The sequence below is a fragment of the Petromyzon marinus genome, chromosome 22 (genome assembly GCF_048934315.1).
Source record: "Petromyzon marinus isolate PM22_M1 ecotype Great Lakes invasive population chromosome 22, UKy_Petmar_22M1.pri1.0, whole genome shotgun sequence".
NCBI lineage: Eukaryota > Metazoa > Chordata > Hyperoartia > Petromyzontiformes > Petromyzontidae > Petromyzon > Petromyzon marinus.
In genome coordinates, this window is record NC_133688.1 from 13,411,998 (window position 1) to 13,523,061 (window position 111,064).

The 111,064-nt window shown below is 45.5% G+C and overlaps 2 protein-coding genes and 1 long non-coding RNA gene across 3 annotated transcripts; 2 read left to right on the forward strand and 1 right to left on the reverse strand.

Moving 5' to 3' along the window:
- Positions 1-387: 387 nt before the first annotated feature.
- LOC116944986 (uncharacterized) lies at positions 388-18,486 on the forward strand. The gene is made up of 3 exons (XR_004403184.2): positions 388-588; positions 12,329-12,430; positions 16,162-18,486. It is a non-coding gene; the product is annotated as an uncharacterized LOC116944986 (long non-coding RNA).
- Positions 18,487-23,503: 5,017 nt separating this feature from the next.
- Positions 23,504-39,123, reverse strand: SELENOF (selenoprotein F). Its single transcript, XM_032958996.2, has 5 exons — positions 39,002-39,123; positions 35,999-36,166; positions 30,262-30,325; positions 24,991-25,040; positions 23,504-24,433 (listed from the first exon to the last, which is right to left on the reverse strand). The coding sequence occupies exons 1-5, from the start codon at positions 39,044-39,046 to the stop codon at positions 24,302-24,304; spliced, it is 459 nt and encodes a 152-aa protein (XP_032814887.1). The 5' UTR covers positions 39,047-39,123; the 3' UTR covers positions 23,504-24,301.
- Positions 39,124-41,174: 2,051 nt separating this feature from the next.
- Positions 41,175-109,394, forward strand: HS2ST1 (heparan sulfate 2-O-sulfotransferase 1). The gene is made up of 7 exons (XM_032958995.2): positions 41,175-41,639; positions 92,878-93,128; positions 96,338-96,423; positions 98,804-98,942; positions 103,284-103,381; positions 105,285-105,442; positions 105,952-109,394. The coding sequence occupies exons 1-7, from the start codon at positions 41,519-41,521 to the stop codon at positions 106,176-106,178; spliced, it is 1,080 nt and encodes a 359-aa protein (XP_032814886.1). The 5' UTR covers positions 41,175-41,518; the 3' UTR covers positions 106,179-109,394.
- The last annotated feature ends 1,670 nt before the right edge of the window (positions 109,395-111,064 follow it).

Consider the following 111,064-nt stretch of genomic DNA (forward strand, 5'->3'; position numbering starts at 1 on the left):
ATCAAGGGCATTCGTGTTATTATTATTATTATTATCCTAAAATAACTGTAAATAACAATTCGTTTAACGAAGAGTTTCAGAATCTTGAATATAAAATGTATACTGGAGGAATTCGATGAGCCATAACGTAACGACAACAACCATCTCATTCAGGTGCGATGCTTCCTCGTTGAACAGACAAAGACGAAAAGGAAGTCGTGAGGAGATGGGGCCATAAAAAAAAAAACCTCAGGCCTTCCCTCCCATCTGGTACTCAAACCCCTGCCTGGCTGAGCCACCGCCACCGCCATCCCCGTCGGCATGGCGCTGTTCGCCGCGGAGCTGTGCGGGCGAGAGAGCCAAGGCCCCTCGAGTAGACGCTAAGGGGGGGGGGGGGAACCCCAACGAGGCGACGGATCAATCTCGCACAACGCTGCCCCCCCCCCTCCCCCCACATCGAAGGGAACCCGATGCTAAATGAATAGCCCATTCGCCGCGAGACGGACAGGAGAGGTGTCTGCGAATCGGTCAGGTCGATTTTGTCGGGAGTCTCCGTTCACCGGCAAGATGCAGGCGACCAGCCCCTTGCCTCGGCCCCGCTGACACGAGGTGCCGTGTGGTGACCCCTTGCTGGCATTTTCGCAATTGTTAGTCGCCGAGGTGCTGCCGAATTCGGTGCATGTGCGTTGTTGAATTGTTGTGAATGTTTAAGTGTTTAATTTGTTTTTTCTTTCTCCACCACACGTTAACACCATGTGAGTATTTGTTTATGTTTGTTGCAATTTATAGGAAGCCGTAATAATACTGCAGTGATGATGCTGGAATTCATCAGCATCATTATTATAGCTGTAACAATTATTCATAATAACAATAATCATAACACGGAACATTTAAAACGCTTCGAAGTAATACAACACATGGGATTGATGTCTGTTATAAACCATTTTTGTTGTTTGCTAAATACCGTAGTATAATGGATATTTTCCAGCTCATTTAAAATCAGAAGTAAATAATGTTTGCTGAAAGAGGAGGTGGTGGACGATCAATATTTTTGTTAATAGGATTGCTTTTTTTTAAAACACGTGACTTGTTTACTCAATGTGCACGTGCGTGCAGAATCTTTAGAAGCACAGCTTAAAGCTTGTGATAGAACATGATTTTATTAATATCCGTGCCATTAATGTAAATCGCCGGATTTAAATGACAGGTTAAGCTAATGCTGAAACCTATAATTATTTATTTTAGGTACAGAGAGTTTGGGGGGGGGCACCGTTTAAGTGGCCACACGGCAAACATCGGTGCTAGCAAGCTTGCCGTACGACTGCCCGCGCCGGGTGGGTGAACCGTAGGGCTCAACTCAGGTGACACGGACCCAGCGATTGTGGAGGTTCGCGGTTGTTATCTGGCAGGCCACCCTGGTTATTATTGCGGAGTTGTACGAACCATAAAGTATGCTCCGTTCTGTAGGTGTGTAAAACAACAACAATCCGGTGATATCATTCGAAGAAGGGGTGGGACGTTGTTTGCTAGCGTCAATGGTCCGAATTTGTTTTTTTTTTCTTCCAGATTTTAGAACAATGACTCCCAAATTACGCAAATTGGGAACACACATAGCGATCGTCGCCCCCAAACCCTTCCTGTGACGACTAAGCAGGACGCTCCTGGCCAACAGTCTCGAGACTCATTTCCACGCTTACCCCTGGGTGAACATTCGTGCTACTCGCAATTTCGAGCTCGCCCTGGGCTAAACGCCGTGGCCGCAGCAGCAGCAGCAGCAGCAGTCGGGGGAGGCTTTGAGTCACCCCGCCACCCGCCTCGCTCTGCAGTCTCCGCTCGTCTCCACTCTGCCGTCTCCCTCCACCCGCCCACAGCCAACAGCCCCCGCATGCCAATGCCGCGCTCGTCACGAACTCTCACTTGGATGATTATCCTCGTTTTTATCTACCCACCCCCTCTCCACCACCACCACCACCACCCCCTCCACCAACACCACCACCATCCCCTCCACCACCACCATTGAGTCTCCACCACACCAACCCACCCACTCAACCCCCTCCACCAACACCACCACCACTCCCTCCACCACCACCATTGAGTCTCCACCACACCCACCCACCCCCTCCACCAACACCACCACCACTCCCTCCACCACCACCATTGAGTCTCCACCACACCCACCCACCCCCTCCACCCCCTCCACCAACACCACCACCACTCCCTCCACCACCACCATTGAGTCTCCACCACACCCACCCACCCCCTCCACCAACACCACCAACACCACCACCATCCCCTCCACCACCACCATTGAGTCTCCACCACACCCACCCACCCACTCAACCCCCATCCACTCCCCCCTCTTCCTCCTCCTCCACCCCACCCACTCCCTCCTCCAACCCCTCACACCCCCCTCCTCCTCCACCACAAACCCCCCTCCAAATTGCAGTATTTTTTTTGTAGAACATTGGCTTGTTTTTTTTCTCTCTGCATGTGCCAGTTTGTGTGTGTGTGTTATCTGTATGCTGCTGCGAATTGTATACAAACGTATGTGTTTTCGATATGTACAAGTATTTTTATGCGTAGGTATAGTGCATTGCATGCCAATTTGTGTGTGTATGTACTGTATAGTGCATTGTATGCAAATTTGTATGTATATTGCATTGTATCAAGTTACGTGTGTGTGAGGGGAGCGGTGGCGCAGCGGTTAGCGCGCTGCGCTACGAACCTGCGACCCGAGTTCGATTCCCGCTCAAGGCCAACACCACGTGACGATCATCCGAACCGGTCCTGGGCCTCCCCCTAGGTCGACTCGGCCTCAAATGAGTACCGGGTGCGGTGTGTAAACATCGCCACTGGGGAGACAAAGGCGGCCGTGCGTGGTGCTGGCCACCCACCCCCTCGTGTGTACCGTGTCGGCCTGCATAGGTGCTCGCTAACAGCACTTGCCCCTACAGTCTGTTAGGGCTACACGGGGGGGAACGTTGTATTTGATGTATTGTGCATTGTGCATGCATGCACATGCGTGTCGTGTTTCACTTATATAGTTTTCTATATATAATAATAAGTAAAACGTGAGGCTTTGTAAGTGTGTGGATGCGAGGTGGGGTAGTCGTGCCAGGCAGAGATGTTTGGTGTGCGGGATATTAAAACTTCCCACAGACCCGCACAATGCAGTACACTTCCGAGTTTCCTATACTTTCTATATATTACATTAGGCATGCATCTATGCAGACTTGTATTCAGTACTTGCCAACCCTACCGATTTAAGTGATAGGTGCCCAATTTTTTTTTCTATTTTCACAGCATTATTCATTTTCCGCTTCATACATTTTTATGAACGAATATTTCACGCAATTCTTGATTTGAAAATCGGTATGCAGTGGGTTTCCAAGAGTCGCCATCCCACCAATTTCCATTCGCTTTGTTGCTGTACAATGCTTTGATTTGTATTTGTTTTGCTTTTGTCATGTTGGTGACCCAGGTCACTTTTGTAAATGAGAGACTCTCATTCTGGTCTCTTTATTTCTCACCTGGTCACACAAAATAAACCTCACTTCAACTTGTATCGGTCGGTACAGGTTGTAAAGTATACCGTTGATTTCAGGTCCGAAATCAATGGCAAAAAAGAGCGGGGGTCCGCAACCAACATAACAAGAAGAGCCATATTCTTGGTTCTTTCGGTAAAGTCACGTAGAAGGGAAACAATAAAGTAATAAAAATATAAAACAATAAAATTCTCGCGAAGTTTCGACTGCAACACAAGCAATCATCATCAGGTGTGAAAATCACAGCAAGAAAATTTGAAAAAAAAATCCATTTTTCTTGCTGTGGTTTTCACACCTGATGATGATTGCTTGTGTTGCAATCGAAACGTCGTGATAATTTTATTGTTTTATATTTTTATTATTTTATTGTTTCCCTTCTACGTGACTTTACCGAAAGAACCAAGAATATGAATCCCTGCAGTCACGAAAGCTTTAAATCAAAAGAAGAGCCATGTTTTTGGAATTCAATAAGAAACACGACATTTCAAGAGTCGCGATGCAATGTGAATATGAGACGGTGGGGGTCCTTCATAAATAACGGTCACGGAGCCACAGGTTGCCGGCCCGTGCCCTAGACCAGTGCCGGATTATCCCCGTAGCAATAGTAGCTACATATGTAGTAGCTACTTGTGCCACATATATGTAGCTACATATGTAGTAGCTACTTGTGCCACATATATGTAGCACAAGTAGCTACTACATATGTAGCTACGGGCCCTGCACTTTCAAGGGCCCCGCACTAAATGCTTTCAAGCTATCAATTCCGGTTCAGTGATTCTGCACTTGCTCTCTTACTATAGTACTATACCGCCTTCAACTTTTATGAACGCCTGGGTGTTTAAGGTTAGCGATTTGTCGTATTATCTGTCTGTATAGCAAATAAAAAAATACAATTACTAAAAAATGTGTGTTTTAATATTTATGTTTTAATTTAGGGCCTCTTTATAACATTTGCTACAGGCCCCGCACTAGCTTAATCCGGCACTGCCCCAGACCCACCTTTACCAAGCTGCCCTGACCACCGTGATGAAGTATGGTTAAATAACTCCATAACTGAATAGCCATGGGGCAGCCTTCATCCACAATTAGGCTTATTGTGCAAATCCCACTCGTGCAAAAACTATTTTACTAATTATCTCACATTTCGGCAACCAGCATTTGGATTTACAACTTGAACATCGACGTAGAGTTGCCACTAAATTAATATCCAAACGAAAGAAGACGATCTGAGGTTCATTCGAAATGCAAGTCAAGAAACTGGCCTAAGATCCCAATGATGGACCCTCCTGAAAAGGAGACCTGTGGTGCCCATCGATGCTTTCCCGAATAAATAAGGTAACGATTAGTTGTTGTTTTTGTTGTCATTTTGATAAGACCGACACGAGAGCATTGCCATTTTATTTTGTCGAAGGGATGCACCTGCCGAGTTTTCTATGGAAACGCGCACACACGCACGCGTGCACGCACGCGCGCGCACACGCACGCACGCACGCACCGCGTGTTCGGGCATTGTTGAACGCGCGCGCAAATTTCCACCCACGACGGTTAGAGGTGTTTTTTTTTTCTCAGAAAAAAGCTTTCATTTTTCTTTATAACGGGCCCGGGGCACTCGTGGGCTGTTTCGCGGCAAGGAGCACAGACGACGGTGGGTTTTTTTTTAAAGTAATGACGGGCTGTGGAGATGGAGAAACTCATCCCAGGAGCAAGACACAAAAACACTGTGATTGCGAAACATCAGACTTTTGCGATGGCTGTGTTTACGCCCCGTGAGTGTCATGCGGCTCTTTGTTCGAATGCCTCCACAGTGCAGTTTGGAAAACCGATAAGGATGCTGCTGGATTGATGCATTTGGCTTTCCGCCGTGCCGTGCTATTAGGTCAGGGGGAGGGGGGGTGAAGGAGAGATGTCGCACACACACACACACAAGATGTGAACATCGTCTTACGAATGGCAATGCGCTCCGCGGTGACATGCCTGGCCCACAGTGCGGGGTGGGGGTGGAGCGGTGGCGCAGTGGTTAGCGCGCTGTGCCGCGTACCTGGCCGCCTCAAGTTCAAATCGCGGTCACGGCTGACATCGGTGGCGAGCGATAGAGTGGTGAGATCTGAACCGGTCTTGGCACCGCCGTTGGCACCACTACCCCTTGTGCCGCTAAGCTCAAGCTTTTGGAGGCGAGGTTTGGTGGATTATGCAGATTTGTTAAAGTCACAAAGGCAGGTGGCCAGGATGACGGCAGAACAGCATTTGGTTTGTGAGATCAACAGCGTGGACACTTTCCGGTTTATCGTGGAATGTCCACCGGCTCGCCATTGATTGACACTTTACCAAACGCTTGCACGGAACGACCGCGAGTGTGCGTTTTATTTTAAATATGTTACATTTCGTGCGGAAATTAGAGCCCTGTCTGATTAATCCAGATGATCAGATTAGCGTGTGTCAGTTCAGTGAGGGTCCTCCGATACACCCAACACCTTGCATGAATTAATTAGCGCAATGCAATCCACGAGCAATGGCAGCGCCGAGGTTTCAAGACAACCAAAATAGCCTTTCGGGAAGGACAGGAACACAACGCGGTATCAGTGGGATTGAAATTGCGGTAAAAAGTTAGCTTACGGGCTTTATAACGTTACACTAAAGCAAATATGCATAACGTTAAGGCTGCTCGTTATTACATGTTGCAGTTTTTTTTATAAATATAAATTGATTACAGTTGTTGTTGTTGTTGCATACGAGAGTCGTAAATGTTGATTGTATGCAATGTTGAGATCGCATAGACTGCAAAGAATAGGTGGGCTCGGGCAGGACGTGGCGCCGGAAGGGACGATGGCCATTGGTCGGGCCTCACGACAGAATGACGGCCACAAGGATGCCACACACGCGGGAGGTTCGTCCACCGTGGAGGTGGAGCAATTGAAATCAGCTCGTGCTGGTGCATCGTTGGATTGCAGGACTCTGAGAGGTTGCGATTGCCTTCGTCCGGCAGTGGATTGATTATGGCTAAGGATGATGATGATGATGAATATCGAGATGCAAATTCAATAATATTAGAGGGGTTATTTATATATATGATTTGTTTTCCTTTCAACTATAAACATGACCGCACTTTGCATTCTTCACTTAGAGCACTCTTCCACCAGTGACTATTTCCAGCCGGTTTCAGAGCAGAGATAATCCATCCATTCACCCTACAACTTACCACCACAACTTCAGTTCCTCCTTGAGTGCAGGTGACTTCTGGAAATGTACTCTACCCTGTAATGGACCCTGACAATATAACAATTGTACATTTTGTACTCTCAGATCCAAACACGCTCAAATTACGCCCGAACACGCGTTTGTCTTTTTTGGCGACAGGTCTATTGTACAATTGGCAGTGGCTCTGCTCATGTCATCCGTCGCAGGCTGTGCCGGTTAGCAAGTTGAACATCACGAGTTCACAGGAAATATTCAAAATTGCAAAGGGCATCTGTAGAATATCAATTGCGGATTTATTTATTTCAAATTACCCTGTGGGCGTGGGCCACTGCTTTAAAGATATATCGGTTCAATACCAGGACAATGGCCGTACCAGGAAGCCTCTTGGAAACGAGCCACGAGTCTCCGTGAGGCTGTCCCCGGCAAACAAGCATCAAAATAAACACAACATATTTATAATGAATAGTGTGCTTGAGGAAAAAAAATCAGGAAACAAAGCCACCGATAAAAAAAAAACCTGTGGCGAAAAACGTGAGCAAATGTAATTGTTCATTTCTGTTTTGAAGACAGTGGCAGGCGATGAGCAACGTGCCAGTAAACGTGCACGTGGTTGGAACCGACGTTGGCACCCGACCGACGTTCCATATTTACGGGGTTGCTGGTGTGACAAATTGTACGTTTTAAAGATATTTGGGAAATAAATGTAGCAAAAGAAATGAAGTCCAAAAGTGTACATTGGATTTTTAAAGGTAATGGGTGTGTTTATTTTTTGACTTGAAGCTTTCGTGACTGCAGGGATTCATATTCTTGGTTCTTTCGGTAAAGTCACATAGAAGGGAAACAATAAAATAATAAAAATATAAAACAATACAATTCTCATGACGTTTCGACTGCAAAATAAGCAATTATCATCAGGTGTGAAAACCACAGCAAGAAATTTTGAAAAAAGTGGTGCTTTTTTAACGTTAGCACCACGGAGAGCGATTTGGCAGTTATTCAGATGGACGAGTCCATCTATGTTCGGAAAAGAGGAGGGAGGAGACGAAAATAATGGATGCGGTCTGAAAGCCACCATAAGCGTGAACAATCAATTAAGACCCAAAATGGTTTATCAAATCCTTCCAATGATTGCTAAGCCAGAATCCATCTTCTCGGTTGAAATTGTCTCTATGCTTGTACTGTATATGTGGATAGCCTCATGAACGAATCTCTCATGGTAGCCAGATGGCTTGCAAAGAACCTCTGTCTTGGAGAAGTCAATGTCATGTGAGCCTACTGAATTATAACAGTGATCTGCCACGGCCGAGGTGTTGGTCCTACCGTGTTTTAGGTCTGCTTTGTGTTCACGAATGCAGTCCGAGACATATCGTTTGGTTTCCCAAAGTAACTACTACCACAGAGGCAACTTAGTTTGCAGACGCCAGGGTACTGTATGTCCAGAATCACATCTTTTACAGACGGAACCAGATCACGGATTTCATGTAATGTGTTGAATCGGACCTGGATTTTGTGTTTATTCAAGATTTTGGATAACTTTTTTGTGATCCCCGCAATGTAGGGTAAAGTGATGGTTTTGAAAGGCTCCTCAAGAGGGTCCTTCTTCATGGTTGGAGTGATAGCTTTGCGGATTGTGTAGTCGGAGTAACCATTAGCCTTAAGAGCTTGGTGTACGTGCTTGAGTTCACTGGTTATGTGTTCCTGGTCGGATATGCTTTGGGCTCTATGGTGCAGAGTCTTGATGAGGGAATTCTTCTGGGATGGATGGTGGTGGGAATCCGGTTTCAGGTAAGCATCCGTATGGGTAGCTTTCCTGCAGACAGTGGCTCATTGAACTATCAGGTCTCTTTTTTATTAGCAAATCCAAAAAACGTAGCTTGCCATCTTTTTCGACTTCCATGGTAAATCTGATGGCTGAGTGTATGGAATTGATGTGGTCGAAGAATTGGTCTAGAGCAGGCCGGCCATGTGGCCAGATGATAAAAGTGTCATCCACGTACCTCTTCCATAAGGTTGGGCGCAGAGTGGCAGTCTAGATGGCGTCAGTCTCAAATTTCTCCATGAAAATGTTAGCTACAACCGGAGATAGGGGGGAGCCCATTGGGGTGCCCTCAGTTTGTTTGTAGAACGTTCCATTCCAAGTGAAGTATGTATTGGTTAAGCAGTGTCTCACCAGGGGGGTACCTCAGTGTTTAGTCCTTGATGAACCAAGTCTTCAATGATTGCGATGGTGTCAGGTACAGGAACTTTGATGAATAAGGAAACTACATCAAACTGACAAGCAGGTCGTCTGGGGACAGGGAAATACCCGTGATTGTCGATACCAGGTGAGTAGAATTTTGTACCGCAGAGGTGGTTTTTCCAGTGAAAGGCCGCAGGATTTCAGACAGAAAACGAGCCAGTTTGTAGGTGGGGAAGTTGATAGTAGAGACGATGGGACGAAGGGGTGTATCTACTTCATGTATTTTTGGTAAGCCGTATAATCTTGGTGGCCTGGCAGCAGAAGGTTTCAACGAGAACTGTTTGGTTTGATCAATTAATGCGGTTGAATCAGAAATGATTTTGTTGGTTTGTATGACGAGGCTGTTGGTGGGATTTCTTTTTATTTTTGTATAGCTGCCATCGTTGAGTAATTCTTGAATTTTGTTGTTATATTCTATTTTATTCATGATGACAGTGGCATTGCCCTTGTCGGCCGAGAGGATGACAATGTGATCCCTCTTTTTAATTTATATAATTCAAAACGCTCATCTTTGCTGAGGTTGCTAGCTGGCATCTTAACGTTTTTGAGGGTTGCAGCGATTTAAGATCTTGCTACGTCTGCAGCGATGTGACCCAGGCCCTTGAGAGCCACGTCTACTTGGACAATGATATCATTAACTGGTATGTGTTTAGGTGTGACTGCAAAGTTTAGCCCTTTAGCTAAAATGGATTTGAGACCATCGGAAATAGAAATGTTACTGCGATTAATTACGACTTTGTTAACGTCTAGCTTTTTGGTGTGTGGGTCCGGTCTTTTGTTGGAGAGGAGGTTAAATTTGGAAATCAGGTTGTCCTTACATTTGGTCGACATAGTGGCAGCTGAAGAGGCAGTCATATTGTCTACATGTTCCCAATCCGATGTTGACATTGTTGCCGTCAATGATAGGTGTGATTTGTAGAGTGTCTTGTCTAACTGATCTAGTTTGGTGCGTATAAGTCTGATTTTCTCTGAGATAAGAGCTAAGCTAGTTCTGGAAAGAATTCGTTTCGCATTAGAAGAAGTTACAGCAGCAGAGCTCAGTGTAAATGCGAATGGTATTACCCCAGAGTCGCGGCATCTCTTCAGAAAGGTGAGAGACTCGATCAGCTGAGCCTTCTTATCCCAGAGTTTGTTGAAGGATCTCAAAGTTATGTGGAAACCCTCCCCGTAAAGGCGGTTAAATTTTGATTTAAAGTTTTCGTGACTGCAGGGAGTCATATTCTTGGTTCTTTCGGTAAAGTCATGTAGAAGGGAAACAATAAAATAATAAAAATATAAAACAATAAAATTACCACGACGTTTCGAATGCAACACAAGCAATCATCATCAGGTTTGAAAACCACAGCAAGAAAATTAGAAAAAAGTGGCGGGTTTTTTTAATATGTTTATGTTGAGGCGGGGTGGCGGGAAGAACGGGTGAGCTCGTTATTTTACATTCGCGCCGGCAAAGAAAGTGTAACAATAAACCAAATTGGCTGTGGTGACTTTCTAACTCTACATCTGAATCACCAAATGGCCCTGAAGAAGGAAATGGGAATCACCGCTACCCCCGTAGATATAAATACAGAAGCAAGATGGAATTTGAGTTAAATGTGTTGTTTGTTTTTACATCGACTTCATTTGGTATTATAAACTGCTTTGGGTCATAGTTATGAGGAACATTTGCTAATTTTTAAAGAGGTAATTTCACGCTATAAATTAGCGGGCATTGAAGATTTTATTCTCAAGACCAATTCATCGTAAGCAACACGATGAGTCATTTACATTGTAAGGGAATTTAAGTAGCCATTACAAGTGGTTAGGAGTTTTAATGGGAGTGGAATTCAATATAATTTGGTTGGAAAATAATTGTAGCGCAATTATGAGTCCTGTTCATTCGGAGGATGCAAATGTGTACACGCTAGGAATTCTAATAACCATTGGGCTGAAACTTATACGAGCGTCATTTGAAGCCTATGCCAGGGCAAAAAAAGGGCGTATCAAAAAATGTCAAGAGCTTTTATACTCAACAAACATCTATAAGATAATAGCAAGACATTTGAAAAAAAATTCATAGAATCGATCAATAAATCTAAGTTTTATATCACGCCATATTCAGCAAAAAGCCGAAGCACCGATGGCACTGAGGACATTTTATTAAACTGAACAGAGTACGTTTAATGCTAAATATTTGCACTGTATATATGTACAAGATATTTGATCATTGATATCAATCGTTATATCGTCCATCATTTGAAATGTTCAACGGAGATACGCGCAGCAGCTCTGAATTTGAGACGCGTCCATCGCTAACGCAGCGTGTCATTTAGAAGTGCGATGACGGAAATTAAAAATAGTTTCGTCATACGCTGGTGGAGGAGGAAAGTCGCGGTAAGTTGTCTTCGCAAAGTTGCCGGAGCGCATCGCGGCCACAGTCCACACGCGTCCCCAGACCAGCTCGCCTGATTGCATTTCAACCACAGTCTCCGAACCACACGCTTCTTCAAATCGATTTCATCTACTTGCAACTTTTATTATTATTTTACCAGGTAATTCCCACTGAGCCGTATCGCTTTTTTTATTATCAGAAACGACCTGGCCACAAATGATACCTCGACGAAGTGGCTGATCGTGTAGAAATGTATAGCAGCCAAATACTCGAAACGCACGTTGATTCTAAATGTGGAGGGAAAATCCCAGAGAAAAATCCACGCCACCACGGGTAGAGAGAACACGCAAACTCCAAATATACAGCGGGCGTCACGACTTCATGTATACCAGGCGAGATAGTTAACATCTCGCCACCGCGTCACCAAACATCTTAACGTTCGAAAAGCTCATGGCATTCAACCCACTTAAAGTCACCTTTCCCGTCGAGTTCCCACTGCTTTATTGACATGCATTTTTCATGATCCCAAAGACATGGGGTTTGAAAGGGGTTACACTGCGAGTAACCCGGGGAGGCACGGCCACCACCAACAAACTGACACGTTCCTAGCATGAGATTTTGTTCTTTTAAGTTGCGTATTGACAGATGGACCCACGGCTATTTAGACATTATCCCGACGCATAAGTACAGTAGGCTTGTAACGATTCACTAGTTTATAAAATTGTCACTATTTGAGTGTCACGATTCCATTCAAGAAACGATTAAATGTATTTCTTCAACATGTTGGTGATTTGTAGTCGTCACTGGTGGCTGCAAAGGGGTCCCGTGAACCCGTTACATTCAGCACGCGAATGGAAAATACAGTACAGGTAATCAATTCTGACATGCAAGATTTGATGCATAACATCGTGAATATGAGACTCAATCTTAAATCGATGAATGCGCGTATCGTTGCATGACTGGTGTGCAGTACATTATGTGACTAATGTTGCTATTTGGCAGTGACGTGGCTGTTGAGTGCGCAGGCGGTGCAACTGCACCGGGGCCCACTGGTCGGAAGGACCACTTGAGCCTGGCTACGAAGAGGAGAGAATTGTGTACAGGGTAAGGCCCATTAATGCCTTGCACCAGGACCCACGCCAACCACGTTTCACCACTGCTGTTTGGCATTCACCAAAAATATGATATCTGAATGTGGTGGAAATGGGCTGGAACGCCCCGGAACGCCGTGATGGAAGCGAAAATTTTAACCTGGCTACGTTCCGGAAGGAATCAAGTATGCATATGTTTTCTTCTCACAGATAGACCCCCTGGGCGAACAGAGAGACCCACAGACACGCTCAGAGACCCACGAACACGCTCAGAAACCCACAGGCACGTCGAGCTACTTTAAAGATCTGTATTAGGTCCAGATCTTACGCATTCGTTTCAAACCACTGAATGGAGTGATTCAGTCTTACCGACCCCAGCAACAGTGCACTGAGCGCTGAGCAGAGCTCACCAACTCCTGCTCTTGGAAAAAGGATGAATCAATCAGTCCCCTTTGTTTGCATGTCAGGTGGGCATCACGCCGCACCAGTCTGCATTGCTCATGGTATACCATCATCACAGAGTACCGGAGTCATTCACCTCGTGAAGCGTTCCTCCGGTGTTAAGAAGACACCGCAGTAACGGGTTTCAGTTGCTAAGCCTTACCGGCGTCGAACGAGCGAGGCGAATTGCCAATTGTGTTTCTGGAATAAAAGAGGAGGCAAAGAAGGCGCCACGCAGCGTGTGCGTGGCATTGACGCATCCATTGCGTTGGCGACCTTCCATTGGGGCACGCCGACCTGAATCTGCCTCGTGACTCCGCTAATAAACTCAGCTCGACTGTACGATCAACATCATTGAGCAAGAAGTATCAATCCGCAAGGCACAAAGTAGCATGAAAATTACTATTGTGATTACACCCCTGGCTGCGAGCGCGGCATCAATCAGCACCGCGAGACAAGAGCACGCGCTGGATGAAGACCTCCCACTGAAATCACGTTTCCTGCCCTGACCAAGCAGCATCATTTGAACAACGTATTATAAATGATCATAACCACCGGCAGAGCTGTGCAATCACTGGCTACAAAGAATAAAATGAACGCCGGGAGAGTTGAGGGGCCCTCGTTTCAAACAGTTCACCTTTGCCAGGGGTGCCACGCACACTAATTTGTGAAAAGGGGCTCCAGAGCTCATCGGATTCCTCCAGTATAAAAACAGATTCTGGTTCTGAACAATGCCGGTGTCAAAATGTGCCCTCGAGCCATCGGTGATTACTGAGTGTTTAATTCAGTGTGGTGGGAGTTGCGCGGAGATGAAAGAGGATCACTTGACTGCACTTTCTCCAGAAGAGCATTGTCTCTGCTCCTCCAACACTGGCTGGTCCCTGGGTAAGTCGAGATCATGATCAAGTCGTCTCTTGCCACACACCGCCCCGTTGATTCTGCGATACGACTCTGAGGCCACTTGCCCACTGCGAACAAACCAAGTGCTCGAGATAAATCCCTGGAATTGCAAGACCTGCAGCAGCGATTTTGTGAATCGGTGATAAGTGTTAATAACAATACAAAAAAATTCTGCGTACAGTTCGTGGCAAAGCGAGTGTTTTTCCGGCAAGTATATGCAGCAATATGCGGTATATAGTTAATATACGTTTGTGGCGATGTGTACTCCATCCGTGGAATATTAATTACGGCGTAATGTTACCAAAATATAATTTCAACCCCTCCCCGCCCCGAAAAAAACATAATTCTTAATTAGGCTACACCGTGGAAATTAAATTAGATTGGACGTCAACTTATCTGTGTTGATGTAGAGCAGCGGCGCTCGTATTGGTCGTGGGTGGATTTACGTTGTTTGTGTGGAGGTTTTATCATCCTGAAACGATCCTGATTAGCACAATGAATGGGCACCCATGCCCTGTTTCTCTCTCTCTCCTCTGCCATCCGACGCCCGGCACGGTTAAATTCACTGAGCCCCCCCCCAAGTTAAATAATAATGCGGGTGTCCTTGCTTTGCGCGCTGTTACAGCAGCAAGACATTTCCAATGCGTGCGCACACAACATCCATGTTCACGCAATCTAAGAACCAAACAAACTGGCATGAATTGTTAAACACAATGTATGGTAATGATGCGGCATTGGCAGTAGTGCACAACCACAAATAACAACAACAACGACGAAACAGCACAACACATTCCTCAATAACACTGTGGCCTTAAAAAGAAGACGTGCCATGAAGCACAGGGCAATTGCCTCAAACGTTGCCTACTAAATGTTTCCTTTTCTGGTTTTTAATGCACGTGCAGCGTTTTTATTTTATTTTAATGGTGCTTATCCAGACACCGTGAGCCAGAAATACAAAATCCAGGTTTTGTTCAGCATAGTTTGCAATTTCCTGATAAATGCCGAGTAATAACGCAACAGACAAGCGTAGACGTTACCACACACAGAACGCGTTTAGTCCATCAACCTACCAGCATTGTGCGTTAGTTGTCAAACTCTGCTATTGGTTTCAACTTACTGAGGAGTCTCATCATCACTGTGAGCCCTGTCAGCAGTATCCGCCCTATCCTCTTGGCAAGAGCACCCAACCCACATCGTGGAAACCTGTAACCGTGCTCGTTACGGCAACGTTACACAGCATGCACTATACCCCCCGGTGTGGAGGATTGCGGGTGATTTAAGAATGTCCTTGTGGATATTTGGTGGCAGAATGTTCGCCAAAACAGGGTGCCGGGGGATCGGTGGCGGGTTTTTTTGTGTTCCGGTTGTGATCTAGCAGTTTCATACGTATGTGTGCTGAACCTCTTTCGCACCGCACGTAGACAACCGTGCTAATCGGAGGTGTGGGGGAAGGACAACAAGCTGAACACAAAAAAATCACTTCTAAATAAATTAGTTTTCAATTTAGATTTACAAGTGCGTAGCTCCAGTGGCTTCCTAATGTCGGACGGAAGAGCGTTCCAGACGGCCGCAGAAGCGCATCCGAAAGCGTGCAATGCAGTGACCACCGTCTTTGTTCAGTGGCTAACCAAAAGTTCGTGGCCCCGGACCAGGCTGTAGCGCAGTGACTCTGCCACTGAGCAGATCATCGGTGAGAGGGCGGCGGTTCGCAGCGCATCAGCTGAGGCGCCCCCAGGTCCGTTCCTGCAAATTTCTGTAGCAGGGCGATTCTTGAATTGGTCTCGTCACAAATCTGTTTCGCGTGGGGCTAAAATGTCAGCGTTCCTGGCCTTGACGAGGGGTGGCATCTGTGCGCACGATTGTTTAAGTGGAAAGGACGCGTGGCGGTTTTTTTTGGAAGGTTTAATGAAGAATTAATGGGCACAAGATATGAGGCTGATAGGCCGGAAATGCCTCAGAGTTTGGTCTCCCATCGAGAGGATGACCAGCATGGAGATAGGTCGATGCGATCATTCCACGTGCAGGAGCACGATGGATTGCGGCCATCACCGGACCGCGAGCGATGTCGATGGTGTTGTGGGAGGCCTACTTCCAGCAGTGGATGGACAATGGCTGCTGACGATAGCTCCAAACGTTCAAATAGTCTGTGCTGGATCCGCTTTTGTACAAATGTTGGCAGCAGCCATGGAACCAGCCCCTGTTGTTTATAGCATTGTTTATATCACAGTAAATCAAGCCGAGATAGCATACGTGTGCGTCTATATACATCGCTTTGTATACAACCCAATACGTGTATCTGCAGAGGGCATAATGCCGCCACATTGAATTCAACAACTGTTTTCTATCGCCAGTTAAAAGCTTTATAAATTCAAAGCTGGAACTGCCTTGTTGCTCTCTTTGCAGATTGCGAAGACTGGAGATTAACCGCAAGCGAAGAGAGCCTCAATTTTGAAAAGCGACTGTGACATTTGTTTGTACCAATCTATAATCTATAGCCCTTTGCAATCCGCTTGGGGATGGTGTCACCACACTGTGTGGAGGGGGGTGGAGTGGGGGGTGTTAGCCATACTTCACCACACTGGTCAGTGCGAGTTGGTGAAGAGGATCGGGCCCAGGACCGGTTCAGATATCACTCGCCATTGATGTTCAGCCGTGGCCCGGAATCAACGGGCGTAGCCAAGTTATGGTCAAACAACCCTGACGAGAAGCAGAGTGTGGAGTGGGCTTCATCCAAATATACCTTCATACATCTTATATAATGCACTGTCACTTAACCACACATGTATATATATATAACCATGCTTACTGCCGTGTTGGTCATTGTTTAAAGTTAAACTTTAATGTAAAACTGGGGAAGAGTGTGTAAATAGGACGAAAAGCTGTGTTATGACCCAGTTACGTACAAAGCCGTTTCATCAGCCTTGGGCAATCCAGACATACGGTGGCCTAAAAAAAAATAACTACAGGAGACCCAGTACACAGCCACTGCATAAGCATAGCAGAAGGAGTTTGTGGCACCATCGCAGGCAATGGTAAAACCAAGGTATCTGATACAAAAATGTCCTGCTGTGTGCAACGCATAGGATTGCCACCTCTAAGGTCTAAGGATTAAGGAGCATAGCGTGGAAAAAATTAATATCTCACGATAACAGACGAAGGGAGAAGTACATTTACATGGATTGTCTTATTATGCAGCTGACAAAAAAAGACGTGGGATTTTATCTTTCACGAAGGCTTACACATTTCACAGGACAGCCACCTCAAAGGAATAACGATCCTGGGAAAATCAGGACACGTGGAAACCCCCTGGTTAGCACGTAATAGCAGTTACAAACGTGGTGCTTGACAGTACTTGAAGTGTACTGCACACCGAGGAATGACTTTCCGAGGAATGGCAGATGATTTGACGTTTCATATCATAAACACTGTCACAGGATAGAGTTGGAACCCAACAACAAAAATTCGCGTCAGTGATGTATGGAAATGGAACCCTGTTCGATCGTATCATCCACACAGTGCTGCAGAATCCGATTTCCGCCCGAACCTTGCAGAACTCATGAGAGATCCCGGTCATACGACTGAATGTACAACGCAACACTTGTTCAATCTAGAAAAGTGGTCTGAAGACGAATTTTGTATTCTATTGAAACTGAATTTCAAGTCCCGGTTGGTTATAAAGGTGGCACTGTTTTCCCTCGTACTACAACTCAGCAGAACCTCGCCACGTGTGTGGGGGGAGGCTGTATTGGTGCTGTGCAAATCCAACTACCCTCGTGTGCCGTGTCTGCCTTCACATGTACTGCTCACGAACAGCACTTGCACCCAACATACTGTCTTTGTATTGACCACCGCCAGTGGTGGTTTGCACAATCAACTTCGGCGCCTTGGGCACAAGCACCCCGTCTACCTATCGTAACCACCGCTGATTACGCAGCATTCTATCGATTTACGCAAGTTACGTTGTCGGAACGCGTGTCCTTGCGCGTACCCAGAGTCACTTTGGAAATTAATATCGTGCCTATGAAATTGCATCTACAACGCTGATAATTAGGATAACGAGCGTGTGGCTAACAAGAAATATATATATTTTTTTAATCGAAAAACCATTCATGCAAATCATCATGCTACAAGTACAGAGTCAGTAATGTCACTTTTTTAATCACTTATTAAAACTGTGGTAAATGTTGTAAATTGGTATTTAAGGATTGCACGAAATATTCGACGGCTCGTGGGGAATGTGTGTTTTTAAAACGTATTTTTTCTTAACGTAAAATGATTTATGGAGACGGACAATAAAGTACTGTACAGCTTAATTTTAGCGTGCGCCTGGGCCAGTGTTCTCACACTGTAGTCATCCTTTTCATTTGGAAACACGGCGTGCATTTAATACGCGGACGCAGCGGCTTTTCACTCACTGCACCGGTAATAACCGGGAAAAGGCAGAATATAATCAGGTGTAGTTTTAGCGCAGAAGTGCAGCTTACAACAAAGCTTCAGGCGGCCTTGAGCAGACCGGAAGAGAGAAGACAAAACGAGATCCATGAATCTTTCGCATCAGCATCACCTTGAACTGGCAGTAATAATGTCTCTTATCCTCACGGTAATAATAATTATAATCAGTCGCCATGGGTTTTTAGAGGTCACTTTATAGCTGTTCCACCACACAAAATTCCTTAAGGGAGTTTAACACATTGGAGCCAATTGCGAATTCCATCCAAATATTGTCGACAGCATTTAAGCCACAACCATAATTTGCCAATTTGGATGCTTTAAAATCGCCATAAGCAACGACTGTATTCTAAGTATTTTTTTTTTGCCAAAATGCAATCTATGTATTAATTATTAACTGCGAACCCTTTCAAAAGGAATTTTATAATACCTGCTAAGCTTCTATAAATCTGCTGGGAATGATTTCTTGTTCCCCAAATGTGCGGGCACACCCGTTGCCATCGCGCTGGAGAGCGGCAATTTCTCCCACAAGGCAAAAGCCGAATTATCTCCCGAGAGAGAGAGAGAGAATTGTGGCCCAGCCAACGCTGTGCATGCAGGAGAGTGACCTCCTTAGGAGAGCGGAGAACGCCACCGTGACCCCGAGTGAACCAGCGTCGCTTAAGTGTCGCTTGGATCCACGATTAAACAAAAAAAAAGTACCTTTTATTATTTGATGCATTTATTTGTATGATTTTTTTATTCACTTTATTTTTTATTATTATTTCTCTATCTATCTACGTGACTTTACCGAAAGAACCAAAGAATATGGGTGGCTTGTGTTTGTGTTTAAATTGTTCATGAAAGGGAAGCTCCTTATGATTATGGTTTCAAATATGTTTTATGGCATGAGTTTGTATTGAGGTAAACGGTGCAGCCCTGCAATTGCTTGTTAGTCACACTGGTGGCTCTATGGCCTCAGCTAAAGAGAGCCCCTCCGTATTTGGCCTACTCTTCTGGGCTGGCTAGATGTCTTGCGAAACGTGGGAGTAACCCACGCTTCACCCCAGCACACGCGACCTGCTGATTGTCTCCACTCGGTGTACTTACTTATATATTTATCACTGAGTGGACAGAAGCTGCGGGGGATTTTAAGAAAATGTCTCATTGTTCCAAATGCCGCGCCAGGAGGTCCAATGCGAACCTGCGACCTCCGCAATTCCAGTGTGCGAACCGTTACGCCACGGTAGCATCCCTCACATTAAAAAAAAAATCTGCCTTTGTAAAAATCTGGATGGGCTATGTTTGCCCTGAATTACTGACGACGGGAAGCCTTACTCAGTTTAACACGTAGGCTTTTCGCGACCAATATTATTCATAATAAACGTTTTTTGGGTTAGATCGCATTTCAGTAGAACGTCTTAACTATCATACATAAGCACAAGCTAAATACATCATCTTCTGATCCGTATTTATCTTTTTTTTAATGCAAGCGTAAATTGAAAATGACACCGACGAGTATTCAATCGCTTAACGTTTAATTGACTTGACCTAATTTAAATCCTCCCCCGCTTCCCCTTTCATCATGTGCACCGCACTTCAAGAGATCAAAACATCGGCCTTCGACATCTCGATGTCAAGGCGCATTGTGTCGACAAACGCCGGATACAATAATCCTGGAACTAGCGGGAGGTGGAATCTTCCCCGAGAGGACCGTGCAATTTGAAGAGCAACGCCACCGCCACCGCCGTCACTTTGTTTGGGGCTCGCAACAAAAAAAAAGCTGTGAATTTTTTGCGCGTTCGGCAAGGAACCCACGTCTCTCTTAAAAATGTCACCGAGCGAGTGAAAGAGATGAGGACGGAGGAGTGCGGTAGAGGATAGCGCCTGGGCCGGTCGATGGACGGATCGCCGGCGTGTGACAAAGCCGATCAGCGGGATTCTGCGGGAGGGGAAAACCAAAGCGTTACCAATTCCATCCAGTCGATGGGAATAAACGTATACTGCTTGGGGATTTTTGTGGTGGTTGTTGTTGTTGCTGTTGTTGATGCGATTGTTGTTGTTGTTGTACAGCTATCGCACGTGGTTGTTTTTATGTCGGATTGTACCCGCGCGTGTTGTTCGACGTAATTTCTTCGCTCCACGTGCTGGGAGATTCAATTCCTCGAAGCTTCGGCGTTTTTTTTTTATTACGAAGAAGCTCCCGGCAGTAAGGGCGAAACATCAGGAGGCATTGTGCCAAAACAACGCGCGGTACAAACCCGGATAAGCAACATCGGAGAGCAAATACATTGCTTGCGCTGTGCTATTACAGGGAAACTCGTGCAGCGTCTTGCAACGACTCCGTAGGCACACTAGCCGGGCTGTACGTACTATGTTGAACTTCTTTCGCACCGTACGTAGCAAACCAAGCTAAATCGGAGGTGTGGACGATGCGCGCTGCTCCACGCGAGGCGGATTGTGCTTTCGGAACACGCTGCTGCGTCGGGTGGTGGCGGGCTTAACGACACATTTATATGTATGCGATCTAACACCACCTCCCCCCCCCAAAAAAAAAAACCCACTATATTGTGGATGACATTGGTCGCGAAAGCCTCCTGCGTGTTAAACTGCTGTTGTCCTGTTTGTGCCATCGTATTAATGAATGTTCACTTGAAGACCAGACGCACAAATAAGCCTGCATGAATAAATGTGAACAATAGAGCCTTTAAAAAAAACACACACACACAAACACTGTTCTTGTTTTATAGTCTAACACAATAAAACATTAGAATTCCACTCCTTTACCCCCCCCCCCCCCCGCTCCTTTTGATTGCATACACAGCCTGCTATAAATTGTTTCTGGTGTGCGTCAGGAAACATGGAAAGAGAAATTGGGGTTAAAGGAACGAGCGTCGAGTTTACGAACCTCTTACCCTGCACATCCAACCTCCTTGTAAATGAGCGACTCATCTCCATTCGGCTGCCCCCCCCGCCCCCCCCCACGTAATTAAATCAATTGATCCACGAGTCAGGTGAGGAAGTCTCTTTATCTCTGGGAAGAACAGCCTGGTGAGTACACAGGGGACTGTGCGATAGGAATGTTATTGTAATTTGGTGGGAACGATTCTCCATAAATCAGATTTTGGGTCATGACAGTGTCACCCAGAATCCCACTGTTGACAATCATATTACAGGGTCTTTAATGTTGACCTTTTAGAGCAGCCTGCACTTTGGTAACGCCTCACAGTGGTACGATTTGAACCTCTGAACTCCAGCAAGCTACCAGTGGTGAGCGCGTTAACCCCTTGATTATGTATGTTTAAAACTCTGTTATACCACCGTAAATATTTACAGTGTCTCGTGATTACAACCACTGCTGCTCATGAGTCTTCCGATATGAGCTAGTGGCATTAGATCGGACACAGACTTCTGTAATCAGATTAAATTTTTACTTTAAAATCAGGTAAATTATTTACAACCATTGAAACCTATTTTATCGTTAATATAATTTTCGGCCATAATATAGATTGTTGGGTTAGATCGCGTATATATGTGGTTAAAACCGCCACCACCCGACAGAGCCAATTAGTAACGTGCCAGCTAAACAAAACATGCCAATGCGTTCCCAGTTCAGCACACCGGCGTGTTGGAGAGTAAGCCCACAACATTTACAATTCTAGAACAACACTGATAACGAATTTGCATGTTTTGTTAACGTGACAAACCTTACCAATTGGCTGTGTCGGGTGGTGGCAGGTTTAACGACACATTCATATTTACGCGATCTAACCCAAAAACCTCTATTACGGATATTGGTCGCAAAAGTCTTTACGTGTTAAACCAAATGTACAGCCATTCACCGTTTTCTCAACTTAAGTAACACATTTTAAGTTAATTCAAATTGATACAATGGACACGTTCGCGATGTATGGACTCCAGCAACCATGGGAAATGCATTGAAATTCCAAACACGACATCCAAAAAAATAAGTCTTATAAGCCTGTGGCTTTGGGCACTGTCCAATGACAGAACCCCGCTGAAGTGAAGTCATGCGGTGGCATTGATTACAGAATAATGTAAAAGGATTGAAGCCAAAAGGGTCGCTCTATTCGCATGAGCTGTGTGGCAGTAATGGGCTCCCTTTTGCACTGCAACCATCTTCAATATGGAGCCCGTTTACATTTGCCCTCCGCTTGATGGCACATGCGGAAACACACGCGCGCAATGGACTGCACGTGTACCAAGACAAAAATGCATTACCTACAGAGACTTCTGCTCATATCAGCCTTGATGTCTTCTAGCATGCAACGTGCAGCCAGGCCTCTGGATGAATTGAGAGCAAGCAGTCATCTACTGCATATTTGGCTCGGAGTCTGAAATGGACTTAAGGCCTAGCGATGGTGTTCCTGCAGTATCCGAGGACGGGTTTAAAGCTTGTTACCAAGAGCACTGTTAATGCTCTAGTTAACATTTAATGTGATGGGTGATGTTCTTTGGGTTTGCAATTTTTTTGGACAATTTCCATTTTCAGCTACCAGTTACATTACACCAAAACACACAATGGCATATGTCCATTATGATCAACCAATGAAACTTAAATATACAAATCCTGTTTAACATTCACCACCATCGTCCATGCACCCATGACTGCTGAGGCACACAACAGCCGTTATCGCCATCTACAAGTTTTCTGGCTTAAAATGGTTTTAAAAGTATTTTGATGGCGAAAAGGGCATAGGCAATCTCAGAGTGTCAGCAGTGCCTTTAGCACTGGAGAAAAAATCTCTCTTTGAAATGTATTCCCACTGTGAGAGAGCATTTGGCTTGTTGGGGGAAGCTACTGGTGCATCTATTGCCTGTATTTGCCACCAATGACAAGAGATCGGTTCTCTGCATGTGCAGTACTCAAAATGGCACCGCAGTTAGGTTTGAGGATACATCAAGAGCAAGTCGTACGAGTGCTCATGTGACCAGTCGCAATGATTGAAACATGAAGGTGATACATCAAAAATGGGGCAATATAGATGTTCACCCAGTCCTACAAAATGTTGATAGTTTTGATGTTTCAAAGAGTATGAGATCAATGCAACTTCCAACATATTGAGCGTTATTAAATGTTCCTCATGCCTTTGCTGAAATAGGCAGTGATCATTTTATGTATAAAAAAACCCTTTTCTGACCAATCCTTTTTTTACTGTTCTGCATTTGTCTAAAAGCACATTTGCGAGTAAATAACAGGATGTCTAAATGCAAAATGTCACACATACAGCTTGTGGAGGCTGCTAACTACAACCAATAAAATTCGAAAATAAACACTTAAAAGTCAACACAAAACTGAATTGCAAATTTTATTTTTTTGATAGAAGTGTGTGAGAGAGCCGGGGCGTAGCGATGTGACTACCGGGTCAGGCTTGGGTGACCACAACTCTCAGGCTGCACCAGACCATGGCAGGTTTTAATGCACAGCCTTCATACAAGGCCACCCATGCAGTGACATCCCAGTGGCGGCGATGCCATTAACCTGCCAACCACATCACCATCCACGTACCATCATCATTTTTCACTTTTTGGTATACTTTGCAATAAAAAAACAACTCCCAATAAACACATCTATTTTACCCCTCTATTTCAACAACAAAAAATGAGGTACAAGTTATGGAATGAGATTTTTTTAAAACCATAAACTACAAAATACGTTCCTCAAATACGTGACTTTACCGAAAGAGCTAAGAATACAGTAACTGCTTTCAAACGCTTAACATGGGAGCATGGAATTGGAACACGAAATAATTATTCAACAGTTATCCAAGTGAAATCTACATTGTAAATTGCACGAATGACTACCAAAACGTGCTGTGGCTTAAATAACGAAATGTAAGGGGGTGGGGACAATAACCGGTGGTTAACAGACAAAGAAAGCTTGGCTATGGTTAAGCTTGAGAATGAAGGTCATGTTTCGGTTACAGGCAAAGGTCAAACGTGCGTTCTCAGTCACGCTAAGGGCATATTAGTGTCGGTCCCGGTCGCAGTATGTCACTGTAAGGGACACGGTGAATCACGTTATGGATAAAGGTCACGCGTGATGTTGGGCTAAGACACAAGGGTAGATGGATGTGTTCGATGCACAGCGGTGTTACAAGCGCTCCAGTTTTTCGGACAAAAACTCCTCCACGCTGTCCGTGTTCCACTTGGTGATGCTCAACTCTTCGGCCACGTTCCCACTCTCGTCCAGCAGCTTCAGCACGGGGTCCGAACCGCGCACGTACTGCACCAAAGACAAAGATCCGGCGTAGAGGCTTAGCAGACTATTCGGGGAAGTGCTGTTAACGAGCACCTATGAAGGTCAACACATAGTGGTGTGGCTCTCACTCCGCCAATCACCTTTGTCTCCCCCCCTCCATGGTGATTGCTTACACACCACACCAGGTAGTAATTTTAAAGCCGGGGGGGGGGACCCAGGACCGGTTGAGATATTGGCAAACTGACATTGGCTGTGAGCAGGAACCGAACTCGGGTCGTTGGGTTCATCGGGCAGTGCGATAACCACTACACGAGCACTACCCAACACGTGCACGGACACACAGACACATAAGCACATGTGGATAACATTGTTGTCGCATGTGCAAGCATTATTGGCCAAATCAATATTACACGTTGACTGTGGTGACATTTAACGACTCAAGATCTTCATATGAACGCAGCACAGGCCTCACTGTTGATGGAGCAAGGATGTATCTGTCTGTAGTCTTCAAGCATGCGTTACATTTCAATAGTAAGCTTCTGCAAATTAAATTACAGATGCGCAAGACCTTGGAGCCTCACCTTGATCGTTAGACCTTTAAACGTGCTGGGCTTGTTGCTCCGCACAAATGCTGCCAATAAACACACACACGTCACTTTTTAATGAGTGGCATTCATACAAAACTTTTAAAAATTAATTGTCACCTTTTATTTATCTATTTTAAGCAATGCCTTAACGAGACCACTTTAACTTCCATTAAAAAAAAGGCAGCTGTCTGAGCTGGTAAAGTAAATGTTAGAAAAGCCGAGGGAATTGAAACTATAAAAAAACAAGCTATTAGAGATGGAAGAATATGAGGGAGGCCTTCACACAGCTTTGGAAAGTTCTAGGCTCTAGGCTGACGACAATGTCACGACAATGTATGCACCTTTTAAAACAGTCTGCGCCTCCGCAACAGGCCATTGCTTTCCCACCTGATGACGGACGCTTTGTGTTGCGCCCGAAACGCCGTGATTTATTTTATTTTATACCTACGTGACTTTACCGAAAGAACCAAAGAGTGTAAGCTATTACGGCTTTTGCACTTTAAGGAGTAACGCAATTCAAACAACTATGCTGAACTACATTTGGTAGACAGAAGCGACGTTTAACATATATGTTCATGTGTATTTTTTTAAATTGGCTTCAAAGCTGTATCTCAACAATGGACATGTCCTGAGAACCACCGAAGAGAGATGCTCAGAATGAACACCATTGTGGAGAAAAGGCAAAAAAAGTAAGCGGAGGAAGACAGCGGAAGAGATGGCAGCAGAGAGACAAAATCAAAGAGTTCGGAGTCCATGACTGGACAGGTGCAACTCAGGAAAGAGATGGAAGAATATTGAGGGAGGCCTTCACACAGCTTTGGAAAGTTATAGGCCGACAACAATATGTATTTTGAACTTCTTTTGCACTGTACGCAGCCAAACGTGCTAATCGGAGGTGTGGGGGAAGAACAACAAAATAAACACAAAAAGCAGTTCTAAAGAAATATAAATTAGCTTGCCACATGGCAAAGTTTTTATACCAAAAAAAAATCACAAATGGGTGCATTTAAGTAAGCATATCTCTTCCCATCCACCGCATGACCCCTGTGAAGCGCGGCTCCGCACGAAGTGACGTCACCCACACTCAATCACACTGCCGCCCCATTCATCGCGCGCGCAGGGACGGACAAAATTGTGATGATGCATGGCACAAGTTTAGAGGACGCAGATAGATTAAAACCCCCAGCACCGAGCGGGCAAAGATATAGCAAGGAGGGCGAGCAGTCTTAATCACAGCCGACAGCACACCGTCTCTTGAGCAACTACTCTGCATTGTCTTCCGGCATTAACGTCAACAGCAAAGTATTACATATATTCCACGACAAAACAACATTGACACTTTTAAATGTCGTTGATGTTGGGTGTTTGGAAGTTGGACTTGCATTTAATAGAAACATTCAAGCTTGCCAATTACTTTGTACGTTTGTTGAGAATGTTTTTTTGTAATTTCGATGAATATGTTTGGGGGAAAATTATATGAAGATGCCTGTTAACTAATCTCTTGTTTTTAAAAAAGTAGATAGGACAGCACTGTGTAACATTAACCTTTATAGCTTACAATAAATTAAATGAACACAGGTGTAGTTGATCCATCAGGTTTACTTATAGCGGCAGATTTTTCCCATATACTCCAGTGCACAGTGCCTGAGACACATTAGAGGTACCATCCAGAATTCAACGATTCGTGGAGCAAATGGACATTTTCTTGCCAATTGTTTTATAGTATTTTTTTATCAACAAGGCTGACCAAGCCATCCTATTCGAAATATTGCAAAAATACTTACCAGCTGATCAATTTCATTACATTACAAAGTCAACGAGAATTATATTTTAATGCATTCCAAAATACGGACGAATGATGGATTACTTTATTTGAAGGGAGAGAAGTTGTGTTTACATTTTCACATGCAAAACATAAAGAGATAAAAACGTATTACATTCGGAATAAGAGAGCAATGTGAAAGTTAACACCTGAAATGTGGTAATGTTTTTAGGGCTACCTTTCATTGGAGATGCATTCATTTTTCTACACTCGATTACCAAGCTATTAAAATAAAACCAATTTTTAGTTAAGTTGTTGGACTCTGCCATAAAGCAGATGAGCGTCAAACAACTCCCAGAAGCCAATATAGAGAATGTTGCGATGTGTCTCGACATCTGTGAAAGAGCGCCGTAATAGCTCATCAGATTCTTTCAGTATAAATATTCTGATTCTGTCTGTGTGAAACAAGCAGGACTGATGGTAATTTTAAAATCGAAAATCTTTTCGCAACAGTCGTGGTGGGGTACGGCAATTTACGAGTGAATTCATTCTGTGAATGAGGAAGGAAGGAGGTGCGAGCCATGATTCACAGTGGGTTGTTAATGTTGCTGTGACCACAGCCATACAATGGCTCCTCTCTCTCCATGAGCGTGCTTGGTGGAATTCTTTCTCACACGAGACTTCCGGCTTAACATTCTTGCATCCATAGACTTCTCTCCAAAATCCCCCACCACATCTTCCCCAAAGTGACGAGAGGGTTACAATATCGATCAATCTACAGCATAACCAAAAAATAACCCCTTGGGTTATCTTACAGTTTGCACGCATTAATAATTTAGCAGTGGCTAGCCTGTAGAACTTGGTCCGTTTTGTATGGGTTAATGTGCCGTGTAACACAGATGCAGGGAGTGATAATAAAACAATCAAAGGGAGGTTGTTTTTGTCATCACTTTACAGGGCGAGTACACACAGAGATGGATATGTTGTTCCGCTTTGTATTGCATCACGTAAGAATGTATATTACTAAAAAAAAATGTAAGAACTCAAAAGCAATCCGTTAAGTTCAAATATTTCATATTGATGAATATGCATCTCTATTGCAAAGAAAGCGAGACAGGGCTGCACTGTCGGAAATGGAATGTTAATGGTACCGTTATTTGCCCATTTTCCTTCACATTTAACATCCACATCAGAAATGGAAAGAAACGTGGGCAATATATATTTCACTCGACATGTACCGCGTATGGTGTATGCTGTGATGTTCACCAAGAAAACAAATTAGCATTAGTAAAATTGCACCGATGTGTTGTGAGCAAATAGTGTTCACAACTTGGCTTCAAATATAATACAAAGGTGTATTTTCCATTTCTTACAAAATTAAACTTAACAATTTGGCCAAACGAAAAATATTTATTAACACGTGATGACTACTGTTTAATGTTAGAATTTTTTTTATTTTATAATACTTTGTTGCTCAGTATATAAAGGTATGAATTTAACCCCATCCTCCCCCACCCCCTTTTTCCCTTTACAGTAAAACTTTGGATTGCGAGCATAATTCGTTCCGGAAACGTGCTTGTAATCCAAAGCACTCGCATATGAAAGCACTCGTATATCAGTTGTGATCACGTGACGCTCGGCAGACAAAGCGTATACGTACTACTCGCATTGCAAGACCTCGCTCGTTTACCAAATAAAAATTTATTCAAATGTTTTGCTCGTCTTGCAAAACACTCGCAGACCAAGTTACTCGCAATCCAAAGTTTGACTGTACTTTTGTTCATCTTCCCTTGCCTTCCCTTCCCCATATAAACACCCTAAGTTCCCACTGCTCGCAGTTCCTACGTGAGCGGGGCAGTGAGTCCAATCTTCTCCCCTCCCCCAGACCCCAGGGAACACCGAGTTAGTGCTTCAGGTCCGCAAAATTTCTGTACCCCCCCCCCCACTCCCTTATTACGGTTCGAGCCTTTTACCGGGCCTCTTGTCAAATAAAAAACACAATAAAGTTATGAATTTAAGAATCCTTTGTATGGTACAAAACGAGTGCTGTCGCGGGTTTTTATTGGCCCTGCGGAGAAGCTACCGATGCATGTGACTCCTGGGATCAATGTGGGAATGCATGTGCCAGTCAGCTCCAATGAACTGCAAATAATCATGATGGACCGATCATGCTCATCAGTACAGCACTCTTAATTGCTTAGTGTCGTGCTGGAAGGAATCTTTAACTCACAGATATTGTAATTAGTTTCTACCCCCAGATAATGCATTTTGGGGTGAGCACAGCAGTACAGTGGTCAGCAAACTACGATATTAAACCAGGCGACCCGAATCATGGCTAACATCAGTGGCAGGCAATATCTGAACCGTTCCTGGGCTCCCCGTTCAACAACGTGCACTGACCAGCTTAGCAAAGTATGGTCGGACTACCCTCATGACCTAACACGGCATGGGAAGGGCTGAATCCAGCAGCCAACGGATAAATCACTGTAAATGATTATCATTCCAGATTCTGGCGTTTCGCGACAAAAAGGCAACTTCTTTACCATGTATTACCTCCTGTTAAAGAGTAAATGGATGACAGACGGTGGCTTCTGGAGCCATTTCTTTTCAGTGTGTGCATATCTTGTGAGTGTATGCATTAGCGCAAAACCATACAATTAACACTGCCAATTTTTGGCACTTATATTTGTAAAGTGCAACAGTTTCACGTACAGATTTTTTAAATGTTTCCAAAGTTAAGTTGAAACATGCTGTCACCTATGACTTTCTAAGCATATGCATTTCTTTAACATCTTGTGTGACATGCACCACCTGATGAAAAATTGCCAGTCATGTTCATGCATGATCTTTAACACGTCATGGGAGAAATAAATAAAATATGTAAATTAAGCCCTGAGATGAATTTCAAAAGTGCTGGTTATTAACTTTAAGGTCAAACACAAAATGAAGTTGCCTAAGATAGATTCTCAAATGCATAGGATTGAATATTTGGGCTGGTTCCATTTTTTTTTATCTCAACCAATTTTTTCGTTTCAACCCCCGAAACATTTCCTTTTGCATGCAGGTCAGAGCCAATCCTAAGAGAACAAAGAATGGCAGGGGCAGAGCTTAAGAGTCCAAAGCACGTCTGTCATGACAATCCAGACTAACAGTTGGGAGCTGAACAATGCAAGATGATACAACGGCCTTGACCAACTGTCCATGTCAAGTCTGCAATGGAGATAAAGAGCCCACGAAACACTGAGGCAACTGTCCCGTTATTACATTTATTATTCCAAAGAAACCGCACGTGCAGAACTGGCTAGAATTTATGTGCACGATAAATGCAAAATATGAGCATCAGATAGAAACCTTTCGGTATTGTGCAATTGAAGATCTGATTGCACATTCACATAAGACTTTTGTTGCATAAAAAAAGAATTCCTCCAATGCAACAATTCTATTTTGCTTTCCATAACATGAAAGCTCCTGCTTACATTAAACTAACAAAGTCAACGACTCACCCTGGACTTGTGGGAACCGGCCCAGTTTTCATCCACACACTTCAAGAACTGCTCCAGGATAAAGCTGTTCCACATTAAAAGCAAAACACGATGTTAATTATTGAATTAGACAAATCATTTACATATTATATTTCTCCAGGCTTTTGAGCGCGCCCTTGTTCAAACTTCTGACGGTAAAATAAATGAAGTGCTGCACCACCAGTATGGGGCAAAATTACTGCTCACCTGTCAAGGGGTGGTTATGAAGGAACGACGCTCATTTTCAACTCATACCATTGTTAAAAAATACATCTGTGCCTTGAAAAGAATTCATTATGAAAGTTGGAAATTCAAGTACCAGCACAGAGCAAAGGCATTTAACCCTTTCCCATTCTGAGACGTCTGCAAGTTGCATGGTGGGACGCGTTGACCTCCGAATCTCGGAAGGCGCAAGCGCCTCAGCGTTAATTTTATTTAGAGGCATAGTGCCGTTGTTCGTAAAGACAATGTTCTCACCGCAGAGAACTATAGCGACATGACCACACACTATGATAGTTGTGCCCCTCGCCCTCCCGCATGGCCTTGTGGGTTGCCTCGGTACTCATGAGGTTATTTTATTTTAGTTTTTATTCCGGTTTCATTTTGATTCACGTACATCATCAGAACTTGAAAGGGTTAAGCAGGAAAATGCTTTTTGGCAATAACATTTTTGTTTAAGATATAGTTTTAGTAAGTGTGAATATAAAATTATTGCAACAATAAACACTATGTGCAGTTTATTTAAGAAAAAGCATTATATTCAATCAGTCCATTCAGATCTTACAGTTTTAACTGCAGCTGCTGGAAGAATAACCTTGAGATTAAATTTGTTTTAGAAAAGGTATTGCATTCATTGGGTTAAAGAAACCCCACTGCTCTCATATAGGCTACTTTGCCGGCTGGTACATGCCTGATTAATAGCATTATCAAAGCAAACAACCCGTTAGAGTAGTTGGGAACATTAGTCTGTGAAGGTGTTATCCCTCTTTTGTCCAAATGGGAATACAGCATTGACTTTAAGAGAGCATTTTTTTGCCAAGATTGTTAATGGTGCAGGCCATTCAAGAAGTGTGGTCCCTTAACCCTGCCATCAGTAGCAAAAATACATCTGAAACCACTTTAAAGTAAATTCAATGTCACAAGCCTTCACGTGACTGAATGTTCTATAAGCAACATTTTTCCCCACTTCGACTTTATGCCAAAAGAACGAGCAATACAATTTCAGGTTATTTTATTGCAAAGTATAATTTTGACTGTGCATCAGTGGCAATAAAAAAAGCAGCTAAAATAAATAAACCTGTGCCACGAGTGGCTGCACTTGTGAGCGAATGTGGCAAGTGTGATTTTCGATGGCTTTCTTGCATATTACCGTATTATCATTAGCACATTAACATTTTACCTTTCTTTTGCGACGTGAAGACGGGCAATAGCCTGCTATAATTAATTTATATTAAACATTGTACTTACCAAATTAGCATGCAGCACTGATGCTCAAAGTGACTTCTCCCCTGACCAAGTGCTGGGTGCTTCACTATATTAACCTTTCAACATTTCATGCAAATAGCAGTCCAAGTCACTTAAATGTCCCTAACAATTTCAGAATGTTCTGAGCTCAAAAGATATTTTGCTGTGGGCGTGCGCACACAGGATTAAAAGGCTTTGGACGCATTCTGACCTGACCGTTAACCTTTTGACATAAAAATCAATTGTATACGAGATTGTGATCCTTGACCATCCATGAAATTTTTCATCAGGATTGCTGCGAGGAGTGCAAGAGGCATTGTAGGTACAAGCAGTTTATATTCATCTAACACAGATTTAGTATATAGAGTAAGTAATGGTGTGTGTGTGTACGTGCGTCTTGTTGCCAAACACGTATCATGTTGTGATACGTGGTGACCACATCTGCGGTTTTCGTGAATAATTGCAGTATTACCTAAATTAAATGAAAAATATTCAATAAATGTAACATTACTACGCTATGCTACGGATTCATTTTTTCTGCTTTTAGTCTTGTTTTAGTGTCTGGATCCAAAAAGGAATGTATGCATTTCGATCGTTGGCATATTATGCAAAAATTATGTCAATGACCTTGCATAGACACATATGCAAAGTGACACGTCAGCTCTCAAGGCAATCAATGTAATTTCTAAACGGTAGTTTCTTTTCTCCCAGCCATAAACATGATGATTAATTAAGTCATTGAATTATGCAATGGTCTGTTAATTCTTCCACATTGCCAATGTGATGCAAAAATCCCACTTGATAAGTGCAGAAATGTCCATTCTGTAAGCTCAGGTGCACCTCAACCTGACAATCAATCAATATTACAAGTCTCACTGTTCTGTAGTTCCATTAACGCCACAAGCTGAGCTTAGGGCTGCAATGAACTGGTGATAAAGTTAATATTAGATGTTTTATTATTTACAACACGAAAAATGCAATTTCTTTCATATCCCTAGGTTAAAACCTGCTGCAGGACAGAACTGAAATTATCGGATATGCTACACTCATACGAGAAAGGAAGAGTTGGCTTAGCTCATTAAAGCACCACATTACTATTTGCTGTTTATTCATTCAAAGAGTGAACAGGAATCTACTGTTGGTAAAAAATTTAAATGAATTGGCCACATGCATCACTCGCACGGTTTTAAATGTTAAATATATACGTATATATAGCACAATGATATTTCAGGCAAATGCCCTTTTTGAGAGCACGGAGGGGGCATAAACATTGACCTATAGCTGGACTTCAGCCTTTAGACTGTGGGCTTTTTGAGAAAACTGTGGAATTGAGAAAACTGGGAAAGTTAATATGCTCATATGGTCAATTCAAAGTTTCTGAATTTTAATCAATATATAGAAATGCTTGCCCTTCTGCATCTTTGCTCTGAATGAGAGCCATTTCCCAAAACATTAGCCCACTATATATTAAATTTGATTTGAAGCTTTCGTGACATCAACACAGACACATGTGGTGTGTCTCTCTCTGTGTGTCTCTGTATTGAATTGATTTTCTTTCTACGCGACTTCACCGAAAGAACCAAAGAGTAGCCACGACATATTTTTTCATTATGTCAATGACAAAGATGTTGAGTATTATGTAAGTTGTGCCTGCACAGCTCTGCAAATTCCTACAACACTCGATGTAGGAATTTGGTAGCAACAATCTTCGTATAACAAGCAAATTTCGTAATGCTGACACATGCCTTACTGTCAGCGTGGTAGACTTTGGAAACGTATGGATGGCTTTACAGAGGCTACCATCATTAACACTATCAGATGCACCAACCAGGCAAGGCTGGGGAAAGCCACATGAGAATTTGATTCTCTCCATTGGCAGTTGACAAGATAAGCCATAATATGGAGCTTCTGAATTTTTTTTACTGTAATGTGTTGACACTGACTAATGAGCACAAACATAATTAAGAAATATAAAAAAAACTATACAGCCAAAGTGACGATTAATTTTCATAGCCAGCTTAATATAATGCCATTAAGCTGATTTACAGACTGCCACAATTTGCCTGTATACTGTTAATGCTTTTTTTCATAATTAATAATTAACATGGAAATAATAATCCAACACATTTTAAGGTATTTGTGCAGTTTATACATTCTCGAATTAAACAGCATACAAATTATTTAAGAAAAGTACTGTGGTGTAAGGGTTAGTTAAAATTAGCCCAAGATTGTTTAAAGCAAGTATTGCACAATGAAATAGGCTCATCACATAGGCAGTATAATGTATGAGGAATTGTGTGTAATTAGCAGCCAGGGGCTTGAGTACAGAAAAACTGAAAACTGTGTAAAATCGACCAGATAGCGATTTGCATAGGCTCAGAAACGCGTAGTGCAAAACCCGGAGCACATGGGGCTCGTCCTAGCCAGTTGATGAACGCGCGTCAGTGGTTGCTGTGGATTACGTCATTCGTCCCGCTCCCACCAGCCAATCAGCTGCCAGGAAAACTATCCTCGTTAACCATAGCTGCCGCTGTTGCATCTCCCAATCAGATTGTGCACTCTATGTTGGCTCCCCCCCCCCTTAATGGTTTGCCAATGAGAGTTGCGGATCACATTGTTTCAACTCACAGGGCTGTTATTAATAGGGTTTCACCTCTCAGTGTCTCTTACATATGCAACTATTTGAGTATGTTACTTTGTGCAAGAATGTCTTTATGTGTATGAGATCATGTTTGTGTGTGTTTTTTTCTAAGTTGCTCAGAACTTTCTGTTAAACGGCTATACGAAGGGATCTTTGTCTAATTATGACAGTACGTGTCTGTCTGGGGAGAGTATTTGTATGCGTGTGGATGTGTGCATGTGTCTGGATGTTTGTGACCATGTGTGTCTCCGCATTAGTATTGGTGATAGTGTGTGTGTGCGCATGTTGATTGTGTGTGGATGCGAGTTATGCAAGACTCAAGGTTGGTCGCTACCCTCCCTAAGTTCTCATGGAAATTCCACAATCCCCCCCCCACCCCACCCCCGGCGCAAATCCCATAGGGAATCGGAAATGGGACAAATCTTGGCCTACTCAATTTAAAGAATTGGGTAAGCCATTCAGTACTCAGGCCCAATATATTTGGAGAGATGTTATCTCCATCGCCTAGTATGTAGGAGACATTGGTTCAATCCCAACCCTGACGCCTGTATATTTGGAGTTTGCATGTTCATCCAGTGGCAGCGTGGATTTTTCTGCGAGTCCTCCTGTTTTTTCCCTCCTCATTTAGAAACATGCGTTTAGAGTATTGTATAGCTCAGTGGGCCTTACCTGGTGAAACTAAAAAAAAATAAGTTAGTTTAATTAACATCTCGTTTTTAAAACTATCAGGAATAACACTCCCAGTGTTGAGGAATAGGGGCCATCCATTTAGTACGAACGCAAAAATCTGTCAAAACTTGACCCCTCCCTGTACGCACGCATACTTTTTACACCCACCACCCCCCCCACCTGCGTACGTATGCTTGACCACCCCCCCACCCGAATCCTAAAGAACGGCCGATATTTAATCCATGCAGAAACGATCAAGGATTCATAATATTAACGTGTTTAAGCAAACAGATAGTCCACTGCCGGCTGCATTAAAGAATTAAGTTGTGTACCTTTAAAAAAGTTTGTCGAGTGTCCGCTAGGTTCAAACGCCGAGTGAACCCAGTCGAACATGTTACGTATTATAGGAATTTAATCAACACGCGCAATGTCAGGCTGAAGCACAGCAGCGTCAGCTGCAGTCTGCTGGGTTGCCATCTCAATATCCACAGCGTCGCTGACGTCATCATCATCCAGCTTTTGATTGTTCCCACTGTCAGAAGACTCAGTAGTGTGAATGCACTGGTGTCGTTTTACACTGGCCTGCGGCAGCTAAAATCTTGACCCAGTGGCAATCTGCAGTGAGGCCAGATTGAAGGATGTGTAATCCATGGGACAGGCCGCCAGACTATGTCAGACTCACTGCTGAGCTGCGTGATAGCTGGCAGTGGCACACAAGTGACACCTCTCCCACAGTCCTACTTCTCCCGGTAGTACTTGTCTGACAGCTGAAGAAACTGAACTGTGGCTTCATTTGAAGGCCAATGTAGACAAATTATTATCGAGATTTCACCCTACCCCCAAGTTTCCTATGCGTATGTACGTTTTTGGGTTAACCCCCCCCCTTCCCCCCTCCATGCGTACGTACTAAATGGATGGCCCCATAAGGGGGGTGCGATGGCAGACCTTCAGAGCAGACTCTTCCACCTCAAGCTGACAGCAGCGCTTGCAGCCAGGGTCCAGTTGGTCGAGCCCAAACTGGGACAGCAAGTCGCACGAGCTGCATAGCAGGTTACTGGAGAAGCCCAGGTCTCTGCATGCTTCCGACGTTAGCTCTGTGGCATACACCGATATCTGAATTCACACACACACACAACACATGTTGCGGTTGAACGCTGCAAACGTGGAACAGGGCAGATGTGGAAATTTACGTTGGTGCCAGTTAGTCACTGCTTGTGGTGTGAATGGGCATGGCACATATATGTCTCAAACCCTTCTTTTTGTGGTTTGCAAAGCATTTTGACAAATATGTTAAACCAATGTTAACAAATGCCATCAAAATGTGTGAAGCAGCTTCCATTTGAGAAACACACCCAAGCCCTTCCATTAATCCAATTTTAGCATTAATTCAATTCTAGCACGGAACCGATGTGCCAAATTGCGTGATACTGCAGGCTGCAGCTCTACTGGACATAACAAATTCTTACTGACATCGCTGTTGGTAATTTTCTACAATTTTATACACACCAAAATGCAAGCAACAACAATCAAGGAACAATTGTAAGGGTAATTCAATGCCTGTGCAAAATCAGTAGAGGACTTGTGCTCATACAGTAAATGTATCCGTTTACAAAAGGCTCCCTTTTCATTCCACATTAATTTCCAATGCGTTACATGATGAATAACGCACAATTATATACGAGACGAGTTGAGATTATCCACCCAGTAAAAACCCAGAAGCTGGTTTAATCAGCTGTAGATGCAAAGATTCAAAATCATGATCTCAGCCGTACTGGTTCAACAGTCAGCCCTAAGGCTTGTAACCAAGACCTCAGAGGTACCAGACCAGTGCACTAAAAGGGTCTTTAATGAACCCCTCACTCCCCTCCCCTGAGACTCTTCACCTCAGGACCCTATCCCATCCCAACATCTGTGCTGCTGGTTTGCTGCTCTAACAAGACCTTTATATGAACTCATGAAACACACACAGCCCCAGGTCTTTAACTCTTGCTCTCAGCTGTTCCGTTGCTCTGGTATGGTCATTATGAACCACCTGACATTCTACCCAGGAGCTGAACTGTAAACCTCAGTGCTGGCTCAGTGTCTGTGACAAGGATACTATGGACTTTTTGAGCCTCTAGGACTTGAACTCTGAACTTCTGGTTCAGGCTCATTGTCCTACACCGTCATTCGGACCCCGCTACCAAGCATGATGATATGTTAACTACCTCGCCTGGTATATAGGAGTTAGTGGGTTCGATCCGGACCATGACGCCTGTATATTTGGACCTTGCATGTCTCTCTCTCTCTCTCCCAGTGGTCACGTGGATTTTTCTCCGCGTCCTCCGCTTTTTCCTTCCACATTTATAAACATGCGTTTCGAGTATTTGGCTGCTATAAATGTCCACGTGATACGCCACATCGTTGAGCTGCCAGGTCGCTTCAGCAAAAAGTTACACATAGCTCAGTTGCCCTTAAGTGGTAAAATAAATCAATACGTGTATAGTTTAGTTTAAAAAAAATCCATTAGCATTGCTACAAAATAAACATACACCACGGCTCAATAAACGTAAATATAAGCAGCTTATTCGTGCCTTGTTGCGGTCTCCACGTGAATTATAAACTTAAGTCCCAAGTTCCTGTGGCGGCCGCGACCAATGGCAGAGAAACACGCGAGGGCCCTCTCCACGTCACCATCAGCTGTGCTGCGTCCGCGTTCAAAACGCCTTCGCCTCTCCGCGCAACTGCGTGCGTGTCTTTAAAACTTGTATACACGAACACACAACTGTTGATATAAACAACTCCAGACACCCCCCCCTCCCTAATCTTGAAAATGCGTATTTGTCCAGCAGTCAGTGGATCGATCACGGCTTCATGATGTCAACGTGTTACAGCAGCGGTGCGTTGCGCGTGTGTGACTTCGGTCCATCACACCAGTGGCCTGGTGAATGCAGAAAACGAGACTGCGAGAACCTTAAACGTCTGTAACTGCAAGGATCCATACTCTTTGGTTCTATTCGGTAAAGTTCCTTTGTCAAGGCGCCTTGTTTCCTCGCACACAGCTTTAAAGGTCCGCGGTCTGAGCGTGGCTGTGTTTCACTCCAGCGCTGTCCTCGAGACAGCCTGATCCCTTCAACTGATGAAGGCCGCTTGTGTTGTGGCCGAAACGTCGTGATTTTTTGTTGTTTATTTTTTACCTACGTGACTTAACCGAATAGAACCAAAAGAGTATGACGCCCTTTTTGTCAATCCACTGCTAGACGAAGGCCTCGGCCACGCAGTGCGAGTCGTGGGGGGGGAGGGGTGTTACGGGAGCGTACTTCACCCCGCTGGTCTGTGCGGATTGAATGAACTACCAAGTTTAGTTTGAACTTTAAACTTAGTTTAAACTTGGGTGAATGAAATAGCGGCCTTTGCTCGTGTAAATCACAACGCGCTCGATCGCTACATTTAAAGCGGCACACACCCCCCCCCCACCATCACCACCACAAGCCCGAATTGACGAGACTTCCAAACTGTCTCGTGTCGGATATCCCACGACAAACGAAGCGGACGGGTTTGATAAGCTGCGTTTGTTTTCTGTCGCTGACCTCCCACTACCTTTTGTTATTACAAGAAAGGAAAAAACTCTGCACGTCATCAACACCGCGCATCCTTCCCCATTGCCAGAAATATCTCTCGTAGCGGTGATCTCTTTCTGCCACAGCATCCTCAAAGCAAGACATTCGCCGTAGCAGGTGTGGTTTACATCTCTCTGCCTCTATCGAGAGAGACGATAACTTCTACCATGCAGAAGGGCACATTGCCCGAAACGTCGCCTTACAACACACGTTTTCATACGCGGCGGTGCCGTTATTGTCGAACGGCTTGAGTTAAGCGCATGGCGTGTGTTGATGTGCACCGCTGGCGACGCAGCGTCGTGTGTCGGTGGTGTCACGGCGGCCTCGTCCCCCTTCTTGGCTTGCTCACCGCCTTGAGCAGCAGCAGCAAGAGCCCAGGCCGCACCGCCGCCATGTCTGCCGCTCTCCCTCCCCCTCTCTCTCCGTCTCTCCCTCCCCCTCTCTCGTAGCTCTCCCTCCCCCTCTCTCTTAGCTCTCCCTCCCCCTCTCTCTCCCTCCCGCTCTCTCCGCTCTCCCCGCCCTCTCTCCGCCCTCCCTCCCCCTCTCTCTCCGCTCTCCCTCCCCCTCTCTCTCCGCTCTCCCTCCCCCTCTCTCTCCGCTCTCCCTCCCCCTCTCTCTCCGCTCTCCCTCCCCCTCTCTCTCCGCTCTCCCTCCCCCTCTCTCTCCGCTCTCCCTCCCCCTCTCCCCGCCCTCTCTCCGCTCTCTCTCCGCTCTCCCTCCCCCTCTCTCTCCGCTCTCCCTCCCCCTCTCTCCGCTCTCCCTCCTTCTAACTTCAGCTCTCCCTTCCGCTCTCCCTTTCGCTCTCCCCCCCGCGCGGCGAAGCCCCCCCCCCCCCCGCGAGCCGGCTTCTCGCTCCCCAACTGCGCACGCGCGCGAGCGCGCGAGTGAGGACGGCCTCGCCAATTGGTCAGCTCGCCACGCGCTCGGCCAATCACGTCGCGACGTGAAACATTTCAACGTAGGCGTCCAAAGCGGTCCCAAATTCTAATGCCTGACGTAATGTCTCGTATTCAGAATTTTTTTGCCATCATTGGGAGGATGTGAATAACACATTAGAACGAGTATTTATGTGTGTGTGTGTGAATTAGACAATAATGCTTATAACGTTTTTGGTTAAAAAAGGCAATGACTGGCAAATTAACGAAATGGGTCTTACTGAACAGTTTCGTGAGCGAAACCCGGTATCCTTCAGAAGACTCAACCGAGGGTTTTAATCACGCAACACAAACGATTAACTTATAGCCGAAACGTTGCTTTATTTGATTTTGTCAGCATCAGCCGCTGAGTGTCAACGTCTTCCGGAAGTTATATATTCTGGAAGTTTTCTACCGATTGTTTTATTTGGCGTAAAAACAAAAGTGATACTCTACAATGGCAACGTCAGCCGCTCGACGTCTTCCGGAAGATCCACGGGTTTTATTCTCGCTCGGGGAGAGATTAACACAAATTAAAATTATCATTAAACAAAAATAGGGAAGTCTTCCGGTAGAAGATATTCATTGGAAGTCTCGTCATATTAATAAAACAAATATATATAACAGAATATAAAAAAATAAACGCATTCGGGGTGGTGGTGGTGGTGGCTCGGCCGTGCAAGACAGATGCAGACTCGGAGTAATAACACCAGCGATTGTCATTATTATTAATGACGCGTTTACGAGTTGTGTTTTTTTTTTAGATCGAAACAAAATAAATGTTGACAGGCGGCGACGAGTATGGTCACTTACATCTTTTTTTTTGTTACATATACGAGGACAAAAATATGTGAACATGCTTAACTGTTATGTTTAACTGATTGAAATACGTAACCCCGCCCCTTTCACCAACCAAGATATTTCGCCACGCCCCTCCCCTCTTACCCCGCCCCTCTTACCCCGCTTACCCCTCCCCCGTACCCCAAACTCCACCCAATCCCGACCCTTCCCCCCCCCTCTATTACCTCCCCTCCCACCAACCACAGCCGTCTCTGCCTCCCTCTCACCTAATCCCCCCCCCACAAACCCCGCCCCTCCCCACCTTTTTACTCTCGAGCCCCCTCCTCTCCACTCTCACCCCGCCCCCACTCAGCCACCTTCCCCCCCCCCTCTCAACTGTCACTCTCCCAACCCAAACCCCGCCCCTCTCACTGACCCCTGTCCCCTCCCCTCCTCCCGTTAGCCCCTCCTCCCTGCCCATCCCCCCCCTCGGTGAAGGCGGCGCGTGCCGCCGTGCAGCTGGGAAGGCGCGAGAGGGGTGGGGAGGGAGAGGGGCGGGGAGGGAGAGGGGTGGGGAGGGAGAGGGGTGGGGAGGGGGCGGAGGGAGAGGGGTGGGGAGGGGGCGGAGGGAGAGGGGCGGGAGGGGGAAGAGCGAGAGGGAGGGGGAAGAGGGCGAGAGGGAGGGGCGAGAGGCGGGGGGTGCGAGAGGGGGAGGGGAGCGAGAGGGGGGGGAGCGAGAGGGGGGAGCGAGAGGGGGGAGCGAGAGGGGGGGGGGCGAGAGGGGGGGGGGGCGAGAGGGGAGGGGGGCGAGAGGGGAGGGGCGAGTGGGGGGGCGCGCGCGCGCGCGGGACCCAGGGTGTAGTACACGTGCTCGCGCGCGCGCAACACACAACACGCAGATCACGCACAGCACCCACAAGCACGTGTTCCTCCCTCCTTGCCTGCAACACACACACACAGAGAGAACGTACGACACACGCTCGCTCGTGTCGTGCGTTTGGTGCGCGCGTGCGTGTGTGTGTGCGCAACACAACGCGGCCCGGCCCGCCGTGAGTTTTGCCCTGAACGGCGCACAGGCGCCAACCCCGGCTCCGGCGATCTTCTTCGCGTGTCCCGCTCGCCCCGTCCCGCGTCGGTACGTGCTCGCGCGCGGGCATGACAAGGCGGAGTTGATGGGCTTAGCGCGAAGCATGCCGTCCAAGCTGCAGTTCCTTGCGGCGCTCGGCTTGGTGCTCGCCATGGTGTACCTCGAGAACCAGATCCAGCGCCTCGAGGAGTCCAAGGGCAAGCTGGGTAGGTTGGCGCCGCCTTTACACGACGCTTGCGATGCGTGTGTGCACGGGCGCCCTGTCTTGTGTGAGCGATTTCACTACGGTGCATGCGTATCCCGCGCGGCGTGTTGTGTCCTGTACTGTATGACGGAACTACGTTGTGTGTGTGTCTGTGTTTATACTGCACTGTATGTGCACACTGCGCGTTGTGTGTTCGCCGTGCAGTGTGTACACTGCACTGTATGCAAGAGCACTAGAGTGTGTCCATTGTGTGTTAGCGAACACTGCACGTGTACCACTGCGCTGTGTTATGGCACTACATTGTGTGTGTGTTGTGTGTACACGACACTCTGTGTACGTTAGAACACTATGGTGTGTCCATTGTGTGTTAGGGGGCACTGCAGTGTCTCTGTGCACTGCTACAGCACTCCAAATGTGCACACTTTATGTACGTTAGAGGGCTCTTAATGCGTGTGTGTACTGCACTTTGTGTGTGTGTGTGCAGTGTTTATACACCGTGTACACAGGCTGTACACTGAACAATTGATTTGTGTGTATACGCTGCACGCTATGTGAGTATGTATACTGCAAATACGTTGTGTGTATTGTATATGTACTGTACTTTGTGTGTGTGTGTGTATACCGTGTGTGCGCATATACACAATTGTGCAGTGATTGTGTATACACTACATTTGTGTGTCTTAGTATTTGTGCCCCGTGTGAACTATGTGAGAGTGCCTCATGGATTTTGTTTGTGCTCCGTATATAATATATACATTGTGGTGTGAGTAGGGACATTGCAGATATCCTGTGAATGCAGTGCCAGCATGTGTACTGTGTATTCAATGCAGGGAAAGTCTACTGCGTACACACTGTGATTTAAGTGTTGTGTGTTTATATGGCTTGTGTGTACACTGTGCAGTGTCTGTACACTGTAACATAAACTGTACCGTGTATGTATTGTGCTGTAAGTATGCATTGTGTATGTACTGTCTATATATACACACGATGCTTTAGAATTGTATTGTCTGTTGTGAGTGTATACATTGTGTGTGTGTGTGAACCTGGGTCCGTCTCGTAACGTGCCAGCATCGACCCTTTGCACACTTCACGGTGGCCTCGAGGTGCACCTAGCCTGGCACAAGCTCCGTGGTGATATCACCGCCACTTAGTGTCGATCGGCGGTTGTTGTTGCTGTTGCTGCTTCTGCCTGTGACTATGTGTGTGTACAACATACACAGTTCGTACGCACAGTATGCCGATGACATTCGCGGTGTACACGCGCTCACCGGTTTGATTTCTCACGGCATCTGTTTTAAGAGTAATTATCTAAACCCTCAAATTTCACTATTGGCGAGGTGGGGAGGCATCTCAGCGTGGCGTCTGCTGTGTGTGGTTGATTGGGTGTCGTCGTTGTATTCTGGTGGTGGCTGGCCATTTGTGTGTCGCTGGATTTGCAGAGAGCCCACGGGGTGGCGAGATGTTGGCTGTACCTCCCCTGGAGGAAGAGGGTCGTGGGTTTGGGTTCAGATCCTGACGCCTGCTGCTGTAAATTTGGAGTTTGCGTGTCTTCACTCACTCTCCCTCCTCGTGGTCGCGTGGATTTTTCTTCGGGTCCTCCGGTTTTTTTTCCCCTCCACATTTAGAAACAACGTGCGTTTAGAGTATTTGGTTGCGATACATTTCCACACAATGAGCCACTTCGTTGGGCTATCATATGTGGCCAGGTTGCTTGTGAAAAAATAAAGAGCTATAGAGCTCGGTGGGCCTTACCTGGTAAAATAAATAGAAATAGTTTAAATCACAAAATAGAAAAATGACACCAGAGGATGGTGCAAGTTGTGGTGACACAAGTAACCACCCCAAATGGTTAAATATAGGACACGCAAACAACTTTAGCTTTCTTTAAGAACACTTCATTGGCTTGTCACGGGTGTGCACTGAAACGAACCATAACCAAGCTCAAGAACAGTCTGAACCTTGACCTTAACCCAAAACTATCAACCCACCTGAGCCTCTTAATGAGATACAAGCAGGATAAGCCAACTTGAAATTTTTAAGTAATCCCCTATAGGCCATATGAGCTGCTTATTATTTGCACTGTATGTTATTTCGACAAGACGCTTATATGTATAAAGCGTGTCTTGTGCTTGGTTCTTTCGGTAAAGTCACGTAGAAGGAAAACAATAAAATAATTAAGAACCAAGAACATGAATCGCTGCAGTCACGAAAGCTTTAAATAAAAAAAGTGTGTCTTGTTTTGTTATATAACAAATGTTTTAGTAACAGCTGTGCTTGTGTTGAATGTAGGATTTTGCGAGTGATAATAGAGCCAAATAATTTATATTATTAAGTCTTTAAAATACCACGTGCTGGTGATTTTATATGGCACTGATGTGTATTGAAAAAGAGCTGTGTCGATTAAAACATTGCCTTCAATTATCATTGCTGCCACTGATTTCAAATGATTACGTTTGACCTATTTTCAAAATCATCCCAAAACAGAAGTAACAGCAAATAATGAAAGCAGCGTTTGCCATCCTAAGTTGCCTCTAGTGTTGTTGTTTTTTGGTCTTTATTGCCGCTGGTTTTTCTTTTCAAGTTTTCTTTCTCATCGAATCCTCGTAGCGTGAGTTTTAGGTCCCTCGGCTCCTGGAGCCAAGCTAAGGCACTTGGACAAGATAAAACCGAAGAGAATGAGACGGCACACGCCACGTTTCTGTCTGCAATTGCAGCCAATTAACACGTCCTTGCTGTTCCGTTTTGACACCGTGTCGCGGTCCCACACATTGCAACTGCCCCTTAATGCTTTCTTTGAACTGCAGCCTCTAACCCAGAATAAGTGAAGACTTTGCCCCCCCCCCTCTCCATAGTGCAGAGCAGCTGGAAAATCAAGTACAGATGTGCTAGTGTCCTATCTTGCACAAAGGAAGACTTCTTTTGAACCATCATGTGCTACTGTCATTATCATTTACCCCCAGTGAGAGTCAGCAGAACGCAGTACAGTGGTCCATTATTTCTAGCACCAGCAGGGAGAAAGAAAGTGGGGTTTATTCACCAGAATTACAATATTTTTCTACGGCTTGGTGAATCGTGCATTGTCTTGTGAGACATCATTATCATCGTACAGTTGCCCTAAGTGAATAATATTGGGGGTCATCTACATTCTGGCTGAAATCAGTCCCATTTCCGGATCTCCCTGGTTGTTTGTGATGTATTTTTATCATCTTCCATTGTTCTCACTTGGTTGGGGCACGAATTCACAAATTAATCACTTTAAAATAAGCTTAATGGCTGTATCGGCGATGCAAGTGTTGGTTATCACAGGGTTTCACGATAACCAAAGGCAACTGAGACAATTGTTGTCTTCTCTGAACACTTTGGAGTTGTGGCAGAGGTGACCCACACTGATTTCATCTGCAGCGGGGACCATAGAACAACAAAAAGCAAAGTTACTGTAAGACGGAAGCCTAAAAAGTGTCAGTAAGACTACTCTTGAAAAGGAGTGTGCGTGTACTCACTGAATTGAGAGGCATACGACTGTTCAATTTTTCAATACCAGTCTCTGAGACTAAAGCCGCTTCTGTAATACGTGTTGCATGTTGGTGTAACATATGACTCGCTGGAGATGTTTCTCCATTTGATATTTTCTTTTTTGAAGGTAAATTGCGTTTTACGAAGAAAAAAAATTCAAATCCAGAGCTCCCCTCTAACACGTGGCCCCCGTGAGTTCTTTCCTTTCATATGTAGATGCCTCGATTTTGCCAGCATCATTCTTTTAGTAAGATGCAGCGGACAGGCGGGCCATCATGGCTGGAAAACCCCCTACCCCCACCCCCCTGTGTCGTGCAGCAAAGGAAAAGAACGTGTTTGCTTTTCGCACTTTAAGTGAGTTCCGTGTCCTGGCGGGGGGGGGGGGCTGGTGGCAAGTTGGCTGATGGTGGTGAGGATGTGGTGGGGTTGAGGGGGGGGCCCTTCACCTGTTCACTCCGAGCCGTGCCAACAGCTGCACGTTTTTTAAATGGCAAGCGCGGGCTTGGCTCGGCTCGGCGATTCGTCGCTTGATAATGCCGCGTGCCCTAACGTGTGGCCGGCCCCGGCATTTCGAGCCGAGCCCGAGTCGTTCCAAGTGAAACAACGCAGCGGACGGGGATGCGCTTAAGAATTATCCGTGCAAGCGATTTGTCAGGTTTTTTCAAAAAAATAAAATAAATGATGCGCACATTTCTTAGTGCAACAGGTCTCCAAATGGTGGCCTTTAAAACGATGATTAAACGTAGCTGAAGCTGAATGGTTTTTTTTCTCGGCGTTTGTTCGGCGGAAATGGGAGTATCTTGGGGAAACATAAAAGTTAAGTGTTATCAGGGCTTTCTAAGACGCCTGCTTTTGTCATATGTTTACAAAGCAAAATGTGGTTTCCCTTTAAGATGTATCCAATAAAAACCTGTTCACACAGGAGCACCGGGCGTGCGTGCTTCTCGTCCGCGATGGCAGCCCTGGGGTTTTCCATCCATGCATGGCAGTCGTCACGTCGAGGGCCCAGATTCATCTCCATAGGCCTCGAGTCTTTGACAGGGAAACGGCCTTGAGTTGGTTCGGGGCTCAGTCTGGGAGTGTCAGCAGAGGAAGCTTAAGGGGTCAATGGTGCAGATTTTCACCTACGTGTGTACCCCAGGCCTAAGCCACGGCTGCTGCTTTGCACAGTGTTGTTTTTTTTTTTGCCGAGATTTTCTACGTAAACAAACCACAACCCCCTTTCTTCGTCGCGCTGGTAAATCCGAAACAACATTCGCCGAGTTTGTGCGCAATGCGTTGGCGGTAGCCATCGGTGGAGAATTGTCAGACTCGACCGCAGTGCCATGAGACTTGCCTGATGTGTAAATACGCGGCAGTGTTTGTAGACCAGGGACGCCGTGGTAACATCTGCCAGAGCATACCCATAATAACAACGACAAAGGACTTCACGCCTGCAAGCGTTGCACTGTTCCCATTCACTGCACGCTGCATTGTTAAATGTATGTGCAAACTTCCAGTAGCAAGGTGGGCCTGTACTTTGACCAAGATCCGAATGAGCTTCGGGTTTTTGGTTGTGCACACGCCGAGGTGCAACTAAACGCATTTAGACAACGGTACGCAGGAATGATTCGAGCGTTTACTGCCTGCCTCTGTGAGAACAGCCGTGCACAGTGCATCTATTGTCTCGTGAATGGACACACGGGGTTTATTGCGCAGCTTTGGTCCTGTTCCCTTGATGGGCGGATTGCAATTTTGAATTGCATCCCCCCCCCCGCCCCCCGCCGCATTGCTGTTGACAACTGAGATTGTGCACATAGTCGCATCGCATCCTCCGTGTGCACTACCACACTGCAGATGCATCGCACGTCACGCTCTGAAGCGTCTGCTGGTGCTTTCACGGTGTCGCTCATGCGCGGTTGGTGCTGCTGCTGTCCCGTGCAAAAGAAATCGTCTCGCCCAAAGAAATGTCGGCGCTTCAACTCCATTTGCGCATTTGACGTTGCAGAAATGTGGTTCTGTTTTGTAGGAAGGCGCTTGCGCGCAAGCCAACAAAGACGGTCACTGCATGCAGGGGCGGAGCCAGGATTTTGACTTTGGGGGGGCTGACTTCAATATTCTGAGATATCTCAGTGTGTTGATGTTTTCCAATGGGCGCCACAAATGTATAAAACAAATTTTATTGGATTTGAACGCGGAGTTTATTAATAGGTCGGAGCCGCTGATGTGGCTAATAAGTTCGATAAGTTCGAAAGGCTGCCGCTCAAGCAGCCTGCAGGGCAGTACAAGGTGGCAGCCTGCAGGGCAGCACGAGGTGGCAGCCTGCAGCATTTTGCAGCAGCCGGATATCCGGTTATCCCGATTACCGACTTTCCCAAAATTTCAGGGGGGGCTAAGCCCCCCCCCCAGCCCCCCCCCCCCCCTGTGGCTCCGCCCCTGACTGCATGGAGTACTTTCAGATGCGCTTCTGCGGCCGTTTGGAATGCTCTTCTGATAATAGGAAGCCACTGGAATTATGCACTTTTAAATCTAGATTGTAAACGAATCTCTTTATAACTGCTTTTTGTGTTTAGTTTGTTGTCTTTCCCCTGCACCTCCGATTAGCACGGTTGGCTATGTATGGTGCGAAATACGTTCAACATACATACATACATGGGGAAGACACAAGCCGTGAAGTAGTTGGCTAGCCAAAAACTGTATGCGGAGAATAGCAAGTTCATAAGTTACGCGTGTTTATTTTTAAACTTGGTGGGAGCCTCGAAATAATGTGGTCTGTGTCGCATTAGTAATTTTATGTGCACCCTCTAGTGAAAATTTGTGGTGCCGCGTGTGAGTAGATTTTCCCGCAGTCAGATAAAACGAGGGAGTCTGAAGGTTAGAGCCTGTGGGATGGTCTTACATAAAACATATATTCGTGCTCTATTCAGTACTTCTGCTGTGCTTTTTGTTTAATGATTTAAATTACAAAAAGATTCCACGCTGCCTTCAACAGGCCATTGTGTCTGGCCAACACAAATATTTCAGACGATGATAAATTTCAACGAATAAAAAGGTGATAACTTTTCATTTGTCTGTTCAGGTCTCTTCACAGATGTTTTAACAATGCGAGAAATGTGAATGCAATCTAACATTTATGAGTTTTGACTTGTGTGTGCAGTTGCAATTTGCTTCGGCGGCACTGGAGTGGTGCTTACATTTTAATTATTCCCACGAACGAATGAGCATTTAAATGAATTGCTGTGGGTAAATGGCACTTTCATTTGTAGTATCGTTGAGAAGGACAATCTAGAATGTGTAAAGAACTATTATGAATTGAGATGAAATTCCACGTGAATGTCATGCCTCTTGAAAAAATTAGTATAATTATAGGAAATAGTTAAATATGTAAAGTATAATTATAGGAAATAGTTAAATATGTAAAGTAACAAGGAATTCCGTTGTGTGGAAAAGTATACCTTTTTTTGCCACGTGTGTGCATATAAAGTGTACACCCAATACAGCAGTGCTAATTAAATGTTCCTCCTAAGTATTTGCGCGCCGTTTGTAATTGTTTCACATGCGTGCATCGCAGCAGTTAAAACTCTCCCCTGGCCAAAACCGCACACTCCTGAGCACAAGCCCCACCATTGTTTGCAGCAAGCTTCCCTGCTCGCCGTTTTCTGAGGACCCTTTTGGCCCTCAATCGTGGCCACTGCCGTTTGGGACGCACTCCATTGCGGTGCCGCTTTAATTGCGACGATTTTTAGTGCGCGCGCACGCAACGTGCGCGCCCGGGCACGCTCCGTCCGCCACTGTACACGGACTCCCATCGGCGTGCTCTCGGCACGCCGCGGGCTAGAGTTGCACCGCAGAGGGCTCAACGCGGCTCAACGGAGGTTTGTTGCCGTGGAGTTTTTGTGAGCCGGCACGCTTGTCCGCCGGGAAAAACCACCCGTTTAGGTCGTTTCGTCTCGATCTGAGGTTGTGCTCCCGCGCTGCTTTTCCGGCGCAGGAAAGAGTGGAACTCGGCGTCTTGACGTATTGTGCCAGCCTTGGCACCCGTTGTTTGAACCCGGCCGCAGCTTTAACGTCGCAAGTGAGATTGCCGGCTTTGCGCGGCTTATGCCGGCGTGGCCACCTCGGAACGATTTATAGGTCCGCCCAGGAGGTAGTCTGCAAAGCAGCGGAGTGGGCTGTTTTTATATCGATATAAATGTGGTTCGAGTGTGTATAGAGGCTGCTTAACAGCGTAAAGCATTCATCAAAGCATTACTCAAGCCGTCCTAACTCCCGTGTGAAGATGGCCTTTGTGATGGCCATGTTCACTGCCTTGGGTGCATCTTTCTCGTAAAGGCTTTGGCACCGGGTGTACAGTTTGTGGGCACACAATTACGGTAATAGACCCTGATTTATCTTGTCCAGCTTTTACCATAAGGTTTTTTTTTAATATATATAAATGAAGACACCACTTTTCATAATTGGTGAATTGGAAATAGTAAAAGGTGCAGCTGCATTACTCGAAGAAATTAACAATTGGGCTTCGCTCACTATCAGGCAGAAACAGCCTGACATGGGCATTGTGGTCTTCAAGCGTATTACCTACGTAGAGGTGCATGTCGTTAATCCCCTGGTGCTTGCCACACAAGCACGCACGTGAATACATTTACGGGCACGGATTTTCATGGCACGGCATTCTAAATATTGCTTTCACATACCGGAGCCTCACTCGTGGGGCCGCGAATGCACGGCACAGTAGGAAATAATGGCAATGCTCTGTTAGAGTGGCTCGGATTCCATCTCTCAAACTTGTGGTGTCACCTTACAAAATAGGGCCGACACTGCATGTATTTGGGCCGACCTATAAAAACACAGGTTTGCCGGCCACCACTATCGAGATATTGTTCTTAGTTTTGCCCACACCCTCCCCCTCAAAGCACTGCTATCCCTTTACTCATTGTCATTCACTTTGAACGCTGATTTACCCAGATAACAAGTTGTTGCTCTGTCCAAGCTTGGTGCAGTCGTTTGATCGATTGAAACGATCATATTTAACGTGTGTAATCTGATGATAAGGCGCCAGGGGTCTGAGAAGTTGCAGGATTATTTGCCGGCTATCGGTGAACTTTGGCTCGGTGCATCTCTCGGGCTAGATGGTGTGAGTGGGTTCGGGGGAAATTGGATGGGACCAGTAGCTGGGGAATGAGGGAAGGGGGGTGGTGGGTAGGTAGTGGCCGAATAGAAAACCAGCAAATTGAATTATTGCTGTTGAAATGCCTTGTAAACAGTTTAGTAGAATAAAGTAAAATGTTTTCAGTTGAATAAACTTTTCTTGGCAGTCTCTTCTGCCAAGATGTCTGATTTTGTCTCGTGTGCTTCGCGCGGGCTGTAAACAATACAAAAGCTCCAGAGACTTTACGACGGTGGGGCCTAATGAGCAGCACTGTGACCTCTGGGTCCGGAGTTCATTGGTTTGAGTTCTACCTCTGCTCTAAAATAATTTGTCACGGGGGACCTTTGCAAGCAAACAGGTATATGTGCTTTTAATAAAAGATTCCCTGACACTGATGGAAAGAGTAAGCCATTATTATGATCCAGTGTTGGGACTAAATTATAAGAATTTTGTGCGGTGGCCAAGCAATTAGTATGTTTTTACTGCCTTTCTTTTTTCAGGCTCAACGTGACCGTGGTTGTGAACGTCAACTGGCTGTGAATACCTTATCCCTCGAGCCAGGAGGTTGATCTATGACACACCACGTGACGGGACTTACCAGACGCATTATGCAGAATCTCTTTCCCCTGTCTCAATTTTATTTATTATACTTTGGTATTCATTGCACCTTCAGCTGATAAAAATGTAAACTTTTTGGAATGCTCCCTTGTGCTCGAAAGAAGTTCAACATTTGTACATACAAACATGACCAACGTCCCAGTTGTTTTAAGAATAACTTGGAAGAGTAGTGTCTGGTGATCTATAATAGAAGTTTCATAAGGACCTCTATGGATGTAACAATGGCCTTATAAGAGCATAACGCACAATAGAAAAAAATGTGCGTGTTTAAAGTAAAAATTCAGTACTCTGCCAGTCGTCCTACAAACTTGTTTTAAGATTCGCCAAAAATCCCTGCCCACATGCCCCTCAGCACAACTATTTTTGGCACTGCAGATATCTCTTCTGTCAAGTTGAAAAGTAAAACTATGATGAGACTTGACTCTCTTGCCCATCATAGTGTGTGTGTGTGCAGACGCATATATATCTAGAGGCATCGAAGGACAGCCGAGCTAAGGGAAACTAGTTATGGCCTGTGGTCTTGGCATCTCATTGCCGCTGCAGTGCACTGTTTTTACCGCTGTGGTGGTAGGCAGAGTATCAGTGCTTTGTGGCCTTGCCAGCTCGCTGTAAACAATGGAAATAAAACTAAGAGCCAGTTGGGCTCGGAGTATGATGCCCAGGATGAGCGATGCTCTCCCTCGACCATCGCATTTAGGCCAACCAGCATAGTTGTTTAATTCATTTAGTTTGTTGTCATCCATTAGGTCCTTGTCTGTTTGTAGCCATATGGAACATGTAATTTAGCAGCAGAGTGGAGAACGTTACGCCTGAAAAGAACTTTGCGAGCCTTTCTGTAAACTTAATCGCTGGAACATTACGGCTGAGAACGGTGGTCCATTCGACACATTTGTAAAAAAAAAAAAATCATTGAGAAAAATACAAAAGCATTGCCAGTGCTAAACAAATCGGAGGTATTGATCGAGGAGTCAAGAGTGGACGATAACGCACCTACAGCGAATATCATTGCACATTACTTGCATGTTGAAAGTTGTCGGTCAGGCTACCATTTCTAACATAACCAGCGTAGTAACAAGAAATAATTGTTTTACGGGCTGCCTGCTTGCAAGCAGCGTGGTGCCCATGACCAGGTTGAAATGCTTGCCCGTTGGGAGACATCTCCCGGAAGAGATTTCGTGATGTGTGCCACGGTACTCCATGCGGCTCTCGGGGCACTTGCAGATTATATAATGTATAGTGCCGCTTCTGCAATAACATTGTTTGTAATTCGTAAAAAAAAAACTGTTTGAATTTTTTCCCCGACGGACAAATTGCGCCGAACTCTGGGATCTGTTCGTAATAAACTAATGAATGTTAAAAAAAAAAATTGTCGTTTGGGGTGGGCGTGTTGTCTGAATAAAATAACCTTCTTTGCTATTTTCACCGTGGTGGAACAACAGGTTAATTATCCCTCGAAGAGTACGAGCGAAAAGCGTGTGGTAATTCGCGGTGATACCGCAGGTGTGATTGTGAAATTTTAATGCATATTTACTTTTGACTAAATTGCCAAGTGCATTCGTGATCGCTTTGTTTTGTTGACAACCAGAGGAAACGCATTAACGTTATTGCTGAGAGAGGGCGAGTGGAGGGGGGATGGGTGGGGGCTCACTGCATTTTCACAGACCATTTATTTATTTGTGTTTAGTACCAGTGAGGCAAATCGTTCAAACACAACCCGCATTTGCACACAAGCCCCAGCGTTCGCGTCTGATGAATACGCGTAGGCTTCGGAACGCGCAAGTGTGTATTTGCCAGCGGAATAGAAAATAACTCTTCGGGAACTCGATAAATATTCAAACATTTCATCGAAATTAAATGGTAACTTTTGTTTATTTGTATATGAATAAAGATCCTTTTTGCCGTGTTTTTAGCTGACGATAGTGCAGCCCGCTTGTTTGTTTATCATGCATCGGAACGTAATCGGAAGTAAACAATGTTTTGTTTAGTGAATGAGCACTTGTGATTTTACGCTCTCCGTACATCACGCATGCAGAGGAGTGCACATTATTGCCGAGAGTGAGCAGCAGCACTAAAGTAAATACAGAAGAAGCCATTGCATTTTATGGAAAGCCATTTGTCAGATAATAAAATAATAAGCAAACAGGCCAGGGTCTGCTTCGCTACATAACAAATAAAATGAAATGCTTTTCAATCAGCATTTGGGCAAATCTATGGACCGGCTTCAAATTTCTGAGTCACTTCAGCAGAGTGCAGCTTTGTTGGACATTGTTCAGTCGCTCGCTTGATGTTTATAATTAGTCATGCACGACTAACCCCTTCCCGTCGTGCTTTGTTGCTTTGCGAATCTGCGTCCATCGAAACAAAACAAGCGGGGCAAGTGGCCGCACACACAACAAAAAAAACTAGAAAAAGCAAACGTCCGGCAAAGGGGTTGGGTAACCCATTTGTCGTTGACCATGTCTGGCCTTTTAAGGGGCATCTCCATACTCGAGTCGCGCGTCCGCTGTGTGATTTAAAACACAGGCAACCACGCCACGCGCCACATCAACAGTTAAGGCAGTGAGCATTATATAACCCTTCAGCACTGCTGCGAACTGAAATGCGTGTTTAATAAATCGCCTGAATCACAATGGATGCGTTTTGCGGTTGTGTTTTTTTTTTTACACGACGGTGAAAGTCGTGCCAAAATTAATTTGTGTCCCGTGTACTCACCCTTTAGGTGTTGATTTACTCTCAGCTTTTGCTACTGCAGCCCGTTTTTTATTTAATAATTATCCACTGTGCTTCTGCTAGGCAAGGGTGCGGGGGCGGTTGGGCGAGGGGCCAGTCAGTCATGCCCTAATATTCTTCATCGTTTGGACTGTCCGAACCAATTGAGCGCGGCTGTAAAAGGTTTGGAGGACTTAGGGGTTGGCGGGGGGGGGGGAGAACAAAAGAACAGCCATTGCTCGGCTCGGCCACGATTGACCTTTTACGAAGGAGGATGACGCCGAGGTGTCAGCATCGGCTTAGAGAGTTGCCTACCAACCGCGTGCCACCTAGGCATGCTTTGGGATGTCGAGGATTGAAGCAGGGATACCGCGGGTTGGCGGTGGGGATGGCGCGGGTTGCGGTGAGATTCCGCGAGCCACGAGCCGGCCGCCAGCTCGACTCAACATCTGCTTTGCTTCTGCGCAAGTTGGCACGTCCCCCCCCCCCCCCACGAGAACCAGCAACAGAGGCCACGCTTGCGCAAGCGAAAGCCCGATCGCAAGGAATTTTCCCGCGCGGTGCCACGAGTTTATTAAATCGGCAGCGCGTTTATTGCATTTTGTCTGATTCGGTGTAGGAGCGCTTGTGTGGTTTGTGGAGATGGCTCCGTGTGGAATTGAATAAGCGTGCTCCATGGCATTGTTTGCGAGGCCCCATTGCATTATGGATAGCAGTGTCTGACCGGAGCGATTGGGATGCCCGGTAACGGGGCCGGCGTGTACTTTTATTGCCATGTAAAATAAATCTGCCCTTGCCGTTCATTAATATTTGGCCTTTGTTACTCGCTCGGCAATCCCATAGTGCTTTGCTGAAGCACATTGGGAGTGTGTGCGCTGTGAATGCATTAGTGTCACTTTAAAGGGCAAGTGTTTTGTTATTTGGCACTTGCGGCTGCTGTGAGGCTACAGTGGTAACACACCCAACCTGTTTGCAGTGAGACAACCCTGTACGTTTGCATTAACTGGGGGTCCTGTGAGTAAGCCAAGTTGGCAAGTCTATGAATAATGACTCCCATCGATCTAATCGTAAAGCATCTCAACACCATCACTGGTCCTGCTACTTCAGGCGTGAGGCAAAGGTAGTGCATCCATATTCTTGGGTCTTTCGGTAAAGTCACGTAGAAAAGGTTCAAAGAAAATAATGAAAAATAACATTATTTTCTTTGAACATGTCTACGTGACTTTACTGAAAGACCCAAGAATATGAATTCCTGCGGTCACGAAAGCTTTAAGTCAAGGAGTACATCCGCTCAAACACTTCCCGGAAATGAGGTTACAAGTCAACGGCCTCAAATATTTACACAACTTAAAGTTGCGAACGTAATTAAATATGCCTAAGTGTGAACTTTTCGCCTGTGTATATATGTACTGGACTGCATTTCACATTAATAGCATGCTAAGCCTGAACATGCTGGTGCTTGGTCCCATCCAACTGAACGTGCTTGCGAGTTCTTTTAAAAGCTGGCCAAAATAAATATATTTATATTTTTTATACCTTTTACGATCATGAATTGCTTTAATTTGACATTACGAACCTTACTCATCCATCCCAAAAAGTCCAAACGATTTATTTCTCTCATGAGCATGGATGCAATGTAGTGATCATCTATGTGCAGTGAGGGAAAAAAGTATTTGATCCCCTGCTGATTTTGTACGTTTGCACACTGACAAAGAAATGATCAGTCTATAATTTTAATGGTAGGTTTGTTTGAACAGTGAGAGATAGAATAACAACCAAACAATCCAGAAAAACGCATGTCAAAAATTTTATAAATTGATTTGCATTTTAATGAGGGAAATAAGTATTTGACCCCTCTGCAAAACATGACTTAGTACTTGGTGGCAAAACCCTTGTTGGCAATCACAGAGGTCAGACGTTTCTTGTAGTTGGCCACCAGGTTTGCACACATCTCAGGAGGGATTTTGTCCCACTCCTCTTTGCAGATCTTCTCCAAGTCATAAAGGTTTCGAGGCTGAGATTTGGCAACTCGAACCTTCAGCTCCCTCCACAGATTTTCGATGGGATTAAGGTCTGGAGACTGGCTAGGCCACTCCAGGACCTTAATGTGCTTCTTCTTGAGCCACTCCTTTGTTGCCTTGGCCGTGTGTTTTGGGTCATTGTCATGCTGGAATACCCATCCACGACCCATGTTCAATGCCCTGGCTGAGGGAAAGAGGTTCTCACCCAAGATTTGACGGTACATGGCCCCGTCCATCGTCCCTTTGATGCGGTGAAGTTGTTCTGTCCCCTTAGCAGAAAAACACCCCCAAAGCATAATGTTTCCACCTCCATGTTTGACGGTGGGGATGGTGTTCTTGGGGTCATAGGCAGCATTCCTCCTCCTCCAAACATGTCGAGTTGAGTTGATGCCAAAGAGCTCCATTTTGGTCTCATCTGACCACAAAACTTTCACCCAGTTGTCCTTTGAATCATTCAGATGTTCATTGGAAAACTTCAGACGGGCATGTATATGTGCTTTCTTGAGCAGGGGGGCCTTGTGGGCGCTGCATGATTTCAGTTATTCACGGCGTAGTGTGTTACCAATTGTTTTCTTGGTGACTATGGTCCCAGCTGCCTTTAGATCATTGACAAGATCCTCCCGTGTAGTTCTGGGCTGATTCCTCACCGTTCTCATTATCATTGCAACTCCACGAGGTGAGATCTTGCATGGAGCCCCAGACCGAGGGAGATTGACAGTTCTTTTGTGTTTCTTCCATTTGCAAATAATCGCACCAACTGTTTACACCTTTTCACCAAGCTGCTTGGCAATGGTCTTGTAGCCCATTCCAGCCTTGTGAAGGTCTACAATCTTGTCCCTGACATCCTTGGAGAGCTCTTTGGTCTTGGCCATGGTGGAGAGTTTTAAATCTGATTGATTGATTGCTTCTGTGGACAGGTGTCTTTATACAGGTAACAAGCTGAGATTAGAAGCACTCCCTTTAAGAGTGTGCTCCTAATCTCAGCTCGTTACCTGTATAAAAGAAACCTGGGAGCTAGAAATCTTTCTGAATGAGAGGGGGGTCAAATATACTTATTTCCCTCTTTAAAATGCAAATCAATTTATAACATTTTTGACATGCGTTTTTCTGGATTTTGTTGTTATTCTGTCTCACTGTTCAAATAAACCTACCATTAAAATTATAGACTGATCATTTCTTTGTCAGTGGGCAAACGTACAAAATCAGCAGAGGATCAAATACTTTTTTCCCTCACTGTACAGCCCCTAAGCCAGTGGTGAAAAATACACATTCCTATGGCGGGGGTCAGTCAATACATAAGACTACCACAAAGTAATACTGATTTTATCAACCCCAGAGATATAATGGGCTGAGTCAACTTCTAACCACGATTTGAACTCGCAACTTTCCAATTGCGAGCCTTTCATTCTGCAGCCTGAGGAACCTGGCAAGTTAACTATGCATTGAATCGTTTGTTTAAAAGCACCGCTTACGCTTAGGGGGGCCGTCCGTAAACGACGCCAAGCGATTTTGGACGATTTTTGCCCCCCCCCCCCTCGTCACACGGCGTCACAAAAAGTCCGACCCCCCCCCTCAAATATGACGTCACAAAGCTCTGCCCCCCCCCCCAAAAAAATAAAACATGCTTCAAATCGCTTTAAACTATTGTCATTGTAGTGCGTATTTAATGTGGCGCTGCACTCTGATGTTGTAGGAGAAAACATTTATTAAAAAGTCTAATTAAGTAGAACGTGTTGTCTATATTTATTTAAAGTTGCGCATTTTGATGTGACGTCACATTTCTCAACCCCCCCCCTCGTCACAAATCGTCACAAATGTGTGACCCCCCCCCCCAGGTGCGTGACGTCATTTATGGACGGCCCCTTATAATACACGCAGTGGAATCGCATGTAAGATTCATGTCGATTGTACACTGATGTTCACTTTGGGTTCATGGTCACATAAAACTGTGCAAACAACGACACATGAGAAACAATGTAAATGATAAGAGTAAAAACAGGATTGAACGTACATTTTTCTTGGATTGATTCACGACCTCGCAGCGTGACATTTCATTGAATCACTGGGGCAAGGGCACGTGAACTATTACATAGCTACTTAATATAAACCATGTCAAAATCTTGAAATGACTAATTGTCTTCAAGGGGTGACCAGTCATTCTTGGTTTGTGGGATTGGTGGGGGGGGGTAAATGGAATCATTTACTATTTCCATTTGTTCTTCTCAAAGGGAAAGGTTGTGTTTACTTGGAGCGCCGGCTGAATATATACGACAGACAGAGGCGACGTCTCTGTGGATCTCCGCTGTACTGGCCCACAAGCGGCAGTTCATTTTAGGAGCTAATTAGCGCACGCATCTGATGGGAGAGACCTCTTCCAGCAAGGCTGTGCATGCTAAGTGGTGCGTGATGATACCTATAAAAAAGTATTATTGGTATTATCGCAGTGATATTTTTTTTCTATAGCCGGGTAACCAAGAGGTTAACGCATTTGCCACTTAGCCAATTGGCACTGATCAGTGCGGCACTTGTCAGTAATGTCTGCTTGCACTTGCGCTTTGTGTGTGTGTGAAGATTAAAGACCCTGTGATGTCATTTTAAAGAGTAGGCCATTGTTTTTGTGTGTCATAGCCTAAGTCAAGAAAGACATTTGCCAACTATCTACAACTATATTTGTGAAAAATATTCTTTATCCCACTCTGTGGCTACCTATGCGGTAGCGCAGTTGTTCGCGCAATGACCTTTGAACCCAGAAACTTGTGTTGGACTCCCAGCTACTGCTAACATCAGTGGTGAGTGATAGCTGAACTGGTGCCGGGTTGTCCTCTTCACCAAGCTGCACTGGTCTGCATCCACCATGGTGTGGATGAGGCATTCATGCAGCAGTGAATCGTGTTGCTTTTTTATTTTTTGGACTACGAAAATTGAATTAAAGTTTATGAAATACAGAGGATTATTTAATTAATGTTGCTTTTAGCATTATTCCCTGAAATCATGTGAAACAGGTTAAAACATGAATGTTTGCTGTTAATGGTTTGCACGTGTTAATAAAAAAAAAATCTGCCCAACGGAAGATGAAGGTGCCTGTTTATACTGCAAGCGGATGTAATATGGTCTCGGCTAATTTAGCCGTCAGGATTAATCTTTAGAAAATAAACACTAAAAGGAGCGCCTGCATAGATGGCTTCCACCATGTGAATTTATTTATACATACGGTGTAAATGATGTTTAGGATTACTGGGAAAAAAACATTGCTGGTTACGTGTTTCTCAGTCAAGGCCATCACCATCACATCTTGGGTGCAACCGTAGAGAATCGTAGTTCGCCCATCAATTCACCATCACCTCGTCGCCGGTTTTTGCGATCAACGCATGGCTGCTTCCGTCCGACCATTCCGCCCCGTGATATTACATAATGATTACAAACCACGTGACTCTGGTGGGCCATTACGAGCCCCCGAGTTGAGTTACAGGCGATTGACCTATGACCCTGTAGCGCGTGCATGCAAGCCCGCTGATGCCTGCTCGTTCAAACTCATCCTGAAGCCTCTCTTTTTTTGGTGTTGTTACGCCGTGTAGTAATTCTGCTCATTTCCACGTTGTGTGCAGTGTGATTGGGGCCGTGATTGAAGGCGTAATCACCGTTTGTCCTTTTTCAGTTGTTTGCATGTAATGTGTGGTGATATGCTTAATACAATCAGCTGCTTTGGTGTTTGTTTGTGCAATGTATTTTTAAAACAGAAATTATAATGGATTTATATTATAGATACATATTCATCTGGGCAACGAACTAGTACATTACAAAAAATGGAAGCTATCTCCTTTTAGCGAATTTGGTTCATGATAGACACTTTTAATATTGTCCATCTTTTATTCAATCTAAATAGTAACATAATTATATCTATAATACAAGAACCAAACAATCGTGAAATCCACGAGTACACCTATCGCGTTCTTTTCGTGTAAATCTAAATAAATTATAAGGAGTCGAGCAGTAAAAACATATAATTCAAGATTTTTCACATTTGATTAGAAAGCGGGCCACATTATTACTTAAGATGATTCCATACTTCACACACAGCTTTGCAAATTGCACCGTGCATAAAAATACGTCCAGATAAATATCTCGGAGCAAGGCTTAACCCATTTACATGCCGCGCATCTATCTGCAAGTTACTCACCGCATGCTTTCAGCATTTGGCTCTGCATTGTTAACGTTTCACCTGGGCCTCGATTGCCTCTACGATGAACAGTGCCCCCCCTTTGCAATTTAACGCAGTGACGCTCGCATGTGTGTGCGTGTGCGCTCGTCAGTTCTATTGTCCCGTCAAATTAAGCTTTCCAAGTGCTGAGCTTGGGCAGTGGGACTGCTCGGGGTATTGTTAAATGATGCACTTTGTATTTTCCTTAAGAGACATTTCAAAGGGGAGTGTGATGAATGGATGGTAATTATGCTTGTGGCATTTAGAGCATCAGAGGGCGTGCCCGTGATGAACTGATTTGATGGCTCAACGTATGCCATGGAGTTTTTGTTGTATTCCTTTGGCCATGGAAGGGTGTTATTTTGATAATGATATTTTTTTTTAATTAACAGTTCCTTTCTGCCGAATTTCATTAATCATTTGCGTAAGTGTACGCTTACATAATTAGTGGTCTTAATTTGCCAGAGTGGATTACGTCAGTAGTCTTGAAGCTATGTCGTTTTTACAAAGGTCATTGCAGTTATAATTATGACGCATTGGTATGTGGCATACAAACAATTGTAAAACAAATCCACAGTCTACATTGTCATATCAACAAAAATATACTAATTACACATCAGCACCTATTTGTCTTGGTCTTTAATAATTAGCGACCATTTATGATTGGCCATTTAGAGTGCATAGTGACTATGCATTAAATGAGTATCAAAACACAACATCAAACAGGAGTTCAAATCCATTAAAATCCATATCTATTTAACAACGAAAAACATGTTTACATGTTAATAACAGAGCCACAGCAATACCATCTTACCCATGCATCGTCGCCTATTGTAACATTCTTGGTTTCTCGAAAAGAAGAGAGTTTTAACTGCATGATGTCAGGGTCTGCCATGAATAGCGCCTCATTATCATCATCTCTAATCTGCAGCTTTGCCGAGTGTATCTTACACCCAGGGGGCACTTGAGTTAGCAGAGAGAAACTGCGCAACTTCTTTCCTCCTAAAGTTGCCCCCGCTGCATCGCGCCCGAAACCCCGAGCCGAGCTTGCGGGGGTGAAGGTCGTCGACGCGTAGTTCTCCGCAAACCGCGCACGTGAAACGCGACACTGCGACGTGAGAAATCGTTGGCGTTGGTGAGACACAAATACAACACCGGCGACTTGATAACAAAACCATCGCGAGTCTCGCCATCGACTTGCACTGGCGCAGGTCATGACTTTGGCGACGGGCTGTGACAAATCCCCCCCCCGCCGCCGTCGGGAAGCCCAGCTATCGTTTTCGCCGCCTCGCCATGCTGGGGAGGCATCCGCCGGAGCTGTCCAGCGCTGCATTCAAAATATCGCCACTGCCCCCGGGGCCCCGCTTCCCGTTTGCCCACATTGATTTCTCTCACCGGGAAGTCTCTACGCCTGACTTTTTCACAGCGGCGCCCATTAAATATGAATAAGAGATGGGTTGGAGCATGCCAGCCCAAGTCAAAATAAATCCAGTGCGCGGTAGCAAAACACTGTGTCATTGCCGCCCGGGATGACAGGACCGATGCGGTGTTTAAACGCATGCTTTCAATCTTCAAATATAATGTCAAAACGAGGGGGTGTTTGGTGCTGCCAAAACGTGACCCCTTAAACTGAGTTTTAAAACCCTCTTTGCAAATCAAAGTGGCTCTTGCCATCATTATTATTATTATTGTGAGCACCAATATAAATGTGACTGATGAGATTGCCTCGTGCACTCTTTGTATTTTTATTTTCTCATTCTCTTCTGGGAACGAGTGAGTCCACGGTCTTTAACCAGCCACTGCCTACGCGCTTGCTATCGCGGCTACTGCATCCCCACAATGTGCTGCAAGGCACTAGATGCAATAAATACAGCAGTCGTATTTCTGACAGGATCCGTTCTGATTGAGGCAAAGCGGAACGCTTGGGTGAACACGTACCGATTTCTGCAAGTCGCACCTGGCGCATAACGAGTTACGCAGAGGAATTCGAGTTGACGCCGCGTCGCAGATAACCTTGACATTGAGACGGTTGTCCGGTTTGAGCGACTGCACGTGGTTGGAAACGCATCTGTCAGTGCTGCGCGCTTGAGTGGACGAGTGTGTGCGTGTGCACGCGTGCGCATACACACACCCGTGGGGAGCAGTAGTTGTAGCGGTTAGCGCGCCATGCTACAAACCTGGCGACCCAAGTTAGATTCCCGCTCACGGCCATCGCCAGAAACGATTATCTGAACTGGTTCTGGGCCTCTCCTAGGTCGACTTGGCCTCAAATGAGTACCTGATGCAATGTGTGAACATCGCCACTCGGGAGACAAAGGCGGCCGGGGATGGTGCTGGCCACCCACCCCCTCGTGTGCTGTCGGCCTTCATAGGTGCTCCCCAAACAGCGCTTGCTCCAACAGTCTGTTAAGGCTATACACGGGGAGATATTTGTCTTTGTACACAAACCCGGGAGCGTTTCACTTGTCAAGATGCATCAGAGCCGCTCGCTTTCCCATTACTATGGCGCTCCATACTGACGTGCAATGGTCGACCAGACGTAGAGAATACGGCCGGGGGAGGGCCCATCAACGAGGTTCATGCGATTCGCAATCACAAGGCTGCAAGTTCAAATCCCAATCGGGGTCGATTCTGCCCTTCACCCTTCCGGGGCTGAGGGCACGTGTGTACCCGCTGCACAGCGTACAACAGCGACTGTTTTGTGGATTGAATCGACGCACACCGTATAAAGGTGACGTTTCCACCACCTGCTCGGGGCTGTAAACGTGAGGTCATTGTTTTCTCGTTTCCTATTGTTTTCGTGAGAAACCATTTGGATGTTTTTGTTGAAATGTATATACGAATGATATACAAATTGTGACGCAATTTAATTTCAATCGCACAGCTTGTTTTTAAGTAGTTCTGCAGTACCTTTATTTCCGTGATTTATAATTTTCACTTCTACTTCGTGGTTATTCGTTGTTTTTTTGGATAAACATTTGGGGAAAACATGCATTTAGAGTATTTGGCTGCTATAAATTTCCACGTGATGAGCCACTTCGTTGAGCTATCATTTGTGGGCAGGTCGCTTCTTAAAAAGAGCTATATAGCTCAGTGGGCCTTACCTGGTAAAATTAAAAAAAATAGTTACGTTTTAATTGTTTAAAACAGCCTTTTCCTCCAGCACTTTACTTCAACGGGCTGTTCGCCGTTAAAATGAAGATAGATGCTCCTGCAACCAAGGCCGTAGCCATGGAGTCAACATTTGGGGGACCAAATCTTCCAGGGGGTCTGGGAGTCCCCTCCCAGAAAAATTTTATTTGAAGACGAATTTCCTGCCTAAAATATTACAAAATTCACTAACACATAGGATGGACTTTTTATTAAATTTTTACAATAATGTCTAATAGTGTATTGTATTACATTGCTCTGGTTTTTTTTTTACCTTGTTTTATTGTATGTAATGGCAGAGATTAGGGATTAATAAAGTACAACCATAACTACAATCATATAAACAGAAATCTATTTGATAGCAATATATTGGGGGGGGGGACATTTTGAGCATATTTGAATATTGGGGGGGATGTGTCCCCCCCAATGTATATTATAATTACGGCCTTGCCTGCAACTCTTTTGAGCCTAAGGCATGACGACCTGCATTGAAGCGGTCTGAACTGTGGTGACCGTTGTCGTATGACGAAACCATTGAGGCCACGGGGTTGCGGGTTGCCTCTGTCAAGCCGGTTCATACGCTGCCAGCGTGCGGCGTATGTGCCTGTTTTGTCGGAGGGTCGTGGCACGGGAGTGAAGGGGGACCACTTGATGCGCTTCCCTTGTGTTCTTCATTATGTGTTACCACGAGGCTTGCTTCGCTCACCAATCAATATCCTGCAAATGTGTTTTACGTCGCCCCCTTATGTAATTTACGCAGCCGCTAAGGCTTGTTGTTGGCAGATAGGTTTAAATCTGTTTTTTTTTTTTTACCCCCCACCCCATACCCGTTTTGTATTCCATGCATAAAATAATCTCCAACCAACTTAGTGCGATTTTGTGTGCAGAGTATTCTCACACCTCCAAAACAATGCACAAATATTAGTCACCATACCCCACTGGAGGCTCTTGTATTCCGCTAGCATTCAAACTGTGTTTGGTTTATAGCTTGGCAGTGGCTTGGGGCAAAATTCTCACGTGACAACACTTGGCCTGTGCTGATAATTGTGGTGATTTATGGCAACAATGAGGCGTGCTAATTAAGTAGTTTAATAGGTTGAGATATTGTGCGCTTCTAATTGTAAAAAAAAAGCGTCTCTTGTTGCCCAGATAGCCAATTCTAATCGGACACTTATCGCGCTCCGTGCGAAAAAAGCCAAGCTTGACACGTCGCTAAGTGGTACGACAACTGTTACACAAAAGCGGTGTCAGAAATTGGCAGCCAGGAGGGCTGGGTGGGGGGGGGGGCAATGCAATGCGCGCACTGGGTGGAGGCGATGAGTTGACGAAAAATTCAGTCCGTTGTGCGTCTCCCTCCCCCCAACCTGCGTGCCAATGGCCACGGTTGTCAATGCCCCCCCCCCCCCCCATTGAAGAGCCAGCCCAGTCGCACGGCCGCCCGGTGACCCCCCCCCCCCACACTTTTACACGCAAGCAATTCGAGTTGGCACAAACCAAACGGTTTGCCAACGTGCCCGTAAAAACCGATGGGGCCATTTCGAAGACTCATCATTTACCAGTGGTGAAATTGGTCGATTTGCACCCTTAATATTTAAATGCACCAATCGTCGCAGGGTCTCGTGGCGATTCAGTTGTTTCCGTTCTGGCTGTAGTGAGCGTTGATTTTAGTGTCGCAAAGTCCTGGGGGTGCCCGTTTGCACTTTATAATACATTTCTGCAGCGAAGAGGTGGATTGGTGGGAGCGGGAGCACTGGGTAGGGGTGGTTGACTGCACTGACAGGCGCAGAGTTGAGGTTTGCAAACACGGCCATCACGCTCGCACAGGCAAACTGAATGGCGTTCATGGCGCATGGCCAAAAGCTTGTGTTCGGTGTGCCTGCATCTCTGCATTCCATTAGGCTGCTCTGTGGGAGACCGGGCAAGCATTAACCTTTATGCTGATGATTCCTCCAGAATTCTGGGAAGGGATTTGGTGAACACCCAACAGCTGCGTAACATGCCTTAATCAAACAGAATAACTTTTCTCTGCCTTATTGTTATACTTGGAAATGTTTCAATCCTGAATGCGGTGCATGGACTAGATAATAATTCTCCCGGTCAGGCTGCTTCACGGTAGAGATGATGATGTCAGTGGTGTGGTGGTTGGTGGTGGTGGAGGTAAGCTTGATGAATTGAATGTTTGCATCTGCAATCCACAGCAACGGTTATAGTGGGCAGTATTTACAGTAGTTAGAATCGTTTAGCACGGAAAAAGCGCAGGGACTGCTTGTAAACTATTGCTTATTTATTCATATGTTGTTCAAATTTGGCGAGGAGTGTTTTCACAGAACCGCTATATTAGCGGCTCAGCAAAATGGGTTAAGTGAATTTGGACCGTTTTTCAGTCGACGTACACATACGCCAAGGGCGTGCGGGATCGTCAGCGAAGCGATCAAGTTATTGGAAACTGCAGGGCCGGGCGTGGAAGCGGAATGGACGTGCTCCTATTCAGCTTCGCTTTTTTACCACAGTCAACCCCGGGGCTGCAGGGCCCTGACTGCGATGCCGAGCGCACAAATATCCAGCGGCGCTCGAGATTCCATCTCGGCGCTGAACTGCGAAGGAATCCGACGCGTGCGCGAAATTCTCCGTGTCGTTTCTCGATTGTCGGAAATGTATTATTTTGGAGTTAGTGGGTGAGGCTCGGTGAAGAATTATTGCGTGATCGTGTTTTTCATTGCTTCGTAACATTTACATTTATTTCATTGCTTCGTAACATTTACACGCGTAAACGAGCATAGCTAAGCGCTATGCTAGCTTGCGTGCCTTGTAATGATTATGATTTAAACTTCTAACGCGCTCAATCTGGAAAACGAATTGGAGGCGTAAGGAACCAAAGGCGCAAGTGTGACGTCAGCCAGGCAGCAAGCCGACACCCAAAGGGTAGTTTCGGTGGGTCACAGCATTTGTGCGATCCATCAACCCCCGCCTCCGCGGTACTGGATTACAGGCGTTCACCAGGTATCTTAAGCTTCATTAATGAGGAAATGTACTTTTAAACTATTGTCAAGCGTTTGAGCGAAGTCTCTTACAACGGCATTCCCAAAGGGTTAAGTACAAATTCAGTGCATTGACATCACTGGAGCGCTGAGATGTAGTGACAAATGATGATTAAAACAAAACAAATCTCATTTAATGAAGCTTCAAACTCGTGTCAAACAGCCTGGTCCACACAGTCTGGACATATTTGTTTTTTTTTTGGGTTGCATCGTATGTACCAAATCCGTTAACATTCTCATTGGTGAATTGTTACCACCTTATTATGTGCATCTTGTAAAAAAGTTATCTGACAGCACGAATAAAGTGACCATGCAGTTGTTCTGCCTTCCTTGCTAATCTAGTACAACTACCAAAGACAGTTGAACCCGAGCAGGAAACCTACAACACTTGCTTGCCATAAATGAACCACAATACGTTGCCGATCTCGTCAAGGAGCATAAAGCATCATGCGAACTCTGGTCAACTCCGCTCCGGCTTTTGGCTAACCATTGAACAAAAATGGTCACTGCATCGTGCGCTTTCAGATGCACTTTTACGGCCGTCTGGAATGCTCCCTCCTTCCGATATTATGAAGCCACTGGAGCTATGCATTTTGAAATCTAGATTGAAAACTAATTTATTTAGAACTTGTTTTTCTGTAAAGTTTGACCTTCCCCCGCACCTCCGACTATAATTATCATGATTGGCTACGTACGGTGCCATAGAAGTTCAACATACTACAGAACAGAGTAGTGTGACCCTGGGTAATTGTAGCTTCGCCCAAGGCAGATTATTATTAGTCTCCAGCAGACCAATGGCACCACAAACACTGCGCAAGTTTTATCTACCGCGCATTGATCTACCAGCCACCGGCTACCACACCATGACGGTAGTTCCATCGGACAGTAATGTGTGGTGACATTAACGAGAATTGGCCATGGTGACCCTTTGACCTTTTGACCTCGGGTTCTTGGTGGCCGTTATTTCGTCCGAGTCGAATGTCCCTTGACAAGCGGACGCAGCAGCACCTTTCACCACTCCAGAGAAATGAACCAACTTGTGATTTAAAATAAATTTGAGTTTACAGCTCTTAAAGCGAATTAGCCGCGGGTTGCATTAAATTCCTCAAGACCTCAGGAGGCTCGTCTCAGATGAGCCAAACAAAAAATATATATGTATTTCAGGCGATGACCATGCCGTGTCGGTGCTTATGCAAAAGTCTCATTGCCAGCGTCCGAACCGACCTTGCACTATGCGGCTACTCTCCGCTGTCTCCCCATGGAGCAGCGTGTACTTTGTTTAGTATTTTGGCGAATGTCCTGAATTTCATGCTGACTTGTATAATTTGACATCTCGAATGCACTTATTTATTTATTATTTATTCCCCAGCTGCGTCGCCGAAGCACTCGAGCTGGAGGTCATTGTCACATCCGTGTGTGGTTTGTTTTTAATAGCGCAGAGTCCAAGTGGCATGTGCGCTGGGGGCCAAATGCCGCAATAGCTGCTGGTCGCATGCCGTACACAGCTGAACTCTTGTGCCTCGTCTCGAGAGGTGGACTGGCCCTCAGTAGCTGCCTTGTGTGGTCCTTGGTGTGATCACTGTGGTTTTGTGGTCGTGGCCTCAAAGCCGAGCGAGGATTTATCGAGTCGTCAGTGTGTAATGGTTGCAACAGAATGGGTGGGGAGGGGGGCTAATCGATGTTGTTGACAAATAAAATATGCTGAGTTGCGCTCGACATGAATAGCACGCAGGGCCAAAGCTAATCAACTTTGAGGCTAATGGCATGTGCTTAGACCTCCTGTTAAGTCAGCTTAATGTCATCCTTCTTACATGCACTTGCCAACACCTGTAAAGGTCAGTCCGGCACACAGTCTTCACTTGCAGGCAGATTCACCCCCCCCTCCCACCGTTCTCTCAAAGGACATTTGGCTTAATCTTCTGTGATGGCCAGGTGTACTGGAGGAGATTAAAATGGCCTTGCTTTAAGCCCATCGCATGCGATTCCTTAGTTTCTACATTCCACACCGGTTTATGTCTTCATTGGCAAGGCGACAACTTGTTCATGGCTGCCCCTTGATTCGGAGTCGAATGCTCGGCACCGCTGTTTTTTGATCGCCGGCTCTTTTTTTCGCGAGCCCTAGCGTCGACAGCAGCCCCGGCTCCCTTTCCGTGCCACGTGACTGAACGTGTGCAGCGTGTCCCGCGGCGTTTGTTTTAGTGTTGTTCAGCCGCGGTGTCTCGTGTGTTTTTCTTCATCGTAGGCTCTGCAGTATATGTCGACCGTTCCGTCATAAGCCGCGGGAGTTGAGATTAACGCACCTCTTAATTTTTCACGCGGCAGAGGACGAGAGAGGGAAGAAAAAAAATCACGCGCGTAACACACAAAAAAACGCCGGCTGCACTTGAGGGGTGCCTCTTGCTGCATGTCAATTACAGCGGATATCGAGTTTACCCTAATCAAAAGCACTTGCAGGTGGGATGATCCCCACAAAGGCCGATAATCGTAATGCTTTGCAATGTGCATCCTGCGCACGTTTGCTGATTAACTGTAATGGTGAGGGATTTTTTTCTTTTTACAACGGCACACAAAATCGTCAAGAGACTGCATCAGTGCTTCAGTGCCTCCTCCACCGTTGTTAGCCCCGTAGGATCCAGAGGCAAGCATCTGTGTTAAGACTGCATGGACCACTCGTGTTGCCTCCACCAAGTAAACCTGACCACCTTTGTTTCCCCAGTGAGAATGTTTTACCAACATAATGAGGCATTGTGCGTAATTTTCCCACCTAGAAATTCGGTTAATTGCCCTGATTTGCCATCAACATGTGATTCGAGAATTGATTTTCTCTTCGCATTGTGGTGTGCGCAGGAGAACGTCCGTGGAGCTGTGGATGGCACGGACGACATGCGACACGCATACGAATTGACAATAATGGAAAATCTCACGCGCACGATTTCGACGTCACGTGCGTCGTGAGCGCAGGAATCAATTTAAATGAAGGCACTCGTCGGGTATTCATTTAAAGTCGACCGAATGGAGTGGCCCACTACTGGTTGGGTGACGTGGCACCGATTGTTGTTGCGCGTGGCCACAAATCGAATCGAAACGCACACACGGGTCACTCTATTATTTGATACCGAGGGGACAATCTCGGCAAACACCTTTTGGCCAGCAGTGTGGCTATTGTGAATGGATGCTCCTTGGATAGTCTGCCTCGTGCCGCAAAATAAATACATTCTGTAATGTGCGTGGGAGTGAAGGGCGGGGGGGGGGCAGCATTGTTGCAATACTTTAGAGGTATTTGCGAAGCTGGCTTGTAAAATAACACTGGCCCCTTCTGCTGACATTACACCCACGCGGTAATGAAGTGCTTGCGCGTTTTTTGAGTGTTGCAGGTTACGCGTAGGTGATCGCCGTCAAGCTCATAATCGCAACTCTGGTGGATGTGCGCGGATCCGGTACGGATGGAGAGATGTGACCCTCACGCGTGCATAGAACAGAACGTGCGCTTGCGTAACGCAAACCAGCAGAATGAATTGGCATCTCCGAACGCCAATTCGTATTTTTCTGTCTATTGCGCTTGTTAAAACACAGGGAGGTGCCACTGAGTCTCAAGACTCTTTTTCAGGAGGATCCTGCCGAGTGTTTGCAGAGGTGGTGGTGGGGGGGGGCGATTTTACTGCGTGTAATGCCAATTGAGAAATTAGCAAATTATTTTTATTTGCAGGCAAAATCATAAGTTAAATCCGCTCGCGTTAACAATAGCGTTTGCCCTCGTTTGCCTGATGGCATTGAAAAATAGTCCATTTAATTTCGAGAAAAAAAAAACAGCTTCACCAATGTTAGTAGTCATTTTGTAAAATAGTTTTGGCTTTAGTTAACCACTATCAATCTCACCATCAACAAACGTCATTGCTCAGAAAGGTTTGGAAGATATTTATTGCACCCATTACTCAATGGCCCAAACATTTTAATACAGGGCCCTCTTAAAGAAATTGTCTTGACTTGTCGAGGATTTTCTGGATTAATTTAGTGGCGTTATTATTAAAGTGAACACACACACGCCGCAAACCGAATGCTCCACCCGGATTAACCATACAATTTCATTACCTCTAATGCTCTAAGGTTCAAACGTTTTAATGAAAAGCACCCGTCTGAGAAAAAAAAACATTTATTCAGTGGGACTATCCTGGATAAACAAGAGTATTCATTACACACGGGCACGGCCGAAAAAACAAACGCTTCAGGATTAAAGAGTTTTGCCCAAGGTTTTTTTTTTCCTGCCACCTTCGAGGCGCCTACTGTGTATTTTTAGCACTCTGTTGTGCTTGTTAGGCTGTTAGTAAGTGGCATCTTAGCAAGCGATTCGCTGATCTCCCGTTTGCCATTTGAAACGTGCAGCTGCTGGTGTGGATCCGAGAGCAGGTGCACACTTGTGTGGGGAATTCCCCCTCCCCGCCGCCGCCGCCGCTCCCCCTTCAAGAGGCATCGCTTGCTTGGAGCACTAAACGCAGACGCTCGTTCCCTTGGAATTCTGTGTGTTGTGACTGCCATCTGTGATGCCGCCGTACGTCCTGCAGTGGCAACGAGAGCCCTTCCCCACGTCCCCCCCCCCCCGCGCTGTCGCTACGAGACGTCGGGACCGTGGCTGACTCGCGTCCAATTTTTTTTCCCAGGAAAGCCTCTCGTGCTTTTTCCCAGGAGGGTTTCGTCGCATTGTGATGCTTGGCCGATTTTAACTTCACGAGCAAAATCGGCGTGCTTATTGTGATTGCGTGGTGGGAGAAAATCGGTGCCCCGGAAACGAGCGGGTATGCATTGTGAGGGAATACAACTCCTCGATAGGTCTGGACAGACGGGTTTATAAATTCCCCTTCTGTACTGCCGTCTTGTGGCTACATCTGTGGTAAATCGTCAGTTCTTTGCAGCAGAAAAAATCCCAGTTTTTTTTAGGACAATCGACTGACAGATTGGTCTGATCTCAGTAATGTTGCTTTTATGTAGATTAAAAAAAAATGTCATATTCATATGTAGATTTCACATTTTTTGTATGTAATATTGATGAGTTTTTTTTCATCTGGATATATTACTCTTTAATCTAGAGTGTTAATTGCATTGCTTGGAAATCCAATTACAGCTGGAAGTATGCTGCATGTTTTTACTTCCATATGTACAGTGAGGGAAAAAAGTATTTGATCCCCTGCTGATTTTGTACGTTTGCCCATTGACAAAGAAAGGATCAGTCTATAATTTTAATGGTAGGTTTATTTGAACAGTGAGAGACAGAATAACAACAACAAAAAATCCAGAAAAACGCATGTCAAAAATGTTATAAATTGATTTGCATTTTAATGAGGGAAATAAGTATTTGACCCCCTCTTAATCGGAAAGATTTCTGGCTCCCAGGTGTCTTTTATACAGGTAACGAGCTGAGATTAGGAGCACACTCTTAAAGGGAGTGCTCCTAATCTCAGCTTGTTATCTACATAAAAGACACCTGTCCACAGAAGCAATCAATCAATCAGATTCCAAACTCTCCACCATGACCAAGACCAAAGAGCTCTCCAAGGATGTCAGGGACAAGATTGTAGACCTACACAAGGCTGGAATGGGCTACAAGACCATTGCCAAGCAGCTTGGTGAGAAGGTGACAACAGTTGGTGTGATTATTTGCAAATGGAAGAAACACAAAAGAACTGTCAATCTCCCTTGGCCTGGGGCTCCATGCAATATCTCACCTCGTGGAGTTGCAATGATCATGAGAACGGTGAGGAATCGGCCCAGAACTACACAGGAGGATCTTGTCAACGATCTCAAAGCAGCTGGGACCATAGTCACCAAGAAAACAATTGGTAACACACTACGCCGTGAAGGACTGAAATCCTGCAGCGCCCGCAAGGTCCCCCTGCTCAAGAAAGCACATATACATGCCCGTCTGAAGTTTGCCAATGAACATCTGAATGATTCAGAGGACAACTGGGTGAACGTGTTGTGGTCAGATGAGACCAAAATGGAGCTCTTTGGCATCAACTCAACTGCTTGACCCCAAGAACACCATCCCCACCGTCAAACATGGAGGTGGAAACATTATGCTTTGGGGGTGTTTTTCTGCTAACGGGACAGGACAACTTCACCGCATCAAACGGACGATGGACGGGGCCATGTACCATCAAATCTTGGGTGAGAGAACCTCTTTCCCTCAGCCAGGGCATTGAAAATGGGTCGTGGATGAGTATTCGAGCATGACAATGACCCAAAACACACGGCCAAGGCAACAGAGGAATTGCTCAAGAAGAAGCACATAAAGGTCCTGGAGTGGTCTAGCCAGTCTCCAGACCTTAATCCCATGGAAAATCTGTGGAGGGAGCTGAAGGTTCGAGTTGCCAAACGTCAGCCTCGAAACCTTAATGACTTGGAGAAGATCTGCAAAGAGGAGTGGGACAAATCCCTCCTGAGATGTGTGCAAACCTGGTGGCCAACTACAAGAAATGTCTGACCTCTGTTATTGCCAACAAGGGTTTTGCCAACAAGGGTTTTGCCACCAAGTACTAAGTCATGTTTTGCAGAGGGGTCAAATACTTATTTTCCTTATTAAAATGAAAATCAATTTATAACATTTTTGACATGCGTTTTTCTGGATTTTTTTGTTATTCTGTCTCTCACTGTTCAAATAAACCTACCATTAAAATTATAGACTGATCATTTCTTTGTCAGTGGGCAAACGTACAAAATCAGCAGGGGATCAAATACTTTTTCCCTCACTGTATGCATCGATGTTGCAAATTTTAAAGTGAAAATAAAACTTGCTCCCAATTAAAGTATTTGAAGAGTAAATGTAGGTTGACAGTTTTGAGTGTCACTTTTACCCAACGTTCCACGATATTTTGTACGAAAACCCATCTGCATCACAGAAGTTTATAGGCTGTGCGATAATGAAGTGATAACAACTTCGCGCAAATAGTGGCAGGCAATTTACTTGACTGTTAAATTATGTAGACGCATGCGTTGTCCACTGTAAGCTACTGCATGCAAAGCATTATTATTACTACCGTACAATATACTATACACACTTTGCCCATTAAAGCCTCATTGAGTCTCATTACTCTTTGCATGATGGTCTGTGGGGCTGCTTGGCCATTTCCTTTCCCGAGTCTTTTTTTAAAGATAATAGATCAAAATATAAAGGATATTTTTTTATATATATTTACACTGGAGGCATCAGATGGGTTATAACGCTTTGTCACGGATGTCCAGTCAGGCCAAGTCACAACGTCACAATAAACAATAAAAAAACACGTTCAGAGTGCAAAGTATAGGAAAGGTAAAACAAATATACAAAAAAACTACACCATTTTTTCTTACCAGGTGAAGCCTACTTAGCTATTAGCTTCTTGATTTAAAGCTTTCGTGACTGCAGGGATTCATATGTTCTTGGTTCTTTCGGTAAAGTCACGTAGTAGGGAAACAAAATAATAAAAATATAAAACAATAAAATTCTCACGACGTTTCGACTGCAACACAAGCATTCATCATCAGGTGTGAAAACCACACCTGATGATGATTGCTTGTGTTGCAGTGTGAAAACCACACCTGATGATGATTGCTTGTGTTGCAGTCGAAACGTCATGAGAATTTTATTGTTTTATATTTTTATTATTTTATTGTTTCCCTTCTACGTGACTTTACCGAAAGAACCAAGAAATATTAGCTTCTTCTTTCAAAAGTGACCTGGCCACAGATGATAGCTGAACGAAGTGGTTTATCACGTGGAAATTCATAGCAGCAAAATAATCTAAATAATCTCAACCGATATCTTGTATGAGATGGCAACAATGAAAAGTGCGCACGGATGGATTCCCAAACTCATTTACTTCCACATCCTCTCCTACATCCACCTTGCAGCCCAGCGAGGTTTTTTTGAGTTTCACACCACACGTGGCTCTCATCCACCCATTCTGACCCCCCCCGCCTGCCCCCCCATGTTCCTGGACAACAGAGACGTGCGTTGCCACCGTCCTCAGCTGAATCCACACTTGGCTGGGCACGGGTTTAACAATCTCTCGCATTCCGACGCGTTTGGTATTTATTGAGAGTGGGCGCAGAGCGAGAATGGTCCTCTTACGAGCCGTATAGACGTTTAATACACTTCCTGTGCAGGTGTAACTTTTCTCTTGTTTAAAAAAAAAACTCGCTATATTTTATCGGGCTTGGGCAACGGCCAGGTTTTCCTGCCATAGCTGCGCCGTCTCTCAAAGACGCGCAATATAAACTTTCTAAAAGCACCGTTCGGCGCGTTTCTTTCTTCGTGGGTCATTGCGTGCGTCACTCAGCCAGGGTTGAGCCGAGTCGGCGGTTCGATCCCTACATCTACCCAAGCAACACCGGCGTTTTGTTACGCGCGTGCATCGACCAAACGGATCCATTGAAATCAATTCGTTTGGTCAAGAAGCATCCATTTCACTGTTGGTGAATTGATTACTTACAGTGTGTCCAAATTACGTGAGCATTATGCCAAATTTCGTTTTAAAGCTTTCGTGACTGCAGGGATTCATATTCTTGGTTCTTTCGGTAAAGTCCCGTAGAAGGGAAATAATAAAATGATAAAAAATATAAACCAATTAAATTCTCACGACTTTTCGATTGCAGCACGAGCAATCGAAACGTCGTGAGATTTTTATTTTCTTATTTTTATTATTTTATTATATCCCTTCTACACGACTTTACCGAAAGAACCAAGAATACAATATGCCAACGTCACACTATATCTTCTTGACGGTGCTGAGACAGCTGTGCTAAACAAGACAGCAATACGAAACAATGCAAACGAGACGGTAAAAACAAAATGACAAATAGCGGTGAGCCACATCGTTGGCAAATGGATACTTGCAGCAAATCTTTAACCCCTCTTCTCGACAATGCACCAAATCGCTGGGCGGAGGGGGTGAAATTACGCGTGCTTTTGCTTAGTGCTGTCTTCTGCAACCTGGCGCTGGGTGGAACCTCTGCATGGTCCTCCTGTGTGCTCTGCTGCCTTGCTCTGTGTATGGTGGCTTTATGCTAATACGCATTTTAACGATCGCATGCAAAATAGATATCCAAGGTGTTTGCGATCGCCGCCACCCCCCCCCCGCCCAGGAACACAGCAGTTATCGTGAGAGCCACGTCGGACGTAATCGCATCTCTTAACCTCGCGTTTCATCTCATTGGAAAAGAATCATCATTAAAAAGTGCCTTCTAGAAATGTGGCTCGTCAACAGCAGAGGGGAAAATTATAATTAACAAGACCAAAGATTTTGATTTAAAGCTTTCGTGACTGCAGTAATTCATATTCTTAGTTTTTTCGGTAAAGTCACGTTGAAGAGAAACAACAAAATAACAAAATATATATAAAACAATAAAAAATTCTCACGACGTTTCGACCATAACTCAAACGGTCATCATCAGGTGTGTCGGTTTGCATAAATTTATTTTGAAAACGGCATATTTATTTATATATATAAAAATAACGTTTGCGTCACGCGCAACGATGGCAGTTTGCCAGGACTAGTCCATCTATTTTTTGAAAAGAGGAGGGGGGAGACGAAATTTGTTTTTATGTATGCTGTCTGAAAGGCACTGTAAGCGTGAACAATCAATCAAGAACTGAAATGATTTATCAAATCTTTCCAATGATTGCTAAGATAGAATCCATCTTCTCGGTTGAAATTGTCTCTGTGTTTGTATATGTGGATAGCCTCATGAACGAATCTCTCATGGAAGCCAGATGGCTTACAAAGAACCTCCGTCTTGGAAAAGTCAATGGCATGTGAGCCTACTGAATTAGAACAATGATCTGCTACGGCCGAGGTGTTGGTCCTACCGTGTTTAAGGTCTGCTTTATGTTCACGAATGCGGTCCGAGATATGGCGTTTGGTTTCTCCAATGTAACTACTACCACAGAGGCAACTTAGTTTGTAGACACCAGGGTATTGTATGTCCGGAATCACATCTTTTACAGACGGAACCAGATCACGGATTTTATGTAATGTGTTGAAACGAACCTGGATCTTGTGTTTATTCAAGATTTTGGAGATCTTTTTTGTGATCCCAGCAATGTAGGGTAAAGTGATGGTTTTGAAAGGCTCCTCAAGAGGGTTCTTCTTCATGGTTTGAGTGATAGCTTTGCGGATTGTATAGTCGGAGTAACCATTAGCCCTAAGAGCTTGGTGTACGTGCTTGAGTTCACTGCTTATGTGTTCCTGGTCGGATATGCATTGGGCTCTATGATACAGAGTCTTGATGAGAGAATTCTTCTGTGATGGATGGTGGTGGGAATCCGGTTTCAGATAAGCATCCGTATGGGTAGCTTTCCTGTAGACAGAGTGGCTCATTGAACCATCAGGTCTCTTTTTAATTAGGACATCCAAAAAAGGTATCTTGCCATCTATTTCGACTTCCATGGTAAATCTGATGGCTGGGTGTATGGAATTGATGTGGTCGAAGAATTTGTCTAGAGCAGGCCGGCCATGTGGCCAGATGACAAAAGTGTCATCCACGTACCTCTTCCATAAGGTTGGGCGCAGAGTGGCAGTCTGGATGGCGTCAGTCTCAAATTTCTCCATGAAAATGTTAGCTATAACTGGAGAAAGGGGGGAGCCCATTGGGGTGCCCTCAGTTTGTTTGTAGAAAGTTCCATTCCAAGTGAAGTATGTATTGGTTAAACAGTGTCTCACCAGGGGGGGTACCTCAGTGTTTAGTCCTTGATGAACCAAGTCTTCAATGATTGCAATGGTGTCAGGTACAGGAACCTTGGTGAATAAGGAAACTACATCAAAACTGACAAGCAGGTCGTCTGGGGACAGGGAAATACCCTTGATTGTTGATACCAGGTGAGTAGAATTTTGTACCGCAGAGGTGGTCTTTCCAGTGAAAGGACGCAGGATTTCAGACAAAAAACGAGCTAGTTTGTAGGTGGGGGAGCTGATAGTAGAGACTATGGGACGAAGAGGTGTATCAACTTTATGTATTTTTGGTAAGCCGTATAATCTTGGTGGCCTGGCAGCAGACTGCAAAGTGTGACTGCAAAGTTTTAGCTAAAGGTCTAAACTTTGCAGTCACACCTAAACACATACCAGTTAATGATATAATTGCCCAAGTAGACGTTGCTCTCAGGGGCCTGGGTCACATCGCTGCAGACGTAGCAAGATCTGAAATCGCTGCAACCCTCAAAAACGCTAAGATGCCAGCTAGCAACCTCAGCAAAGATGAGCGTTTTGAATTATATAAATTAAAAAAGAGGAATGATATTGTAGTTCTCTCAGCTGACAAAGGCAATGCTACTGTTATCATGGATAAAATAGAATACAACAACAAAATTAAAGAATTACTCGACGATGGTAGTTATACAAAAATAAAAAGAGATCCCACCAACAGCCTCGTCACACAAACCAACAAAATAATTTCTGATTCAACCGCATTAATTGATCAATCTAAACAGTTTTCGTTGAAACCTTCTGCTGCCAGGCCACCAAGATTATACGGCTTACCAAAAATACATAAAGTTGATACACCTCTTCGTCCCATAGTCTCTACTATCAGCTCCCCCACCTACAAACTAGCTCGTTTTTTGTCTGAAATCCTGCGTCCTTTCACTGGAAAGACCACCTCTGCGGTACAAAATTCTACTCACCTGGTATCAACAATCAAGGGTATTTCCCTGTCCCCAGACGACCTGCTTGTCAGTTTTGATGTAGTTTCCTTATTCACCAAGGTTCCTGTACCTGACACCATTGCAATCATTGAAGACTTGGTTCATCAAGGACTAAACACTGAGGTACCCCCCCTGGTGAGACACTGTTTAACCAATACATACTTCACTTGGAATGGAACTTTCTACAAACAAACTGAGGGCACCCCAATGGGCTCCCCCCTTTCTCCAGTTATAGCTAACATTTTCATGGAGAAATTTGAGACTGACGCCATCCAGACTGCCACTCTGCGCCCAACCTTATGGAAGAGGTACGTGGATGACACTTTTGTCATCTGGCCACATGGCCGGCCTGCTCTAGACAAATTCTTCGACCACATCAATTCCATACACCCAGCCATCAGATTTACCATGGAAGTCGAAATAGATGGCAAGATACCTTTTTTGGATGTCCTAATTAAAAAGAGACCTGATGGTTCAATGAGCCACTCTGTCTACAGGAAAGCTACCCATACGGATGCTTATCTGAAACCGGATTCCCACCACCATCCATCACAGAAGAATTCTCTCATCAAGACTCTGTATCATAGAGCCCAATGCATATCCGACCAGGAACACATAAGCAGTGAACTCAAGCACGTACACCAAGCTCTTAGGGCTAATGGTTACTCCGACTATACAATCCGCAAAGCTATCACTCAAACCATGAAGAAGAACCCTCTTGAGGAGCCTTTCAAAACCATCACTTTACCCTACATTGCTGGGATCACAAAAAAGATCTCCAAAATCTTGAATAAACACAAGATCCAGGTTCGTTTCAACACATTACATAAAATCCGTGATCTGGTTCCGTCTGTAAAAGATGTGATTCCGGACATACAATACCCTGGTGTCTACAAACTAAGTTGCCTCTGTGGTAGTAGTTACATTGGAGAAACCAAACGCCATATCTCGGACCGCATTCGTGAACATAAAGCAGACCTTAAACACGGTAGGACCAACACCTCGGCCGTAGCAGATCATTGTTCTAATTCAGTAGGCTCACATGCCATTGACTTTTCCAAGACGGAGGTTCTTTGTAAGCCATCTGGCTTCCATGAGAGATTCGTTCATGAGGCTATCCACATATACAAACACAGAGACAATTTCAACCGAGAAGATGGATTCTATCTTAGCAATCATTGGAAAGATTTGATAAATCATTTCAGTTCTTGATTGATTGTTCACGCTTACAGTGCCTTTCAGACAGCATACATAAAAACAAATTTCGTCTCCCCCCTCCTCTTTTCAAAAAATAGATGGACTAGTCCTGGCAAACTGCCATCGTTGCGCGTGACGCAAACGTTATTTTTATATATATAAATAAATATGCCGTTTTCAAAATAAATTTATGCAAACCGACACACCTGATGATGACCGTTTGAGTTATGGTCGAAACGTCGTGAGAATTTTTTATTGTTTTATATATATTTTGTTATTTTGTTGTTTCTCTTCAACGTGACTTTACCGAAAAAACTAAGAATAAGACCAAAGATGTCTGTGCTCAAGCGCTTTGCATCAGGCTGTAAGTCCAAAGCATGTACGTCATGTACATCTTATTATAAATGATTGGTGTATTATCTGATGGCGTTTCAGGTTGCCATGAAGGCTAATAATTAAACGTACAGCCCAAGAAATCGCAACGAGGACCGTGCCAACCCTGCAGATTTGTTCGTCGCTCAGATCTGCCTGTGTGTCGATCCGTCGTTTGCAATAGTGTTGGCATGCGTATGGGAAGGACACGTGGTATTTTAATTTTAACCGCCAGGCTGGTATATCGTCTTTATAGAATACGCCAGATATTTCAGAGAGGAGAAATTGCATCATCGAGGTGACAGATATTCAGTCATAATTAGAACGAGAGAGAATGGAACAAACAAACAAAAAACACCTCTACGGTAACACTGCGGCCCAAAAAAGCAAACGTGTACAATTGGCGGCGTTTCAGGCAATGGCCTTTATTCATTTATATTTTTTTCTTTCAAGGCAGTTTTATATGCCAAATGTATACAGTTTTTTTTTTATTCCTGCTTGTGCACCGCTGCTATTGCAGCAGCAGCAACATCGCCAAGTACATTTTTTTAAGATTTTATAGTTTTCATCTATCCTAAGAGTGCCGTAGCTGAGCAAACTCATGATATCCTGGGTTATAAGAGTTGTGGGTTTATAAATGTGCTGAGTTGTAAGCGTTGTTTGTCTCCTGCTATTAGGCAGATACAATGTTTACTAAAATGGCTACAAAGCAGTGCTCTAGTATTGATTCTGAAACTATGAATGAGGATGATGATGGTCATACAATGCTAAGCATACGTTTCTTAGCAAAGCTTTCCCCTTGAGTGTGTGGGATTTTAAATAGAATCATTTGACATTACCGAGTTCCCTGCTTAATGGGTAAGGTGAACGTGCGTGTGATTTGTAGCGCGTGCCCCATAACCGTTGTGTCAGATGCGGTTTGATAAATGAATGATTGAGGAATTAATGAATCCCTGTTGCCGTTGAGTCGCTGCGAGAGGCGTGAGCAGGTTAATTTTCTGATGCGTATGCAGACTGAAATGAAAACGCTGCTTTTTTTTACATCTCATTGAAAATTATACACGTGCAGAAACATACATTCCACAATTAAACACAACGCCAATTAATATTTAATTAGCGATCAATAGCAATTTCCCTAATTGACCACATGAAACGCGCAAAGCCGTTGGTCAAATTAATACGGTCTTATGAATAATTCAATCCAATTTGGGATTTGGCTCACCTACAGATGAGTAATAATTGCAAAAGAATGTTTGTTCCGGCAAGACCATTGAAAGGGGGGGGGGGGCAGCATGCTCGTTTCTTTTCATGTGCACGCACGCTCTCGTCTGTTGGAAAACAACTCGCTCGATCATCGTGTTTAAGGTTAAATTTATGGGCACCTTTATTGGCGCTGGCCCAAGCTAACCGGTTGAGTGTGTTGGGGGCGACCGTGCCAAGCCCACGATATTATTGCTGTGCTCAGTCCAATCTGGCCTCCCATCTGTTTACCCCATTTGGCCGCGTCACTCCCAGACGACGATGACGGAAGAGGATGGCGAGAGTTGGGTTCAAAATCTAGCCGCCTTCTCTGCAAACTTCCTCATTCGAGGTGCTGGGCCACCGTGTTTGTTGTTGTTGCCCGACCTAGTTAGGCGTCCGCCCCATGGTCAGCTCATTTAATTTTCCAAGTTACTCGCGCTCGCCCATTCTTTTGTCCAGCGTCATGTGCCACGGTGGCGAGATGTTAACTGCCTTGCCTGGTTTACAGGAGTTAGCGAGTTCGATCCTGACCCTGACGATTCCTGTATATTTGGAGTTTGCGTGTTCTCCTTGTAGTCACGTGGATTTTCTCCAGGTCCTCCCATTTTTTTTCCTCCACATTTAGAAATATGCTTTTAGGGTAGTTGGCTGATTTACATTTCCACATGATAAGCCACTTCATTGAGCTATTATTTGTGGCCAGGTTGCTTCTGAAACAGAGCTACATAGCTCAGTGGGCCTTGCCTTGTGAAATAAAATAGTTTTAATCGTTTTTATTACGTAAAAAAATTTAGTTTCAACTGTTACATACCAATTTGCCCATGAAGCTGTATTTAAAAAAAAATATTTTCATCACTATCTTTAGTCCATCATATTTTACACCCGTGAAATGTTCATCTAGTGCAATTGGAGCAGGTAGATCAGGTGGTATCTTGTGTGTAGCCTCTTTGATTGTTATCAGATTACAAGAGCTCTGGTTTGGCTCAGTAGATTAGAGAAATGCCCTAACCCTGCCTAGCACCACCCATCCAAATCATCTGCTTGTAATCAACTCCCTAAGCACCCAGATAAGCCATTGAAAAAAACATCAATTTCAATTGAATTGTGCCCTAGATTTTACAAATTAATTGCACCCCAACATTATTGCTTCATATCAGAAGAGTGGGCTTATATATACTGGCAAATCCTGAACAGTGTAATGAGTTAAATATTCATGTGTCCACATACCGTGCTGTGAGGGCCCATAAGACTGGAAGGGAATAATGTGGTCATTTTATAAATTACACTTTTCCATTTTTTGGTCTCATCTACTCGCTGTTCATGCAATAATATTCTCAATTGGAGGCTTCCTTTTCATTTTATTCCTGCATATTCTCCCTCTGAAGTGGCTTATCCGAAATTTACTTGATATAAAGAACGGGCAGGTCTTTTTTTTTGCCGATAGTGGAAGTTTTACGGCCATATTCATCTTTTATTTGCGCAGCTCAAAACTTAATGGAATAAATTTATGCTCCCCGCATAAAGTGTGGCTGCAAGAACGCACGCTCACTTGCGACACCGTTTAATGTTCATTTCGATCAACGTGATACTTGTTGAGGCTGTTTCAGAGATGTCTCGCTTCATTGTTTTTGTAGAACTTCAGCCTACCATCAATGGGGACGCCCAGACAGTCGGGTCCAATGATCCTTTAATCAACATCATCATCCTCATTCTCCCTGATCAATAAATGCAAGCACTGTCTGTAGCTAATTAGTAAACCGTTTTGCTGGAAAAATTCTATTTTTCTGTGCACGCAAGTAGTTTTAGACAGCAAAAGCACACTGGGAAGCCCCCGCTTGTTTTTGCCTGGCAAGGTGACGGCACTATTATTGCAATGTTATAGCGCACGCAGCCCGTGTGTGTTGAGCACCGGGGGTCATCCAGAGCTGGATTTGTGACCTGTTCGTTTTATGCAGCAGCGAGGTAACGAAATATCGGTTTCAAGCTAAGCAACGCTCGCCAGTGCAATGTCGCCCACCATCCTGCTGTTAATGGTGCCCGAGGCACGTTTGCTGAGAAGCCCTCCACGTGCATTGCGGGGGACAATTTGGCATGAGCCTGAGGCTGCACACACAGCTTCAAATAGTTTACGTAGTGGATAAGAAACTCCCAAGATTTGCCGTAAAGAGTTGGGTCCCTCTGATCACTCGCACACGCAACGTGACGTGCGGCGCTCATCGTAGGGGCTGGTTCTGTGTCAACGCACTACATTACAAAAAAAAATACCCGTAATGTTTGTTTAAATCCCTGCCGCGTTGTTTGTATGGCAACGCGAAGAAAACTTAATTTTGATGCTAATTTAGGCCATGTTGTTTAAGAGGGAACACTTCACGCTGCCAGGTTCCCCCATAAATGTGCGATTTAGAGCGATAACTAGCGGAGATGATTAAGCAATCTTTAACGAGTTTCTTTCGCTGGTGATATACATTTGCTGTGAATGTGTTTTATGTGAGAAAAATCAGTGAAATGTATATGGGTTTTTGGACTTCTAAAACTGGACAAACAATACATTTAAATATTTGTTGTCTCTCTTGGAATTTGAGCCAGTTTTCGTTACAAATGGGCTATTGGCATCATGCGGTGAGACGATGTGTCCATCCAGAAGGCTCACGGTGCATTGCAAACCCAATACGTTAGAGTGACCTGCTGAAGAGGCACTCTTAGAACTTCTTCTGAAATGCCTTCAAGTGACCTTTTTTTATCCACGTGTTCAGTGTGCTGCACTTTCACACCTAAAACCGAACTATACTATTTGTTTACCAGGTAAAGCCCACTGCACTTTTTTTTTTTAGAGGCAACCTGTCCAAACATGGGTAGCTCATCGAAGTGGCGTATCCTATGTGAGAATTATAACATAAACGCATGTTTCTAAATGTGGAGGGCAAAACCGGAGGATCATGAGAAAATGACACGCGGTCACGGGGAGATATACAGGCATCAAGGTGTGGGATCGAATCCACGACCACCTGCGTACCAGGCGTGGAAGATAACATCTCGCCACCGAGGTGCCACCTGCCTTGCTAAAGAGTAAATGTTCGTCACGTGGAAGATGTTTCTCACATGGGAAATTCTCTAGAGCTAAAAGTTGGGCCACATTAACTGGAAAACCAAATTTTATATATTTTGTTGTGCAGTTATTGGTGACTTGGTTAAGACCACAAACGCGTTACACTTGAAATCCCAATTTTATCACAGAAAAATGCCCAGATTCAAACAAATGGATCGCATCGGTGCCAGCTGAGTGTGTGTGATTAGTCCAAGAAAGGCTGAGCTATTGGTCAGGTGTGGCTTCTTGATATGTCAAATTGATTGTCGCGTATAAGCGTGATTGTCAGTCTTTTGCCATTTAGCGGTTACCCAATTATTGAATGGCGATAGCTTAGTCCAAGTTTAGCTGGTTTAAATTCAATAAAACAGGCATGTGAAACAAACATTGAATAGTATCCATGTTTTACAGACTATCTTATCTCGAGGCTCGACCAGTAAAATTCTTAAATTTATGTTATTGTCCACCCTCAGCAGCTGTAGCCGTTTAATTTGCTTTTTGTAATGCTAATAAAAAACACACTTAGAAGAAACTGACCAATAACACCTGCAAACAAGTGATTTTCCTCCAATTTGCAGTCTCAAAGACTCGGTGGTAAATACTGATGCAAATAATTTGCTGCAAATTTTTTTTTTATTCCTTGACTGTCATTTTCAGTAAAATTTTGGGCTGGGAGCTCTCCTCTCGCGCCTACCCACCTCCCTCCCCGCCCGCCCGCCTGCCCGCCTGCCCGCTGGTGCAGGGGATTGTGAGCACTCCATCACAAAGCGAGCCATATGGCCTGTCTGTACATAATAACCCCCATCATATTACGCTGATGTAGGAGTGAGTAACGGCCGACCGTGGTTGCTGCATTCTTATTAACCGTTTTCTGGACGAGCCATCGTTTGCTAACGGCCTGAGCTGAATCGCAGCTTCGCCGTTGCTCTGCCCTTTTGTCTTTTTTTCCCCACAGCGGCACGGCCGTTTGAACCTACACGGCAGGCTTCCCTGCGCAGTGAACGGGCGTGAGACCTGTCCGCTGTATGCCTGCTCCGTTGCCGTGTTTTGGTGAAAACTCTCACCTAAAACCGCAGTCGTTTAACGTGTCCATGCCGATTGTTTTCAACCGCCGCTGCGACGTAAATAGAAAAGGGAAAGCAGAGGTGGAGGGAAAATAAAATAAAAAGTTACGACGTAATTTCATAGCTGGGTGGGTTAAGCCAGGCAGGAGGCAGCAATATGGAATATGCACGCTGATTTACTGGCTCGTGCAGCCTTGTGTGAAGAATCGAAACGGTGTGCGAGGAGCTTGCCGGATATTAAGAGCGGGCCTCGGGTCGCAAACTGCGCTGAATCGCCACGAGCCCGCTGCGGGATGTGGACGACGTGCGTGACCCCAGGCGTCACGTGCGCCCCCCGTACCGTTAGTGGCACCACCGCAAACGTCAATTTGTCAACAAGTATCCAGGTGGTTTATTGGGCACTAACACCATTACCAGAGCATTGAGCCAGCACTGCTGGTGGTATATATCTATGCTGGCGTTGGAATATGGGTTGCAGCTGCCTGTTAGTAACTTTATTCTGTAAGTTAGAAACTTGAAATTTTTTCTTGTTCCTCTGACTGTGACTCATCTCTATATATAAAATAAAGATGCCTACTTTTCTATGCAGTGTCTTCTGATTTGGTTCCCTTTAGATGCCACTGTGGACAATACATCCTTATTGAATAGTGATTGAAGGGACATCAGAAGTAATAATTTTGTTAAACTATTAAAACAAGTTTAACCAGGTAAGGCCCACTGAGCTACAGTGAGGGAAAAAAGTATTCGATCCCCTGCTAATTTTGTACGTTTTCCCACTGACAAAAAAATGATCAGTCTATAATTTTAATGGTAGGTTTATCTGAGCAGTGAGAGACAGATTAACAACAAAAAAATCCGTAAAAACACACGTCAAAAATGTTATAAATTGATTTGCATTTTAATGAGGGAAATAAGTATTTGACCCCTCTGCAAAACATGACTTAGTACTTGGTGGCAAAACTTTTGTTGGCAATCACAGAGGTCAGACGTTTATTGTAGTTGGCCACCAGGTTTGCACACATCTCAGGAGGGATTTTGTCCCACTCCTCTTTGCAGATCTCCAAGTCATTAAGGTTTCGAGGCTGACGTTTGGCAACTCGAACCTTCAGCTCCCTCCACAGATTTCTATGGGATTAAGGTCTGGAGACTGGCTAGGCCACTCCAGGACCTTAATGTGCTTCTTCTTGAGCCACTCCTTTGTTGCCTTGGCCGTGTGTTTTGGGTCATTGTCATGCTGGAATACCCATCCACGACCCATTTTCAATGCCCTGGCTGAGGGAAGGAGGTTCTCACCCAAGATTTGACGGTACATGGCCCCGTCCATCGTCCCTTTGATGCGGTGAAGTTGTCCTGTCCCCTTAGCAGAAAAACACCCCCAAAGCATAATGTTTCCACCTCCATGTTTGACGGTGGGGATGGTGTTCTTGGGGTCATAGGCAGCATTCCTCCTCCTCCAAACACGGCGAGTTGAGTTGATGCCAAAGAGCTCCATTTTGGTCTCATCTGACCATAACACTTTCACCCAGTTGTCCTCTGAATCATTCAGATGTTCATTGGCAAACTTCAGACGGGCATGTATATGTGCTTTCTTGAGCAGGGGGACCTTGCGGGCGCTGCAGGATTTCAGTCCTTCATGGCGTAGTGTGTTACCAATTGTTTTCTTGGTGACTATGGTCCCAGCTGCCTTGAGATCATTTACAAGATCCTCCCGTGTAGTTCTGGGCTGATTCCTCACCGTTCTCATGATCATTGCAACTCCACGAGGTGAGATCTTGCATGGAGCCCCAGGCCGAGGGAGAGTGACAGTTCTTTTGTGTTTCTTCCATTTGCAAATAATCACACCAACTGTTGTCACCTTCTCACCAAGCTGCTTGGCAATGGTCTTATAGCCCATTCCAGCCTTGTGTAGGTCTACAATCTTGTCCCTGACATCCTTGGAGAGCTATTTGGTCTTGGCCATGGTGGAGAGTTTGGAATCTGATTGATTAATTGCTTCTGTGGACAGGTGTCTTTTATAGAGGTAACAAGCTGAGATTAGGAGCACTCCCTTTAAGAGTGTGCTCCTAATCTCAGCTCGTTACCTGTATAAAAGACACCTGGGAGCCAGAAATCTTTCTGATTGAGAGGGGGTCAAATACTTATTTCCCTCATTAAAATGCAAATCAACTTATAACATTTTTGACATGCGTTTTTCTGGATATTTTTTGTTGTTATTCTGTCTCTCACTGTTCAAATAAACCTACCATTAAAATGATAGACTGATCATTTCTTTGTCAGTGGGCAAACGTACAAAATCAGCAGGGGATCAAATACTATTTTTCCCTCACTGTACATCACAGCTATTTTTCAGAAGCGACTTGGCCACAAATGATAGCTCAACGAAGTGGCCTATCACGTGAACATTTTTTTAGCAGTCAAATGCTCTATGAACGCGTGTTGCTAAGTGTGAAGGCACAAACCGGAGGACCCAGACAAAAACAATCCACGCAACCACAGGGAGAACATGCAAACCCCTTATTTGCAGGCGTCAAGGTCAGGATCGAACCCACGATCTCCTGCATACCGGGCGAGGAAGTTAACCTCTCGCCACGGTGGTGCCCGTGAGTATTCGGTGCCTTCGAGGAGCCGTGAAGGTTCCAAATGTAAATGTTTTCACCTCGTGGAGCGATGCCGATAATAAGCACGGTTGGATGGTAATTAGGATCAAAAAGGACGAGGGATTTGTATGTAGTGGTGTTGTTTTTTCATTGACGTGCAAACCCACCACGACGTGATCCCCACTCAACAGAGGATGTGCAAAATTCGGTTTTCTGCAACTACAACAAAATAGGGCGAAGCTGACTGGCCCAGGGTTGCCCTCAACAAGCACCGTGAAAAGAAAAAAAAAATCTAAATCTGCGTGCCACTTTTTTTTTGTTTGGAGGATCCGTCGAGTACCTTTTGGCAGCAATTTAAAAAAAAAAGGAAAAGCAACGGCCCACAGGGTCACTTGGTCTTATTTACGCGGTTGCGCCAGTGCATTGTGGGTGCGGCCCACGTGCGGCGGTGCGCTGCCCCCTCCCGTGGCGATCGACGCCAGCTCGCGTAGCGAGCGGCTGCTGGAAATCCGCGTGATTTTTATTTTTGTTATTTCTGCTCTCTGCGCTTGGTTCCTGCGCTCGGTTCTTTGGCGACGTGCACGTTTAAAGCGGAGAGATTCGCATGTTAATGGCGTGCTGTTTATGCTGCGCGTGCGTGTATTTACGCGAGTGTGAGTATGCGGTAATGCTGCTGCCGTCATTGCCTCGCCGTCTTCAGTTGCGATTAGCGGTTCGCAACAGCGCTGCCTCTCAAAAATGTTTTGCGTGCATAAATGAACTCGTCACATTATGAATCTGTGGTGCCGTTTACAAGCAAGAAATGCATCGAGCATAAAGAAACTAACTATAATTGCTGCGAAACAAATTACAGAGGTTGGGTCATTTGAAAATAATACGCATCGCTAAAACGAGCAAGGAGAACCCATAAAACATGCATATATCAATTACCTTGCATACGCGAGTGTGTGTGTGTGTTTGTATATAATATGCAAAATCTAAGTGTGTGATTGCCACATATGTGATCGTCTGGCGTCTACGTACATGGAGCGCATGCGCTCTCTCTTTCCTTGGACCGCTGAAGCTTTCACATCTGACGGCTCTGCTCCCCCGTCCACATGCTGTTGCCAACTTTCTCTTCGCCTCGGTCGATTTAACCCTCCCGGCGCGGGACTTGCCGCCCCCACCGCTGCCTCCCATGTGCCAGGAATCGAACCCGGAAGCACGTGGAGAGGGGAGGCTCTCGTCAAATGCGTTGTCGACTGAGGAGTGTTCTGCGCTGCGGGTAGTTGTTCACACGTCGTGGAAATAGCTCCTCCGTTCGGAGCGTTTTTAACTATTTGGCTGCTGTAAATGTCCACACGGTAAGCCACTTGGTTGAGCTATCATTTGTGGCCAGGTCGCTTCTGAAAAAGAAGCTGATAGCTCCATGGGCTTTAACTTGTGAAATAAAAATTGTTCAGTAGTTTCATTATTTTTGTAATTGTCTTACCTTTCCTATACTTTGCACTCCTTTCGTGATTTTGTATTGTTTGCTGTTGTAACCTTCTGACCTGCCCCCCCCCCCCCCCCCCTACATCTGTGAAAACGAGCATTATAGCACATAGGATTCCTCCTCCAATCTGAATAAAGATTCTGATTCGGGTCTTTTGTGAGTGGTAGCAGCGACGCCCTCGGCGCGGCGGCAGAGCAGAGATCGGCATTTTTTTACGAAACGGCGTCAGGGAAATCGACTGTGCGACACGACGGTGCTCCGGTGTCTCCACAGTGGAAGGGGTTTTAGCTGCAAGCGGAGCGAGGTGCCGTGTCAATCAACGGCCGTGACACCGGCACCTCGTACAGCTTCTAACAGGCTGTTGAGGCAAGTGCTCTTATCAAGCGCCTAATGAAAGCCAGTACAGCACATGAGGAGGGGGGGTGGGTGTGGTCAACACAACGCCCCGCCGTCTTTGTCTCCCGAGTGCTGATGCTTACCGCACCAGGTACTCGTTTAAGGCTGAGTTGACCTGGGGGGGGGGCCCAGGATCGTTTCAGACTTTTGTGTCATTGGTGTTGGCTGTGAGCTGACATTGAACTGGGTCACTGGGTTCTGATGCTCAGTGCACTAACCACTACATTAATGCTCATTTATACACACACATAGCATGGGAATGATATGCACGTGATTACACACTTACATATTTTGCATTTACATGTACAAACAAACCCTTGGTCAATCCATTGCTTAGTTTCAGAGGTCCAATTAGATCTGGTGCTTTCTGGGTGATAAGGTCAAATGAGCAATACAATTTAAAATTCTATAATCTCCAAATGTGTTCCTGTCTGCATATCAATGCTCAATATATATACACACAGGTGCGCATAAAAATATGCATGTGCTGTATACATGCATACGTGCATGCATGCATATCAACATATGTATGGCAATTTCTCCATCCGGTGAATGCGTACCCGTGTCATGAATGCCGTCTTATCACACTTATGCAAATGTAATACACACGCAAAAGATTATTTGATATATTACATACATTGTCCTGAATCGGAGTGTTTAGGCAGGCCAGGAAAGAACCCTCGATGGTTTTGATTTTGTTTAAAAAAAAAAAACTGGCTGTGGTAAACGATAACATCTATTTTTTATCGATCAAATCAAAATCTCCTGCCGTTTTGCACACCCACATTGGCCTCGTGTTAATTGCATCCATGCGTGGATGTATGCGTGCGTGCGTGCGCGCGTGTATACGCGAGTGCGTGTGAAAGGGGAGCGGTAGTGCAGTGGTTAGCGCACGGCGCCACGAACCCAACAACCGTCCGATTCCCACTCGCGACCAAAAAAGTGGCGAATATTTTTTTGTTACATCCATGCCCATCGTCCACCGGTGAATTAGTCTCCACAAGTTCACAGTCCCGTTAGGCCCCCGGAATGTAGTGCAGGCAGAGTTTTTGGTAGGGCACTGAGTGCCCGCCCCTACCACCACCTCGCTTCCCGAGACCACAATTGTAAGCCTCCGATCTTTTTCCTGCATCTCGAGGCAAGCTGCAACTAGTTTTAGATATCCAGATAAAAGTTTAAAATGTAATACTATTTTCACACTTCGAGCGTCGGGCATGCAAGAAACTGCGTACAACCTTTCCTGCTTCATCATCATCGCCCTGTGTGTGTGTGTGTCTGTTCTGTAGTCCAGTTAGGCAGTCTACTTGGCAAGCGTATGCTTCCCACTGGAAGAAACGTCGAGGACGGTGCCACGTGACGGGTGTGAACCTGGCGCATTGCGGCGTTTGCGCAGATTGTGCAATTCTTGGTGGAGGCGTTCGATGAGAGACTTTCGTTGACGGCCCTGAGGGTCAGAGTGGCAACAATCTCGGCCTTCCCCACGAGGAAGTCGAGGTGGCACGCAGTGGGGTCCTCCGAGAGCCCTGTCAAGACTTGTCAGTGTCATGAGGCAGGAGAGGCCACCAATAAGGTTTTGTGGGGGGGGGGGGGGTAGCTCCCTTTTACGCCTGGTGCTGAACGCTCCATTTTAGTTCTCTCTTTTGTACCCTGGGTGCGACGTGCTCCCAAGAGGCTGTCAACTCTCAAAACACTGTCTCGGTTGGCGATCACCTCATTGCGAAGGAGGGTTTGGCAAAATACGAGCCCTTGTGGTGGATCCTCCATTTACCGTCCTAAATAAATGGGAAGGGCAGTGTCATGGACTTGCCCCCCACCCCCCTCCTTGTTTGTCTTGAAGGTCCTTTCCTAGTTCCACATCAACTGGGAGATTAAGCGTTGTAGGAGTTTTTGCCCCCACCACCTTTCTGCTCCCCGGCAGAAGCAAGGCTTCATTGGCTCGACCCGGGTTTGTCGGTCGTTGATTTTCTGTCTCTTCTCTGTCTGCCAACGTGAAGGAAGGCAGAGCAGCTGTTTGTGTTGTAGAGAGAAATAAAATGGGGGGGGGGGGGGGGAGGTGGCGGCGGCTTCCAAACAGAGGGTGGCCACTTGGCGTGCCGCAATGCATCCAAGAGGCGTGTACGAGATCAAGAGGCGCGGCAGAGTTGAGCGGTGTAATCCGTATTCCACCAGGGCCACGTCGTCACGTGTTCTGGGCTAGCAAAGGGGATGTCGTGCCGCTGGCATGAATCTGCAAGGCCGTGGTGTGGAGCTCCCCCCCTCCACCTCGCATGTTCACCAAAACACTGCAGGCCCAATTTGTCGGGGGGGGGGGGGCTCAAAATGGCCGATTTCAGGAACGCGTTGCTCTTTGCCGCGGTGACCCAGTAAGAGCTTCCTGCAGGTTGAAGATCCTTTTTTTTGCCTCTGTCTAAGCTCTGTCTTGAATTAATTTGTATACAGTCTGACCGTGTCAGTGGCCATTGTATGAATAAACAGGGTTTTAGCAGCTGAGTTAAACCCAGTTTTCATAGTTGGCCACCTGGCACACTCCACATTCGTCCACATTCCCCACAAAAAGGGTTCCCACCTTCTCTAATGCCTGGGTGGTGTATCTGGATTGTGTCTCGCTAAGGTAAAGTGCACAGTTGTGCTTAGCTGGATCGTTTTGTTGAGTTGCCGTTGTTATTGTCTGATTGGTCTGTATCTCATGGTCACTAGATGTTAACTACCTCACCTGGTATACAGGAGGGCGTGAGTTCAATCCCGACCCTGACGCTTGTATATGTGGAGTTTACATGTTCTCCCCGTGGTCGCGTGGATATTGATCCTCCGGTTTTTCCTTCCACATTTAGAAACATGCGTTTAATGTATTTGGCTGCTGTAAATTTCCACGTGATAAGCCACTTTGCTGGCTATCATTTGTGGCAAAGTCGCTTCTGAAAAAGAGCTCTATAGCTCCGTGGGCCTTACCTGGTGAAATAAAAAAGAAATGTAGTTGACCTTGTTAATGCATCTCACAGATGCGGGTTGCTGTCACGTAACCTCCTTAAATCGCTCGGTTATACATGAGTGTTTGGAACCCATCTCGCTCGGTTCGATTGTCAGCCATGGGTTAAGGGAGTCTTCCCATGGGTTCACTCGGCCTTAAATGTGTACTTGGAACGCTGTGTAAACATCAGCACTGGGGGACACAAACGCTGCGGGATGCGTGATGCTGCCGCCACGTGCCAATCTGACATGAGATAGGTGCTCGCTTAAGAGCACTTGCCTCAATCGTGTTTCATGGTTTTGCAGGCGATATTTGTGTGTGTCCGGGCGGGTGTGTGCTCTTGGAGATACACGTGCTTGGAATTACATTGCGAGATGGGAACAGGAACGCATGGTTGGAGAAGATACGCAGGTTAAAGATTTTGACCGCACGGAAAAGCAAGTTGGCTTTGACAAAGCATGTCAGGAGAAGGGAATATTAGAGGTGCTCTAGACCCACGGCGGAGTGGCAGCCAGCAGAGGGACCATGGCCAAGATGAAGCTGTCAACGGCCCGTGACAATTACCTGGGCCTCCCCTAGGTCGACTAGGCCTCAAATGAGCACGTGCTGCGATGTGTAAACATTGCCAATGGAGAGACAAAGGCGGCCGAGCATGATGCTGGCCACACCCCTGTTACGTGCCTTGTCGGCCCTTCACAAAGGTGCTGCTCGCTAACAGGACTTTTACCAACCGTCTGTAAAGGCTCTACACGGGCGGCGGGAGGGGAATAATTAATTGTGTTTTCTGTGCCGTTGATGCAGAGCGCGCCGTGGCGCTGCACCAGGTGCGAGCCATCGAGCAGAGGCACACGCAGGAGCTGGCAACGCGCGCCGAGGGAGGCCCCTGGGGAACGGGGGGCCCCGACGACCTCATCGTGCTCTACAACCGCGTGCCCAAGACCGGCAGCACCTCGTTCACCAACATCGCGTACGACTTGTGCGCCCGCAACAAGTACCACGTGCTGCACATCAACACGAGCCGCAACAACCCCGTCATGTCGCTGCAGGACCAGGTGGGCGTCTCCACAAGCACTCTTGCCAGGCGCGTGACGACGCGTCGGATTCCCTCAAGCTTGGGCGATGCATCGAATGGAGAATTGTGGGCATTAGCGATCTGTTTTTCTGTTCGAGTGTGTCGCATGTTAATGTCGTTCAACGTCGCCCGTCCCCCGCCGCAGCCACTAGATAGAGGCACAACGGTCTGCTGCAGTGTTGCAAAATAGCATTGATTGCGCGAATTGAAACGTGATCATGAACCACGATGATTAAATCGACAGAGGGGAGTATTGTTACACCCCTAGTGACAGTCCCACACCCCCTAGTGACATGGGTGAATGGTTCCTTCCCTGCCGGAATACGTTAAACCTAGGGTTTTGTGAGCTCGAAAATAAATAGTTTTCATAATCTCGTTAATTGAATTCTTTCATTTATTTGTAATTCACGTATTGTGTCGAGTGTTATCATAGTAGGTATTTGCATTTCTATTCAAATAAATTGTCGCTTATCAAGATGGTAAACAAAAGAATGTAATTACATTTCTCATGGAATACACTAAGCAACAGTTCAGCTGTCGTGAAAAGCACAATCTAGAATAATCGTGCTCGCTGCTAAAGTGGCCGTTAATTTCTTGCCACGCAATGCGTTGCTTTTGACTGCTGCACTTTTATTGAGGCTGTTCAAAACATCAGTGGTCATTCGTCAACGACGCTGCCTTAATTGTAAAAGTATATAATAGGTAACGTTTCGGGCAACAGACCTTATTCATGTGCTCTGAATATGTTAATAAGGACCATCGCCCAAAACATCGCCTTTGGTATATTTTTCCGATCAAGGCCTCGGCGTTATCGACGCACGCCTTGAGTGCGTTTTGTTATTTGTGACTTGTGTGCAACGCTGCCAATGCAGTGTCTCCAAATAATTTGTTTACTGACGATAGGTCACCTCTCCGGGTTGATGTGCGCAAAATTCGTGGCCCGTCGCGCACTGCACATTTAGGCCAGCGACACGATCGACGCTTCAATTGATGTCTCACCGCCGTCCCCCGTCAGGATGGGATGGTGTGTCATGAGCACGATGCCAATGCTGTAAATCCATCCTTCCCCCCCCGCTGAATTACGGCTTCTGCTACCGCAGCCCCGAGTCGACTGAAAGCAGGTAGCCGCATGTGCTCGCACGGACTTTGTCAATTCAAAGGTTGGCGGTGTGGGGGGGGTGGAATCCCTAAAATACATTTTTCAGTTCAGAAATGATGAGTGCCTGGCTCCTGCTCGTGGCATGGCTTGTTAAGCCATGCATCACGCTGTTAGCTTAAACTCAGCAAGTGTTGATGCCAAATAGTCAATTAAAAACATACCGTTAAACAGTAAAACAAGGATTGAGCACCGCTGTTGTAAGGCGGCCACCTGCTTGTAACGACCATGGAGGCCCTTAATGGGCCACCTCCGGTGTAATTTAGGCTAACCGTGTGTATGGAGACCACAACCCCAGCGACGCAGGCAGCTTGATGGGAAACTGTCAATGGTCATTACCCAAATGTTCTGCCGTAGCTTTAGAAACATGGACAAGGATTATGGGTTATTTATTTTTTTTATCTCGTGCTCTCTTTACCAATTTGTTTAATTCCACTGTGTAGCACTGGTCGTAACGCGCAGGAATTATTTGCTGTAATTTGTCAAAGTTAACGGCATGTGACCACACGGGAAGCATCCTCGTAACCTCGCGAAGGCGCTTCAGCGTCGATCGCAGTCGTACGTGCGGTCAGAGTGCACCTGTTGTCAGCGTCCGGAGTTCATAGTCACACCCGAAGCAACGTCATCCCAAGACTCCAACCTTCCCTTTGCCGTCTTCCTCGTCCAACGAAACGGATTATTATAAGCCTGAGCGGATCTGCCGCCCTGGTAAAAGGGGGAACACGGCACGCATTGCCATGGCTCCCTGCTCTCGGGTGGTGCCGCGCCGGCTGCCTGTCGTACCCGGAGGCCCCTACCCCCCCCCCCCTCCCTCCCCTGTCATGCTCACGACGCCGATGGCCACATCCGCGATCATAAGCTCGTTAAATTGGCGCCGCCGTGCTCGAGCGGGTTTTAATTCGCCGTTGGCGCCAGGAGAAGAGATTCTGCGCGGAGGAGGAGAAGCGAGGTGATGGACGCGTTGTGCGAGAGAGAATGGCCGAGCCGGCGCTCCCTCTCTCGTGCGCGGGACCACAGGGACGCGCGCTAGCGGAACCAGAAACTTTAACTGCGCTCCGCTGCCGTGTGCAGCATAGTAATTTCAAATAGGGATGCAGGGAGGATTGTGAAAAATGCAGGATACTTTGTGCTGCGTACGTTTCCTTCGCATATGCAATCACGTACGAGACATCGATGCCTCGCTTAGCCTAGTTTGACCGTCAAAAAACGCGTGTCCTTTGCGAGCGCAGTAGCACGCACAGGGAAGGGGTGTGGGCGGCAGCAGCACACACACGCGCAGCCACGTTTTGTATCCTAAAATTTTATGTTCGTAAACCCATTCTTAACAAGTCGTCACCTTTAGGCCGCAGTGTACCCAGGGGAGGCCCAGCCCGTGTTCAGATGTCAAATGGCGCTGGCGATAGACACGGCTAGGAGGTGAACCTGTTTCGTTAGCACAGTGTTCTTGCCAAACCAAAGTAGCACAGCTCCGATGCACAATACACACGTGCACATGAAGACAAATGTCCCCCATATAGCCTTTACCAGAGCTCTTGAAGCAAGTGCTATAAGCGATCACTGGTTAAGGCTGGCACTGCATAAAAGGGGGGGGGGGGGGTGGTGTAGTCGCCACCCCATGCCTGGCCGCTTTTGTTTCTTCAGTGCTGATGTTTTACACACTGTACCATTTGAGTCCGAGTCGACCTAGGGGAGGCCCAGAACCGGTTAGGATACTTGACACCATTATTGGTCGTGAGCAGGAATCAAACTCGGGTCGCCGGGTTCGTAGGGCAATGCTCTAAACACTGTGCGCTTCACACACACGTATGCACACAATATACACAGATGCACGCACGGATGCACATGGCCACACTGAAAGATATTACTTGCACGCATGCATGAACACGCACGCACAAGCCAACTAGGGAGCTACACATAAATAAAAAGTCTTGCACAATCTGTTTCATATAGCCGGTGACTGCTACCTTTTTTATTTGTTTAGTACTCTTAACCCTGATTGTTTGTGTTTCTCGTTGTCATTGTTTTCTTTTAAGGCGAGGTTTGTAAAGAACGTTACGGTGTGGAAGGAGATGAAGCCGGGATTTTATCATGGACACTTGGCGTTCGTTGATTTCAGCAAGTGAGTCGGAGTGTCTCCATACGCTTACTCACGCTTTTCTTGAGTGTAATATCGCTGTTATATATATGGGATCTTTTTGCTAGTATAAACAATGATGGTAAAATAAGAATAGGTTTTACCATATCCGGCAATAAAACAGGTGTTTTCATGTTTTTGCCACAAGTACGTGTAGTTAATGCAGACTTCATGCCTTGCAAAAGGTATCTTTCTGGTGTTTGAACATCTTAACAACTATACTGTTTGGTTCTATTGGGTAAAGTCACGTAGGTGAAAATAAAATAACAAAAAATCACGACGTTTCGGCCACAACACAAGTGGCCTTCATCAGGTGAAGGGACGAGACTGTCTGGAGGACAGCGCTGGAGTGGAAGAAGCCACGCTTAGATCACGACCTTTCAGCTGTGTGAGAAGATAAAGAAGACCAAGCGCCTTGACAAAGGAATTCTCATATAATTTAGCATTGAAATGGCTCATTGAAATAGCTAAGTTAAAGTATACACATCCGCAGAGATACCCCTTGACAAAGGAATTAGCATCGAATTTAGCATTGAAATAGCTGAGTGATTAGCTTGTAACTGGTCACAGAAATAGCTATGTTAAAGTTAGAGTATATACATTCACCGAGGCACCTAGTACTCATCAAACAGGAGAATTTAGCAAAACACCGAGGCACCTAGTACTCAGACATCGGACCTGTGTGCGAGCAAACAAGGTGTTCTGACAGAAATTAGCATAAAAATAGCATAAAAATTAGCATTTGATATGCTAATTTCTTTGTCAGAACACCTTGTTTGCTCGCACACAGGTCCGATGTCTGAGCGTGGTTGTGTTTCGCTAAATTCTCCTGTTTGATGAGTACTAGGTGCCTCGGTGAATGTATATGCTCTAACTTTAACATAGCTATTTCTGTGACCAGTTACAAGCTAATCACTCAGCTATTTCAATGCTAAATTCGATGCTAATTCCTTTGTCAAGGGGTACCTCTGCGGATGTGTATACTTTAACTTAGCTATTTCAATGAGCCATTTCAATGCTAAATTATATGCTAATTCCTTTGTCAAGGCGCTTGGTCTTCTTTATCTTCTCACACAGCTTAAAGGTCGTGATCTAAGCGTGGCTTCTTCCACTCCAGCGCTAATTCCTTTGTCAAGGGGTACCTCTGCGGATGTGTATACTTTAACTTAGCTATTTCAATGAGCCATTTCAATGCTAAATTATATGCTAATTCCTTTGTCAAGGCGCGTGGTCTTTTTCTTCTCACACAGCTTAAAGGTCGTGATCTAAGCGTGGCTTCTTCCACTCCAGCGCTGTCCTCCAGACAGTCTCGTCCCTTCACCTGATGAAGGCCACTTGTGTTGTGGCCGAAACGTCGTGATTTTTTGTTATTTTATTTTCACCTACGTGACTTTACCCAATAGAACCAAAGAGTATGGATCCTAGCAGTCACGAAAGCTTTAAATCTAGAATCTTAACAACTGTTTAGCACGCAGGCTTTCACGACAGGAGGATTTCTCCTACAAATCTGGCTGCCGCCTGATGATGCCCAGTTGTAATTACTGGCGAAACGTTGTAATAAAATTGTATATGTTGTGGATTTACTCTCCAACACGCCGCTGTGCTGTACTTGTAACGAATTGGCATGTTCTGTTTACGTGACAAACCTTACTATATTTTTATGCAAGTTTTGTGGGACTATGGGAGGGTTAGGAGGAAAATGAAGCCTGGTGAGAATTTTTTTATTAAATCTAGTTAGGAAACAAACATATTTGGAACATCACGGAGCGTAAACACTCAAAAGGATGGAAGAGAGTTGCACTTTAGTGGCATGGTCACGTGTGGCAGATGGATGAAAACTCGATTACCCAGGTAGTCCTCTCAATTCGGAACGCTGGGAAGAAGAGACAGACTAAGGAAGGGGTGAAACTGAGGTTCCATGGACGCCTTGGGAGAGAGAGAGAGAGGGACTGCACCCGAGATTTATGAAGACAGAAGTTGGGAAGATAGGAATGTTTGTAGTCTACCAACAAAACCATACGATGCCTGGACATAGAGACTGATGAGTATCATGATGATTGTTCTACATCGTAATGGGTGTTAGCATCGATCCATATTCATGATTAACTTAATCGTCGTCCCGCCCCGGCACCGACTGCCGCCGCGGGCAAGAATGGTGCAGAGAAACAAAGCAAAAGGCTTCTGGATGTGACGAGGCCTACCTCTTCCAGTCGACAAAGGCCACGAAGCAAGTTCCCCCGCCCACTCGGCCGTGCAGAGCCGCAGTACAGGAGCTGCCTGCCCCCCCCCCCCCCCCACGTGACAGACGTCGTGTTATCGTGAGGGCCGCGAGTCAGCGGAGTGGTGTCGTTCCCCACACCACCAGGTTCGGCGCCTACAGAAAGCCCATCTACGTGAACGTGGTGCGCGACCCCATCGAGCGCCTCGTGTCCTACTACTACTTCCTGCGCTTCGGGGACAACTATCGGCCCAGCCTGCGGAGACGCAAGCAAGGGGACAAAAAGGTACTCCGGCTTGTGTTCACGCGGCAGTGGAGTGGCCCACGCGCACCTTGCAGGGCGAAGGTTTGGTCGACCGCGTAGATTTGACGAGCCCCTCAAAAAATGGTGATTGCGGGAGGTGGAAGTACAGGAAAGTTGGTTCATCAACCTGCCTTGATAAACCCAAAGTGGGCTCATCAAAGTGGGTTCGTCAAAGTGGGCTCATCGAGGCGGGTTCATCAAGGCGGGCTAATGAACGTTCCACGGTGGCGAGATGTTAACTACCTCGCCAGCTGTACAGGAGGTCGTGGGTTTGATCCCGACCCTTACGGCTGTATATTTGGAGTTTGCATGTTTTTTTTCTCCGGGCCCTCTGGTTTTTACCTCCACATTTAGAAACATGCTTTTCGAGTATTTGGCTGCTGTAAATTTCCACATGATACGCCACTTCGTTGAGCTATTACTTGTGGCCAAATCGCTTCTGAAAAAGAGCTATACAGTTCAGTGGGCCTTACCTGGTAAAATGAAAAATATAGTTTAGGTCTGTGCAGACCTGTGAGCGTTATCATCTCGTAAATGTGCTTTTCTCCAGACGCTCTGGTTTCTTGGCACGTATAAAGCCCTTTTATAGCATTAATGTTATTAATTACAAGCCTGGAGCTCAGAAAAGGCAAAGGTGTGAAACCTTTCCTGTGGAGAACTTAACTCTTTAATAATGGGGCAACTCTGGCAAACTCATTCGCACAAGGTAACGTCGTTTCGTTGAGATGGCGATTAAGGGGCCGGCGGAGTGGTGGTGCAGTGTTTCGTGCACTTTCCCGTGAACCTGGTCACCCGAGTTCAATTCCTCACCATGGCTAACGTCACTGGCAAATGATTTGGCCAAACAAACCCTCTTTGCTGGGACGTAATGGAGAGATCTTATTCCAGCAGTGGATTAGCGGAGGATTGCAAATTGCTATTTATTTTCTAATTGGCTGCTTAAATGTGTTGGACGATTCTTTATAATGTAATTTTAGGTTGTGCTTGTTACCTGTGCATTTATATGTTTATTTTATGTATGAATAAATGTTGAACTACTTTCGCACCGTACGTAGCCAACCGTGCTGATCGGAGGTGCGGGGCAAGGACAACAAACTAAACGCACAAAGCACTTTGTTATTGTCTCGTGTGATTATTGAATTTGCATTGTTATTTTTATATTAGATTTATTTTGCCTGGTATCTGCAATGAATTTTCCAAATGTGAATCGTGCCTCTTGTATTTTAAACCAGGAGGGGGGGGGGGCTTGTTTAAATTGGGCTCTCATACCATTTCTAAAACAAGGTCATTGATTGGCATCGAGTGGGTCATCTGATAATCGATCCACCAATTACTTTCATTCATAAGCAACCGAGAGCCCATTGATGCAAATAATCCATCTTTCGATGGAGGTCTCGTGTGTCAAACACAAAAGACGAGAATGTAAAGGTGTATTTCACTTCTGAATTAATAGAAATGTGAATGCAATAAAACACCCAAGTGGGCATTCATAAAGAATACAATAAAATAGATTTCACACAATTTGTCTGGTATCAGCTCAGAGCTGCATTCCGGGTCAATTCCCGTCTTTGTCCAATTTGTAGTCATGCGGCTTTAACAAAATGATATGGGGACATTCCGGATTAAAGCACACAATGTGTTTGTTACTTCTTCTGCAGTTTTAATATTTTGCATCTTGCCAGGGCCCATCAAGGCCAAGGCCTATGGAGCCAGCTCTATCGTGGTTTCTAGCTTATTTGTAGGTCTGAGAAAATGGTTTAATTTCATGTTTTATAGCCTCTTTATCTTCAACGGTTTTCAAGACAATGTGGTTTACAGAATCTTTACCCAGCTACTTACAAAAATCTTGCTGTTAAGAGATATAGTTCTGGAAGACGGTCCCATAGGAGGACACAATATGATACTTAACGTAGTGCTATTGTCATCGGTTGTCGAACTAAATGTAAAATTACTATATCGATTCATTGCCATACACAAGAGGTCCAAGCTGTCCAGCTAGTCTGGAGCAGTGCTCAGGCATAGTGTTGTCATCTCTCCTGCCTTGTCAAGGCTCTTTCCAGATTGTCTTTGCCAAATTATCCTGTATGAAGATTTACACAAATGGGGTTCTATTTTTATTGATGAAGTTTTCCACAGTTTAAAAAAAAAAGGTCCCCTCCAAAATTAAGTGGCACCTTGCAGTCTTGTCAGATTTCTCAATGCATTGGCAGTGTTCATAAAGTGTCTACAATGTTTCGTATTATCTCCAGGCCCTGACGCATTGATGGGACAGTTCAGACTTTCCATGACAGCCTCAATGCTTATCACACACACACACTGTCCAATACATGTTGCAAGTGATATTCTGAGACTTATAGAAACTAAAGTGAGTGTGGATACTGGCATTAAGCAGATTAAACACCGATGTCGGCTGTCAATAGGCTCAACTTGGTGACGTAAGGATGAGACTGTAACTGGGCTGCATTACCAATCGGGGGAGAATTGCAAAGGATGACGTTATACTTTCTGAGGAGTGCAGCCCGCTTCCGATTGGTCGTTGGGAAGCTTTATTTGACAGCTGCTGTCTAAAAACGGTTGATCCGCGGGTCAAAATTTAACCCACGTGGGTAATGAGACCTCGTGGAAGCCGCTTAATGAAGATTGGGGAACGCATGGGGAGGTGTGCGACCGTGGTTGTTTGCATGAGGGGGGGGGCCAAGCCGCGCGTGATCTCTGTGTACGCGGGTCGTCGTCGTCGCCTTTGCTAACGTGACGTTTTCCCGTGCTGATGTTTTAAACCTCGTGTCCCATCTAGTGGAGTTCATTAAGAACTTTAACGAACGTTGTTGTGTTAAAAAAAAAAAAAGTTGGAAAGTTTTTTTTTATTCGTTTTCGTAATTTCTGTCGTTCGGGGGAAGAAAAAAAAACACTTTCAGATTTATTGCCAAAATTATTCAAGAAAAAGCGATGTAATAGAAATAAAATTTAAAAAATGTTTTAGCTCATGCCATCATTTTGGTACTATTTATGAACCAGGATTTTTCCATGCTTCCCCCCCCCCCTCCCTGTGTGGAATATGCAAATGACTGCAACATGACTCTTCTTAAAGGGCCCCCAGCGTGCAGTGTTTGGTTGGATCTCATCAACAACAAAAAATCAATGGCTAAAACCCTACGAACGGAAAACTAAATTGCGTGGTGCTTTTGTCCTGTTGGTCCTCTCATTTAAATAATGTTGCTAAGCTCTGCCTCTCCTATTGTGCTCCTGGGGCCCGGTGCCCAAGGGTGGCTGGCTGCCTGTGCACACGTAATGATGTGTTTACGTGTTTGGTCAACATGTGTCCCATTATTAGCTGGATTAACATAATGGGTGAAAATGTAATAGCCCTTTGGGGCACTTACACCGCTTTGTCCCAGTGGACCCCCAGTCCTGGCACGTGCGTCCACACATCCACGATTCGTCGATTTAAAATGCATACAATAACACGTTCCCGTGTATAAGCTTCCCTCGAAAGCAATACTCTTGAGAAAGGGAGGGGGTAAAAAAACACCCCGATGTTATTTTAAGGGCAGCGGTGCCTTAACGAGACTTGCGTAAAACGTGCCCTCTTTTTCAGACCGAATTGGAAGCAGTGCCAGATTTTTCTTAGTTGACTTTACATTTCTCCCGCTTGGCAGCACGCTGCGGACATCCAGCCCCAGGTGACACAGTGGCCCACTGTGCTTCGCTTGGAGGGTAGCGGCAGTGGTGTAGGCAGGAGATGGGAGAGGTGCGGGTGTGGGAGCGTCACATCTGTTGTCCCACGGGACACGAAGCGTCTCTCGCGGCGCTTGATCCTGGCTCGAGATATCAGAATTTTTATTTATCCTGTAGAAATCCGATGAGTTACGAAGCTCTTTTTTTCACAGATGTCCAGTAGGGGCGGGTCATAAGTTCACTGTCATTACACACAAAGTTCTTGCCACAAATGAACCACAATGCCTCGCTCATCTCGTCAAGGAGCATAAATCATCACGCAAAGTCCAGTCGTCCTCAAAGCGGCTTTTGGCTAGCCATTGAACAAAGACGGCCACTGCATCGCCCACTTTCAGATGCACTTCTGCGGCCGTCTGGAACGCTCTTCCTTCCGATCTTAGGAAACCACTGGACCTATGAACTTTCAACTCTAAATTGAAAACAAATTTTCTTCAGAAATGCTTTTTGTGTTTAGTTTGTTGTCCTTCCCCCGCACCTCCGACTAACACGGTTCGCTACGTGCGCTGCAAAAATAAGTTCAGCCGACATACAGAAAGTTACAACAACAAACAATATCTCGCGGTCGGTGTTTCATGCCCGCCCCCACAGACGTTTGACGAGTGCGTGCAAGAGAAAGGCGTCGACTGTGCCCCCGAGAAGCTCTGGCTGCAGATCCCATTCTTCTGTGGCCACAGTGCCGAGTGCTGGTGCGTCCCCACGTGTTTAAGAATATAAAAATGTATTCGCACCCGCACACTTGCACGCTCACTGGTACCTCAACTGTCACGAATTTAATCTCGGTTGTGCGTATGACGCAGGCGTGCACTGTTGCGATGGAAAAATGTTACCCTCTTAAAGTCAATGCAGCAGCAACATCTCATTATCGGGAATGGCGCTGGAAGATGAAGTTGTAAAACTACTTTTGAGGTCATGTCAATAGGTCTTTCTCAACCCAACACGAGATGGCACTCCTTGGTGATCCGTGAACAGTGCTTCTTCACTTGTCCGTTATCTGGTGTATTGATACATTCTAGCCATAAGAGTTTGGTCATCCAAATTGTATTAAAAAGCCGATTGTGCAACACATATTTGGCCATTTATTTGTACCTTGGCTGAAGCTATCCAACTCGCTTAAATTTCAGTGTCGGGAATTCAAACTCATAGTTTCATCGGTCCCCGTGCACTAAGCCACTCTGAGCCACCCATGTCGCCTTGTGCAATTAATACGAGTCACCCAAATAGGCAATTGGGGTCGTTGCCAAAGTACATAGTGCAGAACCCCTTCCCCCTCATTGTGCTTTCCTGAGCTGAATCCAGTCTCCCGTCTGTTGTCTAGGAATTATGTTTATTTTAAAAGTCCGGTGTTCCGGTTTGTCCATTTGTCCGTCAACTAAATTATAAGAGCCTTTCAGAAGGCCTAAATCTAAAAGTTATAGAGAGTGGATCTTCCCCCCCCCCAGATGTGGGGGTAAAAAGTTGACCCAACAGGTTTACAACAATTGTCGACCGCCACACCTCCCCCATCCCCCACTAATGTTTTTAATGTATTTTGTAGGCATATGCCTACATACCCTATATGCAATAGAGCCAGTATTATCTGCACACATTGGGGGGGGGGGGGGAAGAAGAGGACATGAGTGAGGGCGATGTGCGAGGCACAAAGTGCCAAGAAGCCCTCCGCAGGAGCTAGACTAAGGTGGCCGTAGGCCGCCGAAATTCCAGTCAATTAAAAATCCCATCTTGCTACCGGAGAGCAGTGGACACTGAGCCGAGGAAGTGACCACTGGATTCTTCAGATGCCCCCATAAAACCTTATACAGTCTGCACGTCTCCCTCTATCAATGATTCAGCATGCACATCAATTATACATCCTCTTGGAATGCTGAGTTATGGGCATACCTTACGCTGGGTGTTCGCTGACAAGCTTCAGTTGGACTTTTCGAACAATGGATGAGAGTCTTCGTCCACAGTTTGTGGGTGCATTTGCAGGGCACTGATAAAAATTTCTGGCATTTCACACCATCCACTGGAAAACTACTCGACATGCTGCGGCCGCGACCCTCACCAGGACAAGCGGATTGAGAAACGAACCAAGGGACAAAAATTCGAATTACATGTTAAATATCAATTTCCAAATATATTTTTTACATAAACTAAAATACAAATAAAATATTAAATAACACGTACAAATACAAATAATTAATACACCTTGCAAATACAAATGTCTGGCCTTTCACACCATCAGTTATAAATAAAAATGACCCCTCAAGTGGACTCAACCTTTTATGCCCGCCTACCTGTTATCATGCGAACGAGTGCGCATCAACGGTAGCAACGCGTGCCCTCGCGCGTCAAGTAAATTTTATTTTCGCTTAAAAGCGTGGCGCCTTTCTTACGCAAATCTGTCACTCACAGCGCCATTGCATTAATACCGTACTCGTAAAAATAGAAATAAAAAATTCTACACGATGGATGAGAAAAAAATGTTATGCGATCGCCCCAGCCACTGACGCGTCCTCGCCGACCAACCGCACCCCTCCAGTCAGCGCGGTTCGCTACGTACGGCGCTAAAGAAGTTCAACAAGCTCACAAACACGCACCCGTGCGCAGGACGGTGGGCAGCCGCTGGGCTCTGGAGCAGGCGAAGCTGAACCTGGTGAACGAGTACCTCCTGGTGGGGGTCACCGAGGAGCTGGAGGACTTCATCCTCATCCTGGAGGCCGTACTGCCGCGCTTCTTCAAGGGAGCCACGGAGCTTTTTAAGAAAGGTAGTGCGCCCCGCCCCCCCGCCCCCTGCTCTTTTATTTCCCGTGAATCGATTTTTTTTTCCTAAACTATTTATTGACGCGCGCATAAACGGCGCAACCGGAGGGCAGTTAAGATGTCGCCACGGTGGCGAGATGTTTGACTACCTCGCCGGGTATGCAGGAGGTCGTGGGTTCGATCCCAACCCTGACGCCTGTATATTTGGAGTTTGCGTGTCTCTCTCCCCGTGGTCGCGTGGGTTTTTCTCCAGGTCCTCCGTTTTTTCCCTCCACATTTACAAACATGCGTTTTAGAGTATTTGGCTGCTATCAATTTCCACGTGATAAGCCACTTCTTTGCACTATCATTTATGAAGAGCTCCATACAGCTCGGTGGCTCTTACGTGTTCAAATAAAAAGATCGTTTAGTTTTTAGTTTGCCATAGCGTTATGGTTTTTAGTTTCTCACTGACAGACGATAGCCCAACTGATATCCCGCCCCCCCCCCCCAAACCCCCACTGCGCTGCACCAGGAACAAAGTCGCATCTGCGCAAGACGGCGGAAAAGAAGGCGCCTTCGGCAGACACGGTGCACACGCTGCAGCAGTCGGAGGTGTGGAAGCTGGAGCACGAGTTTTACGAGTTTGCGCTGGAGCAGTTCAGCTTCATCCGCGCGCACACTGTGCGGGAGAAGGACGGGGAGCTCTATCCCCTCGCCCAGAACTACTTTTACGAGAAGATTTACCCCAAGCAGAGCTAGCCGCGCCCGCGAGTGTCGCGGAGGGCCCATCCCCGTGCCGTCCCCCGTGCGTGGCCGCGACGGGAGAAATGTTCGGCTCGGCACTGTGCGTCTCCGAGAGAAGACGCAACGGGGGAGCCCTGTTCTCTCTGGTCAAAGCGTCCCGCACAGGAAGGGGGGGAGGAGGAAGAGGAGGGGGTGATTTTGGCGATCGACTGGAAGATGGAAGACTTGGTCACAGCATCGTTTCTGGATAATTGTTTTAAAATGTGAGAGCATTGGTTTCTTTCATTTTTTTTTGGCCACCTGCTTTTGAGTTGCGTGGGGGTTATTTCTTTTGTTGTCTCTAAGAGTAGCCAACTCGGCTGCCCGCTTACCAACCACTACAATCGAAGGCTCCTAAAGGGCGACATTTTATCGCCCTTGTGAGGAAAATCCACTCTCAAGGATTGTGAAGTTTCCCGGGGACGTGCGTGCAAATGTCAAGATCAAATGGTAAAGAGAGCATTGGGGGCAGTCGGGGGCCTGCGCTCTGCTCCGCACGCAACAGACGGCTGAACGGTGGAGGGAAGAAAAAAACTGTTCTTTGAATAATGGACGCACGCAGCAACAGCAGCAAAAGGTTGTATTGTGTTTTGTTTTCTGTCCGGGACCACTCGTGCATAATAACTCTTAGACGACGCATTATTATTGTTTTGGAAATAAATGTCTCAACGTTGGATACATGACGACAGTTTGAATTATGTTTATGTGCGTGTGTGTGCTGTGATAATTTAATGTTTTTTTTTTTTATCAGGGAGACGCTCACACACACACGCAAAATATATTCTCAGCTGGTGTGGTGTACATTTCCTTAATGAAAAATCTAGCGAGTATGGTAATACTCTTATGAAAAGAGCATATAAATCATACCATTAATATTAATTCACTGGATAAAACACTGTTTTGAAAATGAGGGTGTTTTAAATGGTGTGGTGTATGTTTTGTATCTATGAATCTCACGGTCTGACATAGAGTAACAAAGGGTTTTTTTTGTGTGTGTTTTTGTACGCAAAACACCTGACCCCACAAACATTCTCTCCGGGTCAGCTTTGTTGTGGGTGAAGAAATGTGTGAAGGTCGTAGAGAATAAAAACGGAATTTAGCGATCGTCATTTTTCATCCAAAGTCATTAACGTAGCACTGCACTGTCTGCAGATTTGAGCATAAGAATAATTGCCTTTTTGAAACATTCGTGAATTTATAACAACAACAAAAAACCCCATCGTAATTTTTTATTAAATGTCAACAAAACGAGGAGTATCTATATAAAACGTAGCTGTTGCAAAACTATTGGGTGAGCCTTTTTTTGTTTTGTTTTACTATTTGTGAGATAAAAAAAAGTGACTTTTGTTTTGTGTTCCTGCTTTTTGTCCCAGAAGCCGACGGGGGCGCGTTTGAATTTTGTTTTCATTCAAATTGGTTTCAACGCCTAAATGGGGCGACACTGGTTTCTTATTTTGCTGTAATGTACCCTAGTTGTTATTGTCAAATAGTTTCTGCTCCGTGTGATATATGCTTTTAAGTGTTGCGTGTTTTTAAGTTAGGTTCCCGAGGTACAGTGTGTCTATGTGTGTGTGTCTTGCATAGTGGGGAGCGATAGTGTAGCGGTTAGCGCGCTGCGCTATGAACTTGGCGACTCGGGTTCGATTCCCGCTCACGGCCAACACCAGTGACGATTATCTGAACCGGTCCCGGGCCTCCCCTAGGTCGACTCAGCCTCAAATGAGTACCTGGTGCGGTGTGTAAACATCGCCACTAGGGAGACAAAGGCGGTCGGGCGTGGTGCTGGCCACCCACCCCCTCGTGTACCGATCCGGCCTTCATAGGTGCTCGCTAACAGCACTTGCCCCTACAGTCTGTTAAGGCTATACGGGGGATCTTTTTTGTCTTGCATTGCTGGTTCATGGATGCTACCAATAGTTTACACATCTTAACGGTGTCCTTGCCTGCAGATGCCGCTGGAGTAACATCATGGTCTAGAACTGGACTGTTAAACTTTACGCGGTCGATTTGGCAAGTACATTTGCCATGCCACGCAAACACGAGCAGAGACCGGCGCACAGCCCAATCTCGCTGTGCCGGTGCACAATTCCTGGCGTTTGATCGACCCTATGCCTCGTCAACGCAGAAGAGTGGCTGAAATCCGGTGGTCGCTAACTGCCACCGATTTTTGTTGGCCCATATACAAAGTTAAATTTTAAAAAAATGTCTTTAAAAAATGAGAGTTATTTTGATGTCAAAAGATCTGATATTTTCTACAATTCAGGTAAGCTTCATTTTGCTGTAATTTTATTTGTCCGTGTTATATAAGCGTGAATCGATGGCCAGCAAAATCCCAGGTGAATTACAATAATTACGACGTATAAAACATTAATTTAATTTTAGACTTTAATGATGGGCCCGCAATGTTGAAAACAGTTTTATCTTTGTGTCAACGTTCATTTGATTCTGTTTGTATTTTTGCTGATTTTCAAGCAAATGTTCAATCGTATTTTACACAATAATAGTAACATCAGCCATTTGTCAATCTCCTGCTGGATGAAGGCTGCTGCATGCCAATCGGTTCATACGACCTGCTATAGCAGGCATCAGAACTAATAAAATAATACGGACTGAAACTCATTAAGAGATGTTGGGCATTGCACCAAGAGACAGAAAAGCAGATAGATCAGATAACAAGAGCAAATTGGGAGATGTAATTTTAACTTAAGCGAAAATACAGTGGGCTCGGGAAATACGCCACGAGAATGGATGATGGCCCGACGAGACCAGTGATGGAATGGCAGCCAAGGGAGAGAGAGAGAGAGAGAAAGAACACTGAACAGGTTGCTCACTGGGGAGATGGGAGTGAGTAGGTGAGCTCTTGTGCGGGAGCTAGACGGATTGTGGTGTCACAGGACTGAGGGATGGCATAGGTTATGGGGAAGCCTTCATCCATCAGTGGGTATGCAATGTCTGATGATGCGTAACATCAAAACAAAACGTGTTCGTCATTAAAAGTTGCTTCGTCGTGGTGGGTTTCCATTGTGATTGAATTTAATTTAAAAAAATAATCTTGAAACACGCTGTTTAACAATAACAAAATAATAACAGTACAGTTATTGGATGTTTACCGTTGTTGGTTTGGTGTAAAATCACATGAAATGTTCTATTTTTCATGTTTTGTATATAAAATAAAGAAGTGTGGTGATATTTTACCGTCGTTGGCGCCTGTTCCGTCCAACAAGGCGTCGCACGTTCGGCGCCTTCTCCCCACCGTGAGCTCCCCCGTGAGCTCCTCAGTGACCTCAGTGAGCTCCTCAGTGACCTCCCCCGTGAGCTCCTCAGTGACCTCAGTGACCTCCCCCGTGAGCTCCTCAGTGACCTCAGTGAGCTCCTCAGTGACCTCGGTGACCTTTTCAGTGACCTCCCCCGTGAGCTCCTCAGTGACTTCCTCAGTGACCTCTTCAGTGACCTCCCCCGTGAGCTCCTCAGTGACCTCAGTGACCTCCCCCGTGAGCTCCTCGGTGAGCACCTCAGTGACTTCTCCAGTGACCTCCCCCGTGAGCTCCTCAGTGAGCTCCTCAGTGACCTCAGTGACCTCAGTGACCTCCTCCGTGAGCTCCTCAGTGAGCTCCCCCGTGAGCTCCTCAGTGAGCTCCCCCGTGAGCTCCTCAGTGAGCTCCCCCGTGAGCTCAGTGAGCTCCCCCGTGAGCTCCTCAGTGAGCTCGTCCGTGAGCTCAGTGAACTCCCCCGTGAGCTCCTCCGTGCGCTTCATTTGGATAAAATTTGAGGACGCCCGTCACTCAATGCTCGACACGGAGTGACGCATGCCAGGAACCCTTCTACACACGGCTCCGTTTCTCACTGAATATTCTCCAGCTCGCTGGTCTACCAAAGTTGGCGACACGTTACGAGTAGCTCTACAGCCACAGCGAGGGGCATACATCATGATAATAAATTCATAATGATTTCAGTTGTATATACTGTAGCGTCATTCGTGCTAATTGCATCTCGCAACGCTGTTGCAATAATTAAAAAGTTCAACGTACATATGCATAATCACATTAAGGGATAAATCCTATCCATAGCCAATATTAAGTGAATGTAACCCTCCAGAAAATAAAACATGAATAAACAAATCAAGAAATGGTATGCAAACAAAAGGCACAAACAACAACAAAAAGTGATCAAAACAGAGGTAAAGAAAATGATCTATGTATGTTGAATTTATATCCCACTACGCAGTCAACCGTGCTAATTTTGAGGTGCGGGGGAAGGACAACAAACTAAACACAAAAAGCAGTTGTAAACAAATTAGTTGTCAATCTAGCTGTAAAAGCGCATAGCTCCAGTGGCTTGGTCATATCGAAAGGAAGAGCGTTCCAGGCGGCCGCAGATGCGCATCTGTATGGTGCGAAGGTTTAGCTCCTCACACCAGCAAGAGCAAATTAGTCCACCAAGTGACATCCCGAGATGTGATGCGCTGGATGCCGAAATATTTACAGGAGAGCTGACCCAGGTAACAATTAAAGCCCACCCCCCGCTGCTTATACCGCTACGAGGCGGTTATGGTGGTGACGAGTAGCCGATGTTGCTGGCTGTGGCCGACTCCCAGTGAATGCCAGTCTCACGCCCGTCATGACATTAGTGCTCAGTGGGGAGCCGAACTCACGTCTGGCTCGCGTCGCTCAGTCGCGCGCCTACTCCTCGCCTCTCGACTCGATCGTCCCTGCGAGGTTGATGGCCCCTTGTGACACCGGTATTAGAATAATAGTCATGGTGCACTTTGATAAGATGCGGTAATGCAGTGCAAATGAGTCGGTGCTGATTAGGTGATATTAATCCCCAATCCTGTTGCCAATTGTGCAAATACGTAGATCAGA

Excerpts from the sequence above, each read along its gene's own strand:
- HS2ST1 (XM_032958995.2), top strand. The coding sequence starts at position 41,519 with ATGGGCTTAGCGCGAAGCATGCCGTCCAAGCTGCAGTTCCTTGCGGCG. Across the intron at positions 96,424-98,803 it reads GCGTTCGTTGATTTCAGCAA|GTTCGGCGCCTACAGAAAGC; the intron begins GTGAGTCGGAGT and ends CCACACCACCAG. Across the intron at positions 103,382-105,284 it reads GGCCACAGTGCCGAGTGCTG|GACGGTGGGCAGCCGCTGGG; the intron begins GTGCGTCCCCAC and ends ACCCGTGCGCAG.